General features: G+C 41.1%; 8 protein-coding genes and 4 non-coding genes across 17 annotated transcripts in view; 9 read left to right on the forward strand and 3 right to left on the reverse strand.

The window, feature by feature from the left end:
* The window catches only part of kif13ba (kinesin family member 13Ba), a 68,169-nt gene extending 68,148 nt beyond the window's left edge, over positions 1-21 (forward strand). Inside the window, exon 39 of the mRNA XM_030080607.1 lies at positions 1-21. This exon is cut by the window's left edge and continues 7,181 nt beyond it. The gene's annotated coding sequence lies outside the window, so the exon portion shown is untranslated.
* Positions 22-9,501: 9,480 nt separating this feature from the next.
* Positions 9,502-28,640, reverse strand: LOC115357043 (homeobox-containing protein 1-like). 2 transcript variants are annotated; one of them, XM_030048381.1, is made up of 10 exons: positions 27,534-27,615; positions 20,435-20,905; positions 18,254-18,339; positions 17,708-17,818; positions 14,857-15,013; positions 14,214-14,296; positions 13,323-13,418; positions 12,131-12,225; positions 11,834-11,917; positions 9,502-10,276 (listed from the first exon to the last, which is right to left on the reverse strand). In XM_030048381.1, the coding sequence occupies exons 1-10, from the start codon at positions 27,584-27,586 to the stop codon at positions 9,935-9,937; spliced, it is 1,578 nt and encodes a 525-aa protein (XP_029904241.1). In that variant the 5' UTR covers positions 27,587-27,615; the 3' UTR covers positions 9,502-9,934. The 2 variants fall into 2 exon arrangements, with proteins under 2 accessions (XP_029904241.1, XP_029904242.1); XM_030048382.1 differs by lacking the exon at positions 27,534-27,615 and adding an exon at positions 28,485-28,640 and having other exon boundaries at positions 9,935-10,276.
* Positions 28,641-40,129: 11,489 nt separating this feature from the next.
* Positions 40,130-52,186, reverse strand: tdp1 (tyrosyl-DNA phosphodiesterase 1). Its single transcript, XM_030078599.1, has 16 exons — positions 52,050-52,186; positions 50,582-51,166; positions 49,925-49,968; positions 49,759-49,814; positions 48,485-48,581; positions 47,504-47,538; positions 47,047-47,139; positions 46,764-46,934; positions 45,690-45,768; positions 44,981-45,157; positions 44,551-44,599; positions 44,145-44,211; positions 42,917-43,024; positions 42,632-42,734; positions 41,585-41,690; positions 40,130-40,554 (listed from the first exon to the last, which is right to left on the reverse strand). The coding sequence occupies exons 2-16, from the start codon at positions 51,162-51,164 to the stop codon at positions 40,481-40,483; spliced, it is 1,842 nt and encodes a 613-aa protein (XP_029934459.1). The 5' UTR covers positions 51,165-51,166; positions 52,050-52,186; the 3' UTR covers positions 40,130-40,480.
* Positions 52,187-54,167: 1,981 nt separating this feature from the next.
* On the forward strand, positions 54,168-86,306 carry eprs1 (glutamyl-prolyl-tRNA synthetase 1). Of its 3 annotated transcripts, XM_030078573.1 has the most exons (35): positions 54,282-54,324; positions 56,971-57,055; positions 57,483-57,582; positions 57,704-57,860; positions 58,184-58,320; positions 58,834-58,934; positions 59,831-59,957; positions 60,074-60,266; positions 60,930-61,101; positions 61,554-61,787; positions 62,886-62,970; positions 63,789-63,848; positions 69,069-69,179; positions 69,869-70,005; positions 70,249-70,456; positions 70,624-70,736; positions 71,253-71,370; positions 71,714-71,890; positions 72,029-72,199; positions 72,444-72,671; positions 73,670-73,888; positions 74,692-74,901; positions 75,679-75,953; positions 78,715-78,766; positions 78,901-79,110; positions 79,774-79,846; positions 79,971-80,050; positions 80,196-80,297; positions 80,817-80,972; positions 81,247-81,444; positions 82,285-82,458; positions 82,846-83,006; positions 83,899-83,977; positions 84,546-84,610; positions 85,090-86,306. In XM_030078573.1, the coding sequence occupies exons 1-35, from the start codon at positions 54,282-54,284 to the stop codon at positions 85,238-85,240; spliced, it is 4,962 nt and encodes a 1,653-aa protein (XP_029934433.1). In that variant the 3' UTR covers positions 85,241-86,306. The 3 variants fall into 3 exon arrangements, with proteins under 3 accessions (XP_029934437.1, XP_029934445.1, XP_029934433.1); XM_030078577.1 differs by lacking the exon at positions 74,692-74,901 and having other exon boundaries at positions 54,168-54,324; positions 85,090-85,240; XM_030078585.1 differs by lacking the exon at positions 72,444-72,671 and having other exon boundaries at positions 54,168-54,324; positions 85,090-85,240.
* A 2,137-nt stretch (positions 86,307-88,443) lies between these two features.
* On the forward strand, positions 88,444-96,842 carry glo1 (glyoxalase 1). Its single transcript, XM_030048458.1, has 6 exons — positions 88,444-88,596; positions 91,210-91,292; positions 93,731-93,871; positions 94,039-94,106; positions 95,244-95,333; positions 96,121-96,842. Exons 1-6 carry the CDS (start codon positions 88,528-88,530, stop codon positions 96,210-96,212), a joined length of 543 nt encoding a protein of 180 aa, XP_029904318.1. The 5' UTR covers positions 88,444-88,527; the 3' UTR covers positions 96,213-96,842.
* A 1,080-nt stretch (positions 96,843-97,922) lies between these two features.
* On the forward strand, positions 97,923-115,546 carry LOC115355820 (BTB/POZ domain-containing protein 9-like). 3 transcript variants are annotated; one of them, XM_030046729.1, is made up of 15 exons: positions 97,923-98,167; positions 99,567-99,785; positions 100,709-100,815; positions 100,974-101,059; positions 101,520-101,690; positions 102,527-102,631; positions 103,164-103,341; positions 104,079-104,239; positions 104,518-104,582; positions 107,687-107,806; positions 109,153-109,262; positions 110,493-110,682; positions 111,007-111,114; positions 112,861-112,939; positions 113,409-115,546. In XM_030046729.1, exons 2-15 carry the CDS (start codon positions 99,601-99,603, stop codon positions 113,607-113,609), a joined length of 1,866 nt encoding a protein of 621 aa, XP_029902589.1. In that variant the 5' UTR covers positions 97,923-98,167; positions 99,567-99,600; the 3' UTR covers positions 113,610-115,546. The 3 variants fall into 3 exon arrangements, with proteins under 3 accessions (XP_029902589.1, XP_029902581.1, XP_029902597.1); XM_030046721.1 differs by having other exon boundaries at positions 97,923-98,108; XM_030046737.1 differs by having other exon boundaries at positions 97,923-98,108; positions 103,173-103,341.
* Positions 115,547-118,965: 3,419 nt separating this feature from the next.
* trnan-guu (transfer RNA asparagine (anticodon GUU)) lies at positions 118,966-119,039 on the forward strand. The gene has a single exon. It is a non-coding gene; the product is annotated as a tRNA-Asn (tRNA).
* Positions 119,040-119,378: 339 nt separating this feature from the next.
* trnat-agu (transfer RNA threonine (anticodon AGU)) lies at positions 119,379-119,452 on the forward strand. The gene has a single exon. It is a non-coding gene; the product is annotated as a tRNA-Thr (tRNA).
* A 400-nt stretch (positions 119,453-119,852) lies between these two features.
* Positions 119,853-119,926, forward strand: trnan-guu (transfer RNA asparagine (anticodon GUU)). Its single transcript has one exon. It is a non-coding gene; the product is annotated as a tRNA-Asn (tRNA).
* Positions 119,927-120,437: 511 nt separating this feature from the next.
* trnan-guu (transfer RNA asparagine (anticodon GUU)) lies at positions 120,438-120,511 on the forward strand. The gene has a single exon. It is a non-coding gene; the product is annotated as a tRNA-Asn (tRNA).
* A 6,989-nt stretch (positions 120,512-127,500) lies between these two features.
* LOC115354206 (uncharacterized) lies at positions 127,501-130,003 on the forward strand. The gene is made up of 6 exons (XM_030044470.1): positions 127,501-127,577; positions 127,953-128,613; positions 128,795-128,931; positions 128,968-129,004; positions 129,215-129,525; positions 129,996-130,003. Exons 2-6 carry the CDS (start codon positions 128,384-128,386, stop codon positions 130,001-130,003), a joined length of 723 nt encoding a protein of 240 aa, XP_029900330.1. The 5' UTR covers positions 127,501-127,577; positions 127,953-128,383.
* Positions 130,004-138,171: 8,168 nt separating this feature from the next.
* The window catches only part of dnaja2a (DnaJ heat shock protein family (Hsp40) member A2a), a 14,130-nt gene continuing 9,112 nt past the window's right edge, over positions 138,172-143,189 (reverse strand). The window contains exons 5-9 of the mRNA XM_030048138.1: positions 142,987-143,120; positions 142,054-142,250; positions 140,133-140,277; positions 139,767-139,894; positions 138,172-139,334 (exon numbers count right to left, since the gene is read on the reverse strand). Coding sequence (XP_029903998.1) covers positions 139,146-139,334; positions 139,767-139,894; positions 140,133-140,277; positions 142,054-142,250; positions 142,987-143,120 — 793 coding nt within the window. The 3' untranslated portion in view covers positions 138,172-139,145. The remainder of the gene's footprint in view (positions 139,335-139,766; positions 139,895-140,132; positions 140,278-142,053; positions 142,251-142,986; positions 143,121-143,189) is intronic.

A 143,189-nucleotide genomic window follows, 5' to 3' on the forward strand; every position in this document is an offset into this window, starting at 1 on the left:
AGATGATCATGTTTTTTTAAAGTATCACTCTTTTGTAGTGAAGGGCTGCAGATAGTTGATAATCTCAATAATATTCAACAGTGAGTTTTACTGTAATAACAGCAGTCATTTTCACAAATTAGCTGCCATGTTTTACAAATGGCAGAGTGATTTTGGAATGAAATTCTTCAGTTTTTTGACTGTGTACCACCTGTAATACTGCCTCATTACCTGGAGGGGGAAGGTTACGGTGTGCTGCCGCCTAGTGGCACTCAAAGCCCTGTGAGAAAAAACTTACAACTCGGGAAATGTTATTAAAGATTATAAAATAACTTCTGAATAAGTTATAAAATGATTATAGAGTTCAGTGAGTAAGGCATCAAGAAACAGAGGTTTCAGTTTCCATATAAAGGCTGGTTTGATTGTAGTGACTATTCCAGAGTTTAGTTTATAACCACATCCTTTTGAAAACAAAAGTTCAGGTTTATGTCAAAGATTAATGGGGAATATCTCAGGAATGATCACAGCCACTGGGGGGCGCTAGTTGTCCTTTTCCCTTCTGCTATGGAAAGATGTCTGGATTTGGTCCAACTGCAAATCTCTCTGTACGCCACAGTGCTCCTATCAGATCTGAGCAAAAAGTAGCTGTTTTTACTTGTCAGCACCACACATCAATCACTGCCCTGTCTGTTGTTACCATGGGAATAACAACTGCCGGTCGAGTCTCTACACACTTTAACAGCCATAACTTTGAGGTCCTATACTAAACATCCGGTTACTGTAGTGAGGTCAGTCTGCTCTACAGGCTACAAGCCATCATTTGGAGATCCATGTTATTCTAAACATCTCGTCGCCTGTTAAACTGGTCAAAGTGGCTGTTGGTTTTTAGGAATTTGCCAACCACTTGTGGCTTTTTTTTTTTTTTTTTTTCTTGTCTTGGTAGACAGTGACCAGCTTGTTCCAGCCTTCATCCCTGGTTGTGGTCATGAAGTACTTTGTGTGGACTATCACAGCTTCCCTGAGGCCTTTTAGCTGACAGGAGGTGTAAAACTGCATTATCACTTAACTGATTCAAATCCGCAGCAGGTGATTATTAAACCTCCAAATGAAGTAGACATCGTTTTTATTTTTGTTTTGTTTTTGCCAGAGCCTGATCATTTTCAGTTCGCCGTGGATTCCAGATTTCAAAAATAACTGCAAAGCCACTATTTATTCTTCCTCCTCTTGCATCACCGCCATCTTTTATCTACAGAATCACAGCGCTTTCCTCTACCAGCAGCCATATTAAAATTGTGAGCTGTGTAATTATGTGATGTTAATAAAAGTTTAGGCCTTTCAGTCCCAGTAACAATCCTTCATGAGCACGAAAACCATATTTTAATAGGCCAACGTGATTTTAACGCGGCCTTGATTTTCCAGCCTGGTTTAGTATATCTCTTTTTTTCTGCCTTGTTCTGGACTCCTGGTGGCACCAGTAGAACAGACGACAGTATTATATCATGATCATTAGAAGTAATCACCAATCATGTCGCTACTGTTGATTCTGTAGAGCGGGTTTGTCTCGGTGTTGTTTGTACGTGTGAATGAACCATCAGAGTGGTTGTGTCATTTATGTAAGTGTATATATGCGCATATTAAGACTTATAAAAATCTGAGCACAAGTTTGGGTTTTGATTAATTTAATTGTTTTATGTAATTCTATGCTGCAATCCAAAGAATAAACATGTATTATAATGCATTTATAATTTTCTTTTTTTTTTTTTTTTTTTATCATCCGGACAGTAATCTCCCTGGTAAGAAAAAATATTAATAATAAAAAAAATAAATAAAGATTGAGGTCTGTGTTTATTAGTGCTAAACAATCATGCATTTGTCTCTAGCAGATGAGTTGCCCCAGTGCTGCATTGAAACTCATACACATACATCAGCTGTTTCCTAATTCAGGGGCTGCCTCCCTCAAAAGGTGTGCTATTGACTCAGCAGGGCTGTCCCAATCAAAGTGTCCCATGAACACTGCCAGTATGCAGCGTCCAAAATTCAGAGGGCACAAGTTGTGTATCCTTTGCTGTCCTCCATATCCCAAAATCCATTTCTTTACATGCAAATGTGACACGAATAAAGCCAAAGTGGAAACTGGTTATAAAATTAGCCATTTTAGTTTAGAATAAAAGCAAAATTAAAAGACTACATTGCAGCCTCATCTCATGTTTTTATCAGCCAAAGTAAATGTTAAGTAGTCATTTAAAGTGAGGATTAAAGGTGAAGGGTCATATCCTACGCTGAGAAGAGCAGACAACAAGAGTCAGCTCTCTCCTTCAATCGTTGCTGCAAGTCCTGCTCTCTCTCTTGTTATCAGATTAAGGATTGAGGAATGTTGCCCGCTCAGCCTTTCTTACCTTAAATTCTTCCTTCCATCTTCAGACCCGACAGGCACAAATTAGTTGAGGTCCATGTATTGTCTAGCAGCTCCATGCAGGACTCAGCAGCTTTGGTCACAACTGGCCACAACAGTTGACTTTATTTAAGACACACACACACACGCATGGCCTGGACCCTCTCTTAGCAGGTATTTGTACTTTCCTAAGGCAAAAGCATAACAGATTTCCAGTCTACTCCAGTTTGGGTCTCTTTTGAGCAAATACCTGATGAGATGGCACACACCTGGCCAGAGATGTCATGACCTCTTATCACTGGCCAGGACGTCCTGCCTGGGGTGGTGAACAAAAAGTCCTACAAAGACCAGAAGCTGAAACATCACTTCAGAGGCCAGATGCAGACTCCAGCGACCTGGGTTCCTCTGAGGGCTCCACTGCAGCCTTGTCCTCCACATGTCAGCTCCACAAGACAGTCCCTCAGGTGTGCAAGCAGGTATTCCTCCAACTGTGATCACTTTGCTTGAGCTCCTGGTGCTTCTTTTAACTTTCTTTATTGGCTCACTCCTCCTCAAAATTCGTAATTCGGGTTTAATTCCTCTGCCAATTTTCAGAATATCTGTACCCTTTCATAGCAGTTCCATATTTCTCATCTCCTGTCTTTATCTCATAATTCAGCCATTCTCCAATCTATTTCCCTTTTCCATGTGTTTATAGCCTATTTGGCTTTGGCCTTTTGTAAATATAGTGTTCACAGTTTTACTGGTTCCTCTAGCTTCTGTAAACCTAGTCATAGTTTTAGTAGTAAAGTGTGTAATTCATTTAACTTTAGTCAGTTTATGTTTGTAAATCATTCACTTAACCGGTAAAGATCCATCTGCCTCGCTTGAATATACAGTTTATGAGTCTAATAATAATAAAGGTGACTTTTTTTTTTTGCCTGGGTGAGGGTTAGGGCTAGCTAAAATTGTTGTTAAACTAAAACAGTTTCAAAAGCAAACCCATGACATTAGCTCTACTCTCAACATTTCTTTTTTTTTTTTTTTTTAAATCAAATTCCACAATCAACAGTATATAAGTGAACAATGATTAACAACTTTTTATTACCAAGAGATCACTCTTGGTATGAATAATGCTCAAGTGTTAGCAAGGAGCTTACAATAACTCATTCAGTCTAATGAGACATCGAGGAACACATGGATGATTTTGGTGCCGACTCGTCACTTGGAGATGCCAACCAGGGGAATAAATCCATCAAAAAAGTCATTACCTTTACCATGAATTAAAGTATGCTGCAGTAGTGAGATTAGTGATAAGACTGTCTTGATTAATTCTACATGTTTGGACTTTTTCTTTATCAGCAAAGCTTGAATACGCTGCTATTCAGCTGTGTCCTGCTCAAGGGCACCTCATCAGAAGTCACTAAAAAGAGTTTTCCCTGCCAGCGTGGCAATCAAACTGGTGGCGTTCCAGTTTCTCTGACAGCTGCCGGCATGGAGCTGATGCTCTCAGGTAAAGCAGCTCAGTGTTCTTCTCTGAAACAGTCTGACAGGCCACATGGCTGCTGGCTGACACATTATGACTGCTGTGGGAACTAAAACCGGCAACATTTATGTTCCAGGATGCTAACTCCAGACCCGCCCACTGCCCAGGTATTTACCTTTGCTTAAAAAATACTTCAGAAATATAAAATAACATGCCACTCCACTGGCAGTGCCCGTGCTCTGCCTATTGAGGTACACACAACAACACACACTGGACTCTGATCAGTTTTTATTCCCTCATAGGTAGAATAGCAATAGAAACATACCTTAAAAATAACAAATAAGGTTTTTCCAACAGATGAAAAAGTAACAAAAGGCATATGTAGATCTTCTACATAGCAATTACTGAACAGTCGACCCTGTCCAAAAAAGGCACTAAATTGTTAAATACAAGAGGGGATATAAATCATTTCAAACTGATACAACAGACTTCCTGATTTTTCATTTTTTATAGAGAATTTGAAGAGTTATATTCCAAAGTGAGCTTTTCATCATTCAGGAGGGCAAAACGACTCCTTTTACAAAATTACTGATAACCATAAAGTCAACTAAATGGCCATTTAAGTTTTTAGCTGACAAAAAAAGAAGACTTACACACTGGAGCCTCTACATTTTGGAGATAGTGAATGGTGAACGTCAAGATTTGTTTTTAAATGTTTTTCTTTTCTTTTCTCCTCTTTTTTTTGCAAAAATGAATACACAGCTTTTTGGAATAGAACTCTTCATATATTGTCATACTGCATTTTATTTTTTCACAATATTGGACAAGGTAGAAGAGAGATGCACGCATTCATCACTGAGCCATGAACTGATGAAACCACAGGGAATCTGGTTTTTAACCCTGGTCCAGATTTGATCTGACACCTTATTCCATGAGGTTTTTTTTTTGTTTTGTTTTGTTTTTCAGATCAGATCTCTACTCTTAAGACCCCCTTTACACATTCATTAACCTGCATCCAGATCGAGCGGACTGTTCACAAATGCAGAAAAGAATTTTGCTTTCAACATGAGAGACTCATTTTGATGCAGGTGGACATGCAGTGCAGCGACATCTTATCTGCACACCATCCAGATACGGGACACATGTCAACCCTAACGTCTAAAAAGGGGGCCTTTATGGCCAGATCTGAGCTGAAACCTGATCCTGATCCATGGTGGGAACTTGTTTAAACAGCCTGCAGGAGATCAGATTGATCACATCTTCAAGCAACAAAAGAGTAAAACGTCATCTGTTGTTCCTGTGGGGATCCAGTACAGGAGCAAACAGTTCAACATGGCAACAGAGGACCAAAGGCGGACGACTTTACTGCATTTTAACCAATGAAAAAGCAGACAGGCATGCTGCCTTCAAGTACTGTCAGAAATATTGTTAATATAACAGTTATCAAGTTATCAGGATGTGATGCATGAAAGCCAAGTCAACAGCGGCTGGGAGAAGTGACAGCTTTCTGTGAAAATAACTGATGTGTGTCTATTTCAATGGGAGTTGCCATCCATTTTAAATTAGGTCAAATATGAATTACATGTTGCACATTTTCTTTCTGCCACTGCACTCTAAGTTTTGGAAATGAAACAGACACTGCAAAATCCATTTGGTCATTTCTGACAGAAAAGCACCTGGTTGCGTGCTAATTTGGGTCTTCTGAACCCAGAACTACGAGCTTAAGAGGGGGCCTTGAAGGCAGCACAAGACACAGCTGAAATTCCTGAACAATCTCATAGAAGCCTGCCGATGAAAATGAATCAATTCACTTTTGAAATTCTTCTGCTTGGCAGACTGAAGAAAAAAAGAAAAGTACTCACTCTTAACAGAGCACCATATTTGAAACCGATGACAGAGAAATATATAACCGGCTAGTGACGCCTCAAAGAGTTTTAGAAACTCTTAAAGCACTGGAACTCAGGACAGCTTAGCTGCCAGTCAATTAAAGAGCCATTCCACCACAAAATTCAAGTTCTATCAGACATTTAGACTGAACCAACCCTGGAGAGTTGGATTCATATGTCAGGCAACTTATTGATAGTAGTATTTTTTTATAGTTGCTCTGTGTGGAAATTGTCCAGTATCATTCTGGATTGATCTCTCCATTGAAAGGAATTCCACCCAAAATAGAAATTCACAGGTTTCTGATGACCTCAGACAGTATCGTTGGTATTTATAATTATTAACAAGTTTCTCCCAAAGTCAGGAAGCGCAGCTAAGAGTCCCCCTGATGTCAGGAGAAAACCTCTCCAGCTGCTCCACTGACAGCGAGAGGGAGAGTGAAATTTTCCATGAGCAAATTTTGATCAAAAACAAGAAAGGTCACGACACTTCAGGCTGATGTGCAATGAAAACGAGCAGAGGTCAAAATGTTGAACTGAACCACTACGGAAGCAGCAATCCTCAGACTCACTTGTTTACATTGCTCTTATTTCATTCTGTTAACCGATGCAACAGTTTAAGTGTTATTAGAAAATCTCCTATACATAATGTACTTATGTGTGCACTGTTCATATTCTGCAGTAAATTGCACTGCTTTCATTTGGCACATGCTATATAACTACATTTTCTGTTTTCATTCATGCATTTTACCTAAGTAAGTTCTAGTGTTGTAATTGTAGTGTACAGTGATGTTTATGTACTTCCTGTTCGCTATTCCCTATTCTTATTTATTTTCTATTGTCCTTTGCTGTGCTGTCTTCACTGCAGCGCCAACCCAATTTACCCACAAGCATCATTAATTTCATAATAACTTGAAATTAAGCATGGCTGTACTGTCACAATCTGTAAGTACATTATGTATTAGGAAAACTTTCATTAACTACTAATCAACTATTCTTACTGCATTTCCCATAGGTTTACAAAGTATAATAAGGACAAAATATTAACCTTTTTTCTATTTGTCAAATCTCTTATCTTATTTTCTTTTTTCTTTGCTGTGTCTTATTATTGTCTGCTGATGCAATCATCCAAAAGGTTTTCCAAAAGGGATCATCCGATTTTAATCTAATCTCACAAATTGCTTCCACCACAGGCTTGTTTTTTTCTCATTTTAATAGATATATTGCACTGTTGCGTGACAACACTCAAACCGATATCAGGTGGAAATATTATTTTTTTTAGCTGAGGGGTGCCGTGTTACAAACAGACTTTTAAATCAAGAGTAGGAGATTCCCACAATGCATCTGTTTAGTGCAACCAGATAAACAAGAGGCAACTGGTGGATGCAGGGGCTTAAATTAGTGAATCACATTTTAGAGTGAACTTTCCCTTTTAAAAGTACACTGAAAATTCGGAATAGCTATCCGTTGTCCCAGAGAGGCCTGGGTCTGTTAATTATGTTACACAGAGAAGCTGCATCACAGTTTACTGACAGATTAAAGACTTTTCTGAATAAATCTCTCAATCTCAATAGTCTCTTAGCTCTCAAGCTTGATTCACACAGAGGCAGCTGAGGAGGAACCGGGAGGATTAGCTTATAGCTGAGAGGACAAGTGAGGTATTTATGCAGAGTTTTGAACTCAAACGCGTTAAGTTTTAACACAATGCAGGTTTTACCAAATTGTCAGCAGCTTAGCATGTGAAGCACCTGGTGATTATAACTTATTAAACACATTGCTCATGGATTTTTCCTGCATTAGTATTATATACAGCAGAAGTCATTGTAGAAATCCACCCCCATTGCATTTATCCTGAATTGGTACAAAGCAAAAAAATAAAAATAAAAATATTAAGGCACTTCAACTAAAAAGCTTCTGTTTTCTTGCTGCCTTGTAACGTGACAGTAATTGTAGAGAGTGTTAGGTCAAAATCCATTTGTCGTTCTAATGTAGAAAAACTCACTGAATGAACTTGAAACGACAAGCTCCATCAGTCGAGTCACGTTGACGAGTGTTTTGTTGGTTCTCTGGCGGTCAGGACTGAACCAAGTATTCATTTTCATCAGGGCTGTCAGTTTTTATTTATAATTAGTTGACTTATGATTCACCTTACATAAGTCTCCATCCACCCTGTAATTAAAGCAAACAAGTGCAAACACTTCCTGGAGAGTTGACTCAAATGCAATGCATGCTGGGAAGTGTGCTAATAAGCTAGAAACATCTCATACACTAAAGAGCGAATGCAAGATTTGATGATTGCAAACCCGATTGATCTCCCAAATCATGAACTGATTAGTTATAAAGCTGATAAACAGCACTTGTAATCTGAAAGTGACAAAAATCTATATATAATGAATTAATGGTTGAATATGATTTTGTTTCACTGAACTGGACGGTGAGCTTTTTTAGTGTAATGAATAACATTCTCTCTTTTTTTTATCCAAAAAGCTGCATTATATTAGCAAAAAAAAAGCAAAAAAGGTGGTATTCCTACAATGGCTGTATCTGCCAAAATACTTTTGACTGGATTAGTATACTGAGCCAAGCCAAAGACAACTGGTAAATACACACAGCGAACACACAGAGAGTCTAACTTGTGCACTTAATGAGAACTTTGAGCCTTTTGGTAAAACCAGCAGTGTCCCGGGTCAGTTTCTGTTCTCCCTGTTTGGTCTCTTATACTGACCAACAAAAACTATGGAGGGTGGAGACACAGAAGCACCATGGTATTGATCCCACAAAGTGCTATTTAAAATAATAATAATAAAAAAACAAAAACAAAAAAAAACAATATGAACATAAAAATATGTGTTTAGAACACATGGATTACCAAGTGCATATATAGATATTATACTCAGGGGACAAGTATGAATTTTGCTTACAGTAATATGACACATCTGATGTGCCTCTGATCAGCATATCTCTAATACCTATTTCCATCCATGATTATCATACAGTCAGAAAATACACAAAATAAAACTTTGGCTAATGCTTCAGTCTCTTTTCAACAAGCAAGAGTAACTCCATCCCAACAATATCCTCCCTCTCTCTCTCACTCTCTCTCTCTCTCTGAATTTCTTCTGTTGCTGAAGCTAATATTGTCTACAGTCAATATACTGTAAATAGATATGGGACAGGGTATAATATACTGTTGGTATTATGTGTGTTTACACATACATATAGTTGTATATGTATGTCTTCATAAAACACTACTATCTTTGTCTAATAGCATTGTTATAGCATTGAAGGGAATCACAAGTATGAACAAGCAACCAGGAGTCCACTGTGACAATGATGAATGAACAAAATGAAGGCAGCGGAGTTTCTGAATCACAGGTGGGTGTGTGAGCACGTCCCAGCAGCCCACCTGTTCAGACGCCAAACAATAAACACCACCCTGGGACCCATGAGCACCCTTGCCTTCCAGTGGAGAGGGGCAGACGGGGTGGTGACATGTGCTCTGTCTTTCCCTGACACTTGGCTATCACCCGTCATCTTTCTTCAGTCACAGGAGGATTTGTTTCCGTCTGTTTTCCGGGTGCAGGGACGTCTGACCCTTGACCTCCTCACTACAGGTTGCTTTATAACGTTGGTACTCTAAGAATGAAAGCTTATTCTACTGCTGACCTTGGTGAGGTCACTGAGGATATGAGAGTCACGTTAGTGACACAAAATGTAAAATGTGAGTATGTACTGTAAAGCAACAACGCTACATTTTTTTTTTTTAAAAAAACAATCACTGGAAATTAACATGAGCTTAACTTTCAATATTCATGTATTCATCTTTGAGGCTGTTCGGTTGTGACCACACCACAAGAGCTTGAACCATTTCGGGGGTTTTGTTTGTGTGTTTGCACAGTTTGGAAGGAATCTGCCTAATGCATCATTTCCTGTCCTTTGGCCGGTCTGTTGGAGAGCACTGAAAATGCTACAAATAAAATATTATAATTATAATTATTAATATTATCATTATTATTTTATACCGGTAATGCCTGTAACAGTGTAGAAGAGCAAGTTGGTGGTTGGAGGTAGGGTTGGAGGTATCTCAGGGTTTGACTATACATGAAGTTTGGTCATTTTATGACTTATTACATTTCTATAAAATCTGCTTGCATATCAACACACCTGTTCCTATTTATAACTTATATCTCCTATATCTTCTCTCCTGCTTCCTCTTCAGTCGTCCTCCAGCGTCTCCGTCTTGATGTCATTTTCTGTACCGCCCCCTGGCCCAGCTGTTAACTCCTGATTGGCCAGAGCCAAGATACTGTGATTGACGGACGCCATCTCCTCCACCAAGGCGACTGAGTCCTGGGGCTCGGACAGAGAGCTGTGATTGGTGGGCTCGTCCTGCAGGGAGGGGGAAGGAGGAGACCATGACACACCTGTTAATCTGGGACCTTCAGCCTGAGGACCGACCGCTTGCAGCAGGGAACGGCCGGTCAGAGAGCTGCCCTTCTGTCCCGCCAAGCCGCCTCTACCCAGGGCAGCAAACCAGCTGGGGAGGAGGGTGGGAACCTGAGAGGAGGAAGAGGAAGAGGAAGAGGGAAAGGAAGAGAAGAGGTTTGAAATTAGTAGGCTTCCAATCAGAATCAGATGATCACTGATCACATTATGCAAGGGGTGACAGGTAAGTTTGTGGCACCTACATATATGCAAAATATAAGGTTAAAAGTTAAATACTAATACACTACTTATTTGTGGTATCCCTTATGGTAATTGTGACTGATAACAGTGCCCCTTAAAAAATTAACATTTCATCCATGAAAAGCTGATATTGGCATGATTTAAATAGGGCATGGTCAAGCAAAATCACCACTGGTTGGTGAGCTAAATCATTTTTTGGCTTTGTTTTTGTTTTGTTTTGGGAGCAGAAAAATAGTCATTCCATAGCAACTGAGAAATTTGTTTCTCAGTGGAAATACATTTTAAAAATTAAGTGACTAAAAGGTCAATAATGTCTAATATCTGTAGCCAACCAGCAATTTTGGGCCCCCTACCTACTGTAAAAAATCTTTTTGTAACAGCTAATGACTGGTGAGTAAAGCTGAAACTGCCTTGCACTGAAATGCAAACTGAAAACGTCACTAATCATTCCAAAAGTTGGCACTCTTCCATGCTGAAATGCAACAAGTGCTGTCATGGCTGTCATGACAGCACTGTCATCACTGTCATTTATTATAATTTTCTGACAGTTGTAACAGGACAAGGAATTTGTACTTAATCCTTTACATAAAGCCCTCTTGAAAATACAAAATTGTTTTTTGTTATTAAAGTCACCAGTGCCTTTAATGCATTTTATATTAACTGGATTATCCAACATAAATCACATCTGTGCTTATCTGTTTTTGCATAAGAACTCATATGTAACTGAGTTTTACTATACATATTGTATCGCCGGGCATCAGAACCCTTGTATCTTTAGACAGAATATATGTGGATGATTTATTACTCCTAAACCACCACCAGCTCTACTGCAGCTTTGTGCTTTCTCTGCTTTTCGTTCATCTGTGATTCCATCATGTTTCCAAAAAGGCAGAGCACGTGCACAAAACTGAGCTCAGACTCAAAATTAATTAAACTGCGATTGGGTTTATGTGCAATCAGGGCTCTTAGGTATGGCACTTAACAGGCCATCCCCACGGGCACAAGAGGTTGCTAATTTGACTCCAATTAGTGCCTCTAAATAAATCTAGTTTAGAAAGTTTCATGTTTTAAAAAGAAGGCATAGCGTATGCTGGATCAGTGAAAAACTTTAAAGATGCACAAACATTTAGCAATTATGATACGAAAATATTAATTAATTCTGACCACCAATGCAGAAAGGCCTTGACACACCTCTTCTACGGTGCATAAAAATCTCTTGGCCAAAAGAAGCAGACAGAGCTTATGAAGTTACAGAAAATACTCCATGTCATTATGTCTCTAAACTGTCATCTTCAAAGTGTAATCTTCAATAAGACTGGCAGATGATCAGGAGTAAAACCTTGACATTATAAATCTCTCCAATTGAGGGCTAAGCTATTTGGTAAACGTGGTATTGGTGAGGAAGGTGTGAGTGTAGCCAGTTTGTACCTGGGTTGGAGAGGACAGATCGACTCGAGTGAAGCCAAACTGCCTGGCTGAAGCTCTCTTGTCAAACAAGGAAACCTCACAGCCCTGTGGCAGAGTAGGAAACATAAACAGGAAGCAGTTTTATAGCTTTTCCACTCATTTACATGATCATCCTAGTGTCACAGGCAGTCATGCATCCTTTTTACTTCATATTTCCTGAAATCCTTTAACAGTGCAGACCATACTGTATGTATTTTCTTTCTGTGACAGAATAGCCTTCTAAATATCATATGACTAGGCATCCAATCAGTGAGTTACCTGGTCAGGGAAATCGTTGCCATCCACCTCATCACTATTGGACTGACCTCCTGGACTCTGAACTTCAATGCCATGGCTCTCCAAGATGGATGCTTCTTCAAAAACAGAAACCTCACCATAACATATCAACTTTCAAAAAAACAACAATCCTCACTGTAACACATCAACTTCAACAACCCAAAGACTAACTCTCATACACCTGCAAACACAACAGTGGAAGCAGTGCAGAATAACATCCGACTGCTGCAGGGAATACCAAACATCTGCAAAGGGCACGTTGCACAGGAATCATGGGATAAATCCTCACTGATGCCCATGTGCCTTTGAAATTCTACATTAGCATTTCAGCTGATGCTGCAAGGGGGAGCTACAGACTAAAGCCAGATATGCCAGATATGTGCTGACAAAGAAAGGCTCTATTTGTATTGTAGACTGTTGTTTTTGGATTTGTTTAGCAGCCACTGGAGTGAAGTATTTATAATTTTGTTGGTGCCAAATAAATATGAAATCAACCAAAGGACTCCTCCAATGTACTTCCAAGCCTCATTAGCTGGTAAATAAGGGGAAAATACACAGTGAGCCAGCCATTATCAACTTTGCATTGAGGTCTTCAATCACACTGTCCAGGCTTATTTTGCAATGAAGACAAGCTCACTGTATATTATCCCACTTATTACACAGCTGCTTCCCAAACACAGGGACCATCTGACATAAATTATGAATTTTAAGTAATTTTACTTTTTGTCAGTTACAAGAAAGAAAGGACTGTCTGCAGTAATGCAGGAGTTACATAATTTTGGCACCGAGTCACCAATTGGCCAATCAGCTCTGAGTATTCAACAAAGCCACGCAATAAAAAGGACTTTAACTTTAAGTTTGCCCAGGAGACATGAAACACGTTAATAACAATCACCATGAATTTTAATAAAGAAAAACACAGCTGCTGCAACAGCAGCGATATAAATTTTAATTGGCCTGGAGTTCAGCTAGAAAACTCCCACTTTTTAGTGTGTGCTTGCTAAGATACTACACTTACACTTCATACATTAGTTTTATCTCAATATACTGGTTCAGTCCTGCACCATTTAAAGAAAGAACTGACTACTATATATACAAAGACGGACAGACACACACACACACACACACACACACACACACACATACAATCTTCCAGTGTGGAGGCAGATATTACCTATGTTGGCACGCCTCTTGATCTCTTTGCGGCGGTTGGCAAACCAGTTGTAGACCTTCAAAGATGTGACCCTCTCTAAATCAGACAGCTTCTTTCCTGTGAAACAAACAAACAAACACACACACACACACACACACACACACACACACACACACACACACACACACACACACACAGATCAGATTCCAGTTATCACATCTCTGAGGTTGCCTCGAATCTGTCCCATGCTCTTTCAGCCTCTCTTTTCTTACTACAACAAGCAGGAGAGCAACAGGCAAAAAAAAGAAAAATATACTCTCCATTAAAAACAAACAGGACATGCATCTCCAAAAATCCCCTGAACTTTTGGAAAAAGCAAAAGTACTTTCTCTTTGGTTTGCACAGTTGATTGATTAATGATTAGGGTTCAACCAACATGGGGTTTTGAACATCACTGTCAGTATTTTTTGGACTGGAGGTTGCCCGTAGCCAGTATTTTCAGGTGCAGTTCATTATTTTCATGCACCTAATCAAACCATATCACATGCATCATATCCTGATCCCATTATTTAATAAAAAGACAATAACAGCAAATCAGTACATTAGTGTAATCACAATAAATCAATGAACTAGATATTTCAGTATTAGTCTCAATAATTAATAATCCTAAAATGCTGGCATATCAGTAATATCAGCAACATAAATATTTATAACATTTTGTTTTATTTAGTACATCCTGTGTGGCTGAAGATAGCCAAAAGTATTCAGAATGTAGTGGGATGGCCTTGTGGTTGTCACAACACTGGGAAGCTGTTGTGTTAATCCACACAACTACTGATGTGTGCCATTCATCAGCCATGCAAGATGCTAAATGAAATAATTATTATCATGCAGCACTGGATTCTCTCCCACCTGGTTTCTGGATGACAGCGTTGCAGGCGTTGGCAATCTCCTCTCTTCTGGCCTCATCAGGGTACTGGTTATCACTGAAGAAGCTGCACACACACACCCACCATTCCATATGAGGAGTCATTTTGTGATGATACAAGTGGAAGTAACAAGTAGAAAATAGAAAGCGTTCAGTAAAGCCCATACCTCGGCCAACACTATGCAATTGCCGAGATATACAAATTCGACATGTTGAATATTCCCTAAAAGTTAATCACACCCAATGCCACATCCCCTGTTTGACCAGTAAGTGTGAAAAGTGAATCAGTTTTTGCCCCATGACCAAACTTTCCACAAAGTCTCATGATGTTGTGTGAATCCATTTGAAAGATATGCGTTTTTATATAAAGCCACGCCCACTGTCATACCCCACTTTGGCTAATTAGTGTGAATTTTGAATCAGTTCCTCCTAATTTCATGCAAATCCCTTCATAACTTTGACATATCCTGCTAGTAAACAAACAGACAAACAAAAGGGGCGAAAACCATGTGTGGATTACAAAGCCTACGATAAAACAACATTATGCTTCTTGTTACTTATTTAAACAGCCAATCAACAACTCCTTCTTCTCAGCTTTCTAACTGCTAACCGCTCGATGCTCCTCACCTCTCCATAACAGCCAGACACTCCTTCCTCCAGGTGAACCTGCTGCCTCGCCGCAGACGGAAGCCTCCAGGGGCAGAGATGAGAGGGGGCGGGGCTTGGTGCCACTCCATCATGTCCTCTAAAGCCAATGGGCCGGCTCGCATGGCCAGAGTGGCACCTGAGGACACACCCACCAGACAGCCAGGTCAGCTTTCAACACTGCACTGTTTCTGTATGTAAATTAATGCCACCTCAGTCAATACACATATTCTTATCATTCCAGAGAAAATGATAAGACTATAATCCGCATGCAGATCAGCATGTTAGTTTTCTGAAGATTTTATTTCTTTCTGAACAGCTAATAATGCACATATCCAAACTTGCCTGCTCTGTACATCTTATCTACGGCTGTAACGTGAATATATGTGATAAGGTGAATAGGTTCTGCAATGCATACCTATGACCCGAGTACATATTAATGGCCTACCACAAACATGTTAATGTGAATATGATGCAAATTTTTGCACATCATGTATATGCTGGAATTTCACTTGTTTTACACATATTGTTGATGTGCCAAGAAATTAAACCAGTGGTGGTGTCAGTGGGTGGGAGAGGAGGGCTTACAGTGGTTATATATTGAGAAACGCATCTACTGCTATTTTCATTACTTCCTCTTATTTCATATTGCACACATTTAATTTTTTGAGTATATACTAATATTTTTGCTTCAGTAAGTTCCTCTGTTAATGTTATTTTGCACAACCTGCTATTTCTGCAATCCTCTTCAATTTTTTTTCTACACTTCTACTTAATGTTGAAATAGTTGTATATTTCTATGTAAAACATCAATTTGTCTTTCACTTCACTTTTTCTTTTCTTTTTTTTTGCTTTGTCTAATCACAACTTGGCACTGCAATAACCCAATTTCCCCATCATGAAATTTTCACTAATCTAATGATGCTGGACTGTAGAAATGAACGCCGGTCCTGTGGAGGCTGTTTCAGGCTCATGATGTTCTTTTGCTGATTTTTAAATGTGCAAAATTATGAGCTTTGATGCTAAATGATGATTTCTTATATTTGTCCTTTTACAATGGTTGTGAACATTATGTGTTTTAGGAGGAAAAAAACTACCGGTACTTTATCTTAAAAATAATATACCTACTCATTAGGTTTTTCGTTAGCAAGATTTTTCCCAGATTGCATGAATATTGTGAAACCAGCTAAATCTTGAAGAAAACATTCCTTAAAGACTAAAACACACACACAGACACACACACATCTTTCCATATCATAAGGGTTTAGGGCGAAGGCAGTGCAGAATGGAATGAATGTGTCTGTATGGACAAACCTTGCATGAATGATCTCCATTGTGAACATTACTTCCTGATGTTCATATATTGGAGAGCATCAGACTAATGAGCTCAATGAAAGTCAGAGGATTTTGATTAAAAACGATCATTACAAGTTTTTTTTTCCTAGTGAAGAAACTGGGATTACTTTGAGCTAGACTGATATTACATTTTTATGCTGCACATTCCAATCTCCCTCTTTAAATATATTGGTTTTTAATTGGCCACGAAAGCATACAGTGCAGTCAGCTTTTTAAAACCAAGGCACTCTCTTGTGCCCAGACAGTTCAAAGCCTTCAATTCTGCACCCAAGGACATATCAAGGTGCCAGTAAAAAATATTAACTTTAGCACAAAACTAAGCTAAAGTTAAAGTAAAAGCCTTGGCTTTCTTTTCTTCAATCAAACTTTTTTGACCTCATTAATAATTTATGTTACATCTGTAATATGGAAGCTTGGTAGGAAAGAAACCAGAGCAGCAATTTTTTTGTATAGTCATAATCCAGATGATATGACTCATTAATTACAATAAGAATTATTAAGAATAAGAACGATTTGAGAAGCAAATTTCTTTAACTGCACTTTTGAGAATTTACATCAACATTACAGATCAGGTGTTTTAGCTGTCGGTCATATCCAGAACAACTTTGGTGAGTGTGAGCATTTCCATGTCTTGCTAAAATTTAGCTTTGCTGCTGATGTACATGAATTGTCTCTTTTAAAGAACAAACCCATGAGCTTTCGATTATGACACCATCCTACTGACCACAAAGCCACCCTGGCACTCAGATCTGTGTTTTTTGTTTTGTTTTGTTTTGTTTTCTGTCAATAAATGTTCAAAGACATTTGTGTATCACAGAGTAATCTGGTGTCCTCTCTATACAATGTCTTTTTGTTCCTGTATTTGTACATACCGTCATCATTACATTGTACGTAACTTTAAATTCTACTGTACACAGTGATGAAATTTATGAGTGAATGATAATACTTAGTGAGATCATCACTTCATTTAGCTTATTCATTTTCACACGAGGATCAGTGAGAAAATTATTACATCTAAACTCTGGGTTAAAGGGGCGCACCAGTGGCTCACTGGTAAAGAGCGCATGTACCAGGGCTTAGTCCCGATCACAGCGACCAGGGTTCGAATCCAACCTCAGGTCCTTTACTGCATGTCATCCCGTCTCTCTCCCCTGCCCTTCCTGTCTATCTCTACTGTGACTGTCAAATAAAGCAGAAAATGCCAAAAAATAGCCCTAACCCTAACCCTAACCCTAACCCGAGGAAATACAGCAAGAAATCTCTATATTTGGAGGCTCAGCTGGACATTTTTACAACCATACATCTAACTGATAACTTGTTCTTGCTCTTATTGTGTTTTTTTTTCCCTCTTTGTTTACTGCAACTCCGGTATGGTTTTGTCAACTTTAATGAGCTCTGGGTGTCCGCTGCTTGACTTGTTCTTTTTATTTTACAGCTTTTTTTTTCTATTTTAACAGGAGAAGGAAGATGGTGATACCAGGGTTGGTCTTCTCCAGTTGGTACCAGCGGAAGAAAGCTCGCTTCTTCTGCTCGCTGAGATCTGATCCCTGCTGAAGGAGCCAGTGGGAGATCCGACTCTGACTGATCCCTGCAGGAGGAGGAAGATGAGGTCAGGAGTGAGATCTGGTTATAAAAATGAGCTTGTCTGGAGTTTACAGAAACAACAGCTTCATGTACTCAGATCCAGTGTTGTGGGATGTATTGTATTTTAATTTCATTACACAATCTGTTGTATAATGACCAATAAACTTCCTTGTATCCTTGTATTTTCTCCTTGTAATTTATGTTCAGTTGTCTTCTAATAGTAGTGACTACCACACTGAGGCAGTAAGCAAGTCCTTTCTGACACCCAAAGAGGAAAAAAATAGATCTTTTACCATGAGGAAGTCATTTGCCCCAAAACTCTTGTCTTGTTCACAGTTTAGATTTAGCAAGGATTTCTGATATTCTCTACAACAGGAAATATCATTTACCAGTGACTTATCGGGCCAGCTGCAAGTATAGAGAAGGTGGAGACACAGACCTGTTACCTGAGCGACCACAGCCTGAGAGATCCGCCTGTTCCCCAGGAAAGCCTTGATCTCCTCCTTTATCACAGCACTGTCCCGTCTACAGGGAGAGATAAGAACCAGAACCACATTTTACCTCCAAGTCCAATAAATATCCAGGTGGTCTCTTCTGTGACATTGGTTTTGAAACATATTGGCAACTCAGAAAGTCATACAGTTCATACTAACACATTAACACCTCACTCTACATATACATACAGTCAATAATGGGGAATATAAAGGCAGATGTGTCACAAATGAGGAAGCTGGTTTTGAATCGAAGATGTGAGCAGTTATAAACAACGCCCCGCCCAGCATACACATGCACCAACACAGAGAGTCTCTATCAGTAGAGCAGTCTCTCATTTACATTTACGCAGACAGTAGTAGCTCTGGGGATGATTTTATGCAGGAATCAGAAAACAGATCCTGCTGTAATGTTCTCTGCTCTTCTTCCAATTTAATTTCATTTTCACACACACCATCAAATCAATACTGCTGTGATTGCTGCAGTACAGCTGCAGTCTACAGATGTGAGGCACAGGAGGGTGAGGGAGTTTATGTGTCAGAAATAACCCCACAACCATGACGGCTGGATTCAGGAATTCACTTGCTGTTTTTCACTATTTTGGCAAGCAACACAATAGTGCTAAAAATGATGGTTGGGTACGTGCCCTCGTGGCTGCTCACACTGACCAGCATTTGACTGATGTTCCCACGCTGATTACCCAAGAGGAATCTCATTGCTACGGGTGTTTATCAGGTGAAATGCCTTTGGGATTGATTCCACTCACTAAGAGTGATGCACCGTCCATTGGCCACTGATTATAATAGGCTGGCAGACATTCTAAACAGGTTGTAAGCAATAATTTGATCACTGTTTTGATTGCCCATTCACATTATGGGTCTCCATTCATTATTAATGGTCCTCTGCCATTTGAAATGTATTTTATTTTTCACTAGAGAATTTCCATCCATTGTTATGTGTCCTTGCTTCATTTGCTCTTTTCAAGACTTAATTAATAGTGACAGGCCAAATACATTCATCTCTAATGCTAAGTTAAGAATTTCATATGATTAGACACTGTTAAAAGTATTGGACATCAGGCACAGCCTAACGCTGCCTCAGTGAACATGTTTGTCAAGCTTCACCAACAGCATCAAACACATACTAACAAGTAATAACTCTGTTTGGATAAAATCTCTTATGCACTGTTTGTCCACAATTATTATGTTTACATGCACACAAAAATCTGATTATTGTGAGTAATCAGGTTATGGCAGGAAATCTGGTGACATATTTACATGTGTTACATGTCTTACCCTGATTCCTCCAAAGCAAACGTTTACATGCACTCCCCCAATAATCGGGTGCCCACTACCCCCTATTGTCCCTGGACTGTTACCTCTGCTGATAGCGGGGCTGCAGCTACTTGCACCCAGCAGAAAGGACCCGTCAGCTGGCAGCCGTTTTTTCGTTTCCTTATATTTTCATCAGAGGTAACGGTGACATTAAATTATTACGCATTCTTCAATGAATGTAGAATGATGAGTTTGTGTACAGTGTGTTTATTGTGTTTATGTCACTTTCCTTATCCACTCTCTTTTCCTGCACATGCGCACACAGAAAAAGCTGCTCAGAAATCCGATTAAGTGTATATACAATAATCAGGTTTCTCCAGCAGAAATGTAGCTGCCTTACCCCAAATTCTTTTAATCCTTTACCATGATTATGGAAACCGGCTTTCTCATTTACATGGCATTTGAGAAATCAAATAACTGCCTGTACATGGTGAATAACCCTATTACATCCTCTGAAGTGCATGTAAACGCAGCAATTGTTAGGTCAGCAATGACATGAAGCCATGAGGACAGTCTAGATTGAAATTTTGCAGTCTATGCTTGATGTGTACTTTTATATCATGTACCATTGGGTTAAAATGCATCTCTTCACTTAGCAAAAGGATCTGTGTTTGACCAATCAGACTGTTAAAAAAAAAAAAAGACATTAGTATCGATCTCCCAAAAATGGTCAGTGCATCTCGAATTAATACAAATAAATAATAATTAATACAAATAATGTTATGTAAATAATTCTACTATCAACTAGATTCAGTCTGCCATAATTTACTAGGTCTGGTCTAGTCTGGCCTTACCTCATCAGTTCTTCCACCTTGTCATCAACATCTATGTCTTCTTCACTGGTCTCAAACCCGTATCCAGGTGCCGCCACGCTGCCACTAACCATGCCAACAGGAAACTGCGGCGGCGACAGCTTCCCATTGGTCACAGCAACCAGACCGTTTTGAGCTACCACCCCCATGGCAACAGGAGCGGGAACGGTCATTGGCAGGGGCGGGGAGGTGTTGTAGTTGTTACAGGGTGACGGCGAGAGTCGGTTTTCTGGGAAACTGGTCTGGGTGGCAGTGGAGGTCATGGAGGAAGCGGATGAGGGTGGCAGGTAGGAGGCTCCATGTGATAACTTGTGTCCATGTTGCCTGTCCAGGCGGTCAAGGGTATCTAAGGCATGAAGGACCTCAGCCTGGGTCATCCCCGTCCTCCTCAACCTCTGGAGGAGGTCAATCTGCTCGATGGTGAAACGGGGCTCCTCACACTGCTGGGACATCCTGGAGGAGAGGACAAGACAGGACAGGACGAAAGACAGGAAGACAAAAGAACAGGAGGGGGACAAGAGAACAGGAGCAGGTCAATGAGTGCACGCTTTTATAGTAAGGGGGATCCCAGTGGGAATAGAAGCACTATCTATTGCAACATTAGTGCCCTGCTCTACCCACTGAGTCACACATCACGAGACTCACAACCAGTAAAACGATCGCAGAACATAGCTGCAATAGTACAGCTTTGTGCCGAAGAAAGACTCAGGACAGGAAAAAGGCGGTTTGAGGGTGTATTCAATCTGCAGATCCACTTGCCAGAGGTTACATCAGTGAACAAACCAATTAGAAAGTGTTCACACTAGAGTTATACTACGTGAAACAAACATAAAAACTATGAATTATGAGCAAAGAAGCTGACTAAATCTTCAAGGTTAGCTAGTCAATGTTATCTTGGAAACAAAGGTCTCTCTTTATCCTATCTGTTAGTTGTCAGGCACAGTGAACAGGATGTACTATGATGTTTGTAATGATTACACACTGGTGGTGGACACAGTAAAGGCTTTTAAACTAAAATCAAGGCACTTTAGGTATCAGATATAACAATGTCAACATCAAAGTAAGGCAAGCAAATTTATTGGTATAAGACATAGTGATTACACAACATGATAATAGATGGTCGTTGATGTTTCACTTCCACACTGGTCTGTGATAGCTGCCTCAAAATTCACAACTGACACGCACACACACACACATACACACACAAAGTTCAGCAGCTGCTATCCAGACATGAAATGGGTTCATCTGTCAGCTTCAAGTAGGCTTTTATTGTACAGTACAAGTTTTAAAACCATATACATAATCATCTTAATACAGTCTCTACTGATAAACTGTTGGATGTTGGGGGTTTAAAACTGACTGTCTATTTTATGTACAACACTTGTTTGGTGATGTTATTTCTTAACAACAGTCATAAAAAAATGTGACTGAGCTGAACAGAGAGAGAGAGAAAGAGAGAGAGCGAGAGAAAGTGAGAGATACACAATAAAGGACAGAAACAGCAAAAGAGTGGAGGACTGAGATAACACATCTGTCTCTCCACGCTTTTCTTTTTGATGCAGAGAAGAAAAGCAGGCCGCAGCAGAGAATCAAAGTCAGCAGGCATGTCAACACTTATATAGAGATATAGAAGAGGAGGAGGAGGTGGTGTGTGTGTGTGTGTGTGTGTGTGTGTGTGTGTGCATGCGCATGTGTGAGTGTGTGTCTTGGAAAAATGCCAGAGAAAATTTCCATCTCAGGCAGCCAAGCTCCATACTTTCTCTCTCTGAGCCAGAGGAGATGAGTCATGGTGTATAGAATCAGACTGATATACGGGGGTCGATATTATGGCACAAAATGGTAAATCATTCTGTTTTGCTTAATAACTGAACACAATTATCTGTCTCCACTTCACAAAACAAAATTGCTTTATTGCTTTTTTGCACCTCAACATACATTTTCACTTTTTCACTCTTAACCCACTGAACTCTGATTTTCTCTCAGATTTCCTCTTTCCTCCACAGTAGCGTCAAAGTTCGATTTTTTTTCTATATTATACAACAGTGTTATATTCTTTATCTGCTGGCTGCAGGGCTTCTCTGAAGCTGTATTCGACCTTTTTTTTAACCTTTATGTACCCAGGGTAGTAGGCTGTCCACACATGCTCTTTTTCAGCAACGCCCACACATTCACAACTGGGAGCTGAGCAGTATAACAGCAATCTGACACTGCTGGCCACTGGAGCAGCTGGGGGTTAAGTGCCTTGCTCAAGGGCAGGTCAGTTGTGTTGAGGGAGGGAAGAATGCTCTCTCCACCCAAACTTTCCCTGTGGATCCAGCGAATAAACTGGCAACCTGCCTCTTAAATTTAGAGAATTATTTGAACACCTGTTGTTTTATGGCTGAACCATTTCATCACATAGAAAACATCTAAATGTCTTGTGCATCATTTTATACACATTTCCCTGTAATTCAGCAGCACATATTTGGTATCTGTGTAAACCATGCAATCTCCACTAGAATTTAAAGTAAAGCTCTGTGGGTTTTTACCTAGCTCCACTGCACAGCACGCATTTGTAAGCCCATCAAGGACCGGCAGAGGTGAGGAGGTTTTAAAAAGACAGTTTTTCAGAGGATGGTCTATGTAAAGTTTGCCTGCCTGCTTCTGCATCTTAACTTTTGTGTTTTGATAATGATGTGATTACTAATACTTTTTAACATCAGATGGGAGGATTTTACTCAACAGCTTCAGGTTGAGGCAGGTTGGGGCCTGCCTCGATGCTGCCTTCCTACAGTGTTTATCGTCACGGTGCACGTGACCCAAGGATGTGCAGGTTTTTACTTCAAGGTGTAGTGATTGGATTAGTTTCTCTTCCTGTAGCTGCTACTTGACGAAACTGGCCACTGTAGTGATAGAATGGAATTAAAACTTTCACCAACAATGGCTAGAGAACACTAGCCTCAAGTACAAGTGTTCAACAAACACGGACACACACACACACACCCCTTTTTAAAACAGACACACAGTGCATTTAAAAGACAGTTAAAACACCTGCACACACCTTGTTATCAATTTGACTATATTGCCTGTACTGTAACTATCAGATACAGATGCATACACATTGTTTAGACTATCATTGTTATCAGTTCCTGGTTAAGTAATTTCTCTTGCACAATGCTATTACACAATTAAGCGATTAGTATCCTAAATTTTGGATCACAGTGGCAAGAGGAACACATTCAGTGATGGTCATAATCGTGCATTAATGCAATATGTAAGGAAAAACAGAAGAGCAACTCTTCCTCGGGTGAGAAAGTCAATGCGGGACATGATCAGACTGAGTCAGCAAGAACAGGCTGTCAACAGCTACATGGGGAGGGATAGTAGGGTTTTAGTACATAAATCCCTCACTGCAGAGACAAATGCACATTTGAGAGTTCAGTGGTGCAAAAACCACAGGCACTGGTACACAGAGATGTGGGGAAAAAAATTGATGCGGTCAGATGAGTCATCATCCTTCACTATATTCTGGACAAGTGAGTGAGTGCATGTGTGACTGAAATGATTGACCCCTATAGTGAGGGGGTCCAAGGCTCTGTAATGCTGGGAGGGTTCATTTTCCTGGCAAGGTTTGACTCCACTTATACCTTTAGAGGGAAGGTTCACTGCAAATCAATACAAAGTTATTCTGAGTGACCACCTTTATCTTATGATGAAAAATGTCTATCCTGATCGGAGTGGTCTCCTCCAGGATGACAGCAGCCAAATCCACAGGGCACGATGGCTCACTGAATGGTTTGATGAGGATGGAAATTATGTAAATACTTTGCTATGGCCTTCATAGTGACCAGATCCCAGCCCAACTGAACACCTATAGGAGATTTTGGACTGATGTGTTAGACAGCGCTCTCTACTATCATCATCCAAACACCGAATGAAAGAATAACTTTTGGGAGGATGGTGCTCCATCCCTCCAGAAGAGCTCCAGAAGTGTGCAGAATCTATGCCATGGTGCACTGAGGCTGTTCTGGTGCCTCATGGTGGCCCAACACCTTACAAAGACACTTTTATTGTTTTTTTCCTTTAATTTCCCAGCCTTCAGTATGTTAGGGAAAAATAGTATATAGCCTATTTTACTGAAAAGAGCTGACAGCCAACCAATTTTAAAACTCCTGGGCAAAAGTTGCGAGAAAGATGTCAACATCAAGTGTGACAACAAGAGCAAACTTGTAAAATTTTAGCAACAGTTGCTCTGCTACACTGCTTGAAAGTTTTTATTTTTGTTAGCTGCAGTGTTGCAGTAGTATATTAAAACTTTGTATTGAAATAAAACTCAAAATACTGGTGTTGTGACAATACTGAAACAATCATGCAACATGTCATGCAGTGGGTAGCCGCAGTAATTAGTCAGACCATGTATTTGGCCAGTGGGTAATTACATAGTAGATTCATACCAAGTCAAATGGTAATGTATGGAATAAACACTGAGCTTTGTGGAACATGGACATATTTCCTAAAATTAGGTGGACTAGTGCATAAAAACTTGAAGAAATAAAACATGGCATTTTCCTCATGACATGTTAAGTGAGTGGACCACAAGCCCATTAACCATTATCACATACCATAGGCTTATCAGTCACCACCAGCCAAAGGTTTTGTTGGCTGTTTCTGGAAAAGAACTGATATAATCTACGCCTTAAGCGAGTTAAAATGAATTCTCTTATTTCTCTGAGACCAACACATGGCTGCAGAAGTGAAAATACTCAACTCTAGACATGGATCCAAATGCTGCAGTTTACCATAGACCGTATAGGCATCACCCATTGGTTAGTGGACTAGCATTCTGAAGCCTCATGTCAAGCCTCACATTTTGGGTGTTGTTTGGGCATCTTTGATTGCTGGAGCCAAAGGTGACCATATTTAGACAAGAGGGTGGAGCTGGTGAGGAGCAAGGGGTAGCTCTGACAAGGAGACCCTGAGGACCACGCACATCAACCTGACCAACCTGACTCAGCCACGTGAAGTCACATTACAAATTTATCACACACTGCAAACTCAAAATCGCTGTGTCGAACAATATTAGTTTAACTAAGAGATTCACTGAAAAAAATATATATTTTTACATGAATAGATCATCAACTATGACATAGGTTTCACAAGCATTTCTGCTATAAAGGTGGCCATTTGACCATGGTAATCGATGGAGCCAAACTTCTTTTCGGAGCCAGTGAAGTCACACCCTGTTGACCATTAGAAATAATGCAGGTTTAAGAAACTTTGGCATTGGCTTCAATTTTGAGTCTGCAGTTGGGGCTTGAGTTTATGCTAGTCATTACCAGCCACTTTAAAAGGTCTCTATATAACCATCTTTTAGATAAGTGGTGCTCAACCGTCAAGGCCTCCCACGACTGATACACATCATGCTGCAGACCAGTATTTGATAAGATGGGACCAGGGATTCCAGGACCCCCGAGGTTGAGATCTGCTGTTTTAGAGCACCTGTTCTGCTTAAAAAATAAATAAATAAATAAAAAAAAACCATTATAGACTTCAGGATTCATACAACATTGTAACAAAACAACAACAGAACTTTGTTACCTGCCCTGAGAAAAACTCTGTCAAGTTTTCATTTACAGCACTGAATCCCACCAACACTCCCATCACCCTTTAACATCAAACTACATCAGGACAGGAAACAACGAACAAACAAACTCTTCTTATCCATCCGCCACAGTGGATCCTAGACCCAAGTTGAAGCTTTAATTTTTTTCCATATCCATTTGGAAGCAGCCACCTTGTCCTGTGGTCAGAACAAAGTTTCCTGGCAAGTCCACAAAACACAATCTACAACAACCTCAGCTATCAGTGTCTCTTTAGAAGTCAGACCCTCTTAGCTCATGGGAGACCAAGGAAAGGTGTGGTACTCACCATAACTTAGCATGAATGACTACACACAGAATCTTGTAGTTTTATTAAATCAAGAGAAAAAATGCCAGAAATGTGAAAGCCACTACGACAGGATTAAAAAAAAGAAATAAGCAAGCTAGACAGCAAATTAAGTGAGAGCATCTCATAGAGACCCAGTAGTATGTGGGTAACAGAGAGAGAGGAAGAGAGCAGTGGTGGTCGAGCGAGCTAGACAGTGAATGAACCGAGGGAGCAGCATGTAGCGGCCCTGAAGAGAGAGAGAGAGAGAGAGAGACAGAACAAAGGCGGTTGAGCAAGTTAGACAGTAAACGATGAGAGACGGCAAAAGTAGCAAAAACAAACGTTTTGCAAAGGTTTTGAATCCCTGCAACCACAAGAGGTTCTTCATCATACAGGCACAACTGTGCGCAAAAATTTAGGCTAATAGGCCCAGTAGTTTGTGAGCTTAGCTTAGACACACGCCACACACACACACACACACACACACACACACACACACACACACACACACACACACACACACACACGACTGAGCAAGTAATATCTTGCAGATCATCAGTCAGAAATTCAGTGGATGTAAGCGGGTTTTAAAGTTTTGGTGATGAGCAATAGTAGATGCAGGACCTTTGCCATAGCTCAGGGCTTACTAGATTGACAAATGACTAACACTGGAACAGAGACTGTGTGTTGTGTGATTATGTGTACTTCTGGACTAGTCTTATGATGCAGAGCCTGGCCTGGACCCTGAGAGCATGTTAGCTGACAGATAATGGTAGTCAAATAGTACTGAACGGCACTGATCAGCTACTTGAGAGGTTTCTGCTGACAGCATAGAGAGAAAGCATAGGGAGAGTGGGTGTGTATGAAAATATACACACAAGCATACAGAGCTTACAACCAATGGCAAGACATTATGGCTGTGAACCCATATATAACTAAATAAACTAGGTCAGCCAGGTGGTCTACCAGTTATAATAGACTGTCCTTCAACCAGGAGACGTGCTGAGTGTCCCTGAGCAAGACACTGAGTACACTATACCAGCTCTGGAGCTGCTGTTCTGGAGCTGACCCTGAACTCTCTGACCTCACTGTGGAGGGCAGCCGCAAGAGGAAAAAAAACATTTCCCTACAGGAATCAATAAAGGATCATATAACATTAAATAAAAACACTCACACTTTTCTATCATCCGCAGAGGTCAGGTTTTCCTCTCCTTCAGGTTTGCTCATTGACAGGCTTGGACTAAACTCCAGGCCATGCAGGACCAAGCCCTCAGGCTGCAGCCTGTTTGTTGTTTCTACCCACTTTTATTTACATTCCTTTACTAAGAGCCAAGCATCTAAGGAAACTGTGTTTTTAAAAATGCATTATTACTGAACTGAGTGTCTGGCGATAGACTGCTGGTTGCAGAAAGATGCGGGTAGAGCACGAAGAAAAAACACATATAACTACACTATGCAACTTTTCAGTCACTGGCCATGTTACTTCTGCAGAAATATAATGAAAATCTGTTGACATGCGAGCACAAAAACTACAATGTACCAAGACTATCTGCTGCAGGAGTCAGCTTCCGATACGTTCTCTTCTCCACCTTTTTCCAAAACTCCGTTAAAAAATCTGGCATTTTTTTTATCGCCTTGCTTGGAAAATACGTACACCCACTAGCACAGGACTAGAGCCCTTACATAACGTTATATAAATTATTGGGAGCCATTCTTCCATTCGGCATGCCCCAAAGAAACCATACAACGCCTCATACAATAAAATTTAAACTTTAAGTGCTAATTCCCCTGCTATTCCAGGAGTCTTCTTGCACTAAAATGCATCATACATGGCGGTATCATTCAATGTGAACAATTCTAAAAGTATTCATTTTATTGTAATAACATTCTCCTTTGTGTATTATATGTATGCCGAATCGAAGGGTGTCTATAAACCAATTATGAATGACTTTATTCATATTTTGCAAGGCATGCGCGTTTGCCGATAACTTAATTAGAATAACATTGAAATGCCGGATTGTTCTGGGAGTGTAACGTTAGGCGCTATCCGCACAGGAGAGAGGAGGACGTTATCGGTCTAGCAGGAAGGTTTTAATCCAGGAGGAGTTGAAGCTGCAGGTCTTACCTTGAGATTCCAGTCTGAGAGCCTCCACGGATTTTGCTTGACCATATATCTGTTTCCTGGACACACGGAAACGGTCAGGTTCCCCAAAATGTCTCTTCGCTTTTTAATTGGGCTTCATTTCACAGTCTGACTGATTCGCCTTTTGTCCGACAGACAGGCGCCATGTTCACAGAGTGACGCAAAGCACGATGGGTGTTGAAGTTTTTCTGAAGTTCCCAAACTAGGATGAAACAGTTCAGGTTTTAGCAATATAGGGGATGTGATGTTACTACCCTCACAGCACAGTATTAAAGAGAATACAAAGGTGGATTACAAACAAGGGGTGACAAAACACAGGAGCACACTAGCCCAGGAGTTGTCAAACTTTTTCAACACCAAAGCTGAGCTTTGTTAATCCGCGGATCCCCGTTAGAACTGATTTTGCTCTTTAATGTGACCCTGATATGCAAAGATATCCAAACACTCACAAATGGATACGTAATGAGATTAAAATGCTGCCTAATGTTAAAATAATCGCTCAAACATTTTTGTATCTTAACAACTTCTAGCAAATTAAATTATAGTGGAGTTAATCTAGTCTTCATTTTGCTTAGGACCCTCTGAAAGCTCCTCGAGGACCCCTGGAGGTCCCTGGACCTCACTTTGAAAACCACTGTAGTGACCCACACACCCAGCAAAAACCTGCAAGGTCGAAAGAGAAATTGAATAAATAGCCAATGCCAAAAGCTATCAGGCACTTAAACTATTACCAGATGATTACATGTTAAAAACTGAAAAAGACTTAAAATGATGGCTGGTTACCTGTAGAGCAAAATTAATCTACAAAGTACAGCTTTAATTTACCAATATTTGGCTTTGTGGACAGAGGGAAATCCCTAGTGTATTTGCAGTGTGTGTGTGTGTGTGTGTATGTGTGTGTGTTTACAGGGAGAGAGAGAGAGAGAGAGAGGCCTCCAAGTTAATGCCAGGCAGGCAAAGACAAGCAAATAGGTCAGCTGCAAAACTATCGCCACCAGTGTAAGAAGAAATCAGTGACTAAAAACAGGAGTTATTGATTACAGCCATCATCTGTGGACACAAGAGGATGCAGGATCTATCGTCTTAGTAACACAGAAACTGTCTATTTTACATCTGCAAAGAGAAGCACAGTAATCCACTCTGAGGAGCTGGTCTAGTTTGTTCAAGCAGTAAATCAAAAAAATATGTTTATTGGCTAACAACAGAATTACTCATGAGGTCAATCAAACTGGGCTATCTGCTCCAGGAGTCTCTGTTGCTGAAATTAACTGTCAGTAATTTTATCTCCTGAAAACGATGTGCCTGTCATCCTGCCATCCTGAATTTTAGAGAAGTAAAATTCTGCAAACGTCTGTGGCATGGACAGATGTTTATCGTTACTGAGTTACTACTTCCTCAAATTTCATGTTAACAGTCTGGCAGTTAATCAGTATCTAGGGTGGTAGTCATGCTGGAATATTCCACACCTACCTTAACTGACCCGTAACACTGATTCAAACCACAGCATGAGCACAAAATGATGATTCTTCGCATTATTGCCTTAATCTTAATATAAATATTTGAATATGATAAAAAAATATATATATTAGTATTGCTGCATACAGGTAACAATAAATGTACCTCTGACCAAGTCAAGGGAAAAGTTAGGCCCTTCTCGCTGGATGTCCTCCTTTTGCTTCACCCCTCGCTTTACCTCCTGCTTCACGCCTTGTTCAGTAGTTGTAGTGATGGATGCAGCAACAGGTAAGTGATGATGGGCTGTCATCCTGGCTCCCCTTTGCACTCTGGAAAATAGTTGGCGAAGCATCAATATCATCTCAGTCGTTGGTTCAGAGGTCCCTGGTTCCACCGCCAGAGCAGCCCACAGATCAAGGACAGTAAAATTCTCCTCTCAGTAGCAGACTTGCAGCAGGCCTCTATCTAAAGGCACACAGGCTTCTTATGCTTAGTCATTTATATCTAGATTGGCTTCAGCTATAGCCTGAGCAACAATTTTGGATCACTCAGGACACAAACTCTACAACCCCCTCCGTCATGCTAGCCATGGAGACTGAATTAGTGGGCTGCAGGGGCGGCTTGATTGTCTTGATGACAGAGAAATACAGTCCATAGTGTAACCCCTGGTTACTAGAGGCATTAAATGCAATAAACATTAAATAAATATAAAATTAATACAAAATATATATATTTAGGCTATGGGTAAAATTAATAAGTAATAATTAATTTGAGAACTAAAAATATTAGAACAGTAACCATGACAACTGTCCCATAAAAAAAAAAAAAAAAAAAAAAAAAAAAAAAAAAAAAAAAAAGAAGCCTGTGTGAGAATGGAATTCTCACTCTCACAGCTGCACCTTGAGAGACAGACAGAGACCAACCGAGGGAATCAAAATAAAAAAAAAAAAGAAAAACATCCTGAAAAGAAAGAAAGAGAGAGAGAGAAAAGAAGAACAACACCCCTGGAACAGTTACAATACTGCTGTTACAATTCAAAGTAAACTTGGTGAGTGGAAACAAATAAGTAACTTAACTGTCAAAAGCCATTAGCCATAGCAGCTGTTAGCAACAGTTAGCATTGGTGGCCATTGCTGGCCGTTTGTATTGGCGTTAACTGAAATAGAATTTATAATTGTTTTTAGTTGGTTTGTGTGGGTTTAAAAAAAAAAATGTTTTAACTGACAATATGAATGACGATTGTAATAGTATAGTGTATATATATATATATATATATATATATATATATATATATATATATATATATATATATATATGTATATTTTTTTTCTTTTTCTGTCTTGTTTATTTAAATACTAATAATATAAATAATATTAATCGTATGATAATAAGAGAATTTAGAGAATTTAGAAACAACGTTTAGCATATTAGTGATTATTTGTACCGGCTGTGTACTTTCAAGGCCAGGAGTGAGCGAGCAACTGAGCGAACGAGTGAGCGAGCAACTGAGCGAACGAGTGAGCAAGCAAGCAGTAAGCTTGTGTGTGTGGGGGCCTGATCATCATCGTCCTCATCATCACCCTCTTTATCGTCACCCCACCCCATTCCCCCCATCGTTGCCCTCCCATCGTTATAAACTGAAAGACTGAGAATCCTCAACTCAGCTGGTTCTGAGCTGAGGTTTAATGAGGTTAAGCTGATAGTTTAATAATAATATAAATAGTAGTAATAAAATATTTTAATCAAATATAAATAGATTAAACTTTTAATATTGGACCTAAATTGATATTCAATAAATTAGATACATACCTGACAGGTGGAAACGGCAGTTTGATAGGAAGAAATCAGAAAAAAGAAAAAAATAAGTTGAGAAAAATAAATTGCATTAATTATTTACTTTTAAAATAACAGTGATCTCTTGTTTGTTTATTTTTTATTTTTTACTCGCACCCATTTCTCCCGAGCGAACTAAGTCTTCTGATAAATTGGTCCACATTTAGATTATAATTTTATTTACTTTATTTTAATAACTGGTTCTATCATAGCAACCGGTTGTTACAATAGGAAGGCTGATGACTATAAAAACCCTTTGTTACAGCTTACAGCAGAGCATCACTGTCAATGACTGGCCATGGCACCACACCTACCCGCTTGGCAAAGCCTGATCTGGTGGTGTTAACCTGCACAGTATGGCATTGTATAGTATAGTATAGTATAGTTCACAGACCAAGATTGTTATGTGTTCATTAATTGTGTATTATGTTTGTTTGTTTTTTAAGCCTGACTAATGGGAACTGTGAAAGCATTCTAATGTACATGTACTGTATGTCCACCTGTACAAATGGCAAGTAAAGGCTCTAGTGTATTGTATCTTATGTAATGTATGTAGTTAAACTTTAAAATGTAAAAATCTATGAAACCAAGGCTTATATTGGGTAAAAAATAAACTAAAAAGTAAAAAGTCAAAAATTTAAAAAATCTATTTTGGCGTAACAGAGGTGCTACAGAAAAGATCATAAGGCCACCAAAATCAAGAGGAAACTTCCTATGGAGTGTATGAATGCATTCAATAAATATTATGGCAATTCACTGATTAGACTTGGTGAGATCTTGGGTACACGTTTAACATTTTGGCCTCAGGGTGGCGCTACAGAAAGGTGGTGAGGTCACCAACAATGAGATGGTTCATCCTCTGGGGACCATGGATGACTTTGAGGTATGTTGGCTTGGAGTAAAGTGTTGAACAAACAGACATACAGATGGACATACCTACAGGCAGGACCAGCATTAGGTGGGGCCTAAGGCTGGCCAAGTGAGGCTGAAGTGTTTTTCTAACTTCACCTACCTTCAGTAAAATGGCAAAAAGGTGATCAACACTGTTGTTGAACATTGTTTCATTGTCCAAACCAGTAGTGTGTCTGGATGCACTTGACAAGATTACCAACCATCATTTTTGCTTAGTTTCTATGTTTCTTACTGACTATCTAACACAGTTCAACCAATCATGAACTTACATTTTATTGTTTTAGAATTTTCATGACATTGAAACAAAATAACAAGTCCTAGAATAACTGAAAAAAAGTTTCAAATATAAACCAGAGGGTTAAATAAGATGTGTGGATGAAACAAACCTTTCAAAGTAAAAACCACAAGATTAACCAGGATGCTAAGATGAATTTAAAAAATAGAGAACCAACCACAAAGATAAGCAAACCACACTGGCTTGCTGTCTGTTTACAAGAATAGCCTATGAGTCATACCAAGAGTTTTCTTAAGTAAGCCAAAGTGTAAAGTAAATACATTGCTCTTTCATCAACCCAACAGAAAGTTCCTATGGTTACAATAACAACAAAGTAAAAATCGTATATCAGACTGGTAACCCAGTGAATGAATCTTCATCACACAACTCTCATCAGAGTATCAATAACCTTATATCATTTTCACTTTACTGTTTTTGTTTTTAGCTTTTAGCAGTCAGTAAAGCTTCTTCTCCTCCTTGCCAGTCTTGTCAAAGTTCATAATTTGCTTGTAGTCCACAGAAAAATCCACAGAAAAAAGGTCAGAAAATTCTTGTGCTTTTGGAGACATGTTATAATTTTATGGGGTGGTCTTGTGATTATGGTTTGGTATTGGCAGGCTTACAGCTTAATACACATGTTGCAGTATCATCACGTTCTCTTTGTTGTCTCCCCCTCTGGTATTACAGCCTGCGTCAGAGGAAACTGTGAGAGTTGATGGGATATCTGAAACAGTCACGACTTGCGCTGCAACAGTTGAGACTTGAGTTGGAGCTACTGGGACATCTGGCACTTTGACAAAAGACTGTTTGCCCTGACCCGATCAAACCCTGTGATCTCCATGTCTTCAAGTAGGGTTTTCTTAAGGTGTGCTCCTCTATCTGGACATGTTCCAGGTTCCCTATATGAGGAGTCTACAGTCTATTAAAGTCTGTCATGTGGACCATTTCATCCATGATTGCTTTGGCAACATTTTGACCCTGGATTAGTGCCACTTCTTACAAGTGTCTTCCTGCGCAAAGTTAGCATACTTTCACTTATATAACCCCCCAACACCAATCTCCCCAACCCCAGACCTCAGCACACTTTTTTCTGGGCTAATTCAATGGTACAAGAAATATTTTGCTTGTATAGATCACTTTACAATAGTGGGGAGCAACAGTGATTGCTGGTCTCATTCCAGTCCACACATACTACTCCACCAGCCTGTCCTTTAGAGATACTATAGGCACATAATGATCTAGTGATTAGATCTGTGACTCAGTATATGAAAAAACTCCAATGTGCCTCTGCTGGAGAGCCCCATTATGACAGCTGACCCTCCACCAAGATGTCCAAAGAAGAGAAATCCCTGCCTCTCTTGGCCATAGTGTAGTGGAATAACAGGAGTCTGGAGTTCGTTAGAGTGCTTCTCAGTCTGAGCAGGACAATCCATAATTTTCATACTTTTGAAACACAGTTTTTTTCCCCCTGTGGTTTGTGTTTGCCCTGTCTTCAGAAAATTAGGGTGACCCATGCTGTGTTTTTTTGAAAGATTTTTATTCGTCGCTATTTCTGCTTTATTTGAAAGCGACAGTAGAGAGAGACAGGAAAGGCAGGGAAGAGAGAGGGGGTGACATGCATGAAGCAAATGGCCCAGTCCAGAATCTAGCCCTGATTGCTATGGTATGGACTTAGCCTTGATGTGTGGTGTGCACTCTGCCACTCTACCACTCTGGCCCCATGCTGGTTTCTGGACGTTCAAGAAGCAGAGCCTGACCTGTCCTGCTGACAAAACTGGTTGTTTAGCTCAAAAGGCCTGTCACAGATTGTGTGGTAATCTTCTCTTTCCTAAGATATTTCCTGTGAGTGTCCCTCCTTTTTTCTCGTAGTTTTACTCAGCTTGTTTTAAGAGTAAGAATTTATTTTCTCAGACGTCTCAGATCTTTTGGCACTAGTAAACTAATTCTACTCTTATTTTTTACTTCTGTGATTATGAGCGTTCTCCAGTATTGCAATGCCACATGGTACAAGAGTTTTACCACGTCTTTAAAATCTAAATTGCTACACCAAATGAAAATCTGTTCAAAGATTGTAAGACGACCACTTGAGAAACTTTATGAATCAGCCTACCATAACAACATACTGAGGCTGGCTAACAATATTGTCAAACCCCAACCATGCCTTGAACAGTGAATATATCCAGCTGCCATCAAACCAGAGATACAAGGTTCCACGTTTCAGTGGGGTCAGATTGAAACACTCTTTTGTGTACCAGTCAGTCCTAAAGTTAAATGAAGAACACAATCCCAAATGAAATGTGAAGCAGTATCTGATATCTGCACTAAGTATTGTCCTCAGTGACTGTGGTGTCATGTATGCATTTGTTTCTTGTCTTGTTGTTGATACACAACAACTGACAATAAAGTATTAACAATCGATCAATCAATCGTTTACCCTGCACTGGATTAGCCTTGCCAGCCTTGCTCCATGTTTACCTGCTGATTTTTCATCTCCAAGCATATCAGTTCCTTGCCTCTCCCCCTGTCAACCCACCTGTTCTTTTTTCCTTGATCAGATTTGTATTTAAGTCCAGCTCTCTGTTCTGTTGCTGCCATTTCATCATCATCAATGCCACATAACCAAGAGGCACAAATGTTTTCACACTGTAGTGTTAGGTGACTTGGCTCTTAAGCGCACGATAAAAGATTTAACATGATGTTAAAATCTTTAACATCACAAACCGTTTAAGACTTTGTTAATGTTACCTCAATTTAAATTTTAGACCCAATTAATCACAAAAATAAAGAAACAAATCTGTTATTATGAAACACTATAAGGCTAATGTAGGTTATAACAATGCAAGAGAAGAATGAATGAAACTAGTATTTTTTGGCATATTGCATCAAAACTGGCGATTATGTTTCACCAAATGACCACAATTTCCTCAATGTGTTTGCTCTGCTTTCCACCCATGTGCAAGATCTCTAAAATTTGTATACAATACCTTTTTAGATACTTGAAGGCATTCAATGTAGTTAATGCAATTAAAGTCATTTTGAGACTTTTATATAGCCTAGAGATCCTCCATATATTGTCAGTATCGTGTCATTGGGTCATCTCCTGAGCATGAGAAAAGCTGTTTACTTCTCTGGCAGGAGAGTTGACTGGACATGATCTCAGTGTCAGTGTTGTGGAGAACAATGTGTAGCGTGTAGCCATGGAAACCGTACTTGGGGTCCATGTCATCAAAAGGGGGTTTGTCTACTGGCTCATAGTAAGGACTTGAGGAGGAAAAATGCAATAAAAATAACAGGAAAACTGGTATGACGGCAGGACATGAGGAGGCGTCTCAGAGGTTGCGCTGTGGCATTGTGAGCTCACCAGGAACCAGCACAGGGGCCTATGTCCTCTTGAAGTACAAGGCTCATAACGAATAGAGTAATCATTTTTTCTAATCTTACAATCTGATAAAACTAAGAAAAGTAGTCCCTAGCAAGAAAATACAATAAGCGTGCATATCACTTGACAGGATTACAACTCTTAGGGAACAAGTCTGAGGTCAATCAGACTTTGCCACATCAGAGAATGACCTTTTACAGCCCAAATGTGGAAACACACTGATGGTATCAGGCACATGTTTTCAAATTATATTGCTTTCAGTGGCCCAAGACTCACTAGAGATGCTGTGTGATGGGTTAAACCCTCTTTATGTGTCTGCTCCAAACTTATGGAAATAAATGTACAGTTCACTCGTTCTCTCCCGTGCTGAGACCAATGCAGGTTTTCACTCAAACCAAATGCCACAGCAGCAGATTTCACCAGTGAATAACCCTCTGTCTAGTTGAAGATGTGGTAATCAGTGATATCTGCTGCTGTGGTGTTTGGTTTGAATGAAAACCTGGATATTGCTGAGTCCAGATGAGATCTGATTAAAAAAAAAAACAAAAAAAAAAACAGCGGTGGAGCAGCTAGCTGGTCTGCAAACATGAAAAGCAGACGATAGAGCGGGACATCTTTTATATCACTTCAAAGGCATTATTAGCCATGATGAAATGGCCCCAGAGCTACTGATGCTTCAAATCTCAGAGGCATCAAACAACTTGTGTCAGCTGCATCCTTTGCGTCTGAGCCCGAGCCATCTGGTGGAAATATAGTGCAAGTCCCTGAAGCAAGTGAATAATGAGTGCTTCAGTGAGGGAAGCTTACCAGACTCAGGCTCCCAGGAGACTCTTTACCACCAGCCTGTGGAATGGAGGCTGATCATGAAAAAGGTAATAGAGCTCTGACCCTGCAGAGACATAAATCCATCCGCTTAGCTTTTTTGAGTAGTGTACATTTTCCTATTTGTTTCCTGATGCTGTAGATCATTTAAACTATTCAACTAACTTTAAAGAAGTCACTTTTGGTTAAAATTCTTCTTATCTCAGGCAAATTTAGTCACAACAAGCAAAAAACTGATGTAACATGTTGTCTGCCTGTCAAAGTATTTACCCTCAAGATGCCAATGATGATGCCAGGCTTTAGAAGCATCAGTTTGACCATTCTGTCTTTAATTTTTTTGAGAGGAGAGGGGAAAAGAGGAGAGGAGAGATCTTACTTCTGTCAGTCTTACTTCTTTATACTGGGCCAGCTGGAGGTTTTCTGCATGAAACCGTAGAGCTGCAGGGTGGAAATGTGGTGGTACTTGGACCAACAGTCTCCGCTCCAGCATACGATCACAGCACAAGTGGGCTTGTCTGGGCTCAAACATGCTTGCACGTTCCCAGGTGACATGCAGGTTGCTAGAATTAATATTATACAATGCATAATTAATATTAAGATATGACATATTTTACAGCAATAAAACCATACACATTCCTAAACCATAGTGTCGTATAATTGCATTAATTGATAGAAGAGTTCAGCTTTTATCTTAATGATGCAAGATTAACTTCCGCCAGCCTAGCCAGGGAGCCGTGCCCAGTCAGAGAGCCCTGCCCAGCCACAGAGGCGGTCTGCAGCTACAGTACATACTACTGACCACTGCAAGAGTTACAACATTTTGGCCCTCTGGTGGTGCTAGAGGGAAAGCCATGGGGTCACTAAAATTTACATCCTCTTGACAACATGAGTGCTGTCACCAATTATCATGGTGATCTAACTGCTGACTGACAGAAAGACAGACAGAGTGACATAGAAAACAGACAGGCCCAAGACACAGATTGGAAATATAGTTATAATAAACACTTGCGTTTGCCTGGATAGTATACCAGAGGCTACAGCAAACAACAAAAATCATTTATTTGATAGTCTCACATAAATGTAACTGACAAGACTTCAAAAAGAAGGGAAATGTCGCTTAGCAGTTTAAATGTTTCATAAACACACAATGGACACTTGATTGCCTTAACTACCAGCAACACATTTAAGAATAGTCCATCATGCAAATCATACAATGCAAGTATTTTTTCACAACCAGGGGCCAGATGCATAAAACTGTGTTTAGATACATGACTAGGCACAAAGCCAGAAGGATTAGATTTATAAAGCAGTGTGTACACATGGTTCTGTTTGAAATATCAGTCTCTGTGTAATTGTTTGTACGTGCACAAGCCTAATGTCCACTCCACCATAAATAGAGGTTAACACACCCCTACTTTGCTCACTTCCATTTAAATACCTTTTGCTGCTAATTCATGCTTTAGACATGACAACTGAAAGGACAGCAAGGTCCTTTAACAGCACCGAAGCCGGCATCACTGTCATTACACACAGCCATTACACACAGCTCAGCCTATTTATAGCGCTCATCTAATTACTTTATTATAAATATAATAATGATTTATAAAAGATAATTCGGCTAGTACGAAACCATACATGCACAATGAAATTGGATATTATGGACACGTAGTATATGGAAATAATAAAGTAACAATAATAATGTCACATAAATTCCCGCTTTCATGTTATTTGCCACCACTTCTCCACCAGCCTGCAGCTAAAACTGTGTAAAAAACAACACAAAAAACAACAACAAAAAAAAAAACAACCAAAAAACAGGTGAGATTTGGAATACAATGTGATGTGAAAAAACTGAGGGAAATTAATAAAGAAAGAAATAAAATCTAACAAAGATTTAATTTAATTTCCAGTTAAGTAAGCCAATGTAAAAGCTCTTGATAGTCAGTGACCAAGCTTGACCTCCCCTCTCTGCAAGAGCGCTGTCAGTATTTCATATTTCAGACACTGATCATAAACCTTTATCAGACTCACGTATAGAAGATGATGGCAGAAGAACTTGTTGAACGTGGCTGATGCAGAAAAGAGCGGGAGCATCCAGATAGGACAGACTCTTTAGCAGAATCTCAAGTGGCAATCCAAGGAAAAGATAATTAGAATATTACAGAATAATATGATAATATGAATATTACTCAGCAGTGTTTCCATGCCTTTCCCTTTGTAGACTACCACACATTCGATCTGGAAATATTACCATATCTACATAATCCATGTCCCACCCTGGCAGGGTAGGTAGACGGGTGTTTCTGTCTAACAGTGGTTGGAAGTACTTGTGAATGGAAAAACCTGCCAAAAATATGGTTTATACATCTTAACACTGAATGCCTAGAATAGAATATTTGTTTTTGGTACTGTGAATAACAAATTGGTACAAAGCCTAACATTTAGTAAACAATCATGAATAACCCAAATATGAGGCAAATCACAGTATCAAAACTGCAAAGTTACAAACTCACAACTCGTTCCAGTGACGTAAAACTGACTTCATACACTTTTCAGCAGTAACTCATTCATTCATTCATTCATTCATCTTCTAAACCGCTTATCCTCACTAGGGTCGCGTGGGGGTGCTGGAGCCTATACCAGCGCTCATAGGGCGAAGGCAAGGAAACACCCTGGACAGGTCGCCAGTCCATCGCAGAGCAGTAACTCAACACAGCAGAAATAACAAACAGCATTTGTGTAATCGGTGGAGAAATGCTGGTTGACTTTGAAAACAGCCACATAAGACAGCTTGACCAACATCAGGGAAGCATGCAGGGCCAGTTTCCTATGTCTAATAATTTATCACACTGAGTGAAAATGCAGATGTTGCCCATAATCCTTTATGTGACTGTATTTGTCAGTGTTCAATATTCTGTTTGTTTGTCTTGTTTGCTGCTTGCTTGGACAGGCCGCTTTTGCCGTGTAAACATTTCAGTTATTGATATCATACATACAAAAGTAACCATAAAAAGACTGAGGCAAGAAAACAAGAAAATGAGATGAGACGACACTGCAATATACTACAAAATTATTGCATTTATTGGTAGAAAACTTGTGAGTCTACAGTATTATAATATATAAAACATGTTAACAATCCTACTGATTAACTACAGCCAGTGTTGACAGTTACCAAAGAAGATTTAAGTATGGACGCAACACAATAAGGCAAGAATAAAGATAGAGAGAGAATGAGAGAGAGGGAGAGAGAGATTTATGTGTGTGTGTGTGTGTGTGTGTGTGTGTGTGCGTGTCTGCATGTGTTCAGGAGGGAACCCAGATGTTGCCGTGTGTGTCGGGAGCCTGGCTGTAAGGAATGTTCCAGATCCATGGCTGATCTGAGAATAGAGAGAAAAAAAAATTACACACGCCCAACCCACAACACACAGTGGTATTGTCATGATGCTAAAATTGAATCTGATTCCAATAGCAAATTTAATATCTAAAAATTTAATCATACTGTAATAGAGTCATTATTAAATGCATGAGTCTGTCAAACAGTTCAGACATATTCTGATTCAGTTCAACATCTGATGGGCTGATTGATGCTGCTGCCTTTGTGCTTTTAGGTCTCCGTTACTCTTGAATGTTTCACTGCCTGACAGTTCACTGTCAGGAGCCGGGCTGCTGATTTGTCTGTTTGGCTTTTAAAGAAACACCTCAAGTTCAGGGCGGGCTGACTCACTGGTCATCTTAGCCAGTTATGTTATGTGATCATACACACCAGTCATCCCTGGTAGACCATTCACTCCATGCTAACATGGAGCCAATAATCTACCAGGAACACTTGCTTGATCATCACCCTCTGAGATTAAATAGAAATTCAAATCTCAACTATGAACTTTGGCTGCTTCAGACAGTTGTCAGCAAGCAAAGGAGGCAATATCCAAATTCACTAGTAGATGAACACTCCTTGAACTTCCAGTGTTATCCGTGGAGGTGCTCCGATGGGATGTGGTGTGCCCATGTACGAACACACACGCACACACACAAAAAAAAAGAATGCCAAGGCAAAAATAGATTTGAATTTATCGGATTATGCAAATACACCTGGTCTTGTGCAGGGTGCAGTAGTCTATTTTTGCTAGGATGGAAAGAGCCTTGAGATTCTTTTTTTGTTACAGTCATACACAGGAAATATGTTTTAAAATAGTAAAATTAAAAAAAAAAAAAATGATTTGAGATTACAGTTAGCAGATTTTTTGGAAAGTAGTGAACGTTTATAAAAGGCAGGTTTTCAAAGTAGGATCAAAATTGTGAAGATGATCATGACAACACAGACACACACACACACACACACACACACACACACACACACACACACACACACACACAGGCCCACAACACACAAACCACGTATTCCTGTACCTTTAGTGGAGTAGTGTGTAGGAGGGAGGTCAAAGGGCACGGGGAAACCAGAGGAGGATGAGGAGACAGGAAATGGATTTCTCTGAACGGGGAAGGTCTTCATGTTCTGGAAGGAGACGACCATCACACCGTATAAACCAGCTTTGCAATGCACTTCATTTATAAAGCACTATTATGTGGATTTTTTTAGTTAGATTTTGTATTTTTGTTCCTGTTTTTTGGCTTCCTGTTGCTTTGACAAATTCTACAGGTGAAACTGCCAGCTGGCTATGTTTATGTTGCCTTTTGTTGTATTCACTATCACATTCTATTCACCTTAGCTGAATTCCATGACTATTTGTTTTTGCAATGACTGAAGTGCCCCATGTGGTTTAATAACGTTACATCTACTGTATTTGGTCACAATTACAGTTGCTACTTTGAGGCAATTAACACTGACTGTTGAGCAAAAATTAGATGTAAAAATGTATAACTGTGGCGATGGTACAACAGATGAACTTGATACACAATGCACAGCAAAGGAGGGACCAGCTGGCAGAGGAATTGCAGCCATGGCAAGCAGCATTTTCTTTACTGTGTTAGTTATATTTGTTATTTTGTTTAAGAGAAAAACAATAATGAATTGCATGTCCACTTGTTTTATCCATTTATAGTCTACAGATGGTAGACCTTTCTGCATAGCATGTGTTGGCCAGGCTGCGCTCAGGTGAATGAAAACAGTGAGTCTGAATAGACCCTCACTCAGGACTTTGCATTGGTCGTTGCAACCGCAGAGTTAAAATAAGGCCCTATGTGTTACACCATTGCAAATGACTAATTACTAATGCCTGTTTAGAAAGCAAAAAGATATATTGATGTGAGTGTGTGTGTGTGTAGTAGTTGTTGTTCCTGTAAGTGAAAGAGTTAAAACAATTCAACTGTAATAACAAGCCAAGTCTCAACCTCACTGCTGTAGTGAAAACAGCACACACACTTTTTTTTTTCAACTTTTGTTAATTGTTACTTTTTAATGTGTGTGTGAGTGTGTGTGTGTGTGTGTGTTCTTACAAAGGCAGAGGGCAGGTAGAGGACTCCCAGCTCATATGAGCGAACCATCACCTGTGTGTTGTTCTTCTCCAACGCACCCCATGCCGCCTTTGATAGGTTGGCACTGAGCACAGACACACACACATTTAAGGGTTAAGGAAGTTCTCACTTCCTGGTTGAACATCTTCACCATCAAAACTGAAACTACTATAAAGTGTTCCTTGTAAGTCGTGCTGCAAAGAAAGAAGGAAAGGTATAAAACTATGTACAGAAAAACAGATAAATATAAAATTCGTAGACACACACCTTGTGATAAGGAACCAGGCCAATTGGGTGAAATCTGGTGATGTCCTCATGTAAGTCTTAATGTGTGGCATGGCATGACTCCTCCCTGTTGTATCTGCTTTCCACCGGCTACACACACACACACACACACACACACACACACACACAAACACATGTATATTTTATGCATCTCTTTAATCAAACGTGTGATCAAACTGTATGGAGAACATTCAAGTGATGTAAAGCACCATCTGGTGGCCACACTGGAGACAAGGTTTCCATTCTGTACCAACAGTTCTAATGCCTGTAGACTTTCTCATTCCTCTCAAACATATTCATTCATTGCCCTGACCTGTACACGTTAAGATGTCCTGCCACTGATGAATGTGCTTTATCTGGTGCTCCAGAGAGCAGACGTTTATTTATCCAGCATTTGACTCATGGTGCATGTTTCCTCAGCTGCCCTGACACATCTTAAATCAAATTAAAGTTATTCTTAAAACAACACAGCTGTGAGAAGTGCTGTACAGAGGTATTGTGATGAACAAAGTGGAAGTGAGAAGATTAACAATGGAGTAAAGACAACAGACCCATAGGGTAGAACAGGTGGTGAGACTGCCTGCCACCAAAGACCAGGCATCCTGCTTTTCACTATTAAAGGTCAGGCTTCAGACAGATTTGGGTTTGGGGTTTAGTTGCAATTTAATGTCTCAGCTTTAAAACCAGGTAAAGCCTCAGATGACCTGCTGTAGACAAGGAGAGAATTCTAGGGTTTGGGAGCCACTGCAAAAAAGTACATCAACCTCATCTTTACAAACTAACTTTGTTAGGACAAATGGCAATTGTGAGCCTTCCAGGGAGCAAGAAAAAGAAAAGAAAACTACATCTGAAGTGTGGCACCTTGGTGAAGTTCCGACATATAACTTAAAAAGGCTGTGTCCTTACTGCAGCAGCCCGAGCCCTTTGCTTCATGTCATTAGCCCTCTTTCCCTTTCCTGTATCTCTCTACTGTCACTATCAAAAGAGAAAATTGCCAAAAATCATCTTAAAAATGTTATGTATTTAACATGTGTTGAGAACAGCTTAATGGACCTCAAAAATTGTGCCAGGGGATGGCAGATTTGTGATACAACTGCAAGCTTCTTTGGTGGCAAATCAGGGCAAAAACAAAGGTGATGGCCAAACTGTGGAGGCCAAGAAAAAGAGTCAGATTGACAGGGTGACTTACTGTAAGTAGGACTGAACTTACTGAAAGTAGGAGTGGAGCCAGAGCTGCTTCTGAGCTGTCTGGATGCTGTAGGGAAGGGAGCCTCCCGCTGGAGCACAGAAAGAGGTACAATATAACTAAAATAAACAATAAACTAAACGTTTAATCACTAAGGCAATTGAGCAATGCAGTGTTAAACAAATAAAAAAAAAATCTAGTAACCAGGCAAATAAGCTGCCTAAGGGGCTGTGTCCCCCATTGCTCAAATTTACCAAACATTTGGTTGGTGGACATTTCCAACTTTACAAAGATTTGGGAAATGACCTACAAGGATCTATAGTAAGACCAACGCAGTAGGTGTTTGCATGTGACTTCCAGAACTGATTTCAGTAATGAATTTATGTGTTAATAGAAAAACAACGTTAAAATGTGCATCATTTTAACTCACCTGGGTAGCCTTCCAAACTTGTTCTCACGTCCTCCACTGATGGATACACCTGCAATCAATCATTTTGTGTTTATTCAGTGTAATGAGCAATTAGTTTTCTTGTTATATCGCTCTCAGACAGATATATATAGGATATAGGATAAATAGGATGCAGGATAAATACAGGATAATAGGAAAGCAGAGAATGGGCATACCAGAAGAATGAGGACGTGGACACAACAATAGCAGACATTAAAAAAAAAAAAAAAGGCAGATATGGCCCAATATATCTTTAACCAATAAATCAGTCTTACCCTATTATCTGGCAACATCTACCAGCTGTAAGCTGAAAATAAAAGTATTTTCTAGTAGAGAACTTTCCTGTAGGACCTGAATGCTGCATCATCAGACTAGGAGTGCACTGCACCAAGTTTGTGTTGGAGGAACACACCAAATGAATGGTGGGGTCCGAGCGGAGAGAGGACTTCCCCAGCGTGGTCAGGGTGCGCTGGAACTCCCCCGCCAACCATTTGGTCTTATCCAGCCCCATAGAGCCGATACTGGAGAACTGGCCAATCACAGGCCAGCTTTCTTCATCAGGAAAAGGTTGTGTGTGCTCGTACAACAACTATAAACACATAAGGGAAGGAAAGGATTATTGTGACTGAATGTAGTTAGTTATCCTTTTAATACAATGGCATATGACATGAGAGCAACAAAAATATTAAATGAACTGACAAAAGTGCAGTAAGTCTGCTGCAGCATCTCTTTAACAGTAGATAAGAAAAAATAGGGGCACTGGAGTGCTGCAGGTAACATTTAATCATTTAGACATTTCCCAATTTAGCCAATGATGCGCTAAAATGCTGTTAGATACTTATAGGGAATATTGTCCAGACACTTAAATTGCCTGTGATAAGGTAATATATGTTAATGGTCATGTCTATGAGTGATGATGATTCGCCATGTAGGGCCACTTAGCCTAAGTACTTTTATTCTTTATATTTAAAAGCAGTAGTGGAATCCGTGTATCCGGCCAGATTTTTAATACGGTTTAATACAGACGATCAATCACTCACAAAGCTGTGAGTTAGTAACTGGTCGAACAGAGGGGAGGAGAAAATGAGGAAGACTATGGGAGGACAAAGAGAAGTTTCTACCTTCCTCAGTCTCAGGTGGCCCCAGCGCTCCATGTCTGAACCGACGTACCTCCCTGGGGTTGAGCCAATCAGATATACCCTGATGACAAAGAATAAGAGTGTGGGTTTATGTCTTATGTTTCACCAACACACTGAATGAGACAGAACAATCCCTTACCCAGGGAAAGCAAGGAGAAGCCCAACTGAGATGTCAAAAGAATGATCTAGTACCTTGTCTTTTTCTATTTGTGTATTTGAATATTTGTATTTACATCTGGCTGCTGTTACTCATATCGTTTTTGCTGTTTGGTACCTGCCAAGGGACTACGGACATAAATTAGCATTCTTGTTAACTCTGGCATGTTTGCATCTTGTATTTCATACTGATGTTCATTAACGTGATCTGTCCCTATCAAACAGACAAATACAAACAAAAAATACATAAATTAAAGAATCTTCCTTACTTTACTCTCTTACATAATTAACTTACAAATGGTGGCTACAGAAAACATCAGGCCACACTGTCATTAAACTACAGAACCATCAGAGGACAGGAGAACGATTCACGAGCCTCCCAATCTACATGTTAGATTAAATAACTCCCTAATGTAGATATAATGTGAAGATGAGACAGGCAGCACCTTTTATTTATTCATTCATTCACTGGTGTTTGGACTGCTATCACTGCACTTGGTGAGCTGGATGTGTGTGCTACCTGTGGGGGAATAAACTGTGTATAATAACTGTGTATGGGGGAGTAAACTGTGTGTATATGTGTTGAAGTATATATATCTGTGTCCCTCTATACCACATATGGATCTGGGCATATCTGTGGTGTATGTATAATAACAACTTGCTCCAGAAACTCAGGTTGGGTAGATCAGTATCAGTTTTTAAATCTCTGTGTTAGATTCCTTTTTCATAGGCTTGGTATTATGTAATCATGCATCTTAATTAGTCATTTTTTTATCATTCTGGTTCTTTTGTGCCGCACATTGCTTTAAGATAGATGTGTGTGCCCGTGTGTGTACATCTGTATGTACAGTGTGTACCTGCATGTGTATCCATGTGAATGTGTGTGAGTCTGGTGTTAACCTGGTCTCGGACAGGTCGTGCTCTCTGATTCGCTGGATCCAGTCGGTGAGTTCTGGTGCGCGGTATGACGCCAGGTATTCCAGCAGGTCTTTCTTAAAGAAGGTGGGTGACTCGCCACTGCTTGCAGGGCTGCCCTTTGGTAACCGTGGAAACAGCGGGCTCATCCACATCCTGATATAGAGACACAGACCGAGTAGCACCACCACCACCCGACCTTATATCCAGTTACCGTTCACCACATGTCAAACTAAAGACACAACGGCTGCATGCTCAACGGGCTCACCCTTGTGTTTTCTGGTACCAGTCGGCTCTGATGAGGTTGGAGGTGTTAATGATGACTCTGAAGCCTTCCTCGTACCACAACAACATCATCTTACTGCACAAACAAAGACGGAGGGCCATTAATTGCTACAACTATAAGCAAAGATCCTGGGTGCTGGAGCTTTATATTTAATTAAATATAATGATATAGCTCAGTTTTATTTTCCACAAGTATTGGAGGCATATTCCAAAATCACTTAGACTAATAATCATGATTAGTAACTGAGATTTTCATTTGATCATTATCATGCATACCTGTTACTGACTCACCTCGAACAGCGCCTAACAGACATTGTGAATCACTTTAGGACAACAACAAGAAAACAACTTCTGCTTTTTCAACTTAACAAAAAGTAATCTGCTCTGTGAGTAAAGAGAAGAAAACAGGAAAAACGTCAGGGAGGAAGAGTAGCGCTTACGTGTGGTGAGTCCCAAATGCAATATCCAGTTTGGCCTGTAAGGGAAGATCAATCCTTTGATCAATCCTTTGAAGTGGACCAATCTGAGTTGGTCCACTTCAAAGGATAGCTGACCCCTAGATGTCAATGCTCATATTGATATTGACATTAATAATAACTAGATTCAAACAGCCACAAGCAGCAATATGAGGGCTTCAAGCACTTTGCACCATTTATGTTTCATTCAGCTGAAATCAAGAACTCTGTTGATATAAATATTTTGATCTGTAGCACTAATATTTTAAGAGTCATAAACTGAAGGAACATGGCTGGATTATGCCACAATGGACCCAAACCCAGTCACCTGCCCAGTCAAATCAAGCCAATTCATACTAATAATGATAATGATAACACCATTAACATCAATAACAATAACAGCAACAACAATAAAATAATATTAATAGTATAGGCACATGGTCTAACAGAGCCCATAATGACAACACGGACCTACAGAGACTTCAGGAGAAAATACTTGTGCTATTTAAGTTAGGCACAGCATAAGACTATTTAATAAAATTGTGTTTTAAGATTACCATTGAAAATATCAATTGTGGGGGAAAATTGCCTGGTGAGTGGAAGAGAATTACATAGTTTTTGGGGCAGCGAGAGAGATCCCATCAAAAAGTTTATTCTCTGTTCAGAGGCTTTGCATCTAACTTTTCACAGTCTAACTAGTAACCAATGGATTCCAACCTGCAATCTTGTGATCAACGACCCCCAGTGCTCAATACACTGTGCCAAAAGCACTCTGGAATATTTTGATTAGTGTAGGCCACAAGGTCACCATAGGTAAGAGGGGAATGAATACAATAATATATGGAAGGATGTATTTGGCACTTTTCTCTAATAGAAGCTCTGTGTTTTAACACCACATGATGAATATTATGATGCACTGTGATGTTGCAAATATCAAGAGAGATTCCTGCAGCAGTGAGAGTTTACCTGGCACAGCTGAACATGAGGGAAGGGCTGAGCCTGCTGGACCAGCCGGGCCTTGGCTTCCCTCTTATCACCATGCACTATCAGAACTGGACGATCCCTGGAAACACATTCAAAACCAAGAGTATGGTTGGTATTTTCATCACCAGAATCACCATCATCACCGACGACCAGCTATGAGATAACTCTGGATAAATGTCTAGTTTTGTCTATTCTTGCCTAAACATCAGGCTGGCTGGAAAATGGTTGAAGTGTCCAGTAAGTGAGTCTGCACTACTGTTGATCAACCATTTGGAGTCCTATTCTACTTTAAACATCCACTTGGCTGGAGGTGAAAGAGGTGAGTTGATATATATGCCGACCACTGGGACCAGATGGCACAACATTTAGTTTCTTGGCCTGACTATAATGACTTTGCTGTTTTGGCCACATTTGTCAATGAATTAAACCATCACCAAGAAAGAACCAGATGTTTGTTAAAAACACAACTCTCATCTAAAAAAGTAAACTATAAACTTCATTAGTTTTTGCACATCAGGTACTTTGAGTAAAGCAGCATGATTGGTCAGATGTGATTCAGAAGTCTGCTGATCTGTCTGTCCTACATCAGTCTTCAGTGAACTGTCAGGTCCTGCTGAGTCAGTGCTGTCCACCTCAAGCATGATTAAAGTTTCACCTGAGCACAGCTAAAAACAGTATGAAAAACCTGCACTGAAATTGTATTTTCTTTGAAAATGTTATTTATTCATGTCATTCATCTGTAATGTTTTTTGTCAGATAACATAAACATGTCCCAGGGTTTCCTTACTATTGAAATGTGTAGGCAATCATCCTTTTATTACTTTGGGTTTCAGTGGAGAGTTTTAGTGTCCCATAGTCTAAGTGCTGTTTCAGGGGCTTTCCACCCATACAACACTGAGTACAGGTATTTATTTATTCATTTATTTATTTATTGGCCACAATAAAGTCAAAGTTAAAGATACTGCTAAAGATTCAGCTATCCGCAATTTAATTACAGTAATATAGCACAGATGCTCAATATTGGTTTTTGCCTTGAAAACCCTTGTTAACGCTCTCTCTGCCTTAGACAAAAACTATACACAGGCTTCAGTAACCACTCAATAAAAGTCATAATCCCTGAGAGGCCACTCTCTCCTGTCATTATTTTGGAGACTTCAGGGCTGCCATCGATACGAGGTGCATATAATTGGCATCCCTTTAATGAGTATAGTATCATTTATTGGTATTCGAACATTGAGAAAACAAGCAGGTCTTACCTAAACTCTGGTGGGTACTGCTGAACCATCCAGGCAATATCGAAGCAGTAGTTAAACTACAAAGACATAACACATGTAAAAGACAGGAATTTTTCCCATGTCTGGCAGATAAATGCACAAAGAAGAAGTAGAAACAGCCATTTCCATATTGTGTATTATCTCTCACCTGAACAGATTCCTTCAACGTCCCAAATAATGGCGAGAGGATGTCTAGATGAAAGACAAAATGAGGATGATCAGATAAAACAAATCTTTTTGATATTCACCTTTCCGCTTGTCCCAACCTCCAAAGGGAAGTCAGAAGCCTGGATCAGCAAAGAAGACCTTCGGTCATGGGGAACTGAAACTGGGACCTTCAGGTTACTGAAGGGTCTCTCTCTACATTGTTGTGTTGTTTGATAAAAATTAAGTGGCAGGGTGCCAACAGATGTCACGTGAGGTCAGTAGAGTCAAGATACAGTATTTAGCCCTGGTTTACCCAGGGATTGTTTTGGACCGTGGTTCACATTCATGTGAATTCACACTGGGAGCCGCGCAGTTCAACCACAGTCTTGTACTGGTGGCCAAAGAGCAGTTATGCTACAACAAATCCATGTAAATTGGACTTTTCATGGACACCTTATTGATAGTGAAAACAAAGTGTAATGTGCACGCATTCATATCCCCAATCCTTACTTCCCCCAGGATTCAAACTGGCAAGCTTCCAATCAAAAGCCCCCTTCTGTCATCTTGAGGCTATGAATTCCCGGAAACAGACCTGCCAGCAGTTTTATTTCTATTTTCAAACGTTAACCCAAACTGAACGAAGCTTAAGTCTTCTCACCTCTGATGTGCAGAGCTCCAGTGTTGAACTTCTTGTCCAGCCCTGTGACTTTGTTGAGGTAAAACCTGTAGGTGTCGTTCAGATGAGGAACACTGGCCTCGAAGAAATCCTGTGGCTCGTCGATGTAGTACACCCGGCCATGCGGGCTGGGAGGGCGTTCCTCCTTCACCTTCTTGGCTTTGGGGCTGGGTGGTGACCTCTTGGGTAAATCTCTAAGACTCTTCCCCTTCTCACCTCCAGCACCATCATCATCGCTGTCGGAGAGAGCCCAGCCCAAGTCCTCCAGCGCCTCCTTCTTACGCTTCCCAGCCATTGACGGACTGGATTCGTATTTCACAGGATTTAACTGGCTGGCATGGGCCGCCTGTCTAGCCTCAGAGCCAATGGCAAGCAAGGATGCAGCGCCATTATTTGGTTCTGACTTCACCACAGCGGCAGCTGCTACAGGTTCCCGTTTGGAGCTGTGGTTGGAATCAGCCGCTTGACCGGGTTTAGACGAAGAGCCGCTGGAAGGGAGAGGATCTTCGTCATCATCATCACTGCTGGAGATGCTCCACTTGCCATGCTGACTGTCCTGAGACATGTCTGGCAAGAGAGATGAGCATCAAAGGTCAACGGTGCCACCAGAGCAGCAGGATGAGAGTGAGCCTAAAGTCACTAGTGTGTCTTCCTGGATGATATCCTACCACCCTGAACTGACAGACTGACCGTGTTCAGGTGATCAAAGGCCTTTTCATGCTGAAAACACCTTAATTTTGCCCTTACATGGTCAACTTTGTTTCCTCTGCCAGGGGAGGTTACGTTTGTCTGTCAGCTTTTTTGTCTGTCTGACTGTCAGTAGGGTATCCTGACAAAACCTGAGCAGACTGGTGTGAAATCTGGGGGACCAACTTTGCATCAAATAACAACTGATCACATTTTGGTGGTGATCAGAGACAACTAGAGAAATATTATTAAGTTGTTGTATCAGGTAACAGTAACATATAATGCAAGTTAACACTAAAGTGAATGAAGGTGAAATACATCTTGAAAGTATGAGAAACTATCAGTTAGAGCATATGCAGGATATTTTAAGTAACAGCAGGAAAAACTGGTACAAACAAGAAATGCTTAAAAAAATATATACAGAACAGGCTATGAAAGTATTACATATGGAAATGCATGCAAGACAGGAAAAAACATTGGTATGAAATTTGTGGGAAAAAATCTGCTAATGTATATGTGCATATAGGAATCCCAATATAAAATAAATACAAAATGTATCCTAGGCGGAAAAGTATGCATTATAACTTACAGCCAAATAAACGAAAGGGTTAGGAGAATCTGAAGAGAACAAATATGCGAATTTGCAGCATAAAGAATGCGCATGATGTTTGCATGATGCTTGATGATTGTGTGATGCGTGATGACTGTATGATGCGTGATGTTTGCAGGATGCGTGATGTTTGCAGGATGATGTTTGCATTACCAGGTCAGAAATCTGTACAGCGGCGCAGGTCGGCTGTTGTGACTGATTAAACCTTTTGTTTATTAGTTATGATCGCTCTGCACGTTCATGCACAAACTCGACTATACGACGTGCATAAGTAAAATGCGGCCGGGTTGCAACTCAGTCTTCCAGTGTAGTTCCGCTACAAACTGAGAAACAGTCAACAATAATCCCTCCAGACCACTCTATGTGTTTGTGGTGATGTGTTTTTCTGGATTTCAGGATTGAATTGTTTAGTTTTGGTTTTTATATCTACATAGCCACTATAGCCTCTCTCTCTCTCTCTCTCTCTCTCTCTCTCTCTCTCTCTCTCTCTCTCTCTCTCTCAATTTAACATTTCAATTTAAAGAGTTTTATTGGCATGACAAAACAGTTAAAGCAAATAACACATAAATAAAATAAAACAAGTGACAGTTACTGGAACAACAACAACAACAACATAAACAATAACAGCTTACACATTTTCAGTTACAAAGCCACAACGAACACAGTGGCACAGCAGAACCATCAGGGTTATATCTTATCGGTGTTACTTATCGATAACTAATTTACATGAACATATTGATGTAGTTAAGGATTTATTTCTTCTTCTTCTTTTTTTCTTTTCTTTTTTCTTCTTTTTTTTTATCATGGTTTACTCCTAGTGTTTCCACCAGTTGTCCCTCAGCTTGTGGCCTGTGTGTAGATATATAATTTCTTATTTATAGTAACAACAACAACAACAACAACAACAACAACAATAACAATAATAATAATAATAATAACTAGGAACAATTGAAGGTCAGAACTAAAGATAATAAAAGAAATAAAATCGATTTTAAAAAATATTACTGGGATTAGGAGGGCAATAGATTTCACCATTGAGATGAGGCACAGTTTAACTATTTTTACAGACAACTGAAAAGATAAAGTACGATGAAACAGCAGTGATGCAGAAATAACATGGAAATATATTACGATGAAACACAAAGACTGTATAAATGTAAACGGTATAAAATAAAATGACTGGGAAAATGACTGATTGATTCATTCATTGTCTGACTGACTTATTTTAGGACAGCCAGATCGACATCCATGGCACTAATGGACCTGGTAGAAGAGATAACAGAATTAAATAAATTAAAATGCTGGTTCGATAAGAATAAGCTATCATTAAATCTGAACAAAACAAAGTTCATCATATTTGGAAATCGAAAAATCAACACAAAATTTTGTTTGGAAATTAATAATGTAGAATTAGAAAGGGTATATGAGAACAAGTTATTGGGTATTACAATAGATCACAAACTTGCAGAAACAACCCATAAGGATAGTACATCAGGTTGGTTATCTAGAACACACAAACAGTCTGTTTTTAAAATCTCACTCTGAAATTCATGGATATGGTCAAATATTAAACTGGGCAAATTATGTTTAAAGTAATTAACAAGATGATGCCAGAAAACCTACTAAACATGTTCTCTGGCAGAGTTGGGGGTTACAGTTTAAGAGGATCATTGAATTTAAAACAACCAAAGTTTGCACAACTCAAAAAAGCATGTGCATCTCTGTTTGTGGGGTGCTGCTTTGGAATGGCTTGGACGAAATGACCAAAAGGAGTAATCATATAAGAAAATTCAAAAGCATCTATAAACAATCAATCATGGACATGTATAAGAGAGAGCTTGAAAAATGAGAATTTGCTATTTGTATTTGTTTTGCATTGCAAAGCGGCTATTATTTAGACTTAATCTAATGAAGTAGTAAGGAGGGGCAGGACTAGATAAGCATGGCTTCTTTCTGTCCCTTCTCGGACATATAATATGGTGTTTTGTAAATGAATGTGTTATAAATTAGTTGACTGTACAGTTAATATCTATTCTGGTCGTTTGACTTTTTTAAGAAGAATTGTCAACTGATATGTTGAACTGTTCGAGACAAATAAAAAATTCAATTCAATTAAAAAAAAAATTCAATTCAATAATACTATGGTTTAAACCCACTGTAGATATTTGAAGTGTAGCAGGCTGCATTTTACCGATTCATACTCCTGCCCAGTGGGTGGCGGTATTTCACTAATGAGTTGTTTCCCCATTGGCTAAAACGTGTACAGAAGAAGTACAGGGCGCCTGTCACTGCCAGTGCCGGTGGTCGTGTGTGGAGGCTTGCGTCGCTTGCAGACTTTAGTCGAGTTTCTGAAACGGTGGCAAGACTTCCCCGCCTGTGTAGAGCATGACATTAAACCTCACCATCAACACGAGCAACCCACCCCTCGGTGAGTTACAGGCTATACTTTTAGGGCTAATATTTTTTTTTAACAAGAGGACAGGATTCGTTTAGCCAGCAGCTAACACCGTTACGCGTCTTGTGTAAGAGAAGCAACGCCAAACCCCAGGAGAAAAACCTTCAACCTTTGTGTTTATGTGTATGTCTTTAAATGAGCATGCTTCCCAAATATGATTTCAGGTTTCTGGGAAATTATACGACCTTCTGGTAAATTCGGCATATGTGTGATCCACCAAGCAGTCATTAGTAGATGAGTACACTTTGATTTGGTTCACTCAGTCCCGCAACAGCCTGAGTATTTTGATTTTGAGAGACTGTGGGAACACCATGCGAGCCCGTCCTTAAAGTGTTGAAGCGTGCATGCCGAGTTGAAGATTTTAGTTGTTAACGTTTCACAAAAATCATAAATTGTTGTTTTCCGCGATTTTTACACGTGAACGAGACATGCAAAAGTAACCCGTCAAATTTTCAACGGAGCCTTGGTGCGTTGTCTATTTGAAAGAGAGAGAGAGGTGGAGCGTCGGGGCTACAGTTCCTAGCAGTGTTGGCTAAAAGTAGCTAGCGTGTCGTCGTGGCACGTCGTAACCACAACCAACATGTGGACAATTTCAAATCTCTACTCAGTGTTAACATGTAGCGAACACATTACAATTTCATTTTCGCGTCTCATGTAAATGCCCATGAATGCATGTTGGTTATTCCCAAAAAAAGTCGTTTTGTAATTGGAAAATTGCACATGGGCTACACATGATGGATCAGTTCACACATTGACAGCAGCTGTATCTCCTTGATGGTTAAAGAGCCGATTGTCACAAAGGCGTTTCACCTAAAATGCACCTACAACTTGACTTATTTTAGTTAACATTGCACCGGACCTTGTACCGTGCTCATTTGACTCTGGTAATAGCGCGATAGGGTATTGGATTAATGCAATTTAGCAGGAATAAGCTAAGTCACTGACAAGGTCTGAAAGCTGTCAAACAGCGCCATCTTGCCTCTGCAACGAGTATTGCAGGCTGATGCAAGCATATTGAAACGTGGTCAATGGAGGGGGGTGCTTTTAAAGGCAGACTGACGTTTCAAATGGGAGGACGCACCACTGTGTTTACTAGTGTTAAAGATGACACTGAAGTTCATGCTTTGACTAATAAACCATAAGATGTTTGTAACACATTTAAATGCATGTCTTCATGTCATGTATATATATATGCTCTTATATTTGGGTTATTATGGGGTAAAGGAGTTGTTGTGAGTGGTATTCCAGAAAGCAGGTTTAACAAACTCTAACCCTAACCCTGAACTCAGTGTAGAGCAAACCAGAGGTGGTTTTACTCAGGGTTAGTAGCTCCAGAACAGCTGGTTTCAATGAGATCAGTCAACGCTGATTTGGTTGAATCTAACTAGAAAAAAAGCCAGCATCAGTGTAGTGCAGATAAAAGGATTCACCATTGGAAACCAGAGTGTCATATTCCATCTCTCTTGATTTTGAAATTTTGAAGCAGTCCTACCTGAAACATGACAAAAGTAACATGGCAGCAGCTGCAAGAGAGCGTGAGTTGGTTAAAAATGCTTACCAAGTCAGTTTCAACAATTTAATACAAGATTTGTTTAAACCGTTGACATATTACGCATCCTTTTCACTTTAAATCCGACTCACCAAAACAAAGCCAAAAAAACAAACAAACCCCACAACAGCTTATCAGCATTTTGAAGTTTAAGAATATAGTTCAGATTGGTGAGATATTTTAATTCTATTTGATTATGTGAAACTGCGCTGGGTGGGAGGTGCAGAGAATTAGCCTATCTTTTGCTGTTGACTTTCTGTGTACCAGAGGACTGTCTCTGCTTTCCTTTTTCTCCATAAGAAACAACAGACAGGGCGGAGAAAATGTGCGAGAGTGAGAATAATATGTAGATTATTTTAATATCTAAAAGGAACAAGTAAACAGTGATATCAAACTGGTCATCTATTTGAACACCCAAGCAACTACTGGGGACCCTGGGATAGGTTGATGCTCCCCAGTCAGGTCAACAATGCTAATATCATTCAGCATTGTACACTTTGCATTATACACTGTCAAATCCCACAGCTGGTTCTTAAGCATGTGTCGTGGAGGCCAACAAATCTGTGAGGTTTTGTTCCAGCCAAACACTGCAGCAGCTCATTTCACTGTTTTTTTTCACACCTGATTTGAAGGTGGGCTTATTAGTGGATTTGGTTGCTATAGTGTTTGGTCAGAATGAAGACCTGCAGACATTTAGCACATGATTTAGCACTTAAAATTTTATTACTACAAAGGATTCACATTGCGTGCTTAGTCACCCTGGATTAGTGTATGAGCTAAATTCCTACAATGTAAAATGTATTTTATAGCCAACATATTAAGCAATTACAGAATGAACACAGTATGACATGTTTGAAATTTATAATTACAGTGTGAATCAGTTGAACTGAATGGGAGCAAAATAACATTCAAACACTGCAGTGTGGTTGTTGTATTGTAAGATGAGGTCACTGGGTTTTCTAATGAAAGTGAAACAAATACTTGGCCCACAGGCTTGGCCTGCTCAGTCGTGTTTATTTACCTACTGTCCCACAAGTACCTGACACCGAATTTCCTCCTCTGTCCTGCAGGGGCGCTTTTGGCAGCAGAGCATGTGAAGGGGAGTGTGAAGCTGTCAGTGGAGGAAGGCAAAGACACCCGGCTTCACGTATCAGAGTTAGTAACACAATTAGTTGTGTTATGTTTCATTTAACATCACACAACTGATTATTACAACACATGCATGTATTTTCCATGTCAGCCTATTACTATTGAAGGTCATGGGAGGCAGGAGCCTTTCTGTGCATGAACTGAGAAGAGGGCAGGGAAACAGCCCAAACAGGTCTCACTAGAATGTTAAGTAGAAATGCATAAATATGAAAAATACTCCAGCATTATGAGAGAGTGCATTGTAGCAGCAGTAGAGCTCAGACAAAACATGAATGAAACTTTGATGTGAACATACAGGTGTGAAATATATGTGAAATGAAAAAGGGGGAGGCGGCACATTATCACTATATGTTCAGTAATAACAAATGTCAAGAATTTAGAATGCAAATGCAGTTGCAGGATAATAATAAGTCATTTATCTGTGTCCTCTCAGTGCAATCCAGTTCAGTGATGTGAACTCCATCACTCGCTACTTGGCTCGGGTGGCCCCTGCCCTTGGCCTCTATGGAGCCAACATGATGGAGCAGACTGAGGTGAGTATATGTGTGAGTGTGTGTGTGTGTGTGTGTGAGACAGAGATAAAGCGATAAAGCAGTTTCTGAAACTGTTTGCTGTTCCTGGTCCTCACTAGAGATGCTGTGTCTGTTTTTGCAGGTCGACCACTGGTTGGAGTTCAGCGCTCGGCGTCTGTGCGGTCAGACTGGTCTGTCTGTGGCGCTGGGTGAACTGGACAAGGCCCTTTCCCTCCGGACCTTCCTGGTTGGACATGCTGTCACCCTGGCTGACCTCTGCGTCTGGGCTGCTCTCAAAGGTCAGTCCTAATCAGACTTTGAAACTCAAAAATCCACAATAGAACACTTTGAGATTGTTTATAAACCACTGTTGCTGATTTACATTTCTTTTCCGATTGTTCCATTTTGGTGGCCAAAGGCAGATGTTTGCAAATGACATTATATAAAGATATTTCCAGTTACAGCAGAGCAGAATAGGAGAAATATTTTTCGCAATATTCAGTGTCAATGGTAAATGTCAGTATTTTTACATCTTGCAACTGGAAGTGAAATCTCACTGCAAGCCCCAGATCATGTATGTAAGTTTTTCAAAGCATGTGACAGTTGTCTCTTATCTCTGCAGGTCATGTGGAATGGCCCAGCCAGGCTAAATCTTTCTCCCATGTCAACCGCTGGTTTTCCTTCCTGGGCTCCCAGGTTCCCTTCACTGCTGTGGGCACGAAGTGGGCCACCAGGAAAGCCCCACCACAGAAGTCCAATGTAAGAAAACAAAAACAACCTTCATTAGTGTTAGATTTAGTTTTTTATGATATTTATTGTATTCTGTTGATTTTTATTGTATTTGTGATGGAAAATGAAGGATTTTACCATGACCTCTTCACTTGACAAGATCAACAGTAAGTGTCTGTGACTTCTAAGTTTGACCAATGCCATATCACCCAATGAAAGTCATTGAAAAGTACAAACAACACAACCAACAGTGGGAACAATTCTATTTTTTGCCGTAATAATGTTTGTATTGTCCATATTTATTCGTTATAATAGTTTGTTCTACACCGGGGGCATTGTACTACACCGCCTCAGTATACAACGTACATTTGGTTTCTTGCAATGGTGGTAATCAACTGTAACATTCTGCTGTTGACCTTGCTAGAAGTCACTCTGGATAAGAGACTCAGAGAAATGGTTAGGATATGAAATCATTCCACTACTTGTTTGATAGTCACACACCTGTCATGTTCCTTAATGTGTCTTTGTGTGTCTGCTTGTCAGTCTGAGGAGAAGGAGAAGAAGCAGGATGTTGGGAAGTTCGTGGACCTGCCGGGAGCTGAGATGGGCAAGGTGGTGGTTCGATTCCCTCCTGAGGCCAGCGGGTGAGCCCTACTGAGTTCATAGTCTCCTGTAAGGCTGTGGGCACACTAGATGATTATTAGGCTAGTTAACATCCTATCTGAACATGATGCCAATCTGTAGGGCAATCCCTGATCTTGAGACTTGGTTTGGCTTTGTTGTCTGGACAGGTTATCTGGAAGTGTGAAGAATTTCTAGACCCAGTATTAACCGCACCCAGCATATTGAACCACACCACATATTGGTTGTAATTGGATCCCTCAAGTTCCTGCGAGATCAGCGGTCCCAGCATCAGTGATATTTCAACGGATAATCTGCTATATTGTTCAGTTGTTCAGTGATATGTCTATATATTCAGTGCAAGGTTATTATAGCTAACTAAAACTAAACTGAAACTAGGTGTGAAAAAAACATTTTAGTTAAGTGAAATAGAAATTAAAAAACTAAACTTTAGAAAAAATGAACTTACAAAATAAAATGTAAAGAATGGCTTTAGTTTTAGTCTGTCAAATTTATCAACACAGCAAGCATGAAGAGGCATTGGTGCTGATGGCTTTTGAGACTGGGACATGACTAAGTCAGATGTCTTTGTAAAGTTTTTGTTTTATAATACAAATTAAAACGAACACTGAAAGTAATAAAACTAAACATTGAAAAATACAAAACTATAACAACTCTTGTCCAGTGTGAAAGTATTCATGGCTGAGTAACTGACTGACAAAAAAAGCAATGAAATCCATTATTTGGGTAATGCATTGTGTTCTCAAAATCAGTGAGGATTTTAAGTCTTATATTGTGTCCCCAGTTGAGGGGTTTGACCAGGACAAAATTGTATTGGTTTTCTTCACCACATGCCTCTCAAAGATTGTTCAACCTTACCTTTCTTAACCAGATGTTTTTATTCTCTCCCTGTTTCCAGCTACCTTCATATCGGCCATGCCAAGGCTGCCCTGCTCAACCAGCACTACCAGGTCACGTTTAAAGGCAAGCTCATCATGCGCTTTGATGACACAAACCCTGAGAAAGAGAAGGAGGACTTTGAGAAGGTGAGTCGTCCAGGTCCTGTAGAGACAATAATGCATAATGGAAAAATAAATGATTTTAGCCGTAAATGATCAAATACATGTCTGTCTCTTGTCTTTGTTCCTTTGCTTCCTCCCAGGTGATTCTGGAGGATGTTGCGATGCTGCAGATCCATCCAGACCAGTTCACCTACACCAGCGACCATTTTCCCACCATCCTGCGCATGGGTGAGCAGCTGCTCGCCGAGGACAAGGCTTACATCGATGACACGCCTCCAGAGCAAATGAAGCAGGAGAGAGAGCAGCGCATCGAGTCCAAATGCCGCAGCAACAGTAAGGCAGCAGACCATAGAAATTAAATTTAATCGGCGTGGGCCTTTGTAGGCCCTTGGTTCACAGCAAATCAGAGTTTTTCCAGGTGGTTCACCTTGCCATGGCAACCGCTGTAAATATTCAACTGATGTCACGGCATTGGCAGTAAAGTTTGTTTACGCCTAGAGCAGAGCACGAACCAAAGGCCCACGCTGGTTCTACCCATTCAGTTTCTATGCTGCGGACACTTTATCTTACTTAAAAGAGTAACATCACCCACAGTAAATTTTACAGATAGCATATGCAGATACGCTGTCTAGACTAAAATTGATACGGTCAGGATTTCAGAATTCTTACTGAAATACCATCCAAGTTTAGTAATTTTAGACCCAGTGATGTTTCACATGTTGTCATATTTGTTGCGTTGAAGAGCAATCTTCAGCTGAAGGCAGAGAGGTGGCAGTCATACTGTGATGAAGTTGTAATACCAAGTAATGTTCAGCTGATTGATTAATTTGGTTTAGAGCTGACAGCCATGTTGTCCAGCCATTGTCTGACATCAAAAAAATCTTAAAATCCAGACAAGAAATCAAAGTTTGAGAATTGTGGAATTTGAAATGGGAAGAATCTGTCAAACGCTTTCCTTCCTCGTGTCTCACCTGCTCCTCTTTCTCCTCCCTGCAGCGGTGGAGCAGAACATGAAGATGTGGTCGGAGATGAAGGCAGGCTCAGAGTATGGTCAGACCTGCTGTATGAGGGCCAAGATTGACATGAACTCCAATAATGGCTGCATGAGAGACCCCACACTCTACCGCTGCAAGAACACCCCACACCCTCGCACCGGGAGCACCTACAAGTACATAACCTGAATAAGTCCAGAGAAAGTTTTCTCATGAGCAAGTTTGCTCATTTACAGCACGGCCCTGCATCATATGTCTCCACAGTCTTTCTACTGGTGGCCACTGAGCAAAAGGGATTAATGCCTTGCACAACAGCGCATTGATAATAGTGGTTGAAGAAAGCAGAAGCATTACTCAGGTTCCATGATTACAGTGAAAATGATTATTTTGATTGTAGAGCTAAATTGTGATTATGATTATCAATAACACTTGTTAGTCTCAGTGATTTGGTGAATAAAAATAAATAAAACTCTACAGATTTTAATCTTCAAACCCAAAATTTTAATATTAAAATTGTTCCAAATCATGCCAGCTAGGCCATGGATTTGAACGAAAATCATTTTGATCATAAGCATGTTTCATTAAGCTCTATGCAAACTTCCTGTAAGATCCTTCTCTTGTATCCCAGGGTGTACCCAACATATGACTTCGCCTGCCCCATCGTAGACAGCATGGAGGGGGTGACCCACGCTCTCCGTACCACCGAGTACCACGACCGTGACGAGCAGTTCTACTGGGTGATCAACGCCCTGCGCCTTAGGAAGCCCTACATCTGGGAGTACGCACGCCTCAACCTCAACAACACCGTCCTCTCCAAACGGAAACTCACCTGGTTTGTCGACCAGGGATATGTTGATGGATGGTAGGTTTTGTATGGTTTATACTAATAACGTACACTACTTACTTACTTATACTACTTATACTATAAACTTACACTACTTGCTAATTAGTAAATTTGTCTTTATGTTATGTAGTTGTCATGCGCGCGGGAACTACTTTTTGCCAGGGGGTGCTGCGTATGGTGGGGGGGGGGGGGGGGGGGGGGGGGGGGGGGGGGGGGGGGGGGGGGGGGGGGGGGGGGGGGGGGATCTCCAGTTTTCTAGACTACCGTATTGACCCGCACAAGCCGCGGCACCATCAGTCGGCATCAGGATGGCCGGCCGCGGCACCGTCCGATACCGCGCCCACCCGGTCAGGTCTGCCGGATCTGACAGGTGAGTTGCCTGATGCTGGCCGGTGCCGCGGCCGGCTCGCCTGATGCCGACTGATGGTGCCGCCTGATGTGTCTCGGTGTGATTGCCCCTCTGCAGTTTTACATGTTTTTCGTTTTCCTTGCATTAGGTGCAGTAGATTAATACACGTTTTACTTTCTCCCCCTGTCCACACCCTAAGTGACTGCCACAATCAAGTCATTTTCAAAAGAAAATGACTTTGAAATGTGGTAAAATTAATTTGACATTTATTCCACCCCTCCTCAGCAGGGGGTGCTGCAGCACCCTCAGCACCACCCTTCCCGCGCCCTTGGTAGTTGTTGGTTATAGGTTGATGATTAGATTTTGCCCTATACTCTTGAATACAGAATAGACTGTTAAAACGTTTGGGACAAGGTACTAAATTTCAGGTCGATGTCAAATTTTTGATGACCGTCTGCCCACTCTAAAAAGTTACTTACAGAAGCTTTAAAAGTATACTGTCTTTGAGTCCTTCAGCATCAAACATTAGCAATTCCTTTATTAATATCCTGGCAAAATTGTCCTAAAACATGTAAGAATAGCTTTTATATCTTACATACATGTTTAATGGCATTATAAAAGTTGCTTTGGTCTGTTTGAATTATTACCATTTTGTCAAATAAGAACTTGTGTTTGTTCTTTCAAAAAACCTACAATTACAATACGTGCTCTATCCATGCTTTATAGATGTGATACATATGTTCTCCTTTCTCCCTCTCTTCTCCCAGGGATGATCCTCGCTTCCCCACTGTCAGAGGAGTCCTGAGGAGAGGAATGACTGTGGAGGGTCTCAAACAGTTCATAGCAGCTCAGGTGGGTCCTGATCGTGCCTCGGTGGGGCCAGTTTCCAGGTGCAAATGGCCCATCAAATACCCCTGGGCCAGACAGGGCTAACCGAGGTCTGAGGCAGAGTTAAGGGTGATAAGTAGGGACACTGGTGCAGCCGATCAGTACAGATGTCAGCACAGCAGCTCGCTTTTGTAACAGAAAAATAATGGAGACAAAAAAAATGGAGAACAATCGGCAGTACTGGTCAAACGAGGACATTAGGGCTCTGCTCACTATCTGGGCAGAGGATAGTGTCCAGTATCAAATCAGCGGTGTTGGCTGAAATGAGGATGTTATGCAGTATATAGTGAGAGAGCTGGCAGTGGTGGGAATCCAATGCACAACGGGACAGGCCCAAGAAAAACTGAAAAAAAAAAACAAAAAAAACTGAGGTCTCAATTAAAGACAGTTAAAGCACACAACGCACAACAAGTGGTGTCCAAAGGAGAAAAAAAATCGTGTTGCATATAGTTCTGCAGTAGTTAGTTGGTGCCAGGTATGCAGACTTTAACCACTCGCTTCCTACTTCCCACTCATGTGCATAGATGTGTCGAGACGGTGGGGCTGTCTGCACAACAGTAGGAACATAAAGGGTTTTTGTTCTCGCAGCTTGGGGCCAAGGGCCATCAACACCATGTGGCTCGAAACAGCCCTAGCTCGCAGTGATATGACAGTTGAAAGACAGGATTTTAGGAAGTTATGAGTCAAAATTAAGGAACCATAGCTTCTTTTTAGATGTCCATGTGATACAAAAAACAGTTTAATTATTTCAACGTTTTGCTTCCCCCTCTTGATTCTCGCAGGGTGGATCTAGGTCTGTGGTGAATATGGAATGGGACAAGATCTGGGCCTTCAACAAGAAGGTATGTTTACTTTTTGTCCTTTACTGTCCCCCTCATCTCATACTGAGGCCCAGTTTCCATTGTAGAATCCTTTTAATGGTCTACTGAGTCTTCAGTAAGACAAGGACAAAGGACAAACACTGTCCTTGTCTTACTGAAGACACTTACTGAAGATTAATTCTGCCATTCTAGTACACTATGACGGCCCATTAGCTTACAGTTTCAAAGTCTAGATGAATAACATCAGGTAATGGGCTTGCAGTAAGGGCCCCTCAATTTTGGACCAACCTGCCTCACCTGTCTTCTTTTGAGACAACTGAAATACATTAATATGTCTGTGTTTACGTCACTAATATGCTAATTTTCTAGGTGAGTGCTTATGCCAAAGCCTGGTTTGGCTGTTACAAGCAAAGGTGTGATGGATGAGAGCAGGTTGGAATCAAGTGGACTCTTCTCTTCACAGAAGTTTTGTGTAATTTGATCCATAACATCTCAAACCCAACCAATAGAAAGTTATGTCCTCCTAGAATCACCTGCTCTTGATAAAACTATTGTCTGTTTGAAACAGTCATTGACATTTTTGAGCATTGCAGTTAGTTTTATGGAGTAGGCCTACAGGATTACTGTACTGAGTTTATGACAAGGGACTGCTGTGTTAATAGTTGAAGCCTGTAATTTACAGCGGGTCAGAGAGCTGGTTGTTGGCTCGCTGCTAGCATGGCTTCTACCTGTTGTGTTGCTGTTGTCATCTTTTGAAAGCTTTCATTTAGCTCCTCAGTCCCTGCTTCGCCTGACCACCCTTCCCTTCTCATTAACTCTAACAGCACTGAAACACTGAAAAAAAAAAAAAAAAAAAAAAAAAAACAGCCCAGCTGCTTCTTCACAAATCATTCATTTGTCTTTGTAAAGTGTTGGTTTCCCATCTTTCATTTGTCTGGACGTCAGTGTTGCTTTTTTTGTGAGATTTGATTTGTGCTCCTGCTTTTGCTTCATCTCAGAGTCAGGAAGGAGGTATATTTCTGAAGCCAAAGTTTGAACACACCTTCTCATTCAGTGATTTTTCTTTATTTGTATTATTAAAACATATTTCATAATGCCATATGTGTTCTTTCATAGTTTTGATTTCCGTATTAATCTACAATTCATGTAGAAAATAATTAAAATAAAGAAAAAAACATTGAATGAGCAGGTGTGTCCAAACTTTTGACTGTTACTGTATATATATATCTATATATCTATAGATATATATATGTATAAAAATCAGCGCTGCATACCCCCAACTAACCCACCCTCCCTTCCCTCTCCAGGCAGTATCATGTCCTTCGTCTCTCTTTGCTGTGTGGATATGCTTCATGTAGCAGCACCTCCTGGAGGTCCAGCTGCTAACCTCCACTTTTGAGTTCCTTTACTTTAATTTGGCAGCAACTTGAAATTCCTTGTAGTTGTTATTCATACTGCGCAGGCTAAGTGTCCATTAATCAGAACCGCAGTCCAGAAAAACAGGAGCAACAAGCCAGGATAAAAAGAAAAATCAGTGATGTAATTCTCCTGTGGTCAGTATGTAGCAAAGTGCAGAGTATGGTGACTGTCGCATATTAGGACCAAGGCAAGCCCGGATATGTGATTCTCTTTCTTGTATGTTGAGAATTAGGTGCCACACTCTTAAGATATGATGCTACTCAACATAAATTATTTTGCTATAATTTGCAAATTATATGTACATCAGGGCATCATTGTTCTGAATTCGTAGCAGCCACAGGCATTTGTGCCATGTAAGTCATTCACCAAGGACCTTTTGTGTATATTTATATAGAATCTCAGCTTTTGTAATTGGCTTGTTAAAAGGTCATATCTGTGATTATGAATATTTGGCCCATTTTCCACAATTTACCCACATTTTGCATTGCAGCAAACAACTTTGCAAATCATGCAGGGGTGCTGAAGATTTCCCAACGTATAATCAAAAACCCTGGATTTTCAAATATGAATTTTCAGTTGAAACAGAATTGTTGCCATTCATAATCCAGGGAACTTATAATTTTCTGAGTAAAGCAAATGTTTCCTCTGGGACTATTTTTTTAGCAGACAGACCATTTCACTCCACCCAATTATATCGCTCCCAAGTTAGTGCAACAAACAAGGTCCTGCACCTTACAGTTTGGTTTAGCACCAAAAAAGGGAGGTGTGTGAAATTTTATTCACATTTTGCCTTCATCATGGTGTCATAAGAAATTTTACATATTAATTGTATATTATTACATATTAATAAAAAGATAAATAGACAGGTGTCCACAATTGGTGATATCACATGCTTGACTCAATGCTTGTTACAGCATCTTTAAAAAAAAAAATAAATAAATAAATAAAAGGAACAAAACAAGGTGTAAAACTCTATTGGTTTAAATTTATTTAGGTGTCTGCAGGGTCATTTATTTTGAATATTTCAGAGTCAGTTTGAAGAAATAATCATGTCAAACCACTTGCAAAGTCACATAGAATGGTTCTCAAAGGTTTACTTGTTTAATAATCCATTATCTCAATTCAGTATCTTTGATTGTAAGTTTTGAGAATTTTAACGTGCAAATGTATTGTTTCCTGATTTCAGCGCTGTTGCACCTATATGCAACCTTGTTAATTTTTCAAAAGAGGCTGTATTGCAGAATAACATCTTAGATGGAGTTTGGAATCATGTTCTCATCATGCAAGAGAGAAAATGCACTGGGGCTCGGCTAGGAGTGAAGTATAAGAGGAAAGGAAAAAAGAGACAGCAATTGAGTGGCAAGGGCACCTGATATCAACAGTCCATTCCGTGTAAATGTCTCTCTACCTCTCTCTCTCTTTCTCCCCCCCCCCCTTCCCTTTTTCTGACATTAAACAGCATCTCACTCTTCTGTTTCCAAGCTGCCAATTAGCTGTGTGAAGGTATTCCTCCTCCACCTCCCGCTCCTCCTCATGTTCACCCCCTTCACTCCCCTTCACCCATCCTCTCATCCTGCGCCGGTTAATGCCAAAATCCACCAGCAAATTCTGCTATTTTACCAACCAAGTAGATGTTTAGAGGGGATCAGGAGCAAAATGCAATAGGGTGGCATAGTGTTCAGAGTAATCGACTCCAAACCCCCATCCCACCACCGCTGAATGTTCTTGAGCAAGACGCTGACCCGCTCAAGAGCTGCTGTCCTGTTTGGTGACCTTTGATAGGGCAAGAGAAAAGACAGGAAGCAATAGTGAAACACATTATCATTATTCCTGAAGTGGCTGGTAAAGTTGACATTTGATTTGTGCCACACATGGGTTGATGGTAACTTCCCAACCTCAGTGTTTTTCTGTTTTGTGTTCTGTTCATCTCATCTTCACTCCCCACTCACCTAGCTAAAAAAAAAAAAAAATCGAATTGTTTTACACTGAAATATATCAAGGAAACCTCAGTAAGGAGCTGTTCATTCTCCATTTAACCAACATCTGTTCAGGCGTGGCCCCTGATCCTCATTCGGTGCTGCTGAACTGTTGCCCTCTGTAAATTTAATGTAGTGATTTTTGGCATGGCTTCTGACACTTTTTGCAGTTTTGCTTATGTACGTTGCTGTGTGCTGCTTATCTGCAACATTTGTGTTGCTTATGATGATGTTGCTGTTAGGGTCAAACTGTTTGGGGGCACCAAATACCAGCAAAAGGTATTTGCTTAAATTTTGAGGACTTCTTTATCCAGAACTTCTGCAGGGTGACAACTGCAAACTAGAGCTATGTTCAGACAAGCAGCTCAAATCTTTCGTCAGCTACTTTGGTGTTGTGAAAAGTCAGCCTCTTCCACTGCCAGCGTTGTCTAAAGCATCGTATGCAAGCTACTTTGCGACAATAAAATGCCAACGTAAAAGAAGCCGTGGGGGAAAAAAAGCAAAGACATGGCTAGTTAACTGTTGTATTCAAAAGGCGACATCAAAATGTGTCAGTACTCTGCATAAGGACACCTGCATTGTTCCAGCAGCCACTGTGGATGTGGCCGCAAAGAATCATGCTTGTTGTGGAAGCACACAAATCCAGTCTGATCACTTGTATACTGCAGTATTGACATTGTGAATGTAGCATGTCTTCTCAATGTCTGTTGGGGCGCAAGTCGTGAAGAGATTCAGCCAGTAATCATGAACGCTCACTTACAGCGCTTTGTGATTTATGATAATAAGGTGGTTAAGAAGTTAGGTTAGATTACCAATGAACTTGTATTAAAGAGGGAGATCAATTTGTAATGCCATGAGTAAATCCAGTAGAAATGTTAATCATACTATAGATTCAGTTATTTTTACAGGACATTCATGACCTAGTGTTAATTCCTCTTAGCCTTTCTTCTCCTGCCCATCTATACTCCTCCATTTCATCCGTCCATTCATTGCAGCTGTGTCATGAGCTATTGAGAACCTTCTTTAGATTTTGATATTTTAGTCTCACGTAAATCTTATGTAACAGTGTAACAGTGAAATGAGCTTCAATTTCTAGGTCACATCACAAACACCCAGTAGTAAGGAGGTCAAGGGTCAGAGCCACACTGGTTCTTTGGTGAAATACCATGGTAGTAAAATGTGACACATCAGTATTTGAAGAATATGTCTTCTTTTGTCTGATTTTCATAGTGAAACTGTGAAGAGACTCAGGTTTTTACTTGGTCTTTTGTAGCTCAGTGGGTGGAGCAAAGCACAAACACTGCCAGTGTTAGGGGCTACAGTATGCAGTCAGTATACTGTAGGGAGGTTTGGAGAAAAACATTCACTTTTTACTCGTAGTCTGCTCCATAGGTGATCAGTCATCCATAAACATCTAGTTGGCGGGTAAAACTGACAGTGGCTGGTGCATTTTGGGATTTACCAGCCAATGTGGTTGATGAATGAAAGCTAGTTTTTTGGCCTGCATACAGTCCTGGTATACATGGTTCACCCATGGAATAAGTCTTTTCTTTCTCCACCCTGTCTTTATTGCTTTGTATTTTTTTTTTCTTTTTTTCTGCATTTTCACTTATTTTAATTGAAACTCCACTCCGTTGGAGGAGTCTTGGCATTGTTGTATTATAATTTGTTTTCTCCTTTTCTTGGCAGAAATCGGTTTGTGAATGAGGCTGCTTCATGTTCTACCATGTCCTACCATTACTCAGCATTGTGTTTGTGAAAGTTATCAAGCAACACTGGTCTGCTGTTCCTTACACTGGCCTGTAATGACACTGTGTGTGTCTCTCTGTCTGTCTCTGTGTGTTAGGTCATTGATCCAGTCGCTCCAAGGTACACAGCTCTGTCCAGCTCCTATGTTGTTCCTGTTTCAGTCCCAGAAGCCGCAGAGGAGATGAAGGAGGCAGCCAAACACCCAAAGGTCATATCTCTCTACTCACTTCTTTCTCTTTCTCACACACGCACAAAACACATGATCATGACCAACACACGATCAGCTATCCTTCCAGGATTTTGCAAACAATACAAATTAACCTACAATAAATGCAAAAGTTTACAATCTTAAAATAAGGCAAAATTTCCCACCATGGAATGCTAATCATTACAGCACTGATCATTTTTGCTAATCATCAATTATTCTAGTCAATCCAGTCATGAGTTAAATCACACATCAACGTTGGTCTACAACCAAACAGAAAAAGATGAGAGCACTGGTCTTTATTATAGTTTGTGTTTATCCTGAGCATTTGGCTTGTTAACAGTCAGAAGAGCACAAAGTCATGTTAAATGAAATGCCTAAAAAAGGAAAATGCAACATCATTGTTGAGACAAAATCAAGCACTTTTAGTTGCAGTAATCACAAAAAAAGGCCCCGGAATTTTAAAAGGAGTTTATCTGGAAATCAAAAAGTTGGGGAAAAGGAGCATATTGGAGCCAGTGGAGCAGGTTTATTATCTCAACTCTCCCTTATCTTCATCATCTTGTTCTTGGGAAACACAGTGTGCACTAGTACTCCAGCAGTTTTTAAAAAGTAACATAGTTTTACTCACTCCAGTGATTCTGAACAACTCTGATTAAACATGTAATGAGGCTCTTTCTGCGTCTATCCAGAATGCAGAGGTGGGGATGAAGGAGGTTTGGTATGGACCTCGGGTTCTGGTTGAAGGTGCGGATGCCGAGACATTCTCAGAGGGAGAGGTGGTCACCTTCATCAACTGGGGCAACCTCATCATCACCAAGATCAACAAGTAAGTACAAACTCGTGGAGCACTGATATGTTGTCGTTCTGACTAAATTGATTTGCCCAAGACGGGTGCTACAGTTACAAGCCAAAGCAAGGTGACTGCATGATTGGTGGTGAACAACATGGGCTATGTGGTTTGCAGGAGCCAAAAAAAACTTATGGTGGCATTTTGACACAGATGTACGAGTTAACCATTATGCTGAACACATCTTTTCAGTTCATGTGCTGAACTTTCCTCACCATACAGGGGCGCCAATGGTAAGATTTTGTCTTTGGAGGCTCGTCTAAACCTGGAGAACAAGGACTACAAGAAAACGACAAAGATCACATGGCTGGCTGACACGTCTAATGCCCCACTGCTGCCCACCATCTGCATCAATTACCAACCCCTCATCTCCAAGGCTGTCCTCACCAAGGACGATGATTTCAAAGACTACATTAATAAAGAAAGCAAGGTCTGCATCCTATGTGTGTCTGTGTACCAGAAGTGTGTGAAACTGTGCTGGTCAACGTGTGTGCATAAATGTTGAGTTAAGTTACAATAGCCTCTATATAATGGTCTCTATTTTCCATTTTTTACAACTGCTGGGTTTCATGTTTTACTCACTCATTACTCTCTCAGCTGGAGGAAAAGATGCTGGGAGATCCATGTCTCAAGAACCTGAAGAAGGGTGACATCATCCAACTCCAGAGGCGGGGCTTCTACATCTGTGACCAGCCCTATGAGCCAGTCAGGTGAGGCTTTTTTTTTTTTTTTTTTTTGGTAAGGGAAAGGTGACTGACCCCCACTATGATTCACCACATTTACACTGGGGTCTTGTGGGAATTCTGTAATCCTCCTCTGTAGGCCGCTGTGCAGTCCCACTAGAGTGTTTGGGGTCAACTGCTGTGCTCCAGGGCTACTTGACAGTAGTATGTTAAGGGGAGGGGAGAATGATACTCTCTCACTAAATTTAACCTGGCTAGTGTCTCTTTAATGACCCACTGTCTGTATTTGTATATTCATCCTACCACCATGTGTGGTAGGGCTGCATGATATGGTAAAAAAAAAAATCATATTGCGATTATTTTGAGACATTTAACCTTTTATCAGAAAAATGGAGCTGCTGCAATATGGATATTTTACTTATCCATGTTTTGGATAAGTAAAATATCCATATTTTTGATTAACTGTGCAACACTAATGTGCTGTTTGTGTCTAGATTGTACCAACTGTTTGATTGTTGTATATAACAATTGCTGTATCTGTAGTCCTAACAGCTGTAAGGAGAGCCCTTGTATTCTGCTCTACATTCCTGATGGTCACACCAAGGAGATGCCGACTGCCGGATCCAAGGACAAGAATAAACCCCAGACCTTGAACAACACAGTGAGTGATTTCCTAAATCCCAGATCACAGTCAGTATGTATACACCAGTGTGTGTGTAATGTGTATTCACCATCAGCTTGGTAATTAATTAGACAGTGATACAGTGTTAGATGCTTTGGCTCTGTGCCTTAAATTATTATGATTCTGATTCTGATTAGTTTGAATGTGAAACGAAGTATGAATGATTAAGTAGGAACTGAGAGGTAAACGGTATTTTAATAAATGGTGAAAATAAGCAGGTTTTTTTAGCGGGCTCAGCCTACTAGAGCCTGCTGTATACAGTCACACATAGTTTCCTTCCCTTTGTTTCACATTTTTAAATATTCTTTATATCTCTCCTTAGCCTGCATCCCCAGCTCCAGCCTCAGCCTCTGCCCCAGCTCCAGCCTCAGCTTCTGCCCCAGTTGGTGACCTCTTCTCCAGCATCGTTGCTCAGGGTGAAGCTGTTCGGCAGCTGAAGGCAGCCAAGGCCCCCAAGGATGAAGTGGACAAGGCTGTTCAGCAGCTGTTGGCTCTAAAGGTACCAAAACTGTAGCAGAAGGTGTTTTACTTGAATATTAAGTACTTCAATTCTCCATTCAGCATTTATCCCCTCCAGTACCCATAAATTCACAGAATATCTGTATATCTATTCTCTCTCTCTCTCTCTCTCTCTTAGGCTCAGTTCAAGCAACAGACAGGGATGGAGTACAAGCCAGGCATGGCTCCCCCCACTTCTGCCCCATCTGCCCCATCTGCCCCAGCACCTGATTCTGCCTCCTGTCCATACACCCGTGTTGCCCAGCAGGGCGAGCTAGTCAGGAAACTGAAGGCTGAGAAGGCACCCAAGGTACCCAGACATTTGTCTAGTCATTAGTCATGCCCACATCCTTTTGCCCAGTCATTGCTCGTAGTTCAAGGCGTTTGTCTGATTTCAACTCGTGCCCTTATTCATTTGTCCAGCTGCCGCATGTTATTTGTCTACTCACCGCGTTTGTCCTCCGTGTCATTAAAGAACCCATCAAGTTTATCTGTAACTACCAGTGTGTAAATAATAATTTGCGACTATAAGCAAATTTTCCTGACGGTACCAGGAGCAGATTGATGTAGCAGTGAAGCAGCTCCTCGCTCTCAAGGCGGAGTTTAAACAGCTGACCGGTCAGGAGTATAAGCCAGGGATGTCCCCACCCACCCCTGCCTCCTCTGCCCCTGCTCCTGCCACCACCACCTCCTCCTCCTCCAGCTCTCACTCAGGCCTGTATGAGCGGGTTGCCCAACAGGGGGAGGTTGTGAGGAAGCTCAAGTCTGACAAAGCCCCCAAGGTATTGCTGAAACTGAAGACAGTAGCACCTCTAGTGGTCAGGATGGTGAACAACTACCAGCTCTCAGATAATATTAGTACAGTTGTCCCTCGCTATAGCGCGGTTCACCTTTCACGGCCTCGTAGTTTCGCGGATTTTTTTTCGTGCAATTTTGCTTTTTTTTTTTTTTTTCTTACAGCACATTGTGTTCTGCGTCCTGATTGGCTAAGGGACTGTAGACCATTGTCAATCAATCTCCTCCGTGCCGTGTCTCCTGTACAGTACAGAATGCGTTCATTCTATAATACTGGACTTCTTTTTCTATGAAGGTTTGAACTTTGAGAGTGTTTAAACAAGAGAGAAAATGTTAATGCCTGTCTGAGAAAAGTGTATAAAGTGTGTAGTGAGGGGTTTTACAGCCTTAAAACATCTATAATAATTGTAAAAAATAAAGCTGACTACTTCGCGGATTTCGCCTATTGCGGGTTATTTTTAGAACGTAACTCCCGCGATAAACGAGGGACCACTGTAATTGGTATACATGTATACAAGTTGAGATATTTTTCAGCGATCCCTTGCACTGAGATTTGATCCCAGAGCCCCTGTAAGTTTATAGTTGTTGAGCAATTGAATTATCTTACTGTCTCTGGTGTTCTGCAAGATAGAACACAGACCTGAATTACTCAGGCCTAGACGGTAAAATAGAACCGAAATTAAAAACTGACTGCTGCATACTCTACCTCTGATTTAGATATGTTTATTTAGGTATGCAGCAGTCGATCTTCTGGTTTTCTGTGGAATCCTGCCAGCTGTTATGACAGGAAATCAACCAGACTCTTTTTATACTAAAAAAACAAAACAATTTTCCTGTTAAAATGGTGAAAATGACTTGAATTTTTGAATCTCTCTAGAATTTTAAAGAAATCTTACATCTTTTATGTAAAATTATTTTTATTGGATTTTATAATAGAAATCTGTCATCTTTTTCCAGAGTTCAGACTTATCCTTTGTCTCTGCAGGACCAGGTGGATGCAGCAGTGAAGCAGCTGCTGGCCCTGAAGGCAGAGTATAAACAGGCCACAGGCCAGGAATATAAGCCTGGAGTCGCCCCTGTCCAGAGCAGCCCAGCTCCAGTCCAGAGCAGCCCTGCTCCGGCCCCGGCCGCCACTGGCCTGTATGAAAAGGTCGCTGAGCAGGGAGAAGTGGTCAGGAAGCTCAAGGCTGAGAAAGCCCCTAAGGTGAGGTCACAGTAGTGATACTAATCTTATGACTCCCAGTGTTTCTCCTAGATACAGCAGTGTAACAACACTGCTTGGGCCACTAATGTCAGATCATGAGGATTGCAAACAGGCGGCTTGGAGGCAAATATCCAGTCAGTTAATAGACCTGAGACCTTTCCTACATGGAAAACTGAATTAGCTTGAAGAGTTTGTTTATAGTTTGAGAAAATTTAGTTTAACTTTTCTAACTAAGGCCCTGAAAGCGAGAGTGTAGATTATTGGCACAAAGTGATAGGACTTTCTCAGCAGTAGTGTTACCAGTTCATGGTCTTAGCTCCTGCAGGCAGTTTCCATGGTTAGAGAACTGGCTACTACTTGGTGGCTTCTCAGACAGAAATCAATAGGAGCACACAAACTTAAACAAAATGCAATAAATAAATAAATAAAAATCATCCAGCCACAACAGAATACAATACATATCCCATTCTTCCCCCAGATGGATGATTTGTAATGATCTTGGAAACCATTAGAATATCATGTCTACCAGGTGTTTTGAATGGAGACAATTTTGTTTGAATTGATACCAGTACAATTATTATGAAGGCTACCACCACTGTTACCACTAATAATATTGATTATAAGATGTTATAACTAAAAGTACAGCTACTGGTGTGAGTGCTACAGCAAATAATAGTCATGGTGCAAGACAGACGTGGAGCAATCTTGAGCAAAAGAGTTCGTATTTGCAGTTTTAGGGCAGGCAAAGTTAGTTGTAATGAATTGTCTTTTTGATGTTGGAACTATTCTCTTCTTACTGACAGGACCAGGTGGATGCTGCAGTGAAGCAGTTGTTGGCTCTAAAGGCAGAGTACAAACAGCAGACTGGACAAGACTACAAACCAGGATTACAGACCCCAGCTAGCCCCGCCCAGGCCAAGCCAGCCTCCGCCCCACAGGCCCAGGAGCTCTTCTCCCAGGTTGCCCAGCAGGGGGAGCTGGTGAGAAAGTTAAAATCTGAGAAAGCCCCAAAGGTAAGGAACCAGTCAAAGGCTGGAGCAAAATGATGTTTGTCCAAGAAAACTAAAACACCCAGTTGTAATTTTGTTGACTTTGTTATTTTTAAATGAACTTATATAATTTTGCCATTTGGTGGATGGTTTTATTCAGATGCCTTTTATAGTAACTTACAGTAGTTTTTCTCAGCCTTATGCTGTTGAGGGACAATGGAATAAAATGCAGTTCCATGCAGGGAATGGACCAGTGTTGGTGTTTTGCTCTGCCCTTTGAGCCATAAATGCACAAGTGAATTTGTCTTCCATGATCCTTATTTTTTTATTTTTTTTTTAATCCAACAGGTGTAAGAGGTTGTCTAAATTTGAGGACAGATATGATGTGTTGAACATCAAAGTTAAAATTTGCTTTAAATCTTGTTTCCTATTGTGTTTTACTTGCTTTGATCTTCTTTCTGTTGCACATTGAGGTTTGCATCTCATTAAAAGTGCATTCTAAATAACATGGGTTATTATGAGTATTGTTATTAACATTGACAATAGATTTACATAAACCATTCTTACACTGGCAGAGTCTGGCTAACTGGCTAGTGATAGTACCGGTCTGGCTTTAGGCCTTTCAGCATCACTAAGTTATTAATTTTTAGGATTTTATAGTTGGTAACTTGACAATCAACTATCTAAGAGGCTATAAGGCTAATATCATGACAGACAAAAATACTCAAATGCGCAGTTGTAACCATGCAGGTCAACAGGTTTTCCCACAGCAGCTGAACAACAACTAATTTTCCATTTCAGGATCAGGTGGATGAAGCTGTGAAGACCCTGCTCGCCCTGAAGAGCCAGTACAAGACACTAACTGGGGAGGATTACAAACCAGTTAGTGCCGCTGGAGCAACTGGAGGGGAGGACAAAAACCGCAAGGAGAGAGAGAACAAGTCTGAGAAACAGGGGGGAGGAGGAGGAGGAGCTGGAGGAAAGAAGGGCAAGGGAGACAAAGCCGGCCAGGGCAAGGAGGCCTCAGGAGGTGCAGGAGGTGCAGGGGAGGGTCAAGGACCTAAGAAACAGACACGGTGAGAGACTGGAAGAAGCAGGAGGGGGAGTTGGGATGGAGGAAGGTGATGCTTCAGACAAGAGGAATTTTTTTTTTGTCTTGTCAGCTGTCCCATATGAAAGTTTACTGTCCAGTTGCACTGTTTTACCAGGAACCTAGGGGTTTGTAATTACTCTTGTGATTATTCTTATTACACCAACTATTGTGATCAAAAATACTAATTTCACAGTGAGGAACAAAATTGTATTATTCCACTATTTTGCATCTGAAGACATCTTAATGTCCTCTCTAGCTTCCAGGTTTTTGTTGCAGTCTTTGGTAACAAGTACAATATTAATCACCTGCATCAAGGTCTCAAAAATGACTACTCTCAGTATGGTCCCCCTTACTGTAGAAACCTGTTGAAGTATTCCTCCCTTGTCCCAGAAATGGAGTGAGGCCTGGTGGGCTGAAGAAAAATAGATGGCTTCATCATATGGAGGTCATAGTTGGTTATGTGGAATATCACTAGGCCAAGGTTTGCTGAAAGCTCAGAGCCAGGATGATTGTAGACGCTAATAAATAATATGGAATAAATCATATGAATAATAATAAGGAACCTTTGCAGAATGCTGTCTTGATATCTATGTGCTGCTCATTTAGGGAACATGGTTATATAGACAGTCTAGATAACCATAAGTGAGTGAGACAGGGGTTCACTGTCTTGCTCAGTGATGTACTGAATTCACTATTCACTGTGCAGAACTGAATTTCAGGCATTAAGGCATGTCAGTGTCATCTGCAAAATTAAACACTTACACCTAACGTGACACCTGCTAAATGCGTTTATTCAGACCTTACTCATTGCCATGATCCATACATTTTTAGCATGGCTGGTCTAATAGGGAGCTAAACCCCAAACCCCGGAGATGCTAGTTCTTCTCTGCATTGAGATACTCAGAACCAGTTTTTGAATTGCAGAGTGTTATTTAGCTAGCTAGACAGAAATTAGAGTAGCGCTGGCACTGAGGCAGACTACCCTGGAGTTTGAAGATGGACCAGTTTTCAACAAAACCTTCGACTACTGTAACTTAACCTCTGAAGAGGAATTTTTTGTGTTCAGCTCTGGTGAGTTTAAACAACTCGCTTGTTGCTTGAGACAAATGCTGTGATTTCCGTATGTTTGGTCAGTGCTTTGGTCGTCTGTGCTCTGTTGTCAGGCTGAAGGATGAAAGATTGTTGGTTTGCAGGACTTATGATAGTGCTTCGCTATTTATCATGTGTCATAATGAATCACGATTTTAGTCTCCATGATATGCAATTGCAGAATTTTGGTACATCAGCAGCCTTGAAGCATTTCATTTGGACGACCTGCTGCATTCGCAAATCATCAAGGTGTTGATATAAGATGCAAAAAGTGCAGTAAACTAATTTTGTTCCTCAAATCATTGAGACTAATAATCATGATCACAGTCCTGCCGAATATTGTAATAATAGGGGGAGTCATGTTGGGCAGAATGGTCAACTGGGAGCACAAAATTGTTTGCTGTTTGTATAGCATCCTGCTGGGAGCTCTGATTTGCATGATAGGTGGTTTAAATGGGAATGGCCATTTATCGATGATAGTGTTTATGTCAGCAGGTTGGTTGGAAAGCCTACAACAAAATAATAGTAACTTCAAATGGCACTGATGTGAACATAGCCATGTGATGAATATATTTGTACAACACTTAGTTTACAAAGTTCCTGAGTGCTCTAAATGCAAGTAAGGAAGCAAACAAATGCATCAGGCTATTAGCTGTAATAAACAGGAATATGGAGGCATCTGTATAAAGTTTGTAGACTGGAGGTTAGGTTTAAAATTTAATCAAGTTTAACATCAGACTCCTGTGATGGGCTTTACACTGACAGCAGTGGATAATAAATCTCTAAATTCATCAGCCACTTGAACTGTTTTTTTTACCAATGAGCCAGGTGTTTGAAATGGAGTCGGACCCAAATAATGGTTGGTTACTTGTTGAATAGACTCACTCAGCAGACACAATCCAGCATTATGCCAGTGGTCATTTTACAGACTGCTGTCTATGTCCACTGCTGTCTGTGACCTGCATGTTATCACTAAGGCCACTAATCTTATTACTGACTACGCTGGCTGATGCATTGGCGCATTGATTTTTCACGACTTGTCCTTTTCAAATTAGGCATAATGTGCCTGTCTAACCAGATGCGTGTTGTTGTGCTTCACTAAAACAAGTGTGAGACTAATAATATAGATTGATTTGGGGTTTTTTTTGGGTTTTTTTTTTTTAAATATTGTATTTAAAGGGTCTTCACCTAATAACACCCACAGATAATCGTGTAGTTATGTAGGGTATACACATTTATGAGGTCCTTAAGTATCACAAAGTATATACTACACATACCCACATAGTATACAGGTGTTTCCTAAAAACACCTCTAGCATCAACAGCAAAAATTGAAGCCTATTTGCTGTAATGCATATTTCCCGGTTGATCATGTACAAGACAGAAAAAGGTAAAATGGATGTCATCAGATGTTTTACAGATAGGAGTAATTTGCTTCCAAAATTAGACCTCCTTCATTGGAAAAAAAACTTGTTTCCTTCTCTTGCAAAATGATTTCCAGCACAGAATGAATTTTGCAAGGGATAGTCAGTAAATTAAGAACTCCAATTTGTTATATTTTAGAGAGGTTGAATGTGAGCATGGTGGTTGGCGTTTTGGAAATGACCTCTTTATCCTCAGCTTGCCTCCGCCTGACTGTTTTGTGTCTCTTCTCAGGTTGGGCCTTGAGGCCAAGAAAGAGGAAAACCTTGCTGACTGGTATTCTCAGGTGAGTTAAATAGATATCATTCCCTTCACTCTAACTACACCTTGCTCGACAACACTGAGCATTTTAAAGGTATGGTGCCATTATTCTCGTATTTGTTTGAATCCTAGTGAAGGTAAATTCCTCTCTATGTTCAGGTGATCACTAAAGCAGAGATGATTGAGTACTATGATGTAAGTGGCTGCTATGTGCTGCGACCCTGGTCCTTCGCCATCTGGGAGGCCATTAAAGATTTCTTTGACCGGGAAATTAAGAAGCTGGGCGTGGAAAACTGCTACTTCCCCATGTTCGTGTCTCAGGCTGCCCTGGAGAAGGAGAAGTCCCACATCGAGGACTTTGCTCCAGAGGTAAACAAGACCGTCAAGGCTGGAAACACTTTTTTGATGTCTGCCTTTGGTGGAATATGAAAAATATGAAACCAATGATTTCTGCAGGAAAATTTGGTCTTTGAAGCAGCAAATGGTAATGGGATACAGCTAAGGAAAATAGAATATAAAAGGGTTTAATGCAAAAGGTACTATATCAACAGAACACTTCAGGCTATTTCAGCAATAGAATGTTTTGAATGGAAATGTTGGAAAGAAAATAGTGTAGAAGGCAACTTTTTTCTGATCTCATTTTGTACATTCTCAGTGCTGTAATCCAAAGGAAAAATGAATATGGTGTAACAACACAACTGTGCTTTGAGTTTTTTTTTTTTTTTTTTTTTTTTTTTTTATAACGACTACAGTATCACCATTGCAGTTAGAGGCCAACCAAATATTGGTCTATGCTGATTTTTTTTTTTTTTTAAACTAATATAATAATTGCTAATTTCACATTTATTTGTTTTTTCAAAGCAAGTTTTGTGCTTGTGTTTTTAACACTAAATTTTGCAATTTCTGCAATTTTCAAACTTGCTGCAAATGAATATCGCCCCTAAATATTTGTTATTGGTGTTGCTATTAAGTGGTATCGACCCTGAACAATCCATATCGGTCATTCCCTATTTGTAATACTGTGTCTGTCAGGTTGCCTGGGTTACTCGGTCAGGGAAGACGGAGCTGGCAGAGCCCATTGCTGTCAGACCCACCAGCGAGACGGGTCAGTAACACACACATGCCTACACTTGATTTTAATTTCACTGTTAGCGTTTTTGTTGCTCTGTTGCTTTGTTTTTGACTCATTTGTGGTTTGGTTTGGTTTGGTTTGGTTTGATTTGATTTAGTGATGTATCCGGCCTACGCCAAATGGGTCCAGTCCCACAGAGATCTGCCAATCAAACTCAACCAGTGGTGTAATGTTGTGGTTAGTGGCATAATATAATCATTTCTACACTTCGTATAGCTACATCTACTGTCATCTGCATTTACACCTATAAATATCATTGATTTAAGACTGCTGGAGAATATTTTTACTAAAACAGTTGATGCACTAAATATCTACTTCCTAGAGGTGGGAGTTTAAACACCCCCAGCCCTTCCTGAGGACCAGGGAGTTCCTGTGGCAGGAGGGACATACAGCCTTCGCCACCAAAGAGGAGGCAGCTGAAGAGGTAACACACCTGGAATATTAGTCTTAAATATGCGGTATGTAAAATTTCTGAGCCACAATTCAAAGGAGGACTGTTCAGACAAAAAGTGTGGAATAAACATGTAATTTAATGGTTGAGTCAACGTGATCATCTAACTGATAAAAAGTGTTTTTGTCAGTTGACTCATTTCAATCTACACTCAGTAATTTTGCATAGTGTACATTTCAAGCTACAACAAGCATCTGTCTACACATCATATCCTATAAAACACACAGGATTGAATCTTGTTAACGATTTGCACAGAGATGTTACACTATATGGTGTGGGGATATCAGACATTGAGGCCCAGCAACACAGTGAAACAACACACCATGGAGTAGCAGCTCTAAGTGGGATGACATAAAATAACTTTTGTGGATTTCAGAGCATAGATAAAAACAGTTTTCACAGCACCAAGGGTTGAGTTTTATTTTATTGAACTACACTGTATCTTACCAAACTAAGTGTTGGTTTGCCTTGCCTGTGTGTTTGTTTTTGTAGGTGCTGCAGATCCTGGACTTGTATGCCAGGGTGTACGAGGAGCTGATGGCAATCCCAGTAGTGAAGGGGAGGAAGACAGAGAAGGAGAAGTTTGCAGGAGGAGATTACACCACCACTGTAGAGGCGTTCATCTCTGCAAGCGGCCGAGCCATCCAGGTACCCTAATGTTGTGGACTATTTTACCATACAATGGCATCCGAGATATTAACCCCTAACCTATCCAGAGAGACTGACTCTGAGGTCAACAGTAGAAAAACAGCTTTAAATCTTGGATCAATAACACTAGAGCAGATGACACTAATGATTACTCTGAGGAAATTGTTCCTTCCACCTGGGAGTTCAGGCTTAGCTACTGAACAGCAGCCCTGGTAGGGATTAGTGTCTTGCTCAAGGTGTCTGCATAAAAACACTGAGTTCTTTGTCTCCTCAGGGTGCCACATCTCACCATCTGGGTCAGAACTTCTCCAAAATGTTTGAGATCGTGTTTGAGGATCCAAAGAAGCCGGGTGAGAAGCAGTTTGCCTTCCAGAACTCCTGGGGAATCACAACCAGAACCATTGGAGTCCTCACCATGGTCCACGGAGACAACATGGGACTCGTACTACCACCCAGGGTGGCCTGCCTGCAGGTATACACAGATTTAGATGCAGACACTGATGTAAATAAAACATTGCCCCCATGGAGGACAAACCACAAAAATGGCCACAAATCACAAATCCTTCTTATGTTTTGGAAATTGATATCCAAATAAATATGAAATGAAATAATTGTGAACCACATATTTGTATTTTAGTCTATTTGTCTAATTGTCTGTTTTCAGATCAGAGTATGTTTAATAAATGTTTGAATACCTTCATACCTTGTTTAGAAATTATCTTCTACCATAGCCCACAGAGTGGCATAAACACAGTTTACAGCATAGCTTTTACTTCTCATATGTACTGATAGAAACCCACTCAAACATTTGGTTAGATTTATTTGGAATTCAAACCTTTGTCCACGTATTTTAGAAAACTACAGCGTATTGATCAGTCAGTCTGGGTGGTGAGGCAGAGTTAGAAATTTCACTTGATGACAGACTTGATGTTAAGTGTTTTGTTTTGTTTTGTTTTTTAAACTGTATGCTCTTGTTATGCTCCATTAAACTATTGATAATCAGTTTGCAATATAATGGTCAGTTAGTCAGTGCTAGCCCTATCATCTTATACTCAATAGAGTTAAGTCTTCATTTCCTCAAAGACAAGATACTGAGCTCACCAAGTGAAATGTCAGTAAATGCAAAATATATAAAATGAATCATACTTAAGTGTTTAAACAAATTATGTAAATTGACTGATTAGGGGGATAAAGAATACACCTCCTACTCCAGAATGGTCTGTCAAGCTGTGTGAAACATGATCCATACTGATAAAGATATCATAAGATCAAAGACACTGTAAAGTCAATATTTTCCTTTCTTGTCTCCCAGGTGATCATTATCCCATGTGGGATCACCGCTTCCCTGTCAGAGGAGGACAAGGAGGCCCTGCTGGCCCAGTGCTCCAGGTACCTGAGCAGGCTGCAGGCCGCTGGCGTCAGGGTGAAGACTGACCTCAGAGACAACTACTCGCCAGGGTGGAAGTTCAACCACTGGGAGCTTAAGGTCATAATAATAACTGCAATCATCCATCCGTCCAATTTCCTTGAAGTCTTGTTTTTATTCAAGGTCTCAGGGGACTGGACCCTATACCAGCCTGCACAGGGTGGAAGGCAGGAAACAATAACATTAGGGGGACGTCACAGTGCCAGATTTTGGTAGTTGATGCCAATACCAGTGACATTCCACAATTCTCACTCCCTGATTAGATACGACATCAAGAAGAGCAGTCTCATTCAGCAGATTCAGATTGTTGAAAGTCAAGTTCTGTTGATACGACTGATACTAAAAACACTGATGCTATTACGTTTTACATTTTTTAACAACCACCATTGTCGAAGAGCTGTTAACATTTCATGGCAGTGGTTGTGACGTTCTCTCTCTTTCTCTCAGGGAGTTCCTATCCGTGTGGAAGTCGGTCCCAAGGACATGCAGCAGCATCAGTGTGTGGCAGTGAGAAGAGACACGGGGGACAAGGTGACAATTCCTGAGGCTGAAGTGGAGAAGAGGCTGCCTGCCATGTTGGAGGACATTCAGAACAACCTGTTCAGGAAGTAAGACACAGTTGTGTGCACCAGGATAACTGGCCTTTTATTGCAAATCACTTATCATCCAGCTGGTGACAACTAAAGGGAGGGTTTTACACTGCAATTTTACTGTTTAAACCCTGTGGTGAAGCCTGACTCCTCTGCCACACGGAGCTGTTTTGTCCACTGAATGAATTGCATTAGTAATGCTTTCAGTGCTAAGGCTTTGGAGGGTTCATGTCCCATTATGTTCAAAATGGTGTTTCAAAGGCTTTTGTAGCCTGACAAGATGCATTGTCACGGCAGTTGCTTTTCCACAAAGTTGACAATAATTTTGTCTTCTTTAGTGCAGAATCCAAAATGCCTCCACACATGCTTTTCCTGTGCTTTTGTGTTATAATTATCCATTCATTGTGGCTTTCTTCACCAGTTCCTTCCATTTTTTTGAGAATGTATTCAAATTCAGCACAACATTGTAAGACTGCCACCTGCTGGAACTCAAGGTCTGCCTCTCTGTCAGACTTTCATACTGCGCTTCCATTTTGAATTAGAGTAGATAATTACAGTTTGAACATTTAATTTCTCAACATGCTTGAGCTAGCGTCAGAACAAAAAAGTGACAGCCTGAGTCAAAGTGAAATTGATCATTGAGTGATTGATGACTTCTGATTAGGTTCACCTCAGGTTTAAAATGGATTTCACCATGATACTCTGGTGTCTAATCTGTCCCACCTCAAAATGCACCAACTTTGAGTCACTGAATTTCCCTAAACCTTGAGTGTCACTGAAAAGCTCTTAAACCTGATGTCTAAGTGATCATGGGAAACATGCAGTACGTGCAGACAACCGTACATGCATGCATGAGCTCATGATACATACAGATTTTGAAAAATTGTGTGCATGTTTGTGTGTTTGCTAGAGCCTCTGATGACCTGAATAAACACATGGTAGCTGCAGACACAATGGAACAGTTCCAGAAAGATCTCGACCAGGGCAGAGTGAGTAACGCACCAACTACACACCACAAATCAACACAACACACACTTACACTCGTACACATTGTTCAGTCTATGCTGGCTGTGCGCGCAGTACTAGACTGATAACTGAAGGGTTGACTGCTGATAGGTGAGTGTGTAAGATGATACTAACCTCTATGATCTTAAGCTGATAGAGCTCTGGAGAAATTTAACCTTCAAAATAATAAAATTGTACTGGGACAGAGCCTTACACTGTATTTTCCTACTAGCAATAACAAACTTGATTAGCATTGTGATTCTGCCAATAAAATAACCAAGCATACAGTAGAGGTGCACTGCACAAAATGTCTGTCTCCATCAAGGTCCTCTATCTTAAAATCTTCCAAAGAAGTAATAAAATCTGCCAGTGGTATGAGATAATCCCACTTGCTTGCAACACACGTTCATATTTTCAAGAATCTTTAGGATAAATATTTTGAAACAAGTCAGGTTAAAGTGGATCGGCTCACTACATCATGAGAAGGACAATTGCTTCTACAAAATTTGTAAATTGTCTTTCTCATTTGTCATGTATTTGTTTTGCTAACAGATTGTGCAGATCCCATTCTGTGGAGGCATTGAGTGTGAGGATTGGATCAAGAAAACCACTGCCAAGTAAGTCTGATATATTTCTGTCTGCTGTGTGCAGCTACACAGGGAATTAAACCTGTAACCCTGCTGGTGTTTGTACTTTGCTTTAAGATAATTACAGCAGCTGCCCACATTATCAGGTGTACACATGGTGACCAAATACACAGAGAAGTCTTCCAACCAAATGTCTATTTTAAGATAGAAACACTTTATATTGTAAGCTGTAACTCAATTTACTGCCGTTTCAGGATGACATAAATATCTTTATTCTGCAAATTCATAACATAAAGCATAATGTTTTTGAAAGTATAGTTGATTTTTGCCATATTAATCAGTTTCTTTTAAAATGATCAGCGTCAGAGCTCATGGTTTACACTCATTATTTGTCATTGTAAACTGATCATGAGGCTCTTTTGCTTTGTATACTTCACCTATCAAAAAGTGAAGGCATTTTTAGCGTTGTCACCCCCCTCACTCTCTGTTGTCGTGTCCTCTGATATCAGGGATCAGGACCTAGAGCCTGGAGCTCCATCCATGGGAGCCAAGAGCCTCTGCATCCCCTTCACCCCCCTGAAGACCCTGCAGCCTGGTCAGATGTGTGTCAGTGGCAAGGAGCCCGCCCAGTACTACACCCTGTTTGGACGCAGCTACTGAAGCGCTGTGTCCAAAGAGAGTTGCTCTGCTGGAGGCAGGGGAGGATGACCCTAGTGATGATGATGATGATAAATATTATAATATAAAAGAGCTTTCTTTCCTTCTCTCCTGTGGTTTCTTCAGCCTGTCTCTGATCTCTTGTGTAACTGGGTTATCAGGGGTGTTGGGTGTAACTGGGCAGTGGGATATAGACTGGGAAAATGTTTTTTTATATACATGTTTTCATTAATATGTTAGACATAAGGGAGTGAAGGTGAGGTAGTCTCTTTTACTTGACAGAAAATGCTTAGAAGTACTCCTCCACCTCTCACAACCAGAAACCTCGATGTTTCTTGAAGCTGGAGGATGTGGTTTGTACTAAGCTGGATAATTACGAGCAGAATCCAGGTAGATAATAGCAAATCTGTCCTGTGTTCGGTTAGTTAGTTAACTTATAGGTAACCACTATTTGCAGTGTTATTCTAAGCAACATCTTGTTGGCTGGTAAAATATTGAAAATGGCTGGTGGATTTTGGAAACTACTTGGATACAGATTTTTCAGAAATAGTTTCCTTTCTTATACCTCATAACATTGCTATCAGGCAGGGAAAAACATCTCCAGCTTTGGTGTTTTTTCTTCCCTGACCTGAAATTTCAGTCATCACTTATGCAATGAGTGAGTTTTAGGACCCTTTTGCTGATGAAGCCTATTATTATTACCATTGTACAGTTGCAACAACAGGGGCATCAAGAGAAAAATAAGCATTTTCTTCATTTCGGAAAAATGTACTATGTGAGAATAAGTGCTCTTCGCCAGTCCATCTTTCTCCCAGTCAAACTCTCTCAGGATTTCTGCCGGCACTCAGCACTTGACGTTGGATGCATTGTCATGGCTTTAACAACCCTCCTCTACCTGTATGACTGTTGAGTGGCTCATGGCTCACTGCTACAGGCAACTCAGCTCCACCAGAGCAAACTCATGCAAAGCTGTTACAAACTGTCCATGTAACTAATAGCCTGTCCTGTAGCCTTCTCTCCCCTTAATGAACTCTTAAAGCTTGTCCATAATAAAGGCACTCTGAATTTCCATGGCACACTGTCCTGTGTCGTTTTTGACTCTGAAAGTGAGGCCTAAGAGAGGGAGATGGATGTCAGACTAGGGAATCGCTACCCATCAGAGTAACTTTATGAACTTTTTGGGAATCCTTGGTTAACAACATGGCACCAAGAGCTGAAAAAATGGTTGATTAATTGATAAGTGGATCACCAGAAAATCAATATAATTGTGATAGTTGTGTCATTGGTATTTTGATACCAAACCTTGCTGCACAAACACAAAAGTTTGCTTACCTTTCGGTTGTTTAAAACAATAATAATACTTGTTTTTTTTCTTTGGCTGCTGATCAGGAAGCTATTTTAAGATCTCACAATGGGCTGTGGCCACTTGTGATTGGCTTTGCAATTACTTTTAACATTTTGAAGACAAAATTATTAATTGAAAAATATAGTAATAATCCACAGATTATTCAAAAATAAAATAATTTTTAGTTGCACTGCACACTCACAAATTAATGAGCTGTGTAAGTACAGTGCATAGCTTATTTACAGTCATGGTGAATAACATGAATTCACATGGGATGTAAAAAAACAAAACAAAACAAACAAAAAAAAAAACAGTGCAGGATATAATATGAAATAGACTACATAAAACTACGTGGTGGTTGACATTTATGCATGCTAACCAATGTACCTTCAGACCCCTGAGCTAACATGGACACAAAACCTTTGTCTAAATATTGCTGTTGTTCTGTGATGCTACCATTCATACAGTATCACGCATTGCACATTGTAGACATCAACATACAAAACAGCTTCCAACACTTAGAGCAGTTTACATCCTTCCCACTGAAATCATCAGTACATTCAGCCTACTCAAGTCACTTCAGAAAACAGACAGGATCCTAATCTTTGGACAGAATATAAAACAGTTATGATTTCAACAGCAGTCTCAGCAGGAGCCTAAAGCTGAAGTATAATAATCACCATTAGTACTGATACAAGCAATATCATTTTGGACACTCTGTGTTGCTGGAAAAGCAAACATTCAAATCAACATAGCATATTCAACTTGCATGATAATAGTAATACCGGGCCATTCTGTGCTCATGATGTGGCCACCATCATACAGGCCACAGGACAGTGTGGCAGATTAATAAAATAAATATTTTTTAATTGCTATGCGTTTTACTTCAGCATGCAGAGTACCGGCATTATTTAAATATCTGCTCTGGCCAGGCCAGCTCCCTCGGTGTTATGTAATATTGAGGATGGGCGTCAAGAAAGCCAGAAAAAAATGCACTTCCTGTCATTGTTTTCAAAATAAAAAACCATATTACCGTACCCTCTGTAAAAAATACAAATTACCATCTTACAGAAGCAAACCACTGCAGGTGGTAACAAGAGGCAAACAATGTATTTGACTATGGCCAGTTTATCCCAAAGAAGAAGAGGATCAAAATTCAGGAAAACCATTGGACTGCAAGTGTCTTCAGGCAACTGCACAAAACTTAAAGGGACAAAAGCTTTATATTGGACATTAGTTACAGGATATTTAATATGTTATATTTTATTATGTTTAGTAGGCAATTATCTGCATTTGGAATAACTGGAATTAGAATCAGAAATACCTTAACGATCCCCGATTGGAAATTGAACTTTAAAGTGAAATCACAGTGACTATTCAGTTAAACTCAGGGCTTCCAACACTGGCTCCAGTCCAAAGCAGACTGCTTTACATCCAGCAATTATACTGGACTGTTACTCAAACCAAATTGGGAACTGTATCAGATTAGTCTGTCACATAGTGTAAAATTGGCTAAGAAAAAAAGAGAGAGAGAGAGAGAGAGAAGTTATTTTGATGGATTGATTCAAATAACCCGGAACATGATCAAGTAGGATAATTATGTGTGGAAGGAGAAAATATGGATTTGAAACTGAGGGAGTTTATTTCTGAAGGTGCAATGTGGCCCAGTGTAGCCTAACTAAAATACCAATTTGAATTGAAACGACATTTAACATGAAATCTGTAGTAAATTCAAAATTTTAAAAAGCTTCCTTGTGCAAGGCTCCATAAACACAAAATAAGTTCCCATCACTGACTAAAATAGGATGGCGTCTTTGATCGATGTATCTTTAATTATGAAATCCGTGGGCGGAAGTTGTGTTATTTTTTTCTTTAGTTCCGCGCTGCTTGATCCATCCAGTGTCAGTCCGCCCAGCTACTCGCGGCTCTGCTTCTGGTGGTCAAAATGAGCGATAAAGGCCTGTCGGACGAGGCAGCAGCAGCCGCTTGTAAAGATGGACACGCTATGACTAAAGTAAGCTGTTTGTTTTCCCTCTTTAAGTTGAGCTAAACTTCTGTCATACACCGTGAAGCACCGGCCACCAGGCGAGCGACTGGCCGACAACAAGTTCACTTGCTAGCTAACCTGAATGCGTCCATTATCGGACCTGTCCGCATCCGACCCGCTGCTTTCCCCTTTCCTAGCTAAATGTGGATATCGTATCTTCTCAGTCAGTGTGTTTATAGTCGCCAGTGTATACATGCAGGGTTTGCACTCATGTATGTAAAGTCAGCTTGATATTAAGCTAACGAAAGTCTTCAAGCTCATGTACGCTGCAACGTTAACCGAGTCACGCCAAACTCTCGGGAAAAATCCGGGATGTTCAAGTTGCCTTGCTTTTCGGCAAATAGCCCTACCTGGCTGAAGACGGCTTACAACCATTTACAAACCATTATACATCCAAGGCAACATTTGATATCTAGCCTAGCTACAAATGAACTTTTCAAACTGGGTCGCGCGTTACTGACAGTGTGTTCCCGTCTTCTCCCACTAAATTAGGGCGTAGCGAGCAGTGTGGAGCAAATGTCAAAGTTGAATTTTTCTTTTTTAATATATCAAGTGCTGCACGGTGGATCATATGTACGCCGAGTTACCAGTGGACCATCATAATGTACAGGAGTTGTAGGGCATGTTGTATTTGCTGCTAAGTAAAGCAACTTTTAAGTGGCCGATAATGTATGTAAGGGTTTGATTTGTGATAGATTTTTTTTTTTTTTTTTTTTTTTTTTTTTTTTTTTTGTGATAGATTTTTACAATCAAACAGACTACGGTTACATAAACGTTTTATAAAATGCACCATTGGTCGTTTATCAGTTCACTCTATTGATAAACTGGACAAGAAACTAGGTCAACAGGCTGAAATCTCAGTGAGAGCGACGAAACCAGTCCGATAATGGAACTAATAATACCTCTAAGTTTACTGTAGGCTGAATAACAGGTAAATCAGCCTGCTACTTTTATTATGCACCATTCAGCTAAGCCTTTATTTGAATTCTACTGGAAATACAGCACTCTGAGTAGTTCTTTATGTAATACTAATTTGATGATGAGAAAGTGTCATTAAGACCTGAATAATGCGTGTAATAGGCAGCAGCCCCCTAGTTTGTGAGCACTTTTCATTTGGGCATAGAGATGCAGTTTGAGAGGGCTGGCAGCCTGCTGAGGCAAGCAAGGAAGGGCACAGGAAAGAAGACTGTCCAGCAGCCCAGAGATAACACTCTACTGCGACACACACACACAAACACAGTGTAGTTCATATACACTTGAGAAGTATCATGATTAGGATGGAAAATGACCATTTGCCACCTGCCAAATGCTGCTGAATGAGGTATGGTAGTGTAGTCTACAGGGAACCAGCCATCATTTGGCGCCCTATTCCATTCTAAACCTTTGTTTTAATGGCACATTTGTTAAAGAGTGCAGTGACAGTTGCAGCCACCATGGTCTGTACACAAAATGGTCAATTCCAGCTTCTCTTTCCTTGTTTTAACCTTCCGACATGGGTTATGGGAAAGGTGGACACAAAAGGTGCTCTATGTATAAGTTTTTGATCCAAACAGGTCTGTTCTATTCAGTATGTGAATTTTGACTCGGAGAAGTAGGTCACACACCGCTGTGGTAGTCCTTGTGAGTTATAAGGGCTTGGCTGAAATCCTTTTCACATGGAACTGCCAGGAGACCAGTTCTCCATCGCTGGATCAATCCATCAATTCAGGAATCTGCCAACTTGGCCAAAGGGAGATTATTTTCTCCAGCATAAAGACGCGTTGAGACGGCTTTCTCTCTCTCTCTCTCTCTCTTTCTCTCTCTCTCTCTCTCTTTCTCTCTCTCTCTCTCTCTCTCTCTCTCTCTCCCTCTCCCTCTCCCTCTCCCTCTCCCTCCCTCCAGAGAGCCTGTGCATTTTTTGGCAAGGTGCATTTCTGTTTCTGTGCAAGTTGTTCAGGGAACACGACTGTAAAGCTCCCTGAAATTATGAACTTATTATGACCACCTTAATGATTTTAAAATGTCACACATTTTTTATTATTTTTGGGACCGTTTTTTTTTTTTTTTTTATGTCCCTGTGCCCTGGTGTGCTGCTGATTGCTTGGTTTGTGTAGTTGTCATTTTCATAGATGTCTGTTTTCATAAAGGCTCTGATTGCTGATGCCAATCGTCTTCTCATTGAGACTACTGGATTAAATGAATGCTAAATGAACCACACACACACACACACACACACACACACACACACAGTCTGACCAGGAGCTCCACAGGAATTGTAGCAGCATGTTATTTTGTCAGTATGGTTTACTCTCTGATGCAGTTGAAGCTATGACTGCATTTTGCCCTCCAGCCACAATAACTGGTGCATCTCAATATTTACCAGCTACATGAATGTTTTTTTCTGGCCAGCTAGATGTTAAGAGTAGAATAGGACACCAAATGATTGTTGGTTAGCTCCCAAGCAGACAAAATTAAACTTATCTGGTTCCCATTTTAATCTTCAGGTATTCTTTGTAGATTTTGATCTGTTGGTTTGGATGTTCATCCATATCTGTGCTGTCTAAAGCTCCCTATTTTCTGTCTTTGTCTGTGATGTTTCAGGACTTCATGATGCAGCAGACGATGCTGCGCGTCAAGGATCCAGTCAAATCCTTGGACTTCTACACCAGAATCCTTGGCATGACGTGAGTATTAAGGCTGATTTAAATTGTGAGCTAGGGTTAGTAGAAAAAGAGCAGGAATAGGAGCCTGATGGTTGCTGGATGGTTATTCGTATGACTCGTGCTATATTCTGATTTTTTTTTCTCTCCCTATACTGTTTTTGCTGCTGCAGGACTCCATTTTCTCCACAAGGATCATTAAGTTTTATTTTAACTTTCAGATATAGTGATGCGTAGACACTGAAAACTAAAATGAGCTTTTATTTTTGCTGGATTTTACATGTCAGAAGTGATACTAAAATATACCCATTCATGCTGCATAAGACCTGGAATATACTTGATGCTCACGACGCGTGCGTGTACGCATCATGGCTGCCACGCGTATTCTGCATTAGTTTGTGTAGAGGTCGCTCATCTCGACACGAGGTAATGTGACGCGTGCGCGAGATGCAATATTGACATAACTGCTAGAAGCGCTCGTGCGAACGAATACACAGTGACACTTCCACAGTGGCTTGGAGTGTGTGGTGGAGTGCTGAATGTATGGAGCGATTAGGGATAACAGCTCTTCAAATGCGGTGTTTCTCCTTGCCAATCGCGCACATCGACAGAACAAGGGAAACAAATTCTCCGTTTGCTCTACGAGTTTGATTGAGGGGCCGCACATACCACCCCCGATGGCAACGTTGTTTTCGTTTCTACCGCAGTCTTAATAGAAGCAAAAATATGAGTTCTTCCTCCTCAAGCGTATCTATGTTTGTTTACCATACCGACATGTGATATCCGGGCAATAACGGCTTTTTCGCAATTTCCGGGTCCAATTGCTGCTGTCTGCCCCTAGTGGAGACCTCCAGTATCATGCGTTTTGGACGCATTGTGCTGCAGCAAGTGTGTGCACTCACGAAGCACACAGTGTACGCGTACGTTAGGTCATGCAGCAAGTATATTTCTACCTTAACACTTGCAGTACTGCAGTTTCTGTTGGAGGAAATGGGGTCTCAAGTGAATATATGCATGTTTTTAAGTCATCAGCACAACACAAAACAAAAAACTTTCAGGTCAAGCAGTGTTAACTGGCTGTTAGAGTTTAACTGAAAACATTGAAGTGATGTTCACATGAAGGCAGACGACTTATCAGAACAATGGAGCTTACTTATGGTTGGATAAGCAGGGTGTGCTTATGATTAGAGAGATTGTCCTTCAACTGGAAAACTGGGGTGTGAACACCCATGTTGGCAAGCCTCCCCACTGCTAAAAATGTCCCTGAGCAAGACACTGAATACCTAACAGGACAGCATACATGGAAATTGAAGTCAGCAAGGATGAGTGCTCTATCATATTTGGGTATAATGAGAGAGGCTCAGACTATTCAGGAATAAAATAATTCAGCTTAGGAGATCTCTATGAAAGTGTGCAAAGCAGAGGAACTGGGCCAGTAATTAAAACGCAAAACTTCAAAAGTTAGTGAAAAAGTCCCGGCAAATAAAATCATTGCAAATAAAGGATTTATTGGAAAAGCATGGGACATTTAAAATGCCACATTTTAGAGAGGCTGGTGACAGAACAGGGATTCGGGGAGTGGGCAAACAGTGAATATAGTGCAGTGATCTCTTATGGCCAACCCCAGACTGGCAAGTTGAAGGAGAAAAACTGGTTCTGGAGTTCCAGATAAAAGGGATAGAAGAAACTGGTGGCTAACAAGGTGAGCTATCACATGACACCATGGATGGTACAGTCTGGTTTTCTGCTATGATTGTGGACCTGTAGGGGTCCACAATCAAGGGGTCCACAAAGGGGTCCACAAAGGGGGGGGTAGCTAGAGTATGGGGCAGTGCCTGTGCTGATTACAAAGTCATGTGCTGTGAGGGAGGATGAGTTTGTGACAAGTGTACCAGAGTATGACAGTCACACAGCTTTCTGATTAGAGTGTTGTGAAGAATGCTGGCAGACAGCATAGGAAAACCCCGTCAGATTGGCTGTAAACCGTCTCTTTTACAAAGTGAAACTCGCTCCCGGAACAGATTAAAAATATCAGTAAAACCATCGTTCTGCGCCCTGCAGTAAAGCTGGAGCCAGGAGTGGAGCTGAAGGAGTTTGAAACACCCCACTCCGCGGCCCAGAGCTGGAGTGGGGCTGGAAATTAAAACATCTTTCCCACTGAGTTCAGGGAGCTTAGAAAGTCTGATGAAATGACCTGAGCACTTCAGATTGCTGCCAGGAAGTGTCATTAGTGCTGACATGTATGACAATCTTTTTAATATCCGAGTATTGTGAGGGCATGTGTTGGGTTTCAACCAGTAAATATTAGACCATAGCACTGTCTGTTGTGACTTTGCACCGCATGTGAGGTCCTGCAGTTCCTGTGTCATTTGAGTCTTCGTTGAGTCTCGTTGAGTATAAGAACTTGACTTGGTAAAATAAAGTGATGGCTGCTTCTCCATGTCTGATGCTCCATCTCCCAGGCTCCTGCAAAAGTTCGACTTCCCTTCCATGCGTTTCTCTCTCTTCTTCTTGGGCTACGAGGATAAGAAGGAGATCCCTGTAGATGTGAAGGAGAGGACGGCCTGGACCTTTTCCAGAAGAGCCACCATCGAGTTGACACAGTAAGCGTCTGTAGCCTGGGATTAGTGCTGCACAATAATGTCTGAGATTATAAACCCTGTTATTTGCTTGGTATTGATGAATATTAGTCACAGTCTTTATCATTTAGATCATTTAGACTTGAACTTGAACTTGATCATTAGACAACAGAAATCCCTCTCTTCTCCAGTAACTGGGGTTCTGAGTCTGATGAAAGCCAGTCTTATCACAATGGAAACTCAGATCCTCGTGGCTTTGGTGAGTACACCAGCTTCTGTTTTAAAAGCAAAAGGGAAATGAATGTTAAAGAAAACATTGTTTGTCTTGGAAAATCAGAAGTTACAATTTAGACATTCAAAAATTGTGCTGTTTTATTTATTTATGTATTTTTAATAATATTTTATTTAATAATAACTACAAGCAAAACACTGAGCAAGAGCATTGTTTTTTGGCTGAACATTTTGGAATCAGGAGTAAATGATGTACAGCCAAATACTTTGATGCAATTATTTTTAACAGGCTACCTCTATTTAATCATCATCTTCTCATATGAATGCACAAGAAGTGTTTGAACCTATTGTGCATGAAGTTGTAATACTAACGTTCTTTTATCACTATCAACGGTTCTGCTTCGCAGTAAAGATTTCATGCTCATTCACTCTTTGCCACCTCCTTGGCATATTGACAGACTCTGATCACTGTCTCATTTTCATATTTCTGTATATTTTAGGAGTACAAGGAGTTCAGTGTTTCCCCTAGGATTCTGGCTTTGGTGAGGGGGGATGTGTGTGTGTGCTGTGCGCACATGAAATTTTTGGGGTACGCGCAAAGTGTGCTCACGAAAAATTGTGGGGGTGCACAAACATTATGGAGGTTGGGTACTGTTAATAAGTTGCTCAGTATTCTTCAGATTTGCACTCATTGATTCATCTATATTATATTAATCTATATTAATAGAATAGGCTCTGGTTGTGAGTAACAGCGGCAGTAGTGCTTGAAACACCCGTGTCCATTTGACTTGGACCGGGAATACACTCATCTTCGTGGTGATGAGTCGACTTGAGCGGCCTGTCAGGGGCAGGGGAGGCCGTTTCAACCAAGGGTGATACTGCTTTGCTCGGAACTCGTACCCGCTGCTGTAGTGCTTGGAATGCCCGTGTGGGTGTCCATTCGACTTTGACCGTGGACTGGAGAAGTGCAAACGCACTTATCTTCGCCACTGGTGGTCGACTCAGGCTGTCATACCGTGCATTTAAAAAAAAAAACGCTGATATTTTCGGCTGTTTTTCAGGTGGCTGGAGCCTCTCTTCTCCTCTCTCTGTCTGTTTGTGGATGTTGTGATTTTATTTATTTTATTTTATCTGATTCTCTCTTTCTCCACCTTACATTTGACAGGACACATTGGAATTGCTGTTCCTGATGTCAATGCTGCCTGCAAAGTATTTGAAGAGCAAGGAGTCACATTTGTCAAGAAGCCAGACGATGGTAAGATGTGATGTATTTAATGAATTTAAGGTTCGTAGTTGGGATGGATGGATGGTGATTCTAGCCATTACTCTTTCTTGTCCTTTCATAGTGTTTCTTTTTTTTCTTTCTTTATTCACATTTTTGTTTACCTTGTCAAGCAGATGAAGTTGTGTAAAGGACTTGCCCTAACCCTAAAGTTTTATCACATGCACATACTGTACTTAAACATGCCCTATATATTATCTAAGACTGCAAAGTACTAAGGAAGCACATTTTGCACATCCTGTAGTTATGCTGAAAGTTTCCACAGTCGTTAAAAAAACCTAGAAAAGTTACAGAATATTATAAAATATTCTAATATAGCAGTCATAAAGTTTATAGTAATGCAGTAAGACAGTGAATGTCCAGGGTTTTCATCCAGTGGTTGGAAAATGATTTGAAAGTTTGACTCAGGAGCTCAGCCCGCACAGGTTTGCATTATGCTGTTTGAGAGATTGAGTTTAAGAGACAGCTTTTTCCCTCTAAGATTCAATATAAAAGTTTACTTGGAGTTATTCTGATGCTGTGTACAGTCATGAATAGTCCTCAATAACAGATCACTGATGAGGCTTATTTATGACCATACTTATTAATAACTGAACATGGTAAACAACCCCGGCCCTACTTTTGACTGTCATTTGTTACAACTCCCTTGATAAAATGACTTGCATCAGTCTGGTTGTAGTTTATCACAAATGACATGCTTGTTTATTCACACATTTTTCATAGGATTTGTAGGTTAATGTAACCACTCTCTGTTTCTCAGGTAAAATGAGAGGCTTGGCCTTCATTCAGGACCCTGATGGTTACTGGATCGAGATCCTGAGTCCCAACAACATGGTCTCCATTACCTCTTAAAAAGAATGATGACAACATGCTACCTGCCACATAACAGATAGGCTAAGCCTGCTGCGGATTCACTGGGATGGCAGAACGTTGGGGATTAGCAAATAATTTAGCAACACAAGCTGGAGAGCCAAGGCGTATGGAGCACCGAGGGAAGATTGACAGAACGGGATCACTTCTGCAGTGGCAATCGACGTGTTCTGGCATTGAATGGTCTAATATTGGACAGTTGATTAGGAAATACGTTAAATCAGTGAGTCATAGAAGAATAGCAACTACTGTGTGTGGCTGTTGAACTTCTTTTTTTCAGTTTGTATTGGTCTTCAAGAAGTGATGCTTGAAATGATGGGGTGCTACTGTGCAGTAAATGTGAAAGCCACCATTCAAAACAATTGCGTTTTGTCATTTCTAGTGTTAACAGCCTACAATGTGATAGTAATAGTGCTTCAGCCCCAATATGGTAGAAATTGTTGCTTCAAGCTCTTTTTCACTTGTAGATTTGGTGTTTCAGTTCTGTCTTTGACATGCAAACATGAATATTTCACAGAGTATTTAAACCATTTTAAGAGTTGTTACAGTCTGAATCCATTTATTTTACAAAGTGCAATTAAAACACAAGGTATTTGACCTGGATAAACAGTGCAGAGATATAATATGACCGCTGCACAACACAGGATTGACACATTATGTGCAAGATGAGACACGCTGTGATGAAGTCTAGACAGCAACTCACAGCAATTATACATTTAAGGCGGAGGTATTACAGCAGTGTCATAATCCCACATATGTAAAGTACAACTAGGCTGATTAAAAACTGTAAGATGCATAAATGACAGCCAGCTGAATAGATGTTACCAATGTTCATGTACAGATGAGCACGAGTGATTAAAAAAAACAAAACAAAACAGTTTTAAAAGTTGTTTTTCAGCAGGGTTTGCTGGAATCCAAACTGCTGTATTTCACAATGTGTATTTTGACTTGATGGCTTCTCACCTGTACTGAAAGAGCATTCAATAGTCACCACAGAGCTTTTTAATAGTTAATGAAGGTATAGTCTGAGATAACTATATTCTGTGCCCAAACTGAGAATAAACCATCAGTCTTAAGGAGGGTTTAGGCAGTTTTTGTTATTCCTGCTAGACTGTGTTGCAGCCAAGTGGCCTCAGGTCATGCTCCGTGGAAGACCAAGACTCAGCAAGGTTTCATCCCAACTCTTTACACTAATTTGCACACCTCCAACCAGAAAAGGGAAATTAATCAGTGACATAAGCCTTTGAAGTGACCGGTTAGAAAAAAGACAAGCATATCTTTGACCTATTTACCAACTGTAGTCCCAGTAAGGCCCTCATTTGTCCATGGACCCTTATTATGAACTCTCAGCCACTGCAGAGTTGCTGCAGCCTGGCACCTTACACCCCCAACCAGAGCAAGGAAAGAGAATTTCCCCCTGGGGTAGATTAATATAGTGGTGTAGAGTTTGATTGACATAGAAAACATGCACACTCCTGGCCCTCCATGACTGGGCATCATTGTTTCAAGCTATTTTATGGACTTAAAATATGGTATATCAACAATGTATCCTATGTGTACCTATACAACACGTTTTGTTGCTGTAAGTGACACACTGTACTGCAAGCTTCTAGGTCCAGTGTCAACAGTTTAATGCCTGACACCAGCTGCAGTTTTGCGCTTTGCCACAAGAGGCGCTCTTATGATGTAAATACGGAACTCCATAACTCATCAACATCCGGTGTACCAACTGCACAGCGACCTTTAGCTTTTGAATGTTTAAAATACTACAGTTCACATGTTTTTGGCGTGCTTTGCCAATCGGTCTGCCGCCGTTTAGTCGTTTGTTCGACCGAGAAAGTGAGCGGCGATTACTGGACAAATCAGCTTTTCGGTCAGGTAAGTGGCGGACTGTGATTTCAGGATTGAAAACGGCCCAAAGCAGACCGGAAGATAAGGTATAAACTATCTTCAAAGTACAAGAGTCAAAATTGTCTCCTGGCTAAATATGTAACGGAGTGTGCTAAGGAATACCAGTAGTGTACAAGATCTGATTTTATTACTAGAGCTACTATTGCTTCATCCTGAAATATGAGCTGTTTTGTAAAGGTGCTGTGTATTTCCTTAAACGTTATGCACTCGATACTGCAAAGGGTTTATTATGAAAGCTATAATCGGAAGTCGTACTTTTAATTCTGGTTTCTTTGACAAATTTCTAACAAGATAAGTGTTTGTTTCTTAGCTAGCTGGCTTTTTTTTATGACTTGCGCCTAGTAGTAACAACTAACGGTATTAAACAAGCAGCTGGAGTTGAACTAGTTTTGTCAAATACTGAAAAAAACCTTGATGTTGTCAGATGAACTCCAGTTTTAATGAGTTAGCTGAGCCAGATAATTAACTGAGTGAGTCGTGAGTAGTTGAGTCTGTGTAAAGTGGTTCAAGGAATGCTAGCTAATACACTTAACAGGTGAATCATCAGCGTTTAATTAAGAGCTTATCTTGAACATCATGCGTTTTCTTGGTTCTAATTTTGTTTTTTTAAAAGCACAGGGTTTACTTTGCAACTGAGATGGTGGCTCTTGTCTTTCTTCCGGTGATCCTCATCGTATAGATTCTCATTTAGGCTTTGCTTTAGTAGCTCATCTCCAGCTTGTGACCCTGCCTGCAGCACGAAATAAACCTTTTGACATGGAAAAGCAGTGCAAACACACTAATGACTTTAATGGAGACTCCATTTCATTCAAGTTTAGCAGAGCCTTCCCAATGAACCCGAATGCACAATACCAGAAGCCTGGTGCCATTAGAGCTAAATGGAGTTTACCCTAGGTCTATAGTAGTAATTAGGTGTGTTTTATCGTCAACGGGCCCTGGACCTCCTAAATGTATGCAGTTTTTTCACCACCAAACATTGTTTATAAAAGCAGGTTTACAAAATGAAAATAGGCCAATTGGAATAATAAATTTTTTGGTACCTTAGCTAAATTGGCTCAACTTTTTGACATTAAGGTTTGCAAAATTCATTCAATCAGACCAAGGCAGTAGCGAACACATACAGTCCTCTGTGGCCGGCTGGATCCTTAGTCACTGTTACAGTGGAGCCCTTACACACAACTGTCAGCTTGGTGAACAGCAGGACAGTTTTTCTGACTGCTTACTTGTCAGTTCACCTTTGGAGCTGTTGCATGCATCAGCCATTTACCAAATAGACAGAAAAAGTGACAGAAGGCATAGGCTTGAGTATTTCCAGTGATAATTTACAATGGAAAATTGATATTGTCAATAAATTTGAATAGTCATTTCAACTCCAAAATGAATGACAGTGAGTTTATTCGGGCTAAATTCTGTACATTCTTTCAGATGTGATAATTGACACAGCCATCCCTTTGGATCCATGAGCAACAGTCACCCTTTGCGGTCGCTGACCTCTGTGTCAGAGATCGACCACCTCCATCTACTGTCGGAGCAGCTGGGGACCCTGGTGTCAGCAGAGGAGTACAGTGATGTCACCTTCCTGGTAGAGGGGAAGCGTTTCCCTGCCCACCGGGTCATCCTGGCATCTCGGTGCCAGTACTTCAGGTAGCCACAGTTTTCCATCTGCCCATAAACCTGGCCATGCTCCTCTTTCTCTCCTTTTGTACAGGAGAGGTTTAATGCTGCCCTGCTCACACGCAAGCACACATATCTAGAATATATATGTATGTAGGAGGAGGGGAGGATAAAATGATGTTTGGGTTTCTCTCAGTTGCTCCAGGCCACTTTTCATCAGTGTGTATTTTTGATCCACTATTAAGCACGTCATCAAATAAAATTTTATCATTCAAAACTCATTCGACTGACTTCGTTGTTTTCTACCAGAACAAGACATGGTGTTAAAGGGAAGAGATTAAAGTTGATGTAAAGTGGAGTAAAGTTGATGCCACTTGTAATACTTCACACTTCACTAAAATTAAAGTTTTTTGGTGAATGGGATCTTAGTCCTGCAGCTAGGAACAATAGATTTATATATGGGTGTGGAAAGTGAATGCAAAACAGTCTTGATACCCATTTGTTGCGGTGGTCAGTGTTCAGCGGCCAACAGTGTATTGCTGCATTTTTTTTTGTTTGTTTGTAATTAGCTGTTGATTAAATAGGCAGCACAGTGGCTCAGTGGAGAGCACTTTGAGCTCACTGCAAGAAGACTCCGGGTTTAAATCTCAGCCCTGATTGTTTCTGTGTGGAATTGGCATGCTCTATGTAATAAATAAATAAACTGACTTGAATATATTTGTATAAATTGATATTTACATATACTGTATTTGCTCATACTTATACATAAAACACATATATTGGTAGTCCATATTTATGGAGGGAAGCACTCTGTTATTTGTATCTTCAACTAACAACTGCTTGCTGCTAACAACAATTTGCCTCTCCTACAGTGTAATGTTTTGAAATCCACGGTGGCTAGCGGACAAAAATATCTTCGTGTGCTGATTGCTATCAACTGATTTCCCTTTCAGAGCCATGCTGTACAATGGGATGAAGGAGTCCCAGCCTCAGGCAGAGATCTCCCTAGAGGACACACAGGCCGAGGCTTTCTCCATGTTGCTGCAGTACCTGTACACAGGTATGTTTCACCTCAACATCTGTCAATGCAGAAGGAAAATTGACAGACTTTTTTTTTTTTTTTTTTTTTTTTAAAATATCATTTTCCAGACACTGAAGTAGACCAGATCTCAAAGGGAGCACAGTGTGTTTTCATTCTCTACTGCTTCCTGTCCACAGGCCGGGCCAGCCTCAGCACAGCCAGAGAGGACGTGGTGCTGGACTTCCTGGGTCTTGCACACCGCTACGGCCTCCAGCCTCTAGAGGTTATAATGATAATGACATTAATTATAGTAATAGAATTAATAGGATTTGTAATAATAGCAAAGATAATTCTGTAAGTAGAAATAATCAGCACTGTGTTTGTACAGTGATGTTATTCCAATAAAAAGTGACTTGTCTCATACTCCTACTTGTCTTGAAAGGAACAAGACAAGCAGGTTAACAGTTGGTCAGTTCTCAATAAAGACAGGCAGTTGTTACTCCATTAGAAAAGCTTTGGCACTAACACAGGCAGGCTTAAGGAGTTCATTCCCTCTTGGGTGAATCATACTTAAAACATGTGCATTCCTTTCTAATGTGTTGTGAGTTGTAAGAGTCCCCCAAAAACACGAACATGTGCTCAGATAAGATGGTTGTTACTTCTGCTGTGGGCTTCAGTATAAAAATCATAAATAGTATGTATGAAAATAGTAAGCATGAAAATTTATGGCACTTCTGTTCCAGGCTTCGACCTGTGAGTTCCTGCGAATGGCGCTAAGTGTCCAGAATGTGTGCGTTGTGTATGACATGGCCAGTCTGTACTGTTTGAGCAACCTGGCCCAGGCCTGCTGTACCTTCATGGATCGGCAAGCTCCAGAAGTGCTGGCTGCTGACGGCTTCCTCGCTCTCTCCAAGGTAACTGGAAGGAGAAGGGAGACACACTAAGTAGGGCAGCGGTAGTCCAGAGATTTGTGACTGGAAGGTGGCGATTCACATCCTAAACTAGACAAATCTTGGTCGGGGACAGGAATGAAAAGTGTTCTCCCCTTCTTGAAGAATTGCTGCCAAGCAAGTCACTTTAACCCATGAGTTCTCCAGTGGAGTAGCCACTAATAGAAGACTATGGCAGTAATCTAATATAATCCAGAACTAACTGTTCTGCCATAAAGTTTACTTTTATGATGGCTATAATGTTCAGGTTTTCTTTTTATCACAGTAATAGAGGTGTTCATTCAATTATATGTTCGGCATAGAGCCAAAAGCTCATAGTTAGTGGTGCTGTTGTACTGGACTGCATGTTATTGAGAGCTGTTTCTACTATTCTGCCCCCCTCATGCATAAAAATAGGGAGGACAAAAAAAAAGACTTCTGCAAACCACAACCTCAGTAATAAACAGAATTAAATTGGCTGGAAAATAATGTGGAGCTCAGTCAGTTTTCCCCTGAGAAATTAATATACAATTTACTGCTGCATGATATTTACAGACCCTCACCTCTTCTCCTCCTCCACTCCTCTTCCTTCTCTCCTGTTCCTGTTCCTCTTCTGCCCTCCTTTCTTCCTCTTATTTCTTGTCTCTGCTGTCCACCTCCTCCTTTGCTTCCTCTTCCGCTACCCTCTGCTCCTAATAGAACTGATGATGGCGATGGGTGATGATCTCCCTTATGCTGCTTGTCTAAAATGAATTCTTGCTGCAAAACCAGTTGTCCATTTGGAAAAATAAACCTGAGCTTTTGAACTTCCCTTCATGCAGACTGCTCTGCTTACTATGGTTAAGAGGGATTCCTTTGCAGCCAGTGAAAGGGAGATTTTCCTGGCTCTCTCCCGCTGGTGCCAGCACAATGCCAACAACGACCAGGTAGTCCCATTGTTACCACCTCTCATGGTTTTATTTTAATTTCTAATTCTCTCTAGGCCCACACAATTATGGTATAAACCAAAATCCGTATTATTTTGCAAGATATTGGGATTGCAACTCTATTTTAGTAAATCTAAGTGATCTTGGGACAAAAATTATTTTATTGGACTTTTGCAGCTTATTATCTTGGCTACTTTTAACCACAGTTAAATAATATGCTGTAATAATAATTATGGAAACTATATTGATTATTTATAATCAATTATGTAGCTGTAAACTGCACATTATTTTTGTTTGGTATGCTGAAATTGCAGAGTTTCTTCATAAAAAAGATAGCAACTGTTTGAAAATAATGGCACTGATTCTAAGAAAATGATGACTGAATAAAAGTAAATTATATTATGGGTTACAGGAGTGACCTTTCTGTTTTTAGGAATTAAATCATTTGTATCCCTAAAATATTGATATAGTAAAATGGAATGAAAAACCTTGGCTGTCACCATCTCAATTTTTTTTTTTTATCTTACTTCAGCTGAACCAGGCCACCATACAGGAAGTGATGGCAGCAGTCCGTCTGCCGCTGATGAGCCTTGCAGAGATGCTGAATGTGGTTCGTCCATCCGGCCTGCTGAGCCCCGACCACCTTCTGGACGCCATCCAGACCCGATCCGAGAGCCGTGACATGGATCTCAACCACCGCGGCATCCTCAGTTAGTATAATGACTCAGTGCTCTGCAACGTGTAATAATAATATTGTTACATTCTTCACTACTGAGTAATTCAACAAATGACTCCTAGTCCACAAAAGGCACTTATAAAAACTTAAAAAGGTACTTATGTTTTCACCCCCTCTAAATAGCCGGGTGAGTTTGAGCTATCCACAAACTATTTCCACTGAATCGTTTTTCTCATAATTAGTGGTTGTTCCCTCACACTAAACAAGATGAGAAATGATGAGAAATGATAGGAAAGTTCCATTTCTTTGGATTGTAGTGTTCCTGCTGTTTTCTTCTTCTTTCAAGCAAAAGGTTTCCTTTATCATTAACACAGAAGCACACAGGCAATCCAATCAGCAACCCTGATTTTTGAAAGGAAGAGGATCTAAGCACCACTTTTGGATGTGTAGCCGAAAAATAATATAACCAGTAATATAGTACTGCTTTTGAAATGGGTCCCAGGTAATGACCAAATTCCTTTATTGATAAGAGTTCAATACTGATTTCACACACATACAGAAACAAACCCAGCGCTGTAACACCATGTAGTTCACTGTTTTATTCATTTATTTATTTATTTATTCATTCATTCATTTGGTGGTTCTGCAGTCCTGTCTAAATATATTTCTGTCTCTCTACATTATTAAAAGAGATTCCTTTACTTTTAATGCTGTCAAATAATAAAGCCATTCTGACTCTGTCGTCACCCTGTCTTATCTCTTCTCCTTCAGTCCCTGAGGAGAACATTGCCACCATGAAGCATGGTGCTCAGGTAGTGAAGGGAGAGTTAAAGTCAGCTCTTCTGGATGGGGACACACAGAACTACGACCTGGACCACGGCTTCTCCAGACACCCCATAGAGGAGGAGGGCCACGGCCACTCAGGCATCCAGGTCAGACTTTCCTGGCCTCTTTTCATACCCAAATATTTAAAAAATTTTTCCCAGCAAAAAATTCCTCTATTGCTGCTAGTTCATCCAACATCTCACTGCAGATCTCTCAGATAAACACTCAGATTATATGTTCTTGTTTACATTTGTACTTAACATATTGTAGTATTGACAATTTAAGGGTATCATAAAATTCTTTGTCATATGGTAAGCACATGAACTTTTAGTCCCCATGGTGAATAGAGTGAATGAGAAGTGAAGTATTATCAACCATTCTCCAGGTCAAGCTGGGTCAACCATCCATCATCAACCACGTCAGACTTCTGCTGTGGGACAAAGACAGCCGGTGAGTAGGTCAACCCAGTAATGCCTTATTTTAGTATAACCACACCAATGCCCACTAGCCAGCAGCTACGTACTGTCTGATTTTGTCTGTGCCTGGTAGGTGAGGCTACAGAAGGGTTAACCAACTATCAGTTGGAGTGCTATTGTATATCTAGTTGTCTGGTAAAGTCATGAAGGTTGCTGGTGGATTTTGCTACCCAGCAGTCAGTGTAGTTGATGGATTTATTTGTAGTTGATTTATTTTCCAGCGTATTATACACTCACTGACTCAAACAGGACTCATAAATAGTGCACACACATAGCTAACACACCTAAAGACATTGTACTCTAAAACTTTTAGTTACTCTTGAATAATTTTCTGTTTTTGTTTTTTTACCCTATTTTGCTGATGAGTAGGCAGGAATTGCCACATAATAAAATACCTGCAGAAAGTTCACAAGAAAGTGTTTGAAAGGATACTTTACGATGAACAGCCACTCAGGCTTGAAATCACTGCAGTGCGGAGAGCCCTGAGGAAGGTCAATGCACGGAAAGCTGCAGGCCCTGACAACATTCCAGGACGGCTGATCAAGGAATGTGCAGACCAGCTGGCCCATGTGCTCACAGACATTTTCAACATGTCACTGAACCAGGCTGTTGTCCCCCCGTGTTTCAAGTCGGCCACAATAATTCCAGTGCCCAAGAAACCAGCCATCACATGCCTTAACGACTTTCGCCCCGTTGCACTTACATCCACCATCATGAAGTGCTTCGAGAGGGTGGTTAAGGACAACATCATCTCCATACTCCCCCCATCATTCGACCCGTTCCAGTTTGCATATCAGCCAAACCGCTCCACGGAGGATGCCATCTCCACTGCTCTCCACCTGAGCCTGGAGCACCTGGAAGGAAAGAACACCCACGTACGGATGCTGTTCCTAGACTTCAGCTCAGCATTCAATACGATCATCCCCCAGGACCTGATATGCAAACTGGAGCCCCTGGGCCTCAAAACCTCCCTGTGTAACTGGCTGCTGGACTTCCTCACCGACAGAACCCAGTCTGTCCGTGTGGGGAACAACACCTCCAGTGTCATCTCCCTGAACACCGGCTCCCCCCAGGGATGTGTTCTGAGCCCCCTGTTGTTCACCCTGATGACCCACGACTGTCGCCCCAGGTACAGCAGCAACCACATCCTGAAGTACGCGGACGACACAACAGTTGTGGGCCTCATTCAGGACGACAACGAACTGGCTTATAGGGAGGAAGTGCAACACCTTGTGGACTGGTGTAAGGTGAACAACCTGGTCCTGAATGTCGATAAAACTAAGGAGATTATCGTGGACTTCAGGAGATCCAGACCCAGCCACACACCCCTCCTCATCAACGACACAGCCGTGGAAGTCGTGAGCACTACCAAGTACCTGGGGGTGCACATCACCGACAACCTCGGCTGGTCACTCCACACCTCCTCCCTGGCGAAGAAGGCACAGCAGCGCCTGCACTTCCTACGGCGGATGAGAAGAGCCTCCCTCCCCCCTCCCATCCTAACCACCTTCTACAGAGGGACCATCGAGAGCCTGCTGACCAGCTGCATCTCCGTCTGGTCTGGGAGCTGTAGGGCCTCAGACTGGAAGTCTCTGCAGAGAGTGGTGAGGACGGCGGAGAAGATCATCGGGACCTCGCTCCCCCCCATCCAGGATGTAGCAGACAGCCGCTGCCTATCCAGAGCCCACCGGATCATTTCTGACCCCACCCACCCCCAGCATGGACTGTTCTCCCGACTGGCGTCTGGCAGAAGGTTCCGCAGCATCCGCTGCAGAACAGCCAGACTCAGAAACAGTTACTTCCCCCTGGCCATCAGACTGCTCAATGCCAAATAACTTGTCATATGGACAATACATTTCTGTGCAATATATCTTTACGGAGGTATGGTTTCTTCAGGCCCAGGGTGTGTAGCCCAGTCCGGGAAACACCCCTGGGATGAGGAGAATTAATTACCTCCTATTTGTGCAATAACCCCCCCCCCCCCACCCCCACCCCCCTCCGCCGCCCGCCCGCCCAGCAGCTACGTATGGACAATACATTTCTGTGCAATATCCCTTTATGGAGGTATGGTTTCTTCAGGCCCAGGGTGTGTAGCCCAGTCCGGGAAACACCCCTGGGATGAGGAGAATTAATTACCTCCTATTTGTGCAATAACACCCCCCCACCCCCACCCCCCCTCCGCCGCCCGCCCGCCCAGCAGCTACGTATGGACAATACATTTCTGTGCAATATCCCTTTATGGAGGTATGGTTTCTTCAGGCCCAGGGTGTGTAGCCCAGTCCGGGAAACACCCCTGGGATGAGGAGAATTAATTACCTCCTATTTGTGCAATAACCCCCTCCCCGCCCGCCCAGCAGCTACGTATGGACAATACATTTCTGTGCAATCTTCCACTGTTAACACTGTTTAGTCAGTTGTTTTCTTTTTCTGTTGTTTACATTCTGTTCTTATTGCACTCGTTATTATTTACACTGGTTATTCAGTTGTTTACGCTGCTCAGTCCGTTGTTTACATTCTGTTTTTATCTAGTTATTCTCAATTGCACTCATTATTATTTATACTGGTTATTCAGTTGTTTACACTGTTTAGTCTGTTGTTGTACATTCTGTTTTATCTAGCTATTCTAAATTGCACTCATTACTATTTAGCTCCTGTTTTTTAGCACTAGTTATATAGACCATATCATACCAGTTATATAGACTATATTTATGTATAATATTTATATTTATATATACCTAAACGGTCCCACAATTCCATCTCTGCTGTAATCCGGAAGCCAAGCAACGACATTTCGTTGCCAAAATCTCACTGCTGTGTTTTTTTGTGCAATGACAATAAAAGAAGTCTAAGTCTAAGTCTAAGTCTAATCAGTTTCCTGGCACTAACCGAACTGTTCCTGATGTGATAAACCCCACCCACTTGGTACCGCAGGTGAAAAAAAAGAAAAGTTATTTGTGAAAATTGAATAGCATGAGTCAGATGTGGTTTCTCACCACCTCCTGTAGAACTACTGTAGTTTCTCATGGTAACTGTAATAATGTGAGCATGTTTTTTTTTTCTCTTGCTGCCCTTCTACAGGTCATATTCTTACTATGTAGAGGTATCTATGGATGGACTGGACTGGGTTCACGTCATCGACCACTCTAAGTTTCTCTGTCGCTCCTGGCAGAACCTCTTCTTCCAGCCTCGGGTCTGCAGGTAAAACTATAGGAGAGAATTTAGAAACCTGTGCAGTCTTTCTGTCTTCCCTCCCTCAGCAAATACTATTTGAAAAGGGCCAATATACATTAAGGAGTTGTTAGCACCAGGAAAACGCATTTGTCAGGAAGATGGTGGGAAATCCACTAATTCCAACAGACAGTGCCTTTGTTTCCATGTGTAGTTTAACTTGATTATTGACTATTTCCCAAGAAAAATTTTATTTGAGTTTTGCCATTTACATGCATGTAAAAATATAAAAGAATAATCCTCCAGGAAATCCTATAGAAATACCAGGAGATAAAAATATCAGTGAGCGTGATAAGATCACTATAATCTCCAGGTATGCACAAATTGTGAAATTGTGGTCTGAGCCTGATGATTAAAATAACAGGTTGGTCTTAAAGTCTTTTAGGCCTTCATTATATTGTCTTTGAATGAGCACAGATTCAATCATACAGATTTATGAAACAATCTTTAATGTAGCCTTCTTTCAGATCACAAGGATCACAAGGAAGGTCACAGTGATTATATCCCACTATAAGTCCCATGATGAATATGGGACTGGTGCGCCACTGTGTGGTGATACAGTGGCAGTTTTTAGAAAGAAAGTAGTTCCACCATTTTGGAAGAAAGGGGGCTGGGCAATGATAATGATTTGGTGACAAATTTATGTTGATGTGCATCCTTTAAAACGTTTTTTTTTTTTGTTGTTTTTCCCCAGTTTTTGGTCGCTGTTCAAAATCAGTTTTTTTGCTAGTCTCTATGAACTCCATTCATTTTAGAGCAGCACATTCCGGATGAAGCTCTCATTCTTGTGACAGGGCAGGAGATGACAGTCCAAACCTGGAGGATGTATTACACTCAAATGGAGCAGCAAATACGACTATATGGCTAAGAATCCAAACTAATTAATGCAGTACCGAGAACTAATAATCCCACTAGTGATCACTGTGATAGTCCTGGCCCACTCCTGAAAAATAAGATGATGTTATTGGCAGTTACGCTTTTTAGGTCAACATCAAAATGTACTCATAATTCTGTGCAAGTTTTTTGCAGACAGCTAATCCAAAAGTAAGATGTTTATGTGACACATTATATTAATCTGTTTGATATGGGAGTGAGCCTGGCATTTGGACCAGGTTTCTCCTAATTAGATTATAGGCTTAGTCTGGTTATTCTAATCTCTGCATGTAAGTGGAGCTCATGTTTTATACACAATATTAGAGGCAGAAAGAGCCAAAATGAAGGAGAAGCAAACTACAATTAAATTAGCTATAAATAGACCTGTTTTAACTCAGCACACAGATCAATTGACCTCATTCTGTTTTGTGAATGGCCTTCAGGTACGTGAGAGTAGTGGGAACGCACAATACAGTCAACAAGGTGTTCCACCTGGTCGCCCTGGAGTGCATGTACACACAGCGGCCCTATGTCCTGGAGAAAGGATTTCTGGGTAAGGAGTTTTTGTATTCTGAACACAAATTACAACAAAAGATGCAAAGTCCAATATGTTAATTGTCTGTGTTGTCAAGATAAATGAAAATCACACAAGATCTTAAATTGCACTTATTTAAGAAAACATGTGGATTAACTACATTTGATACAAAATCCAGAATCTAGAGTACTTAGTTTTGAGAAATAGTGTTTTACTAACATAACATCTTTCATTCAAAGCACGTGGGTCTATTAGTGCTAGTGTCGTGATCTACATATAAAATACCCTAGCAGTGTTGCCCACATTCACACTGTGAGCGACATGATCATATACACTAGCAATCTGTTCATTTTTTATCCTTTCTGATGTGAGTCCTTGTTATGAATAGCAGTCTACATGTTCTTCACTGGCACACATACAGTACCTTGCAGCTAGGCTAATTTTTGCTTCTGGCTAAAAGCCATAATATTCCCAAATAAAAGCTGTTATGTTTTTTCTTCAACACTAGGCCTAAGCCCATGCTATAATTATAGTGGTATGCTATGACTGCCCTCTGGTAATTGAATCACCTACCGGTGATCTCAAGTTGCCACGACTGGAATTATACTCAGGCACTACTCTGAATCTGTCTGTTTCTGAACAGTTTTGTCATGCAAATCAGGAATATGCCTGACGGGAAGTCGCAGGTGGCACTGGCTTTGTCAGCCCTTGGTCATTTGCTTGTAGATGAAGGTTATTTTACCGCAGCTGGCTCTCCCAGTAAGCAGCTGGTTAGCGTGATAACAACCCATTTTCTGTCTCTCCTCTTGTGCCCTGATTCACTTATTCTGATCAGCCAGTCTGAAAGCTTTCTGTTACAGAAAACTTACCATTTCAACATGCTGAATCTGTCACTTGACTGCTGATGAGGGTCCATAATGACAAGTGCACAGTGCAGGAAACACCACACAGCCAACAGGTGATTGTTGGTCACAGTGAAGGCCAAGAGCACTGCCAGCTTGTTGTGACAGGGTGAGGTTTTCAGGTCATACCAAAGAATCAGAAAATATAAGGTTTTCCTGTTTGAAAGTTTGCACCTATAAATAACTATATAGATGCAATGAGAGCCTCTCACACTGCCCCACCATCTGCAGTGGTGCAGAAAACAGTGACCCATCAGCCACATTCCTCATAGTGTGAATGCCTCGCCTCACTTGTTGTTATACACAGGGAATCGAACAAGTTTAAATTCCATGCTTGTCCCAACAGTGCCCAGCAGTAATGTGGCCACCATCCCGTGTGGGGCTAGTGTGACTGAGGGCGTGAGTCGTAGCCGTAACGCCTTGCTGAACGGAGACACATCCAACTACGACTGGGATTCAGGATACACCTGCCACCAGCTGGGCTCTGGGGCCATTGTCATACAGCTGGCCCAGCCATACATGCTAGCCTCACTCAGGTAGGACATTGACAACTTGTAACCTCTCCAGTAATAACGGCAAGTAACTGTGTGTGTATCAGAGCTTTTCGAACATTTTTTACAAAAACTTTTCAAAGTTTCAAGGTTTATAGAGCAAAAATGACATTATATAAAATGAAATTTCCTCAAATTATATTAGGCATACCATCAGCTAAAAAGCAGTAGACACAACCAGTGCATCAAATGGGAGGTGAGGGATTGAGTAAAAATGACCATTAAGCATGCTGTCACAATTTTATGAAAGATTATGACAGGTAGATGACTGAAAATGAAAAATAGTTCGGTGTGTGTGTGTGTACACAGGTTGTTGCTGTGGGACTGTGATGACCGCAGCTACAGCTACTACGTAGAGGTTTCCACCAACCAGCAACAGTGGACCAGGATTGTAGACAGAACCAAGGTGGCGTGTAGGTAAGAGTCACAATCAAATAAAAAACTTTTTATTCCACCAGCCACAGAAGACATATGAGAACACTTTAAACTTTTTCTATTTTCAATTCCAATCAAAAATTTAAAAAATGAAAAAGTGACTGGTGATTTTGTTATTTATTTTTTAATCTAACACCAAAATACAAAATATGCCTGGTTTTTCATAGTTCAATTTTAGGCTCGGATCAAAAATACGAAATGGAAAAACGGGAATCAGGACTGAATTTGATTTTATTATTTAATTGGTCCGGTTTACGTGACCCAGAAGTTTGGTAATGAGCGGTAGCTCACAGCAGATCACAGCAGCCAGGTGCATTCAGTCCCGCCACCCTGATCACCGCCACCATGGATAGTTATTACGTGTTGTTTCGAGGACCAAAGCGTGTGACTCTAAAAGAAGAGGACATGACAACCGAAAAAATCAGCTGAGCTTCTTAACAATGATGGGTAGTAGCTCCGGAGACCTTCTTAACCGATCTGGGAAACCCGGCCCTTTTCTGTGAAATTGCACAGTGGCGGCTCTGCCTATGTTGCCGCCCTAGGCGAAATTACTGGCTTGCGCCCTTCCATGTTACTACTCCTACCGCGGCGCCAGTCGGCCGCGGCATCAGGCGGGCCGGCCGCAGCACCGGTCGGCATCAGGCGGGCCGGCCGCGGCACCGGTCGGCATCAGGCGGGCCGGCCGCGGCACCGGACGGTACCGCGCCCACCCGGTCAGGTCTGCTGGATCTGACAGGTGAGCGTCCGGTGCCGCTCAGCTCAGCTGATTTTTTCGGTTGTCATGTCCTCTTCTTTCAGAGTCACAGGCTTTGGTCCTCGAAACAACACGTAATAACTATCCATGGTGGCGGTGATCAGGGTGGCGGGACTGAATGCACCTGGCTGCTGTGATCTGCTGTGAGCTACCGCTCATTACCAAACTTCTGGGTCACGTAAACCGGACCAATTAAATAATAAAATCAAATTCACTCCTGATTCCCGTTTTTCCATTTCGTATTCTTGATCCGAGCCTAAAATTGAACTATGAAAAACCAGGCATATTTTGGATTTTGGTGTTAGATTAAAAAACAAATAACAAAATAACCAGTCACTTTTTCATTTTTTAAATTTTTGATTGGAATTGAAAATAGAAAGAACAAATGATACACGGATTTATCCCACACATAATGATGAAATTCAGATTTCACTGATCTCAAACCAACCTATCAATAAACGTTGCCTCACCATGCACTCTATGCATTGCATATTCATGGTCTCCACTTACCTGTGAACTTTGTTTTCGTTGGCTGTTGGGAGTGTTTGATCACACACCACAGGAATTGTTCAGGACATAGCAGCAGTAGACTGGCTGTTAGCCAACATGGCAATTCAGATCAGTTTCAGATGTCAGTCCTAGCCAAGCTGCTGATCATCAAAATGGGCAAATCTGCTGTGAAACATCCTCTAGTGTCCCCAGAATGTCCCTGTTTTCGACCAGCTTCGGTGTTTACAGTTGAATAGGACTCCAAATGATGAATGATTATGTGTAGAGTAGACTAACCAGACAGCAACAAATGTTTTCTGGTTTTCTTGGTTGTGATTTTTGACTTTTGTCACACAGTTGAATCTTTAAATGTGATGTATGTCAATATTTTGTGCAGCATATAGACCAAAAAAAGTCAAATGTCCCGTACATGTGTGTGTGCATGCATGTGTGTGTACACACATGTGCATGTGTGTATGTCCTAGGTCCTGGCAGACTTTGCTGTTTGACCCGCAGCCTGCTTCCTTCATCCGGATTGTGGGAACTCATAACACAGCCAACGAGGTGAGAACTAAAGGGGAAATTCCACCAGAATGAGCCTTAATGTTAATACTCTTCAAAAGCAGACCTATTCCTAAATTTCTCCATGATTTTTTTCTTTACAGAGTGGTGAGTTCTTAAGATCAACGAAATGTGCTCTGCTACTGTTATTATTATCATTAGGCATTGCATTGTTTGAGACAGTTTGACAGAGTTATGTAAAAGCAGAGGACTAACAACCGGCAGTCAGATGTAATGAATGGAAACAAGCACTACCTGCTACATCGCAGCTCAGTTAAATGGCCATTCATAAAATGATTACTAAAATGAAAATGTAGACATTTGTTTTTAAAGAATTTGAGATGCTTGACTAATCATTGGTGTGGAAACATGATGGTCTTTTCACGCATACAGATCACTGGCATCAGTAAGGGGTGGAGAGGGGACTTTTGTCCCTTTGGTTTTCATTTATACATGTCTTATCTTTCGGCAGGTCTTTCATTGCGTCCATTTTGAGTGTCCTGCGCAGCTGGATGTGGAGGTGACAGAGGGAAGTCCAGGGTCTGACCAACCCAGCACAGATTCCACCTCTCAAAATGCCCACCAACATGTTTTACCAAGACAGCTTTCTGCAAGGCCAGCCTCCTCCCCTTCTTCCTCCTCCTCTTCTCCATCACACTCCCAGCATCTCTAAAACTTGAAGGTCTTCTATTTTTTGGTAGAAGATCTCCACTCTGCAGGGACTCCCTACCTCATAGGATTTGAGGAGCAGTCCGCCTCTTTCATCAGGCATCCTGGACATACCAGCAGCCAGAAATTTACCTTCCAGCTCCTATCAATAACTGCACACTGCTACTTTGAAGACAGAGAGCAAAACAAGTTACCTTGATCACATTCACTTCATTTGGAATTTAGTGAGATGTCTGTTTTTGAGTGTTTTCACATTTCATGCAACAATGTGTTACTTACTGTGGACCCCCATTATGAAGCTCCTTTGGTGGTTGGTGCACAAAAAAAAGGTTCCACTAAGATGCAGTAGCACTTTAAAGGGAATTTTAGGTAGCCTTGTTCATCTCTTTGACTGATTAGATACAAAGAAATGATGAGCAATTTACGAGGCATACCATTTTTTGACATAGTGTCTGCTGTGAAATAGGACAGGATGCAGACTTAACTTTTGACATTTTCCTGAGAAATTGCTGTTGCAGTGACTAGTATTCAGGGAAGGGAATGACAACCAGACACTTTTGCAGGATAACATCCAGCTTTTTTTCCACAAATTGTTTTTGTCACTGAAAATTGTCATAGTGTTAAATGTTTTTTAAACTACAAACTACCTTGACAAGTGGTCTTTTATAGGTCATTGGAAAGGCACCAGCACTGACAAGGTTTGAGTCTCTATTGGCATCGACACCATTCGTGTTACAAAAGATTTCCCTTAGGGCACTTTAGGGCGCTTTGGATAAAACCGCCTACCAAATGGTACAAATTGCAAATGTAAAATGGCTTTGTGTCCTACAAGCATTGCTACCATGCTAACCACTTCTGCTTTCAGTACTTCATCGATCAAAACACTGAAACAAAGGACAATTTGGATGGACTGAAAGGAATATTACATACTCAGAGAGGCTTCCTAAGGCCATTGACTGTCACTATGAGACATTATTCAAGGCTAAGAAGGAAATGACCATCCACAAATTGCTGAATTCCCCAGATGGCATCACTGTCCACTCTCTGCGCTCCTCCTGTCTTGAGGAACCTTATGACTGTAAAAATGTGCTGCTAACAATATGTGTATTTGTAATAAACCAAACTCAGGTGTCAATATTTATTTATAAAGCCCTTATCAAAGACAAATTGGCAACACAAATTGGAAGTAGTATTGTAAAATGTTGACCACAAAAATTCCCAAACTATTATCAACTGTAGATGAGACCCTGTCTTCAGTTCAGGTAGGAGATACTGTCTGTTTGGTTAGGGTCTTGGCGGTCTGGGCATTTAGTATCCAATATGCTGCAATACTTACAAATAGGCCACATCTCACATAGTAAGATTCATTATCTCACACAGATAATAAAGCTAAGTTTAGGCTTTTGGTTCTACAATTGTGGTTAAAATTTAAATGGGATACATCACCATGGTAACTGCACCTCTAAGCTGCATGAGAGAGCAGGTTATGTTCTCGCTGTCAGATGCAAATGCCCACCTCCTTGCCAGTCAACACTCTGGGAATATAGCATCACCACATGTAAATAATTTCATGAATTTGTGTACAATGATAGTATATAGGAGGGAACTTTCCTTAACCCCCTCATGGCTTATTAAATCAGATAGATAATAATCATTTGTATGGTTTCCACATAATAGAGTGCTCCAATCAAATAGCAGTAAATGTCACTTAAGTACATTTGTGAATGAGGCATGAAATGTGCTGGTAAGATTAAGTGCGCTTAATCTTTTTCATAAGATTCCTCAGAACGATTTGTACAATAGAGTGCACCCATGTTATCCTGACTGCAACCCTGGGAAACATGAGGCTGACTATGAGTGAAAAGTGTTTTCATAGGCTCAATGTGATGGCACCATAGTTCAACTGTACAAATAAAATTCTAATTGTGCTTTAATGATGTACCAGTGATGAACCCATGGACTTCTGCACAATAGCTGCTCTTTTCCTCCAGCAAACGTCTTTAGCGTACATTAAACTTGATATTTTGTAATTGTTGGCTGTGTCACATGCCACCACAGTTTTCCACATTATATTTAATTATTGTTTATTTGGTTACTAGGAACAGCAAAGTCAAGGAAATCAGTTACAAACAATAACAAAGAAATTATAATCAACGATCATATCTATTATGAATTGTGCTGATATTTTATTAACTAAGGGGGTAGGGTTAGATAATATGTGGGGTCAGATGATGATTTTCAATCAAAGCAAACAGGTTGATGATTTAAAAAAAAATCCCCTTAAAAGTTTTCTCTGGTGAAAACAACTGACTGTTGATGGCAACTCAAAAAGTGAGTAAGTGATGGTGCCATGGTTTGGTGAAATTTCTGTCTAATTTATGGAGGCCATTATATTTGAAAGTCATGTTGAATCTATTTTATATGATTTCTGCCATCTCTGCCATCATGTTTGACCAAGACAGCTTTCTGCAAGGCCAGCCTCCTCCTCTTCTTCCTCCTCTTCTCCATCACACTCCCAGCATCTCTAAAACTTGAAGGTCTTCTATTTTATGGTAGAAAATCTCCACTCTGCAGGGACTCCCTACCTCATAGAATTTGAGGAGCAGTCTGCCTCTTTCATCAGGCATCCTGGACTCAGCAGCAGCCAGAAATTGACCCTCCAGCTCCTGGTATCAATAACTGCTCACTGCTACTTTGAAGACAGGGAGCAAAATAAATAAGGAGGGTCCCATTAACCTCATCTGGAATTTAGTGAGATACCTGATTTTGAGTGTTTCCACATTTCATGCAAGAAAGTGTTGTTTACTGTAGATTGTAATGGAAATTTACTGCTGATGCCTACAAATATAATGGCTCATGTTTACTTGTTAATCTGCCTTAAGGTTATTTTGATCAAATCCAGACAGTGTCTATGTGATACACCTAAGTGAGAGGACATTTGGTCACTTTTTGTTTATTTCTGGTCTAAACCCATTATTTATATGAGCGTGTAATTTTACACCTTACTTTATTAATGCCTGTAATAACCAGCCAAAGGTTTGATATCATTTAAATATTTTATTGTGAAATACAATGTTAATGTAGAGGGAGAAAAACAGAGAAAGAGGAAAGCGGAACCAAGGTACAGGTGTAGGCGCACCGCGGCGCCTAAGGTGAGAGGCACCTCCCTCTTCCCTCTCAGACCAACCCTGCGTTCCAATACCCATACTACCATACTATTTAGTAGGGAAAAAAAGAATTAGTATGTCCCAATACATACTAAACTACATACTTTGTAAGGGCAGCTGCAGTACATACTAAAAGTAAAAAGTATAAGTATGCGATTTGGAACGCAGGGCTTGATGCAGAGACGGAGATGGCGGTTCGCTCTTTCACTCACTTACTACATTTTACTGTTTTCCAGGTTGGTACACGGTAAAACTTACAAAATCCGCTTTCTCCTGAAGTGTACTGTGCTATACTGTAACTGACGAGTTTGTTGTGTAACTTTTGATGTGCGTAGTCGCGCTAAAAAAAAAAAAAAAAAAAAAAAAAAGCCGCATTTATAACCGCGAGGTACCGTTTTTTGTAAACACTAGCATTAGCCATTGTATAGCATGTGAATACCGAGTGACTGTGCACGAGTGGTTCTGTGTATTGGCGGGTGTCCGCGCTCCTTGGTGTGTTTTTATTTAGGTTTTCTGAGATATCCTGACATAGTAAAAATGCTAGCTAATGTTTAAAGAGAGGTTTATGTTTAATAATTTTAAGGGAGTTATCCTGAATGTATCGAGAGACAGTTATGTGTCTGGTCTGTATTTAAACATGTTATAAGTTAAATAGTCTTCCCTATGTGTATGGTGCTTCATGTATTGACTCTAAAGTCATTTAAATATTGGTTTATAGCCAACAAGGATTTATGATTTACGTTATTACAATATGGTTGATTTCTTGAGTTAAAAACTAAAATGTAGCCATGTGAAATAAAACATGATTTATCTGTTTGCTTATATTGCACTTGAAAAGAAAGAAAGTGATATGTATTTTTAATAAAGGCAGTATTGTTGTGCATGTGCGTCTGGAAACTGTCACCCACTTATGTGTGGAGAGAAACTGTATGATTGGGGTTGAATTTAGAGTGACACATGCTTGCACTAGGGGATGTTTATTGTTTTACCATGATTTTTGGAAATTTGTAATAAAAAGACCAAGATGCAGAGACGGAGATGGCGGTGCGCTCTTTCACTCACTGACTACATTTTACTGTTTTCCAGGTGGAGCACCGAGCAGGAGGGTGAGAGCAGTGAACCTGAATAAAAATCATTTGTTACTCCAGTTACACAAGTTGAAACTCGTAACATCTACATTCCTGTTTAAGGTTCCTGTTCTCTATGTCTAATATCTACACTTATCCGGTTGTGCTCGTTAGACCTTTTGAACTCTATATTAAGGAACTAAAACTTTCGCTAGCGTAAGACCCTAGCTGAACTCTTTGCTTTTAAGGATCCTGAACTTTTGCACCAAAAGTGCTTGAACTTTTAACTTGTCTGTATTACCTAATTTGGAAATGGCACATGTCGCTCATGACCAGACAGGATGTCAACGTTTTTTGACTCATTGTCTGATTTTTCTGCATAAATATCTCTGATTATAAACACTCTGCGGAACATCCCTGCAGACTGCCTTGCACTCTGTTTGGTTCTTCCCTTCAGCGCTGAATAATAAAATTCCCAAAAGACAACTCATTGATTCCAGATCCTTTATTTGACTAACTAAAGAGAAAAATCCATGACAAGATCCCCATTATGAAGCTCATATACTAGTCTGTGCACAAAAAATGTTCCACTAGCATGCAGTAGCACTTTAAAGGAAATTTCAAGAGGCCTTGTCCATCCCCTTGATTGATTACATACAAAAAAATGATGAGCAATTTCTTCAGCAATGTTATATGTGATAAGATAATGATGAATTTCACCCAAGCTTGACAATTAAAAAAAACAAAAAAAACATTACCCCTCAAAGACAATCCCCAGTGAAAATGCTTGGCTGTTAACTGAGAGGACCATGGCGTCTCAAAAACTGGGTAAGTGATAGTGCCATGGGATAGTGAAATTTCTGGTCTATGTAAAGGTCAAACTGAATCTAAACTGAAGCACTAATCTAAGTGCACAGTGTATGTATCTCATTCCTATAGCTCTGCAAAAAACACACAACCCGAATTAAATCCATATTCTGTCAACACGCTCGAGAGTGGCAAACACAACTGTGTCAAAGGGCATGCTTTTGAAAAGGGAGTTTTCTCCCTCTGGCATCAGCGCTGGTTACATGATTTGACATTCTAGGAGCATTGTTTAGATGTCCGTTGAAACCAGTACGAGCAGGTCTCTGTGGCGCAATCGGTCAGCGCGCTCGGCTGTTAACCGAGAGGATGGTGGTTCGAGCCCACCCAGGGACGTGAGTGGATACAATTCCTTCGGGTTGCACTTTGGCGCGTGAGATCTCTGCCCTATGAAGGCTCACTGATGCGGCAGACCGTGGCCTTTCATGCTTTTCCAGTGATCGCAACTGCGTGTTTGCTCGTTCCCCTGTTTCTCGCCAATGACTGCTCCAGCCCTTAACTGGCTCAGTCGCCATGAAGTAGCAGTTGTTGTCTCCTCTGTGCTTCTTCATAGCACAACAATTTGCTTTCTGTATAGTTTGCAGACACCCTCCTCTTGAAAGGTCATCTTTTATGTAGTTAACGATTTCATTCCAAAAGCCGTTGAGACTCTGTCTCCGGGCACAAGTAAACAAGGGCGCCGTGGCTTAGTTGGTTAAAGTGCCTGTCTAGTAAACAGGAGATCCTGGGTTCAAATCCCAGCGGTGCCTGCTCAGTGTGTATGTGTCGCTCTTATTGCTCTGCCACAGGCACACAAAGCGCATCCAAGCTGTGTTCTGTCAACTGACTCCTTGGTAGGTTGCGGGCTCCCTAACGCAACTAATCAGTGGCTTATGTACACCTTATATTCAGATGAGTGAAATTAATGACCAAGGAAAACGGAAACCAAGGGCGAGGCTTGAGATCCAGTGCAGAAGTGCAGTGTAACACGCATTGGACGTCTACATGCGCTGGGGCCGGAGTTGATACCTTGTGGCTTTAACTCACACAAGAGTGGCAAACACCAACTGTGTCAAATGGGTATGCCTTTTGAAAAGGCGGCAGCGCTGGTTACATGATTTGACATTCTAGGAGCATCGTTTAGATGTCTGTTGAAACCAGTACGAGCAGGTCTCTGTGGCGCAATCGGTCAGCGCGCTCGGCTGTTAACCGAGAGGATGGTGGTTCGAGCCCACCCAGGGACGTGAGTGGATACGTTTCCTTCGGGTGGCACTTTGGCACGTGAGATCTCTGCCCTACGAAGGCTCACTGATGCGGCAGACCGTGGCCTTTCATGCTTTTCCAGTGATCGCAACTGCGTGTTTGCTCTTTTCCCTGTTTCTCGCCTGCCACAGGCACACAAAGCGCATCCAAGCTGTGTTCTGTCAACTGACTCCTTGGTAGGTTGCGGGCTCCCTAATGCAACTAATCAGTGGCTTATGTACACCTGATATTCAGATGAGTGAAATTAATGACCAAGGAAAACGGAAACCAAGGGTGAGGCTTGAGATCCAGTGCAGAAGTGCAGTGTAACACGCATTGGACGTCTACATGCGCTGGGGCCGGAGTTGATACCTTGTGGCTTTAACTCACACAAGAGTGGCAAACACCAACTGTGTCAAATGGGTATGCCTTTTGAAAAGGCGGCAGCGCTGGTTACATGATTTGACATTCTGGGAGCATCGTTTAGATGTCTGTTGAAACCAGTCCGAGCAGGTCTCTGTGGCGCAATCGGTCAGTGCGCTCGGCTGTTAACCGAGTGGATGGTGGTTCGAGCCCACCCAGGGACGTGAGTGGATACGATTCCTTCGGGTTGCACTTTGGCGCGTGGGATCTCTGCCCTACGAAGGCTCACTGACGCGGCAGACCATGGCCTTTCATGCTTTTCCAGTGATCGCAAGTGCCTGTCTACATGGACGTCTACATGCGTTGAGTCCAGAGGTGATAGCTTGTGGCTTTAACTCACACCAGAGTGGAAAACACGTGTCAAATGGGCATGCTTTTGAAAAGGGAGTTTTCTCTGTTTGGCATCAGCACTGGTTGAGTGATTTGATGTTCTAGAACCATTGTTTAGATGTCGTTCGAGCCCACCCAGGGACGTGAGTGGATGCGGTTCCTTCGGGTTGCAGCACAGATGTGTTGGAAGAATACTTCAAACAACTGATGGCGAGAGAGGCAGCTTTACTGGATAGTGACCGTGAATTTGAAGTGGAAACAGCAGTGGATGATTTGGAAGATCAGGCGTAAAGATCTCATTATAAATATAATATAAATAAACTGAATAATATGAATAAACTGTTAAATCTGACTCCAGTTAAAAGGGCCTGTGTAACAGGGGTCAAAAACCCTGAACTCTAATTCTGTCCCACTGAGGAGCCCTCTGTCCAAATCAGCACACAGACGATAACAGATAGCTAAAATCAAAGTTGTTTATTCAGAATAAAAAATAGTTAAAATGGTTAAGAAGAGTCCAAGCCTGCAGTCCAAGTAAAAGCCAAGGTCAAAAAGTGCCGGTGCTGGGTGTCCGGGCCGAAGCCCAGGTGTCACTGGAGGGTAGCCTGCACAAAAATGGCTACATTAAGGGGTGCACGGTTCCTTCCCGTAGCACAGTGGCTACTCGAGTCTACGCTGCTATATTCAGGCTGTGGCTTAAAAAGAGTACGGTGGGTCTAGGCACTTCCAATGTCACACCACTACAAACAAGTCCACTCAAGTCGCTGCAGTGAAATCCACAAACAGGAACATGCACACTAAAACGCAGTCCCACCGTCTCTTGAGCGAATATAGCCTGTTAGCTGCCTAATATAGCCTGTTAGCTGCATGAGGTGGTTAGTTTAGACTACTTCGAGACCAGTAGTACAATAAGGAGAGGTACTTAGCTGGGAGGAGAGATGAAGCTTACTTCACCCCTCCACAGATCCCACAGCGCCTCCGCTCGTCTTTTTATTTTTTTAAGCTAGAAACACCAAATATGTTTTAAAATGAATACTAATAGTACTCATCAATGTCCCTTCTCTTTAAAACATGACTTTGAACCAGGTGATTATTTTTTTGAGTTGTGCTCTGTAATAAGAGGTGAAATTAAGGAATTTACAGTGCTGAAAAAATCTAGCCTTTATTAAAAACATAAACATTTCACGAATACAATATGAACATAACATCAACATTAATATGCGTGTGTGTGTAATTAAAAACACCTGAGAATATATGGACTATAAAATGTTTGCCATGCTGACTGTCTTTCTGAACTGACTCGCAGTTCTGACAAATGTATACCCCTGGATTGCCAGGGGTGCAATCTTTGTGAGCCCATTTCCAGCAGACAGCACATTGGAGCCATACTTCCTTGGACTGGCTATTGGTGTAAGGCTCAACACATACCAGGCAGAAACATTCCTCTTCATCAGAGGACTCCTCCTCTGGCCTCCTCTTCTTTGCCTTCTTCTTGTTCTGCTTCTCTTTAGGTGGGGCTCCACTTGTGGAGGGCTGGGGAGCCACTGTGGGCACCTTCCTTTTCTGGCTGAATATTCTCTTTTTAGCATCAGCAGCCCTTTTCTCATTTTCAATCTCTGCTTTAACAGGTGTATCAGTTACAATCACACTTTTGCGTTTTTTCCTTCGCTGGACCAGTTTCCTTGGACCAGCCTTTGCAAACGGCCGGATATCTCCTAGGCCTGCTGTAACCCGGTGGTGGTGGGAGGAGCCAGGGCCTGCTGTACCCCAGTGGTGGTAGGAGAAGCTAGGGCCTGCTGTACCCCAGTGGTGGTGGGAGGAGCCAGGGGCCGATCAGTGACAAAAGATGGAGCAAACTCAGATTCCTCAAAGACATCTCTGTTGAATGGGTAGATGCCGGATACCCTGAAGCCTGACTGGATGTTGGTAGGGGTTGCAGCTAGTGGGTAGGCAATGGCCACAAGTCCTGGAATGTCATAAATTGACATGGTCTTCCCCGGATTTTGCAGCATCCAGGCATCACAGGCTGAGTTGACATGTTTCTTGAAAGGTTCATACACTGACCTATCAAGGGGCTGGAGCTTATGTGAGCAATGTGGAGGAAATAAAAGGATGACCACACCATTTTCTTTGGCATAGTTAAGGCCATCCACAGAGAGATGCGACCCATGATTGTCCAAAAGCAGCAGGGAGGGATTCTTCTTTGAACATTTTGTGTGGGTAACAAAGTGCTTTAGGAAGTCCACAAAATGTCCTTCCTTCATCCAGCCAGATATGTTGGCTCCCCCTCTACTTCCAACAGGCCCATTTTTCAGGAAGTAGTCTGTGTAATTCACCCTGGGGAACACAAAGTAGGGGGGGATGTTGTTTCCAGTTGCGGAAACAGCACAGGCGATGGTCACAAGGGTTCCTCTTTCAGCTGAGGTGAGGCTGCCCACTTGTTTGTAGCCCTTCCGAGGTCTCATCCATATTCCATAATGTCATTAGGCCCAAATTTGTGTTTCAACATGACCTTCTCCAGAATGTCGAAGAACATGCCAACATTCTCTTTGTTGAAGCTTGTGGCGCGTGCCAAGCTTGTGGCCTCTGGTGATCGGATGGAGAGAGAAGGGTGGTGTTTGAGGAAGCCACTGAACCAGTCAGCACTGGCTCGACAAGTCTCACTCCAGGACTGTGGAACTTTGACTTTCTGTGCTACTGCAAACTGGTAAGCAAGACTACGGACTTCTGTGGGTGCAAGACCGTAGTAAATATCAGAGGCCTTCATTAGGTAGATTTCCAGCTGCTTTTCTTGGCCAGTACTGAAAATCTGACGATTTTTGATATAGCTAACTGGAACTGATGGAGTGGTAGCCCTGCCCTCTATGTCGTCAGTGGAGATTTTTTTTTTTGCAGAAACAAGCTAATATTCTGTAATTAATATCAAAGTCCTTAGCTGTGCTGTGTATGCTTTTGCCTGCTATTTTCACCTCCCTCACAGCCTTGAGCATAACATCTGGTAGTGTGCTGCCCCAGTCTGTCTTCCTTTTGAAGATCCTGACCATTTTAAGGTCATATCGCCAAACAGGCAACATTGCTGTGGTTCTTTTTAACGGATTCTGAACGTACAGCGTGTAATGCTTTGGTACAAATATGGAATAAGGTCTAGAAATACAAGTGTTTAAAGTCTAAACAGAATAACAAGCACAAAAACCTGAAATATGGCGCACTTTGTGCTGTGCAGCAATTGTCCCTCTTGTGTGCGTCAATTGTCCCGCCGGGAGGGACGAATGACGGATTGGCGCTCGGTCTCTTCTCAGCCTGTTTGTGTTAGACTCAAGTATCGTTCAACGAAAAATCCAGTTATTTGTAAAGGACATGTGTAAGTTGGGTGTGTGAATTTTTGGGAGCTCTGTCTCAATAATTTTCAGAGAAAATGGGATCAGACTGAAAACTGCGTCATCCGCCCCGCCGCTCCCCTATTTGAAATCCATAGCTGAAAAAACATTTGTTATACTCTGACAAATGTTTTACGCTGACAACCAACCCCTAGAGCAGTGAGACAACCATCCCCGACCAACCTCTTGACAAACATTTTAAGCTAGCTACCACATGGCTTTAGCTAGCTAGCTAAAAGCTGACTCAAATTAAAGTTATTACCTTCAACTTTTTAATAAGTGTTTGATTTTTAAATGACCAATAACCTACAAGCTTTTAATACAAAAACAATACCAACATAAAAAATTACTCTGACCCATACAAATCACATAATATCTCCTGACCTCAATGTTTTGTGTTTTATCAACAAGATGACCAGTGCAAAATGAGCAGGATGTCAGGCCAACTGTTTGATGTCAATATCACTTTACAGCGCCCTCTAGTGTGGCTGTAATAAGCAATGTGACAACCAGCCCCGGTCTCCCCTAGTATATGATGACATTGAGGTTCAAGTACGCAGCTTAGGCTCAATGGGAGTAGTCTCAGACACTTATGGCAACTCGCTCTGCCCAATCCTCATGAAAATGATACCAGAAGAAATGGCTTTGCAGTTCACCCAAAATGGTAGTGAACGAGAAGTAGATAATGCAGATAATGACAACGCGTCCAGTGTCCAAAGCCTGATGATGTTTTTCCAAAAGGAAGTTGAAAGTCGTGAAAGGACAGCCAATCTCACCCAAAGTGTGCAACAACCCAACAAAGAAAAACAGGAAAAATCCTATGTGGAGAAGAGAGTACCGGAAAAAAGGAGATCTTACACAGCTTCTACAGCCTCGTTTTACGCTGCCAGCGTCAGAGATGAGCCACAGTGCATATTCTGTGGAGGAAATAATCATAGATCTAAGAACTGTACAGAACTGACTCTTGAACTGAGGAGAGAAAAATTAAGAAAAGAAGGCAAGTGTTTTGTGTGTTTGGGCAGCAGACACGTAGCGCGCAACTGCAAGATGCAGGGTATTACCTGTGAAGAATGTGGACGAAGACACCACAAAGTAGTCTGCCCAAAATCCCCCTACAGACACAGTGAAATCAAGTGCAGCTCCCAGTAATTCTATGAGTAGTACAGTATTACTCCAGACAGCTAACGTTTGGATAGACACACCCACTCAAAGTCAGGTGGCTAGATGTCTTTTAGATGGAGGTAGCTCACACAGTTTTATTTGAGAAGACATAGCCTATCCAGAGTACTTAACCTGCCAGTAATAGGTAAAGAAACACTGAATGTTCTTGTATTTGGCTCCAAAATACCCCAAAGAGTGACCTGCAAGAAAGTGAAGGTGCGTTTGAGGAACATCAGAAATAATCAGAATATCGAAGTTCAGCTATTGGAGACGCCCGAAGTGAGCTCTTCAATCATCAAAATGGCAAGTGAAAGATAAGAAATTATTTGGAGTCAAAAGAAATGCCTGTGGCAGATGTTCCTGTAAGAGGAATGGAGTAAGAGGAACTGGAAGTCCTGATTGGAGGAGACCAGTACTGGAAAATTGTCACTGGCAAAATTGGAAAGCTGGAAGATGGCCTGGTCATGCTGGAAAGTGTGTTTGGATGGTTGGTGCAAGGAGAGGTCACCACACTGAACATTGTCACCGAAGCTGTCCGACTGCCCTGGAAAAATGAGCATGTAGCTATATCACCAAATTATATTATAGCAAAAAAACTGATTTGATAATCTAATGAGAAGGCTTAAAAATAATCCAACTGTTTTTGACAGGTATGACGAAGTTATTCAAAACTATTTAAAAGAAGATATAGTGGAAATGGTAAATGATAATGAGACAAACGGCCCAGTGTATTATTTACCACATCATCCAGTCATAAGAGAAGAAAGAGCTAGGGGAGCGCGGGGTAGGACCTAACGTGGGGTTAGTTGTAACACGGACTTTTTAGGTAGTTGCACAAGGTCAACCGGCAAGTGCTTCCAGTTAGTTCGTCACATGATCATAACAGAGCCCAGTGCGAATTTTGGAGGGAATTGGCTGCATTTTGGAGGAGTTACAAGCACAAGTGTGTTTTACCACCAAGTAAGTGAATTTCTTTACTCTTTTAATTTTTTGACTACTGAACTGTGTACGTGCGTTACTGAATCCAATCTTACACCAACCTATTAAGCATCATGTTGCCTAAAACATAGCACTGATTCAAAACATTTACCTAACTCATAGTGAGTGCTAGACAGGTTTGAGCTGCGTTACAACCAACGGGGTTGGTTGTAACGCAGTGTTACAACTAAGCCGCACTAAGCGCGTGCACAAGGTAGCGCATGTGTTTGTGGATATAATGTGAGCCCCTATCATCATGGGATTTCTACTGTATTCTTTCTAGTAGCTGGTGTATATTGAAACAGATACTCCAACTAGTCTATTAACAGATTTTTTTCTTCTGTGAGGCTTATAAGCCAGAGTTATGATTTATGTGGTGTCAGAATAACCCCATGTGGGATGGGTTGCTTGTCTTTATTCATTCATTAATCCACAGAATGAGATATAGGAAACGCACCACCCAGAGAGGAGTCAGTAGGGAGGTTCTGACCAGAGCTGCCAGGGAGGTGGAGAGTGGCAAGTCGGTGAGAGGAGTGGTCAAATCCTATGGCATCTGCCATGTCTCTCTGCACCGCTTTGTGAGGCAGACAGAGGAGCTGCAGGCGGCTGGATGTCTTGAGGTCCCCACTGTGGGCTACTCAAAACATAAACAGATTTTCAGCTCAGCCCAAGAGACAGAAGTTATGCAGTACCTGACGAAGGCATCCAATCTGTACTACGGGATGAGCCCCAAACAGATAACTTATTGTAGGCAAGATAAGGATTTAGAAAGAGGGACAAGGCTAGATCCAAATAAGTGAACAGACATGGGACACACTTACCGTTACAAACAGTTAAGTTTAGGCACTTGTTTGCATGGTTAAGTTTAGGCATAGGTTTTGAATGGATGGGGTTTGGGATAGGGCTAGTCTGTTGTGGGAAACACCGCAGTGTGCAATTAATTTAGCCTGTGATTTAAACCAACTGACCCAAGTCACTGATTTTCACAGACGCCACCTTTTTTTCCACCTTTCCACCTTTTTGATCATTTCCTGGGCCACTCTTTTGAATTGGGGTTCACAGCTCACCACCTTTTTCACCACTCATGAGTTTGCATGTCTGTTTTCAGGTGCGGAGACTGGCATATCAGTACGCAATGCGCTTTGGTGTCAAACACCCAGAGGCGTGGAAGAAGGCAGGGATTGGTTTACTTCCTTCCTGCGACGCAATCAAAGCCTGTCACTCCGCAAACCTCAGGCAACAAGTATGGCAAGGGCCGCTAGTTTTAATAAACACAATGTGTCGACTTTCTTCAGTAACCTTGACAGCTTATACAAGAAGCATGGGTTCCAGTCATGTGTGGAACATGGACGACACCGGGGTCTCGACCGTCCAAACCCCAGAGAAGGTAAAATCAGTCAGTTTTATTGGTCACATGCTTACTGTAAAAAATTTAGCTTGCAGTGAAATGTCATGCTGGCTAGGTTACTATAACTTGTGCTGCAAGAGTACAAATATATGAATAAATAAATAAATATAGGTCTTCACAAATTCATAGATGTAAATACAGTTACAACTTACAAATACCAAGGAACATGTCAGTGCTGGCTGCTGCAACAGAAGTCTAAATAAATAAATAAATATACATATACGTATACATACCTACATATAAATACAATTAAAGATAAAGGTCCAATACATACATATAAATGCAATTAAAGATAAAGTTCCGATACATAAATATAAACACTAATTACAATTACTACTCTCATTCACTTTCCAGGTTCTTGCTCCAAGAGGTAAACGCCAGATTGGGGCCATGACCTCTGGTGAGAGAGGGAGTTTAGTGACTGTGGCAGTGGCAGTAAATGCTCTGGGCAACTCCACCCCCCCCCTTTCTTCATCTTCCCCCGCAAGAAGTACGGTCCATTCTTCATCCGGGACGCACCAACTGGATCAGTCGGAGCAGCCAACGGGTCTGGGTGGATGTAGGAAGAGGAGTTTTTACTTTTTCTAGATCATTTTGCTAACCACACGAAAGCCACCCCTGAGTCCAAGGTCCTGCTTCTACTGGACAATCACTCATCCCATGTGTCTGTGGCTGCCCTGGATTTCTGCAAAGCCAGAGGCATAGTGCTGCTCACCTTCCCGGCTCACTGTACTCATAAGCTCCAACCCCTGGATAGAAGAGTCTTTCGGTCTTTCAAGGGCAGAATGGACAGGCACTTTGATCTATGGATGAGGTCCCACCCAGGAATCAACACCACCATCTATGACCTCCCAGGCATCGTGGCCATGGCATGGCCACAGGCGGTGACCCCTGTGAATGTCACCTCAGGGTTTAGATGCACAGGCATCTGGCCCTTCAACCCAGACGTCTTTGATGATGATGACTTTGCCCCAGCCTCAGTCACAGACAGGCCAGAGCCCTCTGAACTTGAAGGGTATGTTCACTATGTTGGCTAATCTACAAGTCGACCTACCCCTATGTGGCATCCCATTCTACACTGGCATATTTCTGTCTGATATCCTATTGAGATTTATTGATAGAAGGCCTGGCTAGTCTGTCTTTTCAAATCATCTCACTAATTCAAGCTTTTTCTTTTTTGTCATTCTCTCTCTCAGGAGGTCCAGTGGTCAGAGTATCCTGGGGTCAGAGAGTGCTGCTCCTGACTCCTCTCCATCAGAGCCCTCTCCTTCCACTCCTCCTGGCTCCTCTGCCATGATCCATGCTGTGTCTACTCCTGCCCCATACGGAGCAGGTGCCCCAGCAAAGAAGACCGCCCCATACAGAGTAGGTGCCCCAGCAGAGAAGACCGTTGGTGATTCCCAACGGTAAGTTCACTTGTCTAGCCCTACTAGTCTAGTAGAATGTGGTGTGGATGTTATTGTCAGTAACACTATACACAAGGGAGTCTATCCCCTTTACAATGTTCTAGACCAGGGAGTAAAGATCACATTATGATTTTTTTTAAAAGAATGTCACATGCACAATAGCCTACTGTGTGCCTATAATCTGTCTATTTTTCTTTCCTAACTAAAAAGTGGAACAGAACCAAGTGGAAGTGCTGCTGTTTGCTCCTCTCCTGCGGAGCCCTCTCTCTCTGCATTCAAGTCTGCATTCAACCCCCAGGAGGTCCGACCCTTCCCAAAGGCCGGAGAGCGGAAGACCAACAAAAGGCCAAAGAAGCTGTCGGTCAACGCAGTTGTTACAGACACACCTGTCAAACAGGCCCTACAAGATGAGGCAGAGAGGAGAACACAAAGAAAGCAGGTCAAGAGAAAGATCGCCACTCCAGGCCCCAATGCGCCACCAACCAAGGCCAAAAGAAGTTCAAAGAGTTCAAAGAAGAATTGTATGTGCCTTGTATGTAATGAGGATTCTGCTCCTGGGGAGAAGTGGGTGAAATGTGTCCTCTGTCCCGGGTGGTCTCACGAGTTGTGCACAGATGGGGGTGAGCATTACATTTGTCATAACTGTGATGATTAATGTGTTATCTATGTTTCCCCCATCTATGCACAACTCATGAGACCATTCCTATTTATTTAAAAATCTCTGTCATGTGTTGGCTTAGAGAGAGCTTGTTATGTTGGACATTTTTTGCCTTTTTGTTTAAGAGAGCTAATCATGTTGGACATTTTTTACCTGTTTTTTTTTTTTTTACCTGTTTATCCTGTTTGTACCTTTTTACACTTAGCCGTTGCTAAGAGTGATAGCTTGTCGTGTTTGGACAAGATAGCTTTTGGCTCTGTTATTGAGCACCTTTATTGTGTTTGCCACTGTTGTGGATAGACCATGTCAGGCCTTCATGCCGTTAATCTGTAGTCTCCTAAGGGGCTTGATCTGTTCCTGATCAGATGTGCACTTTAAGTACCAATAGTCAGTGTTGTGACTGTTCACTTTAAAAAATATATAATAAAAGTATTTTTTTACCCACTCGTCATTATTATTGATAGAAAGCCTACAGTGGCGTACCTTTAGTTTTCGGGGCCCACCCTGCAAGCTTGAACCTCCCCCTCTCCCCCCTCAGAAAAAAAAGAGTGTAAAAAGCTAATATTTCATGCTTTTGGAGCCATTTCCAGTGCATTTTTAACTGCAAAATTTGCAAAGTTACACTAATATTGGGGGCCCCTCACCCCGGCGGGGGCCCCCTGCACCGCAGAGGGGCGGGGGACTCCACTACACCACTGATGGCCTACACAATCAATATCCCCCAGTAGAATGTAGATGAGATTGTATTAAACTGTGTTAAACCAAACCTTTCTGTAAGTGTTACAACTAAGACTCGCTTCGTTACAATTAACCCCACCTGTGGGGTAAATTGTAACATTTCTCTTCTTCCACTTAGGGTGAAATTCCACGGAAAAGGTAGGTTCTAGAAACAAAGTTAAAGTGTTCATTTGTAGCAGAGATGTGTATGTTGCTTGTATAAAAAATGAGTTCTCTAACTCCTACATATCCTACATTTTTTTGCATTTGGCCTGAAACGTTAGGTTGTACCCCTCGCTCCCCTACAACGAAACTAAGAGTTGTATTTGATGCCTCCTCTCATGAGAAAAATAGCTGCTCTCTAAACGAGTGTCTGTTTATAGGTCCCAATTTAAATCCTGACCTTTTGAGCATCCTGATTAAGTTCAGACAATATCCAGTAGCTGTAACGGCAGATATTAAGTCACCCTTTCTGCAAATCTCCCTCGACAAAAGTGACAGAGACGCACTGCGATTCCTCTGGACAGATGACAAGCCGATGTCGCAAAAGGAGATAAAGGAAAAACACTCAGGATGACAAGAGTCCCGTTTGGAGTGTCATCGAGTCCCTTTCTGCTGGCGGCTACTGTACGACACCATCTAAAACAGCATGAAGAAGAAAATCCTGAAATTGTACAGACAATAAGAGAATGTCTTTATGTGGATGATTTCATAAGTGGAGCTGACAACAGTGACGCAGCTGCGGAGCTGTGCGTAATGGCCAGAGAAATTCTGACGAGTGCGGGAATGGATCTTTGTAAGTGGAAAACAAACAGTCCTGAACTACAACAAAAATGGTCACAGGAGCAACAAGAACAAGTGAAGGATTCTACTCCATTAAAGGTTCTGGGCCTCCTCTGGAAAAGTGAAACGGATGATTTCGTCTTTGAAATGACGGAGGTGATAAATCATGTCAAGGATTTAAAAAAAAAAAAAAAAAAACTCACAAAAAGAGCAGTAGGGGAGAGTGGGGTAATTTGTGCCAAGGGGCAAGTAGTGCCACCCCTGTTATCTAGAAAACTATAGAAGAAGTTGGTCATGTGACCACATATTTTTGAAGAGGCATCCATTTCACTCATCTTATAAAGAAGGGAGACACATGGCTTGAGAGGTAAGCACATTTAAGTTCAAAAAACATTTTTTTGCCCTCCAAAGTAAAATTTCTATGATCAAGGTTTTTTGATTGCTGTGTTTGAACAATTATAGAAAACTTTGAAAACAGTTCACACAGGTTTTAGTACTTCAGTAAGCTACACCATGAGTCTATACAGTTAGCATGATGTTAACTCAAAACAGCTGGGGGATGCATTTTTTTCAAAATGGTGGGCTTGGGGTAATTTGTGCCAAAGGGCCTTGGGGTAATTTGTGCCAGTGGCACAACTTGTGATTATATACTATATATTACTTTATTGTATTTTATTGTTATTGTACATTATTTTCTTACCTTTGATCACTAAAACTATTCAGATTCAGGTGAAGATGATTTGCAGGTGCTCATTTTGGAATTTTTATTTTGTTCTGGGTATGTGTTCATGTGGCGCTAAGCCTTGTTATAGAAAAGTGGCCTGTGATCTTGTTAAAATAATAAATAAATATTAAATAAATAATTTTGTGTTGAATTTGTTTTGCTTTTATATAGCATTATCATTTGTGAGATTAAAATGATCTGTTTTACTTCAATTATCAATGGCACAATTTACCCCAGTGTATTCTCTCTAATGGCACAATTTACCCCGCACCGGGGGCAAGTTGTGCCACAAAACCACTTTTTTTTCGAAAGCTATATTTCTCAAACAGTTTATATAAGATCCAAAGTGATTGTTCCCAGGGATGCACAACATCCTAAACTATATGTGCATATTTTAGTTGGAGGCATTACTGTAATCCCCTCGCTTTAAAGGCACTTTAAGTAAAAATTGGCACTATTTACCCCACTCTCCCCTACTCCAAACGGCATCAAGAATATTCGATCCCATTGGCTTCTTGTCTCCATTTATTATCAGAGCAAAAATCATGTTTCAAGAGATGTGGGAAAGAGGCTTGGATTGGGATGAAGAGTTCCCGACGGATTTGGCCGCATGTTGGAAAGAATGGTGCGAGGAACTGCAAAACGTGAGTAAAGTGTCAATCAACAGACGTTATGATAAACAGTTAAACCAAAACGAAAATTCCCAAGAAATGCAAGAAATTCATGTGTTTTGTGACGCTACTGAGCGAGCCTACTGTGCCACTGCGTATTTATGCACAACCAAGCCGGATGGAACAGGCACTGTGAGTTTAATCTCTGCCAAAACTAAAGTGGCTTAACTAAAAAGAGTAACTTTGCCCCCACTGGAACTGCCCGGAGCCCTCATCGGTGCCAGACTTGGTAATTATCTGAGCAAGATCTTGAGTCTGAACAATGTTAAATGTCATTTCTGGACTGACTCGATGATCACCATTCTACGGAGCCCCTAAAGTCCCCAAAGTTTTTTTTTTTTTTTTTTTTTTTATCTTGTGCTCATAAGTTATTATTTTGTGCGCACAAGATAATTATCTTGTGCGAACAAGTTGTTTATCTTGTGCGCACAAAATAATGCGCACTATGAACTATACTATACTCATATGCGTCTCTCTAACGACTTCCGATGCAAACATCAACCATATAATGGAGAGAACTGAGCTAATCAAGTTTTATTTTCATCTTGGAATGCTGTTTGCTGTTTGCATCGGAAGTCGTTAGAGACGAATATGAGTAGCCTATAGTATACTTCCCACAAGATAATCTTGTGCGCACAAGATAATAACTTGTTCCCACAAGATAATAACTTGTGCGCACAAGATTAAAAAAACAAAAAAAACAAAAACTTTTTGGACATTAGAGGCTCCGTACCATTCATCGGATCAAAAGCACAGCAAAGCAATGGAAGCCCTTTGTGGCCAACAGAGTAGCGGAGATCCAGAGTCTTACGCTGCAGGAGAACTGGAGACACTGCAAGGGGAAAGAAAATCCCACAGATCACGGAACTCGTGGACTCAGCTCAGAGACCCTTGCAATTGACAAGCTGTGGTGGAATGGATCGAGTTACATCTGCCGACGTAACATCTGCGGAGGAAATGAACACGCCACTACCGACTGGTGAGTGTATCACTCAAAATCAAATAGTAGAAGAGGGAGAGGATGTTTGCTCTGTAACTGAGCCCATTCCAAAAATTAAAAATTACAGTAGTTTAAATAAGTTGCTTAGAGTAACTGCATGGGTAAAGAGATTTGTGCACTATTTGCGCAGCACAGAAAAACAGCGAGGAGAGCTTGCGCTCAAGAGATTGAAGCAGCAGAAAAATACTGGATTAGGCTGACACAAATGAAATCTTTCTCCAAGGAAATGAGACAACTGGAAACAAAAGGGGAATTGGACAAAACATCAAAAATTTTCACCTTGAAACCCTTTTTGGATGAAGAAAATTTAATGCGAGTTGGAGGCCAACTGCAAAAAACAAACTGGGCTTACGGCCAAAAACATCCTTGGATTCTGCCATCAGAGGACAAGGTCCCATGATGACGTCATGCACTCTGGTCTACAGGACACTTTGACCCATGTCAGAGAAAGGTATTGGCTTGTAAGAGGTAGACAAACCACGAAGAAGATTATAGAAAAATGTCTAATATGTTGCAAAAGTAAAGTTAAAGCTGGCCAACAAACTTTTGCACCATTACCACATGATCGCATTACAGAAGCTAAGCCATTTGAGGTAGTGGGTGTAGATTTCGCTGGTCCCTTACTTGTTAAACCAAATGTACAGAAAACGTATATCGCTCTGTTTACATGTGCAGTTACTCGAGCGGTCCATCTGGAGCTAGTCTCTGACTTATCCACAGATGCGTTTCTGCTGTCAATACAAGGCCGCTTACCTATTTGCATACTGACTCTCAGGACCCATCACCCCTCACCCCAGCTCATTTCCTGATTGGACAAAGAAAAGAAAATAGCCACCTTACCCTCTCAGCCTGTTCAGGTTACAGACACCAGGAAAGTGGATGGAGAGCAACTGACGAAACGCTGGAACTACCGCTGCAAACTGGTGAGTGAGTTTTGGAACAGATGGAAAACAGAATATCTGATGGAGTTGCATTCCGCTCACTGTACCAGAAATGTGAAATTAGCTTCATTCAAGGTTGGAGATTTCGTTTTCAATTGCTCTGTCATCTGGAATTGGAGTGATGAGCGTGTTAATCGTTCATCGGCCCGGAGTTTGTTGCAGTTTGATTGTCAAATTAACCTGCTGTCACTTTCAGCACCATGGACAGCGCCGCAGATAAGCCGCAACTGTGAGCATCAGTGGGTCAGGGCTCATTAGGGCCTGATGCGCAGCACCTGATACCCCTTTTCCACCAGGGCTGGTTCGGAGCCGGTGCCTGACTTAGCACCAGTTTTTTGGTTTTCCACCGCCCAAGCAGGGGCCAAACTGGTGCCAAACTGGTTCCAAACTGGTGCTAGGCAAGCACCAACTCCGAGCAGGGGCTAAACAGGAGCCAGAGAAAGAACCGATGACGCGGCCCACCGCGTCATTGGTGGGCGGGGTTACAAAACAAAACAGGAACTGCGAACGCTATAAACATAAACAATAATCCCCGAGAAGCCGTGGGTTATACTGATTTTACAACGGCATGGAACGCGGCTGAGCAAATTACATTTAAGGATGAGAAGCACCCGTTTTATAACTAAACATAGCTGTCATTCGTTCCGATCACGAATCCGACAGGTAGCCGGCAATAATTGTGTTTTTCGCCTCTGTATTGAAATGTAGGCTTGTAAAGACACAAGCAATATTTGCATCGCTAATAAATCCAGATCCTGCTCCACCCGGGGCCAGAAACTGTATCGGGAAAACAGCATTATATGCTTGACTGAGACGCGGCTCACGAACATCATCCCCGACTCACTGATCAGTTTCACCGGCTTCAGGACAGGACGGGCGGACAGAGACAGAGACGCTGCAGCCGCTGTATAGTATGAGTGTGCAGTTTTATGTGTGTTGAAGTGATGAAGCTGCCGTGACAATGTAATTTCCTGCAACGGATTAATAAAGTATCATTCATTCATTCATGATGGTTATTGTGATTCTGAGCGAGCGTCCCGCGCACCCACGTCATCACGTTTTCCGATGACGTCATGACGTGGCTCTGACTTGGCTCCACTTGGCTCTTGGCTGGTGGAAAAGCAAACCGGTTCTTCGTTGGCACCAGTTAAGCACCGGCTCTAGCACCAGCTCCGAACTAGCACCAGGTTCTTTCTGGTGGAAAAGGGGCATGAGAGACGCCACTGAGAGAAAGCCACTCAGTAACTTTGTTCCACCTCCCCTTTCCCCTGATTTTAGAGTTAAAATCAAAATTTTTTTACTTGCAAAAACCGACTCCTCCTGATATCCGCACCTCACAGTGTGCGTGCGTGCGTGCGTGCGTGTGTGTGTGTGTGTATGTGTTGCTGTACGAACGAATTGAGCTCATTTTAATTCTTGCTCTGCTTCAGTTACTACAGGAATATGACAAAAAATATTCCAGTTTGACTTATCCATCTAAGCAGAGAGCCCTCTCAAACCCACTGGAATAATTCAATAATCTGAGCCTGAGCCTGATCGGGGTCGAGCCTCTAAAAGATATGAAATATGTCTTCAGTAACTGACGGAGCATTAAAATGAGGCTGGAGAGAGAGTAAGTATGTCTCCTTTTTATTAAATACCTGCTGCCTGTCAAATGCCATTTTGCGTTTATTTTTTGCAAGGAAGGAGGACTAGCAAAATGAGAGCCCTGCAGGACATCTTGACCGGGAGACTATAGAGTGCTGTATCTCTTTTTTTCCAGCAATATTTTTTTCTCTCCATTGTATGGGCATTTCAAGGTGCTGTCTCTCTTGGAAGGGCATCTAAGAGGGCACCTGCTGAATTTTCTTCATCAGAGAGGCACTGAGGGAACCTCACATTTCTACCATTGTGAGGGCTGATGTCCTATAGCAGCACATCACATTTTCTCCACTGGAGGGGTGCATCTCCATTAGAGGAGCTAATTTATTATAACTTATTATTTATTTATTGCATCAAGGGGCACCCTAGAGGGCATTTGATCTTTTTTCCCATGCGAGGGGCAGACAATGTAGCATTTCCTCGTGTTTTTGGCATACTAAAGGGCACAATAGCAATGCTTTTTCAAGCATGGGATACCAGGGGGGGCGGTCACCCCCCAGGGCTCACACAGGTCTTACATTTAAGAGTCTGGCAGGTCCAGATTTGACATGGAGATAATTGCAGGTAACTGGTTGGCTCTGGCACTGAGCTTTACGGGTGTGGGCAGGAGCGGGTTTGCAAAATTGGATCCGTGCAAGACTCTGCCTGCTGCCACATCACTGACTGGGTGTGGCCAGGAGTGCAACGTGGCTGAAAATTTTGACCCTTAAGGGGCAGCAGAAGATATCTACCTTATGTAATTTAGTGCTCAATCACACTTTTAGTCATATTTGCTACAGAGATTTTAAAAGCATATAATTTCTCTGAATGTGTTTTCATGTAATAATTGTACATGATGCTTTTTTCCACCAGTACTTTTTTTTTGTTTTTTTAAACTGAGCACCTTTACTTCCATTTGGGAACTCTTTTGTACAACATTTTCTGTCCATAAGCAGATCCGCTGCTTTCACCTCAGACCAGCAGGTCAGCAATTTGTGAACTTTGAAGTGCTCATCAAATGTGATTTTCACCCCACCTCTGAACCTTGCATTGTTCCAGACCTGTGGTTTTCATCAGCTGTATTAGTGGTCTTTAAAAGCTGCTTCCTGCTCACATAAAGGATGACCCTCAACAGTACAGTTTGACCTTAAGCATTTCCTTTACAGAGCACAGCACCTTCAGACTGTTACCGCTGGTTGTGTATGTGCTGTTGTATTCGAACATGACTCATCTGTAAGTGATGGCTGTTCCTTCACACGTAGCCGTAGCTGTCTATTGTAGATGTAAACTGACAGATATTCTGGGAGGTTGACGGTTGTAATGTCTTTTAGACGCTGGGTGTCATGAGTAAGCTACTGACTGAACATCAGCCTCCAACATACATTAAGGCTTCATCAGGACAGCCAGCAACAGGGTGTGATAAGGCGATTATTATATTTTATATTAGCTGGGGGGCAGCTCACCTTAATACCAGGGGGCTAACAGTTTGCACTTTAAACATCCAGTCAGTATCTAACAATCAGTAATGATGAGATTAAGATAGTGCCATTACTGTCCTGTAGAGCAGCAATGAGAGGAAAAAACACTCAAAATGCCACTCTGTTCTCAAAAGAACAGAAATTAAGAGAACTTTCACCCCATCATGACCCAAAATAAAAGAGCATTTTGCCCCACTGTTTATGTTTTTGTGAAAATTTGACATCAGAGAATGAAATTAAAAGTGCTTCATGGGTTGTTATTCTTGGCATGAACCTGATGGGTTTTGTCCTTCCTCATCCTCAACATTAGTACACAAAGTGTTGTGCCCTCCCATTTGAAACTGAGACCTGCTGATAATCTTAACTATGTTTAAAGTATGGTCATCAATTGAAAATATAATACTTCATCTTCCAAAGCCATGTTTCCTGCTTCATGAAAGCTGATTTCCCTCCCAACTAACACTTGACACACAACGTCACACACCAGAGTGGTGTGTGACGTTGAGTCTGTTCTTACACTATTTAAAGAACTGAGTACCAACAGAAAATGGAAAAAAGCAAAGACACCACACAGGTTAGATGATTGATAATTCAACAATTTATTCAACAGCTTCATAAATGTTTCTTAAGAAGTGTTATTCAATGATGTCCACCCATTTGACTGAATGCTTGATAAGTGCAGGAACCAAAGCGGTTTTGTACATGCACAAGATCTCAGCACAGATACAGGCCATAGATTTGTCACTTCACTGTTCTTTTTTAACACAACTTTGAATACAGCAGCTGATAAAGCTTACCGACAACCAGTTCCATCAAATTATACACAATATTCAATATTGTTTGAATTTAAAATATAAAGAAAGGAAAACAAGTATAAACCTACAAAGAAAGTAAAGCAGTAAAAATCACACAGAAATAAATTCTAAGAATGGTGCTGAGTGAATGAAACCATGGAGAAATGAGTCCAGAGATGTGTGTTTCAAATCTCTCAGCTGCATGTCTGTATATGCACATTGGTTAGTTTTTAAATTAATTATTGTAAATACTATGAAAACAAAATGCAAGTCACACATTGAGCAAACAAGTACGGTCCCCTTCAGCATCTGATCTGGAGTTTAGAGGGCTGGGATTTGAACAGGGCCAACAGACTCAAGAATAAAGGCTCAGATTATAGGAATAACCCTGGATTATACAGGCATTAATGGGCCAACCACCTGTTTCAATACATTTCAGATATAATCTTTTTTTTTCTCAACGGGTACGGGGGAGAAAAAAAAAAACTTTTGTAATATCTGAATCTGTTTCAAACACAACATAACTGAAGTTTTCTGCCTGCCCTGACGCACAAATGTTTCCCAGACTGAGACAACATCTATTTGTCATAGTTTAATTTAGTCCCTGGTTTGTTTTGGGAACCACAAAGCCTCTCCAGTCTGAACCAAATTGTTTACTCTTCTGTGCAACATGCATATATTCCTCCCATGTGGGCTGCCATTCATGTATGTACGTATGTCTGTGTGTGTTTGTGTATATATGTGTATGTTTGAGCCTACTGGTGTGCACACTGCACGCCCGGCCCGTGGTGGCTGCCCTCCTCGTCAGAGCTGTCGTTGTAGGCCTCTCTGCGGCCACCAGCTGTTGAGCTCTGACTGGCGTCGTAGTCCTGCAGGTCGACTTCTTCCGTGTCCCCAGTGATGATTGGTGCCTCTGACCGCGATGGTAGCAGGTCCTCCAGCTCCTGCAGGGGTCAAAGGTAAACATGCTAGAGAGCACTGTAACAGCTGATATGTAATTCCACCATAGAAACCATTGCATTTAGGAGAAAATGACTTTTAAACAGCTGTCCACTGTAGTGACCGCTATGCGTCAAAGGGTTAAGGGGGTAAATGCACCCGAATTTGTTTTAACCCGACTAAACAAGGTGGTTGTGAAAGCCCACTGAACCTGCAGCTTCAATTATAGCGATTGGAAAGGGCTACAAAATTATCTTCCCTTTTTAATTGAATAATGTTTCACATCCAAGCAAAAATCCCATATAAATACTTCATGGAATAACTTCATAGCACAACAAAAATGTGGGTAATTAATTCAAACAAACTGTTATTGTTGCCAAGTCTCTAAAAACAGCTCTGACCAACACATGAAATGAATACTGAACATCTAAGCATACCGTGAGTTTCTCTGGGCTGATCCAGTTGTTGCTCGGGAACTGGACATCAAACTTGATATACAGATCTCCCTTCTCAAATGGGTTTCGGTACTGTGGCATTCCCTCTCCTCGCACCACCCGCACAGAGCCTGGAACACACACATTACAAAAAAAATGAGACATTTAAATGTTGGTCAGTGAGTGTAATGAAGTTTTCTGAAAGTGAGCAAGGTGACAGTCAACTAGTCTGTATCTTATTGTAGCTCAGCATCATCTTTCCTCGCAAATACCACAGTGAAGGAAATGGCAGGAGAGCAGAGAATGCGTGGCCTTGGTGTGTGAGGTAGAGTCCGAGTGTTACTTTGAAGCACCGGAGGTCAGACTCACCTGGCTCAATGACTTTTCCAGCAGGATACTTGACTACAATCTGTCTGCCGTCTAAATGTTTCAACGTGAACTGGAAGCCACACAGCGCCTCCACCAGGCCGATCTTGTGGACCATGTGCAGGTCGTTACCGTCTCGTCTGTAAGTCTGCACAGGGATAGAGAGAGAAGGTTAGATAATTGTTTGTTTTCTTGTCACCAGAAGCTATTTTTGTCCATTCAGCATAAATAAATAACATTAGTTCATGGAAATTTACAATATATGTGTTGTACAATGAACAACTGCAGCATCCTCTGGCTGGAACTGGTATTGCTACATTAATCAGCATTAATACAACACCACCAGCAAACCCTGTGTATAACTTCAGCTCTATGAGCAAGAAAGACAAATGCCTCAAATTAATTTTTCAAGTTACTACAACCCCTAACTTGTGCACTACTTCTAGTTATGTTTGGAATTAGGAATCTCATTTTAATCAGCTGCTTCATAATTCATGACGGCAATTACTAGTGGATGTAATCCCTTGTCCAAACTCTTGAGCAGTGTCCAACTCTGGCAGCACAGAGCTGTCAAGACAATCTGGTCATCAGCACTCAGTCAAGAGATCTGAAGCACCACATTTCACCAGCTGGACCCTTCTGTTCGCACATTTCTGTCTCAGACCTGATGCAATAAGCAAATGGCTGCCTAAGCTCTAGTGCAGGAAAAATCCAGGAGAGATTTATGGTGAGAAAGCTCACTGTAATCACCAAGTGTAAAAAGCAGTAAGCAGATCCGTCACATCGACTTTGATTAGGCTGCCTCACAGCAGCTCATTTAAACTGAACACTGGTGAGGAAACTGTTGGCTCAAACTTCCAAATGATGAAATGGATCCTGTAAAACTGTAAATCCTGTAAAACCATCATTAAAATTCAATCCTGTCTAATGTCACCAGTGGCAGGGGAGTTCACATCATTACAGCTGCACAAGCAATAAGGAATTTGACAGACAAAAAAAACCAAACAAACAAACAAAAAAGAAAACAATGGGTGACATTAGAGGTGACAAATACAACCATAAGCAGCTTGGCGGTTATGGTTGTATTCCATCTAGTGTGATGAAGTGTTTCAAATTCTAATGTTTGCCATGTTTTTATTACTTGTTTAAATGATCCAAGGGATTGCATATCAACCAAATTTTACTAGAGTTGGTAAAAAAAAATGAAACTTACAGGTCAGACAGGACTAATTTAATTGATAAATCAATGGGTACAGTTTAAGCAATAGTAGTCAGAGTGTTGCTTTATATTTTTCTCCTGCTACTTTCCCCCTGAAGGATCAGTATGGGCTGACTCCTATAGGTTGTGTTGTTGCTGCGATACAACTGTCTTGAGGGTCCACTTAATTCATCTTTTTTTCTGTCTTTTGAATGAGCAGGTGAATGGAAAACAGACATTTTCAGCCTTTTATCCTTTCTTCAGTGTACTTAAAAAGAAAAAAATGAAAAATGAGGTGCAGTCACTGGACAGTTGCATATGTGTTCCAACTTTTTTCTGTTGTTAAGACTGACTTAAATCCTTTGAAGTAGCTAGAGCGAGAAGAGGTGTGTCCCAATACTTTTGTCCATGTTGTGTATTTTGGATTAGCAGTCCAGGTGACTATGAGTCAACTAATGAGGGTATTTCATCATATGGACTCATATGATATCTAAGCAATAAAAGCTCAGCCTCAACTCATTGTATGTAATTTATTGTCTTTGTTTTTTCATGCTGGCAGGCCACTTGGCAAGCCCCAATGTTCCTTTTTTGTAATCTCCTGCACATTTTGCTTTGTTGTTATTTTTATTCACACAATGCTTGTGTATGTATTCCTTCGACTCCTCTCTGTCTCTCTGGATTTTATGTTTAGGATTCAAACTGAAGCACCGGGTTGCGTCCACCTACTTCGTGCTCCTTCTCCTGGAGGACGAGGACGATGTCTCCGGGTTCGACGCTGGGCGCCTGGTCCGCCTCTCCGCCGAATGTGATCTTCTGTCCGTGCTTCATGCCTTTGTCCACGTGCACCTCCAGGATCTTCACCTCCTTCACCACTTTCTTGCCCTCGCATTTTTTACAGCGGTCCTTCTCGCTGATGACTTCACCTGCAGGACATTAGAGAAAGTGAGCTGAGGGAGCAGTGCCTATTTTCTGTGTAATAACAACAATGATAATATTTATTCATGCAGCACTTCTTCAAAACAAAGTCGAAGTGTTTCCTCGGTAACTGTAACCTTTGAGTGACAATTCAACTTCTGTTCCATATCTGTCGCTGTTTGGGCCTAAGTTATCATTTAAGTTGAGATTCCAGTGCTAGAAAGACGTTGAATAATAATATATTAATAATAATATAATCATTAGATCTACAATACTGTATTTTTTTAGTTTTAGATAACAGTAAGATGTAGTTACAGTGCTTATTTTAGTTTCATATTTTCTTCTGCAGTGGTGGTAATTTCGTTGCCTTGGTGGCACACCACTGCAAAATGAACACCGAGGAAACATTATACAAAGTATCATAATCAAGAAAGATAAAACCAAATGACAAAATCAGGAAAACACAAATCACTATTAGGGTTGTAACTAATTTTCACTGCTGATTAATGATACCATTACTTTTTCGATTATCAACTACTCATTTAGCTACTATGAAGTATCCAAAATGATTGCTGCTCATTGGACGTTAGCAAGGCTCAAAGTGATGTCTTCAATATCACTTTTAAATTGATTAAAAAGGTCAGCAAATCTGTGCATCTCAGAGCTCTTCATAAAACTAATCAGCAAATGTCTGTTATTAATTTTGATCACTCAGATGAAGCAGCGCACAAATACAAGTCTCACCTTCTCCGTTACAGTCGGTACACACAGACTGCATCTGTTGCACCATCCCAGGAGCCAGCTGTCTGATCATGATGCGCATGCCACGCCCCCTACAGGTCACACACTTCTGTACAGCTCCTGTCTTGCCGCCCTGCCTGTATGCATGCATGTACACACGCACAGAGTAACTTGAGACACGCTTGGGATAAAATGTGCAACACTTT

The sequence above is a fragment of the Myripristis murdjan genome, chromosome 3, assembly GCF_902150065.1.
Source record: "Myripristis murdjan chromosome 3, fMyrMur1.1, whole genome shotgun sequence".
Classification (NCBI taxonomy): Eukaryota; Metazoa; Chordata; class Actinopteri; order Holocentriformes; family Holocentridae; genus Myripristis; species Myripristis murdjan.

Coding starts and splice junctions, on each gene's coding strand:
- LOC115357043 (XM_030048381.1), bottom strand. CDS start 27,586: ATGAGCAAACCTGAAGGAGAGGAAAACCTGACCTCTGCGGATGATAGA. Junction 15,014..17,707: donor ACTGGAGAAGACCAACCCTG/GTATCACCATCT, acceptor GTGTGTCCTCAG/GTGCCACTCTGGCCATGCGA. Junction 10,277..11,833: donor ATCTGTCCTCTCCAACCCAG/GTACAAACTGGC, acceptor TCCTCCTCTCAG/GTTCCCACCCTCCTCCCCAG.
- tdp1 (XM_030078599.1), bottom strand. CDS start 51,164: ATGTCTCAGGACAGTCAGCATGGCAAGTGGAGCATCTCCAGCAGTGAT. Junction 49,815..49,924: donor CGTTGAAGGAATCTGTTCAG/GTGAGAGATAAT, acceptor ATGTCTTTGTAG/TTTAACTACTGCTTCGATAT. Junction 46,935..47,046: donor TGGTACCAGAAAACACAAGG/GTGAGCCCGTTG, acceptor TCTCTATATCAG/GATGTGGATGAGCCCGCTGT.
- eprs1 (XM_030078573.1), top strand. CDS start 54,282: ATGACATTAAACCTCACCATCAACACGAGCAACCCACCCCTCG. Junction 58,935..59,830: donor TTCCCTCCTGAGGCCAGCGG/GTGAGCCCTACT, acceptor CCCTGTTTCCAG/CTACCTTCATATCGGCCATG. Junction 80,298..80,816: donor AAGAGGAGGCAGCTGAAGAG/GTAACACACCTG, acceptor TTGTTTTTGTAG/GTGCTGCAGATCCTGGACTT.
- glo1 (XM_030048458.1), top strand. CDS start 88,528: ATGAGCGATAAAGGCCTGTCGGACGAGGCAGCAGCAGCCGCTTGTAAA. Junction 93,872..94,038: donor GCCACCATCGAGTTGACACA/GTAAGCGTCTGT, acceptor TCTCTTCTCCAG/TAACTGGGGTTCTGAGTCTG. Junction 94,107..95,243: donor CTCAGATCCTCGTGGCTTTG/GTGAGTACACCA, acceptor TACATTTGACAG/GACACATTGGAATTGCTGTT.
- LOC115355820 (XM_030046729.1), top strand. CDS start 99,601: ATGAGCAACAGTCACCCTTTGCGGTCGCTGACCTCTGTGTCAGAGATC. Junction 101,060..101,519: donor ACGGCCTCCAGCCTCTAGAG/GTTATAATGATA, acceptor CTTCTGTTCCAG/GCTTCGACCTGTGAGTTCCT. Junction 112,940..113,408: donor CTCATAACACAGCCAACGAG/GTGAGAACTAAA, acceptor ATCTTTCGGCAG/GTCTTTCATTGCGTCCATTT.
- LOC115354206 (XM_030044470.1), top strand. CDS start 128,384: ATGGACAGGCACTTTGATCTATGGATGAGGTCCCACCCAGGAATCAAC. Junction 128,614..128,794: donor GAGCCCTCTGAACTTGAAGG/GTATGTTCACTA, acceptor TCTCTCTCTCAG/GAGGTCCAGTGGTCAGAGTA. Junction 128,932..128,967: donor TCCTGCCCCATACGGAGCAG/GTGCCCCAGCAA, acceptor CATACAGAGTAG/GTGCCCCAGCAGAGAAGACC.